The 144,179-nt window shown below is 42.3% G+C and overlaps 1 protein-coding gene across 1 annotated transcript; it reads left to right on the top strand.

Moving 5' to 3' along the window:
- The first annotated feature begins 22,934 nt into the window (after positions 1–22,934).
- On the top strand, positions 22,935–120,498 carry LOC126198998 (chromatin assembly factor 1 subunit A-like). Its single transcript, XM_049935674.1, has 12 exons — positions 22,935–22,957; positions 23,231–23,313; positions 26,070–26,123; positions 39,977–40,977; positions 41,063–41,214; positions 47,879–48,101; positions 62,744–62,939; positions 78,331–78,512; positions 91,344–91,535; positions 91,819–91,948; positions 108,705–108,866; positions 119,127–120,498. The coding sequence occupies exons 2-12, from the start codon at positions 23,292–23,294 to the stop codon at positions 119,972–119,974; spliced, it is 3,162 nt and encodes a 1,053-aa protein (XP_049791631.1). The 5' UTR covers positions 22,935–22,957; positions 23,231–23,291; the 3' UTR covers positions 119,975–120,498.
- Positions 120,499–144,179: the final 23,681 nt, after the last annotated feature.

Raw genomic sequence — 144,179 nt, forward strand, 5'->3', positions numbered from 1 at the left:
CATAATATATATATATATATATATATATATATATATATATATATATATATATATATATATATATAGGGTGTTCCATTGATAGTGACCGGGCCAAATATCTCACGAATTAAGCATAAAACGAAAAAACTGCAAAGAACGAAACTCGTCTAACTTGAAGGGGGAAACCAGATGGCGCTATGGTTGGCCCGCTAGATGGCGCCTCCATAGGTCAAACGGATATCAACTGCGTTTTTTTAAATAGGAACCCCCATTTTTTATTACATATTCGTGTAGTACGTAAAGAAATATGAATGTTTTAGTCGGACCACTTTTTTCGCTTTGTGATAGACGGCGCTGTAATAGTCACAAACGTATAACTACGTGGTATCACGAACATTCCGCCGGTGCGGACGGTATTTGCTTCGTCATAACATTACCCGTGTTAAAATGGACTGTTTACCAATTGCGGAAAAGGTCGATATCGTGTTGATGTATGGCTATTGTGGTCAAAATGCCCAACGGGCGTGTGCTATGTATGTTGCTCGGTATCCTGGACGACATCATCCAAGTGTCCGGACCGTTCGCCGGATAGTTACGTTATTTAAGGAAACAGGAAGTGTTCAGCCTCATGTAAAACGTCAACCACGACCTGCAACAAATGATGATGTACAGGTAGGTGTTTTAGCTGCTGTCGCGGCTAATCCGCACATCAGTAGCAGACAAATTGCGCGAGAATCGGGAATCTCAAAAACGTCGGTGTTGAGAATGCTACATCAACATCGATTGCTCCCGTACCATATTTCTATGCACCAGGAATTGCATGGCGACGACTTTGAACGTCGTGCACAGTTCTGCCACTGGGCACAAGAGAAATTACGGGCCAATGACAGATTTTTTGCACGCGTTCTATTTAGCGACGAAGCGTCATTCACCAACAGCGGTAACGTAATTCGGCATAATATGCACTATTGGGCAACGGAAAATCCACGATGGCTGCGACCTTGGCGGGTTAATTTATGGTGCGGCATTATGGGAGGAAGGATAACTGGCACCCATTTTGTCGATGGCAATCTAAATGGTGCAATGTATGCTGATTTCCTACGTAATGTTCTATCGATGTTACTACAAGATGTTTCACTGCATGACAGAATGGCGATGTACTGCCAATATGATGGATGTCCGGCACACAGCTCGCGTGCGGTTGAAGCGGTATTGAATAGCATATTTCATGACAGGTGGATTGGTCGCCGAAGCACCATACCATGGCCCGCACGTTCACCGAATCTGACGTCCCCGGATTTCTTTCTGTGGGGGAAGTTGAAGGATATTTGCTATCGTGATCCACCGACAACGCCTGACAACATACGTCAGCGCATTGTCAATGCATGTGCGAACATAACGGAAGGCGAACTACTCGCTGTTGAGAGGAATGTCGTTACACGTATTGCCAAATGCATTGAGGTTGACGGGCGTCATTTTGAGCATTTATTGCATTAATGTGGCATTTACAGGTAATCACGCTGTAACAGCATGCGTTCTCAGAAATGATAAGTTCACAAAGATACATGTATCACGCTGGAACAACCGAAATAAAATGTTCAAACGTACCTACGTTCTGTATTTTAATTTAAAATACCTACCTGTTACCAACTGTTCGTCTAAAATTGTGAGCAATATGTTTGTGACTATTACAGCGCCATCTATCACAAAGCGAAAAAAGTATCCAACTAAAAGATTCATATTTCTTTACGTACTGCACGAATATGTAATAAAAAATGGGAGTTCCTATTTGAAAAAAAAACGCAGTTGATGTCCGTTTGACCTATGGCATCGCCATCTAGCGGGCCAACCATAGTGCCATCTGGTTTCCTCCTTCAAACTAGACAAAGAGCACTAATCGGGAGTGACTTATACAATGGATCGCAAAAGAGAGTCGAGAAGCTGTTTGAATCTAGTCCTTAAAGGTGCTGCAGAGGCGAAGATGCTTATCAAAAAGGAGCCCTGTATTGCTAAACGGTTGATTAAGTGTACACTTTTTTTTCTCTCAGCGTGCTACAGTGGTGAAAACGATACGTGGGCGATGTTTTGTTGAATTGGGGACGGTGTGGGCACGCAGGAAACGGAGGAGAAGAATGCCAAAAATGGTTCAAATGGGTCTGAGCACTATGGGACTTAACATCTGAGGTCATCAGTCCCCTAGAACTTAGAACTACTTAAACCTAACTAACCTAAGGACATCACACAGCCGAAGTGGCCGAGAGGTTCTAGGCGCTACAGTCTGGAACCGCGCGACCGCTTCGGTCGCAGGTTCGAATCCTGCCTCGGGCATGGATGTGTGTGATGTCCTTAGGTCAGTTAGGTTTAAGTAGTTCTAAGTTCTAGGGGACTGATGAGCTCGGAAGTTAAGTCCCATAGTGCTCAGAGCCATTTTGACATCACACACATCCATGCCCGAGGCAGGATTCGAACCTGTGACCGTAGCGGCCGCGCGGTTTCAGACTGAGGCACCTAGAACCGCTCGGCCACACCGGCCAGCGAAGAATGCCACACAAGTTTTCTTCCCAAGACTCTGGTGAGGGTTCTCCCTAGGACAGCACTACGACAACAAAACCTATATCGATATTTACATCCGTATAGCGCAAGCCTCTTTATGGCGCTTGGTGGAGGTTGTTTCGTGTACCCACTTCCCCCTTCCATGTTCCTGTAGCGAATGCTGATCTGGAACAATATTTGAAGGTAAGCCTTTTTGTGGGCTCAACTGTAATTTTATCTTCATGGTCTTTTCGTGATATATACGCGTATGTAGGAGGAAGTAAATGTTGATTATCTATTCTACGACCATACGCAATGAACGTGTTGCGGCATCTACCACTAGAGTTGGATGACCATCTCCATGACCTTTACCCGCTTCCTAAACGAACTCATGACGAAACCTGCTGCTCTTCTTTGGATCTTCAATATTTCCTCTATCAATCCTACTTGACCGAGCGAAGTGGGGCAGTGGTTAACACACTGGGCTCGAATTCAGAAGGACGACGGTTCAACCCCGCGTCCAGCCCTCCTGATTTAGGTTTTCCGTGATTTCCCTCAACCATTTCAGGCAAATGCTGGAATGGTTCCTTTGAAAGGGCACGGCCGACTTCATTCCCCATTCTTCCCTGTCCCCCCCCCCCCCCAAACCAACCAACCAACCAACCAATCCCACCTGCTAAGATTCCGAGATTTAGAAGATACATTCAAATATCCGTCGAACGAACGTTTTGAAATCCTGGAAGGGGGACTACATTTTCTGAGGAATATTCCATTGAATTCCAGCCTGGCATCTGCCTTTCCCACGACTAGTGAGGTATATCTCAGCACATCACAAGAAAATTGCCACGCCACAAGAACAAAGATGATCACAGCAGTCACGTAAAAACATTTTATACCTATATACACTTATTGTATTTTGAACGTTTTTGTAATGTCACTATAGCCTGTTGTTGAGATATCAACATATAAATAATTTAGTAGCCAACAAATTTTGTGACTAGCTGCGGTGTTTGAAAATCTTTTCACGTAATTGATGTGATTGTTTCCAGTGACTGTCCGGCAGTTTTGTATTCAAAAAACAACGAGACTTCTCGCTTATTTGTTCGCAATAGCTTGCATTTGTTTTCGGGCTTCACACTGTGTCAGCGATGAAACATGTCCGTAGCTGTATCAGATGTCACATTGCGTGTTGCACTGGTGTTGAATTGGGAACTAATGTTAGTTTCGCATGTCATGTAAGGGTCGTTGACATGATATTCGCTATATGGTCAGATGTTGCATATGATATTGTTGACGTGTGCTAGGCCATGTATTGTGACTAATTACCATACGACAATAATGAATCACTTGAAAATGGCTACAGAGTCGAAACTCCAATAGTGTCCAAAAGGAATTAATAGCTCACTCAAATTGAGAACGTATTGTCAATTAGACATTTGTGTACCTTGAGAGTCGACTGTTAATATTTGCACGAAGTGTCGATTCTCTGCAGGTCTTACTGCATTTCGCTACAGTTTACTAGCGTTGCGATTTCTCTCTGTACAACGCCATCACCCGCGATCAGAAGCCTCACCTGCACGACGAAATCTTAATGATATCTGCATGGTAAGTGTGCTTCAACAGTTGCTGTCTCCCCACAGACTAAGCGTCAGCGGTGCAGACAGATATCTGACAGTGTAGCCAGCTCTACAGACGGCCATGAATACACTGAGTAATGTGCTCTTCAGAGACGAATGATGCTTCAGCTTGCAGGATCATTCTCATATCACTTACCCCTTGATGGATAACGGTAGACAGAACACTCACAGAAACTTAGTGAAAATTAATCACTGGGGTTATATGAGAACAACTAATCATGAAATGTCGTGCCAAACTTTACGGCATCGTTAGTGGTCGTAAACCTCCCGTAACACTTAAAGAGTGGTGACATAGTACGGCTTCGAGAAATGCAGCTGGGCCAAACTTCCTTGTTATGATGACAACGTCCTTTTCGCATAGAGCTGTTCTAATGAACGGGTTTCACCACATAGACTGGTCAGCGAGGTTTCCTGATCTGAGTTTTGCAATATCAGTCGGAGTCGGAGATGCACTGGGGAGACCCTAACATGTATTTCTATTTCATATTATGTGTTTACGTCTTCTTTCATAAAGACTATGGCTAACTATCGATATGCTATACGATAGTAGGTCCAATAATATCTAACTTTTGAAAGAAAAAAATCTATCGCTGACTTCCACCATTGGTCTATGAGGAAGTAATGTTGTAACTGCTGGGGCTGTGTTTGAACACGGCAGTTAACATCACAGTTCGGGAAATCTCGGGCTCTGTTCGATTTTTTGATCGGCCTACGATTTAGTAATTTTTGTTGGTGCTATTACGACTTGTCTTACTGTTTCTAATGTGCTATGGCTTTTAATAATAAAAAAAAGATAAAACGCGGACTGAAATATCTTCTAGGGAGCAGCTCACGCGTAACAGCGGCAACTAATCAATAATAAAATATTGGAGGTGGTGGTGGTGATGGTTAGTGTTTATCGTCCCGTCGACAACGAGGTCATTAGAGACGGAGCTCATGCTCAGGTTAGGGAAGGATTGGGAAGGAAATCGGCCGTGCCCTTTCAAAGGAACCATCCCGGCATTTGCCTGAAGCGTTTTAGGGAAATCACGGAAAACCTAAATCAGGATGGCTGGAGACGGGATTGAACCGTCGTCCTCCCGAATGCGAGTCCAGTGTGCTAACCACTGCGCCACCTCGCTCGGTAATAAAATATTGGACTCATGATTCTGCCCAATTCTCGAGGTTTCGCTAGTCCTGTAATCTAGTGAAGTCTTATGGTACTGTTTCCAAGACGGGTCACGCCGCTGTAATTCATTCTTGCGATGAAAATTTCAGTCACTTTATTACGATATATTCGTTTGTTCGGCATTTGAGTCTTGATAAATTTTGTTGATAGTTTCATCTGAATGTTATCATCATGTATTCAACCTGATTAAAATATCTATTATTCTAATATGCGAACAGCGATTGAATGTTGCTCATTTGTAACCTACTTGCTAAATCATTACTGTCTCTCATAAACAAATAAAATATTGTACCGAATCAGTCAAGTAATATTTGCGTCTTTGTCTGTTACTTTTACTTAAGAATCAGAGTAAATATTTATACAGCCATACATACCGTTACTGCGTGAGGACTCGTATTGTTAAATTGTTCGAACACAATTGTAGTTTGTGCAGTGTTAGGATTTAATGCTATTTCCTCCAGTGTCCCACGAAATTTTCAAATTTTATGCAGCCCCCCTGGCTCCCCAAAAGTAGAAATGTAGGAGCTCGCCATATGCGGCCTCCTACGTGAGTGCAGACAGACGAGCGGAGGTCCAGTGCTGGAGTCCTGTGGCATTATTAGCAAGAGTTTAAAATTCGCTCTGTCTTCTCTGGCGCTGACTAGCAGCGGCGGTGCTGAGCCCACCTTGCATGAGGGCACAGAGTGACATGTCAGCACTGAGAGAGGAATTTGCAGGCACACGCTCTCCATTGTCAGAGGTCAGCACTGTGGTCCCGTCATAGGTCAATCTGGCGGCCAGTGCTTCACTAAAGCTCAGCATGGCTGTGGACTTCTGTCGGGGCCTCAGCTCTATCGTCGAGTGAAGCTGTGCTTGGGCTCGGCCCCATAAATCTGCATGCACCTGTTGTCGGTCGTCGATATGGTGTGTAGGTGGAAGACCCAACAGTGACAGGAAGCACAGCCCGAAAGGCGGCCCCACCACAAAGCCGATAAGGCGGTAGTTGTACTGCCCAATGGTGGCGGCTCCCAAGCTGAACAACTGACTGGTGGGCAGATCGGTTCTTCATTCACAAAAGATTGGCTCGTCCCTCAAATTCAGTCAGGCACTGCTGTGACCGGCATGGGCGCAGCTCGCAGAGTCGAAGTTTGCTCCACACTCATAAGGGTGCAGACTCATAGCAGTAGACTACAAGGTGGTGGCAGCTGTAGCCACTTCGTCGTATTCACCGAGGCATCCTGCAACTAGCAGGGCGTATTTTCCAACGGTATCCGTGATCTAGATGGAATGGCCTAATTCTGAGAGTGAGTGGTTCAAATGGCTCTGAGCACTATGGGACTTAACATCGGAGGTCATCAGTCCCCTAGAACTTAGAACTACTTAAACCTAACTAACCTAAGGACATCACACACATCCATGCCCGAGGCAGGATTCGAACCTGCGACCGTAGCGGTCGCGCGGCTCCAGACAAACGCCTACAACCGCTCGGTCACAGCGGCCGGCTGTGAGTGAGTGGAAGGAAGGGTTTTGTAGCAGTTGATGATGTGAATCCCCCCAGTGTAGGTGACTGAATGTTCTCCCATTTCCTGAGCCTATCAGCGTTCTTGCTTGGCCTAATGTTTAACTTCAGGCTTCAGAGTTTTGTGTCCACTCTGCACTGTTGTCTAAGCGCTGAGCTAGGAATTCCTGGTCTCCTCTCCCGCACACTATGAGAGAATAAGCTCCCTGTGGGTTTGTATTTCAGTTCTTCCGAGTACTGACATTGGCTTCGCCACCACTGCGTACGTGGCAGACACGTTCCACTTAGCGTCGTCCCAGCCAGTTCTAACAAAATTTTATTCCTTCATTTGGTTACTATTTTGCTGCGCAACACAAAGAAGACAAATAAAAATGGAAAATAATATAGAAAGCATGACATGTATCGAAATATATCCGCAAATGTCCATATCTTGTTGACGGGTAACAGCTGTGCTACATAACTAATACTCTGAATGGGAAATAAATGGAGTCCTGTCCGATCAGCCTGTGGCAGTAGCTCACAGATAACCAATGGGTATACCACAGGGTTTGGCTCTCGCCAGCGTACAGTACCTAACAGTCTAAAAAAGTAACAACAGCAACAGGTACAATATTGGGATCTAATTTTGTCCCTTTAGTTGTTATTCGAAATATATTTGTATTTTACAGATCTGAATAAAATTACTCACTGATAACGACACAAACGTGCCAAAACATATTTATACAATAAAAGAATTAGTTGTTGACACAATAGGCGGACCTCAATTCCCATAATTTACTCTGCAAACATGGCTGCTGATAGAAATTTAAAAACCAAACAATGACAACTTGGTAGCATTGGCATCTTTAAACCTTCTGATAAGTACATATTTTTCCTAGCGATTGGTTGACTGTTTGTCTGATTGTGAACTGCGGTTCCTCTACATGTCTGACAGTCTGAATCAAACGCTTCTAGCTCCTGCCTGATAAACTAGAATCTCCAAGGAGATAATCTCCAATAAAAGTAATAAACTTTTATTGCATTTCTACATTTTTGTGCCGTTTTGTACCTCGGTACTCACTGTTGCCATAGCTGATCCTCAATGACATCCTGAAAGAAGTGACGTCTCGTTGTTGCTAGTAAGTGTAGTACATTTCCATTATATATAGGACGTCGAACTACGTTCAAGATAAGTTTCAGAGAAAGCTTTTATAACTGTGTCACAGTACCTTTTTGTATCATCTGACATTTAAGGAGTTGTACATTTCATAACCAAATATGGAATGATCCAAATCTGCTCTGGTTATTATAGTGCGACTTAGACACATACGGCTAATGAATAAACATTACTGTAAAGTTATTAGTAATTTCTGCACATGAAACTAGTGTCTGATAGTAGGATGCAACTGCAACTTTCATCCCATTCGTGGTTTTTATTGGTGTCCAAACCATTTCGTAGTTTCCTATTTCTCTGTTGCTATGTATTGATACGTTCCACAAATCTTAGGCCCAGGTTATTTCTTTCTACACTCCAAAAGTCCAGTGGCGGCGTTCTTGCATCCACATTAATCTCCATGCGACGTGCAGTAAGCATAGGTGCTAGCGTGCGCCGCTACCTTCAGTATTCTATTGGGGGTTATATTTATAGAGGATATAACTGCTACTGCGATGTTACACAGAACTTGATTGGAGCGCCAGCTGCAGGACTGTGATCAATCTATTCGTTATTACATTGAGGGGTTGTTGTTGTTGTTGTTGTTGTTGTCTTCAGTCCTGAGACTGGTTTGATGCAGCTCTCCATGCTACTCTATCCTGTGCAAGCTTCTTCATCTCCCAGTACTTACTGCAACTTACATCCTTCTGAATCTGCTTAGTGTATTCATCTCTTGGTCTCCCTCTACAATTTTTACCCTCCACGCGGCCCTCCAATGCTAAATCCGTGATCCCTTGATGCCTCAGAACATGTCCTACCAACCGGTCCCTTCTTCATGTCAAGTTGTGCCACAAACTTCTCTTCTCCCCAATCCTATTCAATACCTCCTCATTACTAATGTGATCTACCCATCTAATCTTCAGCATTCTTCTGTAGCACCACATTTCGAAAGCTTCTATTCTCTTCTTGTTCAAACTATTTATCGTCCATGTTTCACTTCCATACATGGCTGCACTCCATACAAATACTTTCAGAAACGAATTCCTGACACTTAAATCTATACTCGATGTTAACAAGTTTCTCTTCTTCAGAAACGATTTCCTTGCCATTGCCAGTCTACATTTTATATTCTCTCTACTTCGACCATCATCAGTTATTTTGCTCCCCAAATAGCAAAACTCCTTTACTACTTTAAGTGTCTCATTTCCTAATCTAATTCCCGCAGCATCACCCGATTTAATTCGACTACATTCCATTATCCTCGTTTTGCTTTTGTTGGTGTTCATCTTGTATCCTCCTTTCAAGACACTGTCCACTCCGTTCAACTGCTCTTCCAAGTCCTTTGCTGTCTCTTACAGAATTACAATATAATCACACATATTCTATCGCTCCCAAAATTTCACACACTAACACCCACAATCCCCAACACGCATACAACACCGAAAACTGTTAACATGACCTGCGTCTTAAGATGTATTATCAAATTGCAAATACAGAATAAAACAGAGACAAAACAGTGAGTCCAGAATATTTTGATTGGATGATTACTTACATAATGGCTGGATGTGCCAGCCGTTGTCTGCACACACTGAAATCTCCACCCTAACACTTTAGATGCAAGGCCAGATATAACACAAAATCTTAAAACATGTACCGCATTTGTCTCATCATTTACAGTTGAGGACAAGTCTGCTAAAAAACTGTATTCTCCCCTCCTATCGTGAAACAGAGCGCACTCAGTTAAAATGTGGTGAGCTGTATTGTGTACTTCACAAGCTACACAAACTGCCTGAGTCATTCACATCTGCAAAGGAAGATTCGCGTCAGGGGGCTGTGCCCTATTCGAATATGTGTTAAGCTTTCATCGTGTATATGAGGCTGGAATGCGCCTGTGATCTAGGGAGAGCGTCTTTGATTAATAAACAAAACGTTATCGGTCCCGGTTTCGAAACCTGCCACCCCTTAAATTTTGGTTAATAATCAGCAATGGTGGCCGAAGACTTTCGGCATAAAAAATTGCCTTCATTCTGCCAACGTCCTTGTCAAAGAGGACGGAGGAGCGGACAGAGGTTCAGGGCAGTCACTTGTCCTTGGAGTGGGAAACTGTCCCTAAAGGGGGACGAATAAGCAATGATCAACGGCATGAGGATGCAGAATGCAATGGAAACCACTGCATTAAAGACACGTGTATCCAGAGGACATGCGGCCTGTGAGTGAAAAAGTGTCATGATGATCTCTCTGCTGGCAAAAGATTCCAGAATAGTCCTCCATTCGGATATCTGGGAGGGGACTGCCAAGGGGGAGGTGACCATGAGAAAAAGATTCAATAAACAACGAAAGGATAACGTTCGACGAGTCGGGGCGTGGAATGTCAGAAGCTTGAACGTGGTAGGGAAGCCAGAAAATCTGAAAAGGGAAACGCAAAGGCTCAATGTAGATATAGGAGGAGCCAGTGAAGCGAAATGGAAAGAAGACAAGGATTTCTGGTAAGATGAGTATAGGGTGATACCAGCAGGAGCAGAAAATGGTATAACAGGCGTAGGATTCGTTATGAACAGGAAGGTAGGGCAGAGAGAGTGTTACTGTGAACAGTTCAGTGACAGGGTTGCTCTTATCAGAACCGACAGTAAACTCACACCCAATGATAGTTCAGGTATAGATGCCGACGTCGCAAGCTGAAGATGAGGAGTTAGAGAAAGTATATGAGGATGTTGAAAGGGTAATACAGTACACAAAGGGATATGAAAATCTGAGTCATGGAGGGCTGGAATGCAATTGTAGGGGAAGGAGTAGAAGAAACGCTTACAGGAGAATATAGGCTTGGAAAAAGGAATAAGAGAGTAGAAAGACTAATTGAGTTCTGTAATAAATTTCAGCTAGTAATAGCGAATACGCTGTTCAAGAATCACAAGATGAGGAGGTGTACTTGGAAAAGGCCGGGTGGACGTAATATTTCAGCTAGATTACAAAATAGTTAGACAAAGTTTCCGAGATCAGATAGTGGATTGTACGGCTTGCACAGGAGTAGATATAGACTCAGATCACAATGTAGTAATGATGAAGAGTGGGCTGAAGTTAAAGGCATTTGTCAGGAAGAATTAATACGCAAAGAAGTGGGATACGGAGGAACTAAGGAATGACGGGATATGGACAAAGAAGGTAACTGCGAAGAAACCATCGGTAACAGAAGAAATACTTCAGTTGATTGATGAAAAAAGGAAGTACAAAAACGTTCAGGGAAATTCAGGAGTACACAAACACAAATCGCTGAGGAATGAAATAAATAGGAAGTGCATGGAAGCTACGGCGAAATGGCTGCAGGAAGAATGTGAAGAAATCGAAAAAAAAATGACTTTCGCAAGGACTGACTCAGCATATAGGAAAATCAAAACAACCTTTGGTGAAATTAAATGCGAGGTTGGTAAGATTAAGAGTGCAACGAGAATTCCGCTGTTAAATGCAGAGGAGAGAGCTGATAGGTGGAAAGAATTCAATGAAGGCCTCTTTGAGAGTGAAGATTTGTCTGATGTGATAGAAGAAGAAACAGGAGTCAATTTAGAATAGATGGGGGATCTAGTATTAGAATCAGAATGTAAGAGAGCTTTTGAGGACTTAAGATCAAATAAGGCAGAAGCGATAGATAACATTCTATCAGGATTTCTAACATCCTTGGCGAAAGTGGCAACAAATCGACAATTCAAGTTGGTCAGTAGGATGTATGAGTCTGGCGACATAACATCTGACTTTCGAAAAAATATCATCCATACAATTCCGAAGGCTGCAAGAGCTGACAAGTGAGAGTACTATCGCACAATCAGCTTAACAGATCTTGCATCCAAACTGCTGACAAGAATAATATACAGAAGAAAGGAAAAGAAAATTGAGGATGCACTAGATGACGATCAGTTTGGCCTTAGGAAAGATAAAGGCACCAGACAGGCAATTCTGACGTTGCGGCTGATAATGGAAGCAAGACTAAAGAAAAATCAAGACACGTTCATATGATTTGTAGACCTGGAAAAGGCGTTCGACATCGTAAAATGGAGCAAGATGTTCGAAGTTCTGAGAAAAATAGGGGTAAGCTATAAGGAGAGATGGGTAATATACATTACGTACAAGAGCCAAGAGGGAATAATAAGAGTGGACGACCAAGAACGAAGTGCTCGGGTTAAAAAGGGTGTAAAACAGGAATGTTGTCTTTTCTCCCTGTTGTTCAAACTGTACATCGAAGAAGCAATGATGGAAATAAAAGAAAGGTTCAGGAGTGGAATTAAAATTCAAGGTGAAAGGGTATCAAAGATTCGATTCGCTGATGACATTGCTATTCTGAGTGAAAATGAAGAAGAATTACAGTATCTCCTGAATGCAACGAACAGTCTAATGAGTACAGAATATGGATTGAGAGTAAACCGAAGAAAAAAATAATGAGAAGTAGCAGAAATGGGAACAGCGAGAAACCAGGATTGATGGTCACGAAGTAGATGAAGTTATGTAATTCTGCTACCTAGGCAGCAAAATAATAAATGACGGACAGAGCAAGGAGGACATCAAAAGCAGTCTACCACTTGCGGAAAGGAGAATTCCTGGGCAAGACAAGTGTACTAGTATCCAACATAGGCCTCAATTTGAGGAAGAAATTTCTGAGAAGGTACGTTTGGAGCACAGCATTGTATGGGAGTGGAACATGGACTGTGGGAAAACCGGAGCAGGAGAGAAGCGAAGCATTTGAGGTATGGTGCTGCAGACGAATGTTGAAAATTAGGTGTACTAATAAGGTAAGGAATGAGGACTTTCTGCGCAGAGTCGGAGAGGAAAGAAGTATGTGGAAAACACTGACATCAGAAGAGACAGGACGGTAGGACATCTGTTAAGACATCAGGGAATGACTTCCATAGTACTAGAGGGAGCTGGAGAGGGCAAAACCTGTAGAGGAAGACAGAGATTGGAATACATCCAGCAAATAATTGAGGACGTAGATTGCAAGTGCTACTCTGAGATGAAGAGATTGGCACAGAAGAGAAATTCGAGGCGGGTCGGATGAAACCAGTCGGAAGAGAGCAAAAAAGAGGCTGGAAGAACGTGCGCCACGATTTTACAGGCCACAGCTTGTTATCTATCACCTTGAACCACTCTTCGTCCCGTAGACGCATTATGGAATTTCTCAGCGATGACATGACAGCACACTCAGGGATAGCACATAGGTTCACATTTGGCGCGCTACATGCCCCCTTGGCTGTGATATCAGATGCCTCGTTCCCATGAATTCCCCTGTTTCCCCATCCATCCAACACAACGGCCTTTCTTCCACTGCCTTTACACTTAGAGAACGGTGTCCTGCATGTTCTAAACTGTTTTGTCTGGTAACCACAAATGCTGGATGATCTGCGGTGTACTTGGGGAGTTGGAGCAGATGATGAATTGCAGTCATTGACTACGTCTCATCTGATCCACAGCTCTCGGAATCGTTTAGATTTCAGCATAAAATACATTAAACTCACTGAGGAGACACAATATGAGACCACAGTCAGAAAAATCAATGCAAGCTCCAATAGTTCCGCCACCTCCCCAGTTGTATAAACTACCTTAAAATCATGTGTATCGAATGAAACACTACGTTTACTGTTACCAGTCACTGTTTATTTGAATCCACTGTGTGTTTCAAAAATTTAAACCTCCATCATCAGGCGGATTTATGTCTTAGTTGTTTCATTTTCATGTTTACATTTACGTCTAGTTTTAGTCAAAAACCTCCACAAAATCACTTTCTGAAATAATGTTTTGTTTCTCCACTAGGTAGTGCCATGGATTACGCCGAAGTCGTAACACAACACACAGATTTCTTATCATCATACATAAATCCAACTAATGATAGAGGTTCAAATCTTTGAAACGCGTAGTCGTCGTAAATAAAAAGTGAATGGTAACAGTAAACTTGTTGTTTCATTCGATATCAGTACCCTAAAATGTTTGTATTTAAATGATTGTATAATCATGGCGTATATTTAGAATGTTTAAGAAGTCGTTCTAAAATCATAATCTTCAGTGAATAATTAGTTGCACTCTGTCAAGTCTAAAACTATAACGGTCATCGTCAACAATTATGGTGGAGCTTTGTGTCACCACAGCCTCGGTTATTAAATACTGGCTGCGAAACATGCCGCTACCCGGTTATTTATTTACAGCTGTGCCCGAGATATCGAACGAGTGGAATTTATTTTTGACTCATCGAGCTTCTTTGTATACAACGTTTGAACTAATATGTTTAGAGACAAGAACGAAAAAGTTGATAGCTTCACTAACACGGGAAAGAGCCACGCAGGACATGACAAGCGAAAAATAACTGACACAATGGTGTTCGCCCGCAACACACAACATATGGTCTTGTCCTTTGTGTATAGTCATGACATAAAATGAACACCTTAAAACAAAACGGTAAATTGTTAGGAATAAGCGGGATTCAGTATATAAAAACTCACCCGCATATGCCACTTCCCCTCAACATTTTCGCTTGTACGATGTCCCATTGGAGAAAAGTAAATTTAAGTATCTGTAAGAGAAGGGTTCTGAGAAGCGAGATAACGCATGACGCTCTCAGTCCGAGTTATGTCACACCTCACTTTCAAAAGGAGTTTCCACAGAGTGAGTTAAAGCCTGATGTTCTCGAGCTGCAGCACCACTCACTTCACGATCTTCTGTGGATTCTAGATACTGCACATGCTCAGTGTTTAAGCCGTACTAGTATATTCAGAAACACTCAACCGGTTCCTAGGCATTTTATTCGTAAACGAAACGAAATCAGAATATAATGAGTAGGCACCCTAATCACAAAACAAACTTAATAAATTCCTTTCTCTAGAAAAGATAATAAATAAGGCTTATGGAAAGAAGCAAAGCAATATCATTAAGGTTTTGATACACATAGCGAAATCAATAAATCTGTATATCCTAACAAAGTAAATTTTATGTTTTTTTGTATTCGTAAGGATAGGACTACAGTGCTTAATTCTGTCACTGGCGGAAATTTCTGAATATACATATGTCACTGGGTTAAAAAGCTAACAGTGCCGTTTATTGGTTCTTTGATATTCAACAAAATAAATGCCACCTATTGGTTCTTTGATGTGCTAAGTTGTGACGATTGAACATCCAAACTACTAAGCTGACCAGACAATACTAGATAAACAAATTAATATTCGTACAGGTATCAACGGAAAATGCAAAATTGTAAACTTTGGTAGCCGATGGATGAATGGGTGACACTGCAGTACAATCTCATTGTGCAACTGCCAAGGATAGACTTTATATCAGAATATAAAGTCTTAGCAAATTTGATACCGTATACTCATTTGGATAGTAACTATGCTTTGCAGACAGACGCATGAACAATATAAGCAGATGTCAGCATTTGAGAGAGGACGTGTAGCTGGAATCAATGAAGCCGTTTCGAGTAATCAGCAAATCGCCCGAGATCTGACTAGGAGTGATACCACTATTCGATTATGTTAGCAGGAATGGGTGAATCATGGTTCAACAAAGCATGAAGATGGAAGTGGTTGACGTAGAGCGTCAACAGAACACTGAGAAATCGTCAGAGAAACACTCAGAAACCTGGACTCACTATTATCATTCGATGTGCAACAGGTGCTTCAGTGACCACAAAGACCATTAATAAATGACTCACAGAAGGGGGGGTTGAGCTCACGGTGCCCCTTGCGCAGACTATAATTGTCCTCTGTACATCAACAATGTCATTTGCAGCATCTCATTGCTTGGAGTAGAATTGTCTTCAGTGATGAGTCTTGCTTCGAACTGAGCCCCTATGACAACCAAAGACGTGTTTGGAGATGCCTTGGACAATGGTGGGAGACCAAACTGCCTGTCGCCTACCACACGGCACGACAGCCGGGCGTGATGACCTGGGATGCCATTTCTTTTCATTGCAAGACCTGTTTGGCTGTCATCCGAGGCATCCTTGTTGCATAGCGGTACGACGACATTCTACGCCCCATTTTGTTGCCCTTCTCGCAAGGCATCCTAGTTTTTACACTTCAGTAAAGTCTTTGTGCTTGCCAAATCCTACCTTGGCCAGAAAGATCGCTGTATCTCTCCCCAAGTGTGAAAGTTGGGATCATTATGAACAAGGCCATCCAACCAGCTAAGATCTAACGCGTCAGTTGGATAGAATTTGGCACGATATCCCTCAAGAGGACATCCAACATCTCTATCAACCAATGCTAAGCCGAGTAACTGCTTGCATAAGGATCAAATGTGGACCAATGCATTATTGACTTGGTCAGTTTGTGAAGTTCTTTCTCTTGAATAAATCACGCAATTTTTCTGAAACCGTAATTATTGTTTGTCTACACAAATCACATCTACCGATTTCTTTTCAATTTGGATAATTAATTCATGGTGTGTCTTTTCTTTTTTTCTTAGATTACATTCACCTTCCCCGATTTTGATGAAATTAAGCCTATATTTTGCCCCAGGCTGTGCTCAAGTAACCTGTACCAATCCTGCATATATTCGTCTAGTAGTTTTCGAGATTAGTGTGTTCAATTAGACAGACATGTTTGGTTTCATATAAAATTTTAAATTGCGAAATATTTTTTTTTTCCATGCTCCAATTTTAATGAGAAAGACTGTACAGCGAATGCAGACATTTGCCGGCAGGGGAACAGTGACTGTCAGAAATGAAAATTCTATAGCAGCCACAAATTACGTGTATTTTTTCTTTATTTTTACATGTTTCACTCAACCAAACCGAACATCTTCAGCAGTTATGTAGCTGAGGGCCGTACATTACAAATATCAGGTTGTGACATATGTAAACATGAAGAAAAAAAACAACATTTGGCTTGTGGCTGGCCTACAATTTTAATATTAAAGCCTGTATGTCATCCCAAGCTATGCTCAAGTTACCTGTCGAAATCCTATGAAAATTCGTCTAATAGTTTTGGAGAATAGGGTGTTCATACAAACAAACAGACACAGTGGTTTTACAGTTTTATTATTAGAATAGATAAAAACACATCTAGATCTGTTATATGTTGCTTTGCTCATATAATGAGTGGGTTTGTTGGTTGTGGGCGATTTATTTAAAGGAAAACCTGAAGCAACTTGTGTTTCAATGCTTGTTTAAACACAAGGAGTTTTCGTTGAATAGATAATGGCAGCTCTCCTGCTTCTGTGTGTAGCCTTAGTTTGAGGAGATTCTTTAAGTCTCTGCACCCTGTGACCAGTCTGATGCCCTCTTCATGTACCAATGGTCATGCTGATGCATAAAATGAGCACCACAATCCAGACAAGAGGGCACAAAACGTTTTTAATATTGAACAACCACGACCTGTTGCTCCTCCTCCCTTACCCCAATTTTGTTCCTTTCAAACACTTAATGATGTCAAATAATTTACGAGCTCTTCTTTCTTAAGTATCTTATTTGTAGCAGTCGAGTCAGAATCTTATCATACACTAGGCCCACGAAGCTGGAAAACAGTTAAAACAATATCTCCCAGCCAAACTGTCCCTCAGCAAAGGATCAATCATGATTAAAATCAACACGTGCAGTTTTCTCAGTGTCGTACATGTCAATTTAATCTGATGAGAAGATGATCTTGGGTATAGATGTAGAGAAGAAAATGGATTAGTAGTCCGTACACAATAACAGTTTGCAGGCCTGTTTGCTACAGACAACATACTATTGTTTGAAATTGTGAATAAAATCAAGCTTCAAACAGCTCCCTGTGGGAAGCAGGCTATAGAACACTTATCGTGTAGTTGACACATTATATTGTGTATGTATGTAATGTTGTATTCCTTTTACACAATGAAAAAGGTTATCATTAAATGCTCCTCGCATAAGAATGCCTCTTTTATGGCTATTTCTAGTAGGATTAAGTTATTAAGAGCAGAGTATCTTATGACTCCACATTGAAAGCTATTTTTTAGCTTCATAGATTCCAGAGTCCAGATAAAGCTTTAGTTGATCATCTCTGTTCTGGAGTCTTCCCTACACTGTTGACTGAGGTACAGACCATATATCCATGGTCAAAATTATTTTTCAGTGGGATAAGAAACATTGAATTATTTTTTCAAGATACAGCATGAAACATTTTTGTCAGCAATTTATTCCACATTTCTATGGTACAGAGCTTTACCAAATGAAATTTTGTATTTTTATATGAGAATATCAAGGAATAGCTTGTTTGGCTATTGCCGTGAAAGTGTCTTGTACATGCCGTTGAAAATTTAAAATTTTGTTCATGAAAGCCATGTACAAGCCTCTACTTTCATCGCATCAGCCTCAGCTTTCAAAAACAGAACATTGTATTCTAATGTGAACCAAGATGAATAGTGTAGTAATACATCACTCGAAACAGAGGTGCCACAGGGATGATCCTTATGACAACAGCTATATTTAGTTTATATTAGTTTTGTCAGTGGAGAGAAAACTCCCTAAATGCAAATGATATCACAGTAGCCTCAACAGATTAAAGTGTAAACAACAAATATTTTATGATATCTCTGAACAAATGTGTAATTTGCGGAAAATAGAAATAAATCTTCTTCAATTTCAAACCATAATTTTCACTAACAGACTGCAACTGAAATGTCAAAATAGATGATAAAGACCTCTTCTGATGACAATTACTAAATTTTTTGACATCAAAAAGTGCAATTTTTCGATTGTACAATCAATAAGCATGTAATCTATATCCAGACTGAAACAGTGAGGATTGATAATCCAAGAAAAGCTTAAACTCTAGAAGACAACTGCATTATGGTGTACTTGTCACACTCTTTGCCAGCAATGTCTGGATTGTGTCAGCTGACATCAATATAAATAAATTACCAATAATACAATATGAAGCGACTTATAAAGAAGCAGAAGACCTACTTAACCACTGAGTAACAGTATGGGAAAAGTGACAGACTATTTAAGTGTAAAGTCACGACACTACACTTTCGGTTTCCTGTAACAGTCACAATAGAAAGATAAAGAGAGATAAGAAGTGTCAAGTATTAATGAAGAGAGAAGAAGAAAAGCATGATGAACTAGAGTGTGAGGCAAAACTGTATCTGGTATTAGTTCTAGAACACCCTCAAAGACCTCTTCAAAGAAGTTTTTATTTTGCCGATTATTCCATATATATATATATCCTCCAGTATATTTCATTTTCCAGAGGGAAAGTCGCAAAAATGTAATATTAGAATCAAATACTACCTTTACAAATCTACAAATACTCTAAGGGCTTGACATTAATACAGACAGGAGTCAAATACGTGGGTATACATGTATTCAGAAACCTGTCAAAGAATATTAACTATCTTACGCATAATGTGACAGAGTTTAAGAGAAGATCTTTGTTGAGCAACTCTGTCTACTCCATTAAAAGATATATTCACAAAAACTCTTAAAATTAATGTTCTAGGTTATTTTTGATTAATATTAGTATTGTCATATAATAATACTTAATGATAAGTCATTTCATTGTACTGAATGCAAAATAATTTGTGGATCCTTGACTTACTTCCACGTCCTAGAAACGCCTTTTCCATGGAATCTATGGAATATGGTTAATGTAATGGAAATTTATTATAAAATTTATTGGAAACAGCAGAAAAAGTGTTAGTTGAGCAAAAAAGAAGAGAAAAGAAAGGAGAGTATGCAGAATCCGTAGCAATAACACGAAGTCTTTCGGTCTTGATTCATTTTCTGTTAATTTTGCTCCTGCAGTATTTTACTTTGTTTCAGGTTCTCCTGATTTTTCAGTAAGCTGTTAGCACAGAAGTGTTGTTAATGTAGCCTGATGAATAGACATTACACTACTACATCAGTATTCAATTATTAACCAAAATTATTTTAAAAGCTCATTTACATCTCTTTAATGATTACTCGCCCTATGCTTATGACCACTTGTATTACTAGAATTTGAGTCCTTACTAATAAAGTATAGGTTTCATTTCTTAAAATAATTGAGTTTTGATGGCAGGTCCAGATGTATAAACAGAAATTACTGTGCAGGGCAGACAGCAGGATTTTTTTTTTTCGCAACAGATGTGATGCAGTTTTCCTTCAAAAAAAAAATTTTTTTTAACTCCACTGTAGGAAACAATTCTTGAAGACTCCTTCTCCAATAAGAATCACTAAGACTCATTATACTTTATCACATTGTACAGAAACTTGCTTATACAATTTTGTGTCTTCTATTCAGGCTACTTACCATTTGTTTTTCATACAATACAATCGAGAAACATAGATTTTTGTTGATTCCAACTTATTCAGCAAGAATCCTATGCAGAACATTAGTGATGGATTTGTCAATGTTGTTACGCTGATTTAAAAAAAAAAAAAAAAAAAAAATATTCAGTCTAGTTGATGGAAACCAAAGTGCTTAGCCTTTGTTCCTTTCAGTTTTTCTTTGCCCACTTTCAAAGACCATACATCGAGAGTTTTCTTTAAGACCTTTCTTTTTTGTACTTTAATGCTGTGCCAGATTTTTCCATCGACGATTTTACAAAATCATAAAAGAATCACGCTTCTCTGGCTGCTTCCGACCACAAGCTTGTTATACGAAGTCATTCAGCAAATGCACACATTAATAATGTGAAAATAATGTCGAAGACCAAGAGTATATCTCCACAAACTCTAAACATGTTAATGTTTCTTTAATATCGCATGTAATAAGAATTTTTAAATAGGGTTCGAAAATAAAAGTGTGGCAATGTGATGAAGCATCATGCCAAAGCGTGAAGTATGAAGGCGTGAATGTAAAATTTCACTTTCCAGTAGTTTCTATAGACAAACGTCGATTACCGAAACTTCCACAACCAGTTTATTACATCATTCTGAAGACTTATACGTCCTGTACTTTAATTACTTCCCTTTTGTGTGCTGGTAATCAAAACAATTTCCACGGGCTATTTAAGCTTATATGAACATTCTTTGTTTCTGACTGGTCATTTATCTTGAATACCTTTAAAAGCAGTTCTTAAAAATACTCTCAGTTACCCTCGTAATTGTAATAACTTTTAAGAGATGGTAGTTCTCATAAGCACGCATCAGTCTTTTCACGCTTTGGCCTGTTACCACAGGACTTTAAAAGCTATCGCGTCTTGAAGTCGATAACACATGACAGACACAATAAAAGTGCCCTTACGCAGGTCGAGGTAATAGCATACTTCCTCCAAGAACAATTTCTTTGAAAGAAACTGATTCACAATTATTTAGATCTCACTAGGAATTTGCTCAGATACTCCATGAATGCTGGCAACTGGACAAAAAAGTTAAAAGTTGTCGCCCAACATTTAAAATGATGGGTCCTTCAAAAACTGATACGTCTGGTACACAGTAATCGAAAGCTACTGCTTTCGATTTCTCGCTACTCGTTTCTACTCGAAAGTTTTCCCGATCTAATACACTTCGCGCGAAAATTGAACGTTTATAGTTGTTAAAATACATTGAATATAGTTATAATTGCAACTTTAGAAAGATATGATAAAATAACGTGACAAAAAAGAGCGTGTCCTGCAAAGAATTTTACACTGTCTCACCGGTTAACGTCCGGTGGATATAGTCTACTGGCATTAAATGTCTAAGCTGATGCGTAGCGGAATTGTTGAGTATTGATACAAACGGTAGATGAATTTCACAAGCTAAATACATATCTGCATGACAAACCACTTAGATAAGAAAATTAGTATTAAATCTCGTAAATTAGCGAAATGAGAATCGTAATGTTTATAAAAATTAAAAAACAGTCTTGATCGCGCGACACACACACACACACACACTTATCAAAAAATGATGACCGGTTTCAATCTATTTCAGACCATACACAAATACAAAAGAAAAACCTCAACTGATAGGACATGTCACACTATTAACAAAATAGTAAAATCTGTCGATCGAGAAATTGTAATTTTATAACGAATGATTCATTTCTAACATATTTCGTGCATAGGTTAATTAATATGCTTTTGTAGAGTGTGTATTCTGGTTTGAAAATGTGCATGAAGGCAGTGCTATAGTGCACTAAACTATTAAGCTGCTTTGTACGGTGACAAGTTCTGTTGTAACTCACATATACCAAAAGACGACCAGGAAGTTGTGCGATTGCTTCGTGGCGGGTTTGCCATGAAATCACATGCAGTCATTACATACTCTGTGACTGTAGTGAAAACCCCACGAGTAACATACATAGAAGGCGCGCTTTTTGTCAGAGGGGAAGTTTAAGTTCGCGGAAGTTTGTGAATATATAATGTAATATTATCAAAAAATAAAAGTTAGACGGCTTTAATCAGTGATAAGAATTGATTTTTTATGTAATACGTGCGTAGCGGCGTTGGAATCACATGCACTTCAAAGTCTGGCAGCATTTTAAAACTTTTGTGTTATTCGTAGCGGTAATATGCGTAAAATTATGGAAGTATGTAAAGAAAAAGCTACAAAGAAAGAAAAAACTTACCTAAGAAGCTAAACAAAACTGATATGTTTAGGAGAAAAAACTTTAAACGTGACATCTTCGAGTCCTATAACAAAAGCTTTCATTCGTTTTTCTATCACAGCAGAATTATTTTCATCGCGTTTTATAGAAGCATTTCGTCTCACATGGTTTTTAGGACAATAAATACCAGCTGACAACTCTACGATCAGCTGACAACAGTACTACAGCCCCGCCTCCAACGCGTGTTCTGTGTAGGACTGCGACAAACCAAGCTACATTGCGCTACTTATAAAGTACGCAACCTCCCGTCTGAATCACTGACGAAAGAGCGCAGCTGTGACGATAGATCGAGCCAGCGTGCCTGTGATGTGTCAACATAAATATTATCACATTGCGAGGAAATAGAAAATTACTATTTAGAGCTACAAAACACAGTTAAAAATTAAATTACATATTAATGTTAGTGATATTATTACCATAAGATAAATTTATTTTTCAAAGTACGAATTTGAGTAATGTTGTCAGCTGAATTTTCCCGCGCGAAATAGTTGACAGCAACACAAGGTGCGCGTTTAATTAATTGTATGTAACACCAGTGTAAAACACTATTTTGTTCTTTAGTCACCGTGGAACATGTATGTATCTCGAAATTTCGCCAGACTATATGTAATAACAGTAACCTTACGATATACTCAAACATTTCATCAAGAAAATTTGAGAACATGAGTAAATAAAAGCTTATATTGCGTGTGCTCGTCTCGTTGTTTAATATACAGAAATATTCCTTGATGTCTCGAGACTACTTTGTGTTAATCATGTAATGCATACTTGTTGCAGCCGCCCCAGAAGCTGTATTATTAACTGTTTAGTTGACCATATCAAAACCAGGACTTTGGAAATGAAGGATAATCAAGAAATAGGTACGTCACACGTTGTAATAAGGTTATGCAGTATGAAATGCGATCATATACGTGTTTTTAAGGTACACTTGTAAAACTCTTTCCGTCTTTCAATACCTGACAGAACAGCGAAATGTTTTGTACAGTCATTTTCCTACTGCTTACTTTGTAAACGATAAATAATTGAAATACTTGCATGAAATGCAGCAGTTACACTTAATAACTGAGTGATGTGATTGTTACTTGTAATCATGCTGTGTGCTTACAATCACAGAGAGCAGAACGGGTACTTCTTAGGATTATAACTTGCAAAGGTTTGCGTTTACGTAGCATTCAGTGCACTAACAGCGTACGAGAATAATGTGCTTTGTGACATAAAGCTGTTGCAAGATGATTTCTATGAGTTCTGTTCACTCTCACTATTCTTCTCCCCTGCCCAGTTTCTCCATTGAATTGAACAGGGATCTCATTTTCCAGGAAATAAATGTCTTTAATTTGGTACGATGACATTCTCCCACTGTTTAGCATAGTGAGGATTGAACACTGGTTGTTGCTTGTATTATCATGATAAGGTATTGATATTTTCATCTTCTGTCATTTTGGGGTTAGGCTTAGGGCCTGTTTCAGTCTGATCATCATATCCTGGTCTTCTCACACTTCTCTTGCCTCATGGTTAATTCATTGCTACTTTAGAAAGTGTATGTTGTGATACACAAAGTGCACATTCTTTCCATTTTTCTTGGTATTTGATTGCCTTTTGGGTTATTGGTTGTATCCCCAATTCTTCCTTTATTACTTTGTTTCTAATTTTGTTCTGTGCTGCAGCATTTCACATCTCATAGAAAATTAATTTCTGATGCTTCTAGTTGCCATAAATCTTTGTTTCTGAGTATCTAAATTGCCGCCTCAAGTTATTAAGTGGGAATTGCCATGACGTAATAGAATTTCAGTTGTTTGTCTTTCCTTCTTTTACCCTAAAATATTCCCTTACAGTGTCGCATGTTCAGTTGGAGGTATTAGTTTTTCTTCTGTATAGCCATATCTTGATCGTATGATATGTCACATTCTAAATGCTTGAAATGTGCTCCTTGTATGGTTCTGTTATTGAGTACTATTTTTGTTCATACTGGGTCAATACCTAGAAAGGTCATGGTTTTAGTTTTATTTGTGGATAGTCATATTTTACTTAGTTTGTGTAATGTTGTTTGTAATTTATGTTTGCTGTCTTGTATGATTAGGTTAAATTCAGTTTTCATTCCTAAGACCCAAAAATGAGAGATTCTCAAGGGCATGGAACATGTCAGAAAGTGTAACACTAAAATCATAGATCATTTTAATGTGATACTCACTTCCCTGATCATTTGTCAGGAGATTGTCGAAATATGTGAATACATTACTGTAAACTGGAGCTGCAAATATTTACAAAATTAATACACTGTCAGAATGAATCATTGATATGCACTTCCAATAAATTTGTCATTCACAGAATACCTAATTTTGCCTGTTGTGACCAAGCGCTGTCAAAACTGAAATGTAACAGACATTTTTACTTAGGCTGGTCTAACAATCCTTGTTAAGATATTAACCTATATAGTTGGAATTGCTTACTAAGAAGTCTTTCAAACTTTGATTAACCTTTGCTTTGTCTGAAACTAAGTACTTAATAGTTGCCGGCAGTTTATTGAAAATGTGTGTTCCTCAGTATTGGACCCCTTTTTGTATCAAGGTAGGCGTAAGTGATTTTAGGTCTTTATGTAGATCGTTCTTATTACTGTTATTGTTCCATGTACTGAGCTATTGGTTGGAAATAGACATTTTTATTTGCAGGAAATTTCACTACGGAATAAATATACTGTGAAGCAGTGGTCAGAATACCCAGTTCCTTGAACAAGTCTCTACATGATGATCTTGAGTTTACAACACAAATCAGACCTATTACACACTTTTGCTCTCTAAAAACTTTTGCTTAGTTTGACGAGTTACCGTAAAATATACTCCCATTATGACATAATAGAATGAAAGTAAGCAAAGTATGCATCTTGTGTCATTCATATTGCAAATAGATACTTGTTTGGACACTTCAGCAATTCTGTGGTATGATCCCAACTGAATTCATTATGGAGTTGTAATCCGAGAAATTTAACGTGTCATCGTCTTCTGTCTGCATGTTTTTGTATGTTGTACATATGCTGGAAAGAAATCTCTTACAGGTTGTGAACTGCATATAGTGGGTCCTTTCAGAGTTTAATGACAGTGAATTAACTTTAAACCATTCATTAATGTCAGTGAAATTTGATTAGCGGCCACCTGATGATACACGAGTAACATTATGCGTGACATTGTTCTATGCCATTGCCATCATTTATATTTTCAGTATCCTCCATTATTTCTTTTGCAAAGAGAGATACCTGTGAGGTATTGTCATGAGACTTGTGAAAGTGTAAATAATTGCATTTGGGCAAAGAAACAGGCATACTAATTTTTTATTTCAAATTTTTATCAGAGTCGTATGGTACATAACTTTACTGTGCCAAATTATTCTCATATGCAAAAAGTTTCACGTCATTATGTGTGAGAAAGTTCTAACAAAGAAAAATTTATGTTTGTATCTGTAGTAAAGTTGCATTTTTCAACAAAAGGTTCTTTTTTTTTAATTTTTACCATTATTTGCTATTTCCTTCATGTAGGTCAGGAAGTATAGGTTTCCATTTGTAGAATGTTTTATAGAAGATTGTAGTGATTGTTAAAATTATTTATTTATTTATTTTTTCCCCCAGTGATAAATGATGATGATGATGGCTGTACCCCTCCAAGAAAAAAGCTGAAGCAGGGTGAGTAAACTGTTTTTTGGTTCTCTCCCTCCCTCTCCATCTATAACTAGTTTCTCATCTGTCTAAGTGACAGAAAAAGTGTAACTTTCTCAAGTTTTCAAGTGCTAAGCCATCAAATATTATTTCAATGCCCCGTAAAATAGTTCCAACATTTGTACCATATGAAGAAATTAATTCTACAAAGAGAAATTATGATAACGATAACGGAAAACTTTTCATTGTTTATATGGTTAAATGATGACTTATAATAAAAGCTTTTCAAAAGTAGGAATGTTAGGCGGGGGATTGTCTAAGGAGACCAAGGCTTGAATACAGTAGCCAGATTGAAGTGGATCTAGGTTGCACTGGTTACGCAGAGCTGAAGAGGCTTGAGTGGGAGAGACTAGTGGGGAGAGCTACATCAAACAATTCTTCGGCTGAACGCAACAATACAAGTAGGTATCTGTCAAGTGAGACCTCGAAAAGTACAGGAAGGTATTGAAATTAGCTGATCTATGACTGTGCCCGTGCACGTTCCAGAATTCTTTTACAGGTGAATGGTTGATATGATTTATCCTCATTCTCATATGTTTAAATATGCCTGTGAATAAATGGTGATACTGATAGAGAAGTCTGGAATTCATTGTTGATTTGTTGATAGGACTTTTCCGGGACATGAACTGACTTTTAAAATCTGCTTTTTAACTTCACCTGCCCTCCCCTTTTCCTCCAATTAAACAAGTTCAAATGTCAAACTGTTGATTTTATCAAAAACTGACATGCAAGATGTGTCACAGCCAAAGAAAAACAAAACAGTACACTTGCTTAGACAGAAATGATTTGTTCAAACTAACCTACTACATTTACATATGTACTCAGCAAGCAGCCGTATGGTGCCTGGCAACGTGCACCACATACCACTTCTAGTAATTATCCTTCCTGTTCCACAAGGGATAAATGGCTGTCTGCAAGTACCCATAGGAGCCCTTATCTTTGTGTTCCTTACACAAAATGTGTATTGACAGCAGTAGAACACATTCCCAAAATTCTCCCAATAAAACGAAGTCGAGCATTCATCTCTCCTACTACCAACCTGATATGCTCATCCCATTTCTTATCACTTTGGAATGTTGCGTGTAGATATTTAATTGATGTGACTGCATAAAGCAGCACACTGCTAAAGCTGTATGCGAACATTATGGGTTGTTTTTCCTGCTAATCTGCATTAACTCACATTTTTACATTTAAAGCTAGTTGCCATTCAGCACACTAACCAGAAGGTTTGTCTAAATCATATTGTATCCTTCTACAGTCACTCAACACCTTTCCCTACACCGCAGTGTCCTCATGAAACGGCAGCAGATTGCTGCTCACCCTGGCCTTCAAGTCATATATGTATTAGAGAATAAGAGTGATCTTATCACTCTTCGTGGAGTCACTTCTGATGATACCCTTGTCTATGCTGAACACTCACCATTGAGTACAACACACTGGGTTCTAGTAGTTCCAAAGTCTTCAGGCCACTTGTATGTATGGGAACCTAGTCCATATGCTTGTACCTGTGTCAAATGCTTTCCGGAAGTCTAGAGTATGGAATCTTCCTGTTGCCCTCCCATCCGTGATTTGTTGGATATCGTCTGAGTAAAGGGCAAGCGGAGTTTGACATGAGTGGTGCTTTCTAAATCGATGCTGATTTGTGAGCAGGGTGTTTGTTGTCTCAAGAAACGCTTAGAAAATCATAAAATTAACTATCTTCCTTCAGAAAAACTTTCACAAAGTCAATTTAAAAGTTCCCATATGATTGAGTCATATGTAACTGTAATCCAGCTTTAAAGTTCAGACATGATTAACACCGTAGTGTTGATTACAATTAAAATGGATTATTATCTGAATTGTTTTTGCCCTATAATACCACCTGAATAGGGTGGTGCTCTTCCAGTAAACAAAAATCAAATAACTCTCCCTAAAGTAACGTTGTTTCTGTTCCAGGCAATATCTGAATTTTGGGTAATTTTATTCAAATGGCTTTTTGTTCGCGATAGTTGCATTCTCTTGAATCAGCTTCAGCACATAGATTTCTTTAATTTTCAATATGACATAGTCAGTTAAAAATAGCGCACACTCCATGTTAATGTTCTATGTAAATTACATGTAAAATGAGAACAAATGTAAAAGCTTTATACTTGAATATGTACAGTAATGCTAAATACTTTTATTTTGGTGTTTTCGGCCTGTTTCTCATCTCTTTGGGTGAACTTAAAAATGGGTTGACCATATGCTACTCGTACTTGCACGATAGAGCAGATGTTGGTAACACACTTCTATGTGAAGTCAAAAGCCACCAATTGGAGGATACTGTGTGGTAGCCAGTTTACGGCAGTTAGCTAGATAAGTCATCATATGGCTAACGTGTGTTAATCACATTTTGTGGTCAGCCTTTCCTTCACATTCTGCTCTTGTTGCATATTGATCATTCTGAGCACATTTGCACCATACGTTGAAATGTTATTAATGACTTCAACCGGAATACAATTGTTGGTTGTGTTGACAAAACGATATGAATTTCTTGTATTTTGTGGACAGCTCTTCTTCAGTTTCCAATTTTACTTCTTACAAATGTTTCTTGTATTTATGTGCATGCCACTTTTGCCCCACCTGTGTTGAGATAGTAATGATTGCCCCACAAAGGCAGCATTATATAGTTATATATTAAACAGCCGCAAAAAAAAAAAAATAAATAAATAAAATAAAAAATAAACAGATAACATGTACTGCTTTAGGAAAAACCTTACATTGTATTTGCAGGAATACTGTTTTTACACTATAAGTGAATTCCTTAGTAAAAATGATAGTAAACAACTTTTGTCTCACAGTGTTTAACTGCATGTAATGAAAAACCCTAATAAATATGTGAATGTACACAAACTGACAACATCCATACGTTTTAAAATGTCTACGGATGGCAAAATAAATAATTGAATATAATAGAGGGAAACATTCCACGTGGGAAAAATATATCTAAAAACAAAGATGATGTGACTTACCAAACGAAAGCGCTGGCATGTCGATAGACACACAAACAAACAAAAAGATACACACAAAATTCTAGCTTTTGCAACCAACGGTTGCCTCGTCAGGAAAGAGGGAAGGAGAGGGAAAGACGAAAGGATTTGGGTTTTAAGGAAGAGGGTAAGGAGTCATTCCAATCCCGGGAGTGGAAAGACTTACCTTAGGGGGGGAAAAAAGGACGGGTATACACTCGCACGCGCGCACACACACACATCCATCCACACATATACAGACACAAGCAGACATATACAGAGGCCAAGGCCAAGGCCTCTGTATATGTCTGCTTGTGTCTGTATATGTGTGGATGGATGTGTGTGTGTGTGTGTGTGTGTGTGTGTGTGTGTGTGTGTGTGTGTCTAACCTAACCTAACCTTTGTGTGTGTGTGTGTGTGTGTGTGTGTGTGTGTGTGTGTGTGTGTGTGTGTGTGCGCGCGCGCGCGTGCATGTGCGAGTGTATACCCGTCCTTTTTTCCCCCTTAGGTAAGTCTTTCCGCTCCAGGGATTGGAATGACTCCTTACCCTCTCCCTTAAAACCCAAATCCTTTCGTCTTTCCCTCTCCTTCCCTCTTTCCTGACGAGGCAACCGTTGCTTGCAAAAGCTAGAATTTTGTGTGTATGTTTTTGTTTGTTTGTGTGTCTATCGACGTGCCAGCGCTTTCGTTTGGTAAGTCACATCATCTTTGTTTTTAGATATATAAATAAATAATTGTGGTGACAGCCTGATCTGTGGCACTGTCCAAGAAATAGGTTAGGTTGGAAGATTGAGAGTTGGTGAATGTGAAATCTAGGTTGTGGTGACACACACATCAGTAGTGTGGCCTGAGTTTTTGTTAAATTAAAAACTGGAAGTTTCATTTTCCATTGTTTACTGTTTACTTGTGTCGATAGTCCTGCTGTGTGTATATCAGTATTATAAATGCAAAAACATGGCAGAAATTGAGAACTTGGTGTTAAGATATGTATTGTGTGTTTCTCTATTTTGCCTCATCAAACAGTGTTTTTCTCCAAAAATTCTCTTTGATTGCACTCCAGAATCATTTTATTTTCAGGTAGCTGTTAAATACTTCATATTTCTCCAGTAACATAAATAAAAACATTGTTGCAGCATTGGTTGTACCATCAAAGGTTCCATCATCATTACTTCCCACAGCCTCTCACTACAGGTGTTACCAACATAACACGTCAAGATTAGAACATGGATGTCCCCATGTAAAAAGATTTCTTCATTTCCACCTATATTCAGGACCTAGTGCTTTACATAAATTTTCTGGGATTGCTCACACAAGTGTTTTCTCTGCAGTTGAACCGTGGATTTACTTTCAAAATCTTTTCTTAAGGAATTTACTTTATTTACTAGCGATTCATCAAGAACATTAACACATTTAATCACACTATGTGAGCGTGGAAGTAGTTGCCAGTGGGTAACTGATGAAAACAAATTTCTTTCAACAAATGGAAATTTTATTCCTAAAAACCTTTTCTTTTTATTAAAAAAAAAAAAAAAAAAGATTTAAAAATTGTAATCAGAAAGCACCCTCTAAATATCAAGTTACAATTTATTCAGAGACAGAAATAACATTTGTTTGACGGTATGAGCTTTCGGGCTGAGATGCTTGACGCTCCCTTTTAACACGGCCGTAGTCACGACTGCTCACGACAACCTCTGAAAGACTACACTGGTGCAAATCTGCAACATACCAGAGTACTTTAAACTAAAAATTTTAACAACTCTCACAAACTATGCACTCCATAGTAGGGATGGAAATGGTACAAAACACTCACACTAAAAATTTTACTTGCCACTGAAAGTGCAACTTGTTTTTAAAAGAAAATTCTTACGGTGGAAGGGTGGGAACTTTATATACTAAAATGACCATTTAAATAAAAACCCATGAAATGCAGTCTTACATAAAATGTACAAACATACTCAACATTACACATATACCGCCTCTCAAGATGATAGGCAAGATAAAAACATATTTCAGGAATTCGGCCTTTACACCTTAAGCAATAAATTCATTAACATCGAATCCGACAAACATGACAGAGGCAGCTATTGATGTACGGCAGACCGACAAACAGACAGACACTAACTGCCTAACAAATGCGGACGAGAGACAGACGAGCAAGCTGGGGACGAGAGACGGACGAAGAACACAAGTAGAATTTAACAAGTAAATGAAACAACATATCACGAATCACTTAACTTTCAATAAACTGCGATGTCTGGCGAAGACCTGGCTCAGCACCCCCAATGCTGTCCCGAACCGTCTGCTGCCAGCCGCTTCAACAGACGCATAAGGCGCGCCGATCTCCCGTCTCACGGCGTCGCAGCTTGCACCAGCCAGCCCGATGTCGTGGTTTGACTCTTGTTGCTCTCATGTCGACCACGGAGCCACTACCCCTTGCTATACGGCACGGCCCACTGGACTCATGTGCCAACCTCACATGTGCCAACACTCAAGGTGGACAAGTCATCATGTGTCTCAGTGGACAGAGGTCAACAAGAGGTTCGTGGACTTGCACCACTTATTGCCCGAGCCACCCATTTATGAGCCAAAAATATCCTTTAAGAATTGGAAGAGTTACCCAGAATATAATACCATATGACATTAGTCAATGAAAATAAGCAAAGTAGACTAATTTCCGTGTCAAACGATCACTTTCTTCGGATACCGATCGAATAGTAAAAATGGCAGCATTAAGTCTTTGAATAAGATCCTGAACGTGGGCTTTCCACAACAGTTTACTATTCATCTGAACATCTAGAAATTTGAACTGTTCAGTTTCACTAATCATATGCCCATTCTGTTAAATTAAAATGTCGGGTTTTGTTGAATTGTGTGTTAATAAACAGTAAAAACTGAGTCCTGCTGTGATTTAGCATTAGTTTATTTTCTACAAGTCATGAACTTAGATTATGAACCGCACTATTTGAAACCAAGCCAATATTGCACACATCCTTTACTAGCAAGCTAGTGTCATCAGCTAACAGAAATATTTTAGAGTTACCTGTAATACTAGAGGGCATATCATTTATACAATAAGGAACAGGAGTGGCCCCAACACTGATCCCTGGGGCACCCCCACTTGACGGTACGCCACTTAGACCCCACATCACAGCCATTCTCAGCATTGTGAATAATGACCTTTTGTTGTCTGTTGCTAAAGTAACAGGTGAACCAATTGTGAGCTACACCCCGTATTCCGTAATGGTCCAAATTCTGGAGCAATGTTTTGTGATCAACACAATCAAATGCCTTAGGTAAATAATAAAATATGCCTAGCGTTTGAAACCTTTTGTTTAACCCATCCAGTACTTCACAGAGTAAAGAGAATACAGCATTTTCAGTTGTTAAATGACTTATAAAGCCAATCTGTACATTTGATAGCAAATCATGTGATATAAAATGATCAATTATCCTTACATACACAGCCTTTTCAATAACTTTAGCAAACACTGATGGCATGGAAATAGATCTAAAATTGTCTTCATTGTCCCTTTGTCCCTTTTTATCAAGCGGCTTTACAACTGCGTACTTTAATCTTTCAAGAAACTGACCATTCCTAAAGAAAAAATTACAAATATGGCTAAATATAGAGCTAACATGTGCAGCACAGCACTTTAATATTCTGCTAGGTACTCCATCATAACCATTGTTCATTGATGTTATAGCCACAGGGTACTACGCCTTTTTTAAGTGCACAGTTTTATATTTTCGAACATTTAAAGCAAGTTTCTCCCTCATTAAAATAATATCAAGATCTGAATCAATATTTGTGCAACTTCTTTGCAACAGTACTTCACTATAGATGACTGCATCATCTGTGAAAAGTCTGGGGTTACTATGAATATTGTCTGCAAGGTCATTAAAATAGAAAGTGAACAGCAAGGGTCCTAATACACTTCCTTGGCACACACCAAGTTGCTGTGTCCTCCCTATGAAATAATTCCCAATCCATTCACAAATTTTGTACTTTTTGTCATAAGTGTATATGTGGTATTGAGTCAAACAGTTTATGGAAATAAATAAATACTGTATGTACCATACTGCTTCAATGCCGCCCACCTGGATAGCCGTCCACGTTAAAGCACCGATTTACAGGATGGTGATTTGCACCAATCATGGTTCAAATCCTTCCAATGAATTAACAATGAGGGCCAGTGTGCTGGCAGTTTCCCACCTCCCATTAGGTGAATGCTGGGCTGGTACCAACCTACCTCCTCAGATACGCATTACACAAACATTTAGAAGATTTACTAACGTTTGCGCATAGGATTTACTGTAGAGGCACACAGATGGGGTATACGCTGATTGTATCCTGGGATTGAACAGAAGATGGATGACCTTTTACTCACCCTTCATTGGAAGTAGCAACAGCATCCTGGATCCATGGCTTTCTGTATGTCATATCACTGAGCACTAACTGTGGTGCCACTGATGGCGTTAATATATGACCAGAATTTCTTTTGGTTTTGTGAAAGACTTTTTGACAATGCTCTGCTGCAGTAGTCATTGAAGGCATCTTGCATTGCTTTGTAGGCAGCTAAGCATATTTCATTCAGTTATTCTTGTCTATAGCCCTATGCTTTGTTTTACATCTATTATACAGTAGCCTTTGTTTCTGGAGAAGATTATTTACAGTGATTGTAACATACTGATTTGTTGACAATCAACTGACACGGATTCAGAAAGCATCGTTCTTGTGAAACACAAGTTACTTATTATTCTCACGAAGTAATCAGTGCTATCAACAGGGGCTGTCAAACTGGTTCCATGTTTTTAGATTTATGAGCATTACATTGCGTGCCTATGGAGAATCATCTCAGTTGTGCAACTGGATTCGTGATTTTCTGCCAGAAAGGTCACAGTTAATACTAATTTATGGAAAGTTAATGACTAAAACAGAAGTGACATCTGACATTCACCAAGGAAGTATTATAGGCCCTCTGCTTTTCCTGATCTGCATACATGATTTAGGAGACAATCTGAGCAGCCCTCTTGGATTATTTGCAAATAATTCTGTCATTTACCATCTTCTACAGTCATCAAATGGTAAAATGAAAAGTGTGACTCCATCCACACAAGTATATCTACATATACATAGATAGTCCACAAGCCACTGTATGGTGCATGGCAGAGGGTACCATGTACCAGTCTAGCACAAACAGAGTGAGGGAAAAACGACTGTCTATGTGTCTCTGTATGAGCCGTAATTTCTCGTGTCTTATCTTTATGGTCCTTACGTGCAGTGTATGTTGGTGATAGTAGAATCATTCAGCCGTCAGCTTCAAATGCTGGTTCTCTAAGTTTTCTCAACAATGTTTATCAAAAAGAATGTTGCCGTCCCTCCAGGGATTCCCATTTGAGTTCCCGAAACATCTCTGTAACACTTTCATGGTGTTCGAAAGTACTGGTAACAAATCTAGAAGCCTGCCTCTGAATTGCTTTGATGTCTTCCTTCAATCCAACGTGCTATGGGTCCCAAACACGGGAGCAGTACTCAAGAATATGTCATACCAATAACCTATATGTGGTTTCCTTTAGAGTTGAACCACTCTTTCCTAAAATTCTTCCAGTAAAACAAAGTCAACCATTCACCTTCCCTACTAAAGTTCCCACATGTTCGTTCCATCTCCTATCGCTTTGCAACATTATGCCCAGATATTTAAACTAAAAGAAATCTACTAAATTTCGGTTACATGATAAATCACACAAATCTAAAGGCCATAAATTCAATTAAATACTTAAATGACCGTTGCAAATGCGAATAGCTCAACTTAGAATGACCACATAGATAACGTGGGGAAAGCAAACAAAAGACACTTAGAAAATGCAACAGGTCTACTGAAGAGGCTGCTTACACCATGCTTGCTTACCCTCTTCTGGAGTTTTGCTGTGCAGTGTGGGATCTGCAACAGATTGGATTGACAGAGGGCATCAAAAAGGTTCAGAGAAGGGCAGCTTGCTTCATGTTATCGTGAAATATGGGAGAGGGCCATGGATATGATATATGAATTGAGGTGGCAATCATGAAAACAGTTTTTTTTCCCTTGTGGCAGGATCTTCTCATGTAAATTCAGTCACCAACTTTCTCCTCAGAGTGTAAAAGTATTTTGTTGTTGCCCACCTGCAGAAGGAGAAGTTTTCGTCATAATAAAATAAGAGGAATCAGAGCTTGCATAGAAAGATTAAGTGTTTGTTTTTCCCATGTGTTTTTAGAGAGCAGAACGGTAGAAAAAATAGCTTGAAGTTGGTTCGACAAACACTCTGCAAGGCACTTAATTGTGAATTCCAGAGTAATCGTGTAGGTGTATACCATGGAGAGTCCTTCCCGTTATGAACACTTTTACTGGGTATATATCTGTCCAGTGCTTGGTCAACTATTCTCTCAAAATTAAGCCATGATTTCACTACCTGTTGCTGTCCAGAGCTGAGAGTTTCAATTTCTTCACTGAGATCTAATGCTAATAGTTTTCTGAATCTATTTTACTAAAATAATAAATATTTCTACTTGTTTCAGTTTCCCTTTGTACTTTAGTAATCATTGTAGCTGCAACTTCATCATAACTAATACCAGTTTCAATGTGGACATCCTCGGAGAGGTCAGGTTTATTTGCTACCATTAAAGGTAATATATTTCCATCATGAGTGGGTGTTTCAAACCCCATATGTTGCAGGTATTTTCAAACAACTTACAGGAATTCAGACAGGTAATATTTACACCTGCTATTTTCAAGTTACAAACTGCAATGGACACACGATGTACAAGCAAATTTAAAACCTCGGTTCTTATAGTAATTCAGGAACGATAAAACACACACACACACACACACACACACACACACACACACACACACACTGAACATAAAGTTGACCAAAGTCAGAGGTATTGATAGTGAAAGATTACAAACCAGCAGGTAAGGTAACACTGACTCTGTCCCTCTGTTTTTCGACAAGGGAGAGAGCAAGATTCCAAGCAGAGCTTAAACAGAAACTTTCATCCCTGTTTACAAGGTCACTTTTTAATTTAATCTCAACAGCTTCCTTAATAACACAGTCCCAATAGCTGAACGTGCATGCCAATATCTCGGTATTGTCACGTGACATAGGGTGGCCAGTATCCAAACAATGTGTGGCAATAGCAGAAATATTTGGCTGCTGTAATCGTGTGTTCCATTTATACTTGGTACATTGGTCCTCAACAGTCCTGATAGTGTGACCAATGATGCCATGTCACAGCTACAAGGAATGCGACATACACCCACCTTACGCAAACCAAGATCATCCTTAACAGATCTCAAAAGCACTCTAATTTTAGATGGAGGTCAGAAACACATTTCACATTGTATTTCCATAAAATGTGGCTGATCTTGTTGGAAGCGCTTCCTGCATAAGAAAGAAAGGCAGTAGACTTCGGTTTTGACTCAGTGTTATCATCAGTCACCCGATGCACAGTTGGTCGATAGCGCAGCGCACGTTCAATATGCCTTTCACTGGAAGTATTGTGATGAAATGTGGCATCGAGGTGGGCCAGCTCAGCTGGCAAAGTCTCAGTGTCGGAAATGACATGTGCCCTGTGTACCAGGGTACGAAGTACCCCTTCACGATGAACCGGATGGTGACAACTATCAGCCTGTAAATACAAGTCAATGTGAGTACGTTTCAGGTAAATTGCATGTCCCAATGACCCATCAACCTTCCTCCAAACCAAAACATCAAAAAAGGGAAGGCAACCATCCTCTCCCACGTCCATCGTAACACAAACTGAGTTCAGATGTTCTAAAAAGGCGTTCAAATTCTCCCTACAATGAGGCCAAACAACAAAAGTATCAGCAACATATTTGAAGAAACAGGCAGGTTTCAAAGGCACCGACTCCAGTGCACGCTTCTTGAAGTCTTCCATAAACAAATTTGCAATCACAGGAGACAATGGACTACCCATCGTAGCTCCATCTGTCTGCTCGTAATACTGGTCATTGACTAAAAAGTGAGTGGCATCACAAGAGATTAGTTATTAGTTAATTCAGCACTAAACTAACCTCAATTAACCACAATGAATCAGACAGAGGAACATGAGTGAAGAGAGAGACCACATCAAAACTTACTAAAATATCAGTCATCATTCAACCGCATTCCCTCCAAACGACATAAGAAGTCAGCTGAGTTCCTGATATGATGTTCACACCGACCAACTTGTGGGCTTAACAGAGAAGCAAGATGCTTGGCTACACGATATGTTGGAGAACCAATATTGCTCACTATAGGATGGAAAGGAACCCATTCCATGTGTACCTTCGGAAGGCCGTATAACGTAGGGGGAACAGCACTATAGGTGTTAAGACTGTTGATAGTGTCCTGCAACAAACCATTTTTCTTCAGGAAGCTGTTGGTCTTTCTCTCGACACCTTTCATGGGGTCAGAATCAAACCTGCAATATGCTGAGTCAAATAACAAACATTGCATCTTTTGTACATAATCCTGTTTGTTTAAAAAAATGGTGGCATTGTCATTGTCTGCAGGTAAAATAACAATGTCAGTATCAACTTTGAGGACCAGTGTAGTGAGCATAAACAGCATACACAATTACAGCAGCAAGTAGATCTGCTATTGCCAAACATGGTTTGGATACTGGTCACCCTATGTTATTTAACAGTACCAAGATGTTGGCATGCAGGTCCAAGTATTTCGACAGTGTTATTAAGGAAGCTGTTGTGATTAAATTAGCAAGCAATCTTGTGAACAGGGATGAAGGTTTTTGTTTAAACTCTGCTTGGAATTCTGCTCTCTCCCTTGTCAAAAAAAAAGAAAGAGGGACAGAGTCAATGTTAACTCACCTGCTAGTTTGTAGTCTTTCACTATTGATATCTCTGACTTTAGTCATATTTGGTGGCAGTAGTGTTCAGTGCATGTGTGTTATCTTTCCTGAATTACTCTAAGAACTGAGGTTGTAAATTTGCTTGTACATCTCCTGTCCAATGCAGTTTGTGCCTTAAAACGGTGGGGTGTACTCTGCCAAAATATCAGTGGTCACTGTAAATATTACCTGTCTGAATTCCTGTAAGTTGCTTGAAAACTGAATATGCCAGGAGAAACTTGGGTCTTATGTTGCGGGTAGTTTTCAGCATATTTAGTAAGGTTTCACAGGATAGTACGCATTTGGTTGAGTTACATTTATCAACATTTCTGTGGTAGATTAATATTAAAACAGGCAAATGAATCAGTTGCATATAAGGCCATCATGCAGCCATGCTTCAATGAACTATTTTTCTGTCTTTGGTTGGTTGGTTGTTTGGGGAAGAAGACCAGACAGCGAGGTCATCGGTCTCATCGGATTAGGGAAGGACGGGGAAGGAAGTCGGCCGTGCCCTTTGAAAGGAACCATCCTGCTATTTTCCTGGAGCGATTTAGGGAAATCACGGGAAACCTAAATCAGGATGGCTGGACGTGGGATTGAACCGTCGTCGTCCTGAATGCGAGTCCAGTGTCTAACCACTGCGCCACCTCACTTGGTTTTCTGGCTTTGTAAGTTTGATTTTAAATAAGCGTTGATAGAAAGATTGTAGTTCTGAACAAAGCGCACACACACACACACACACACACACACACACACACACACACACACACACATTGTTATGTACATAATATTAATCCTGATGTAATGTGAATGCACCTGACTGCATGAGTGTGTCTTTGAAACACGCAGACACAAACAAGGGTATCGGTAAATATTACTGTCACAGTAAAATATCTCCATTCAGTGGTATAATTCATAATTAATGCCTTACAAATAATAACAGTAATTTACTAAAATTATTTATCAATTATTTCTGTTGATTACAAACACATTGTCACGTGAGAGTTGAAGAATGCAAGACTGATACAAACTCTTAAAAAAAGTATTATCAAGTGTGCAGAACTCTCTCAATATTTTAACATTAAGTCACTAAAGTCAATGTCATAGGTCAGATAACTTGACATGACTTCGGAGAAATTGGCCAACTTAGCAGTTACATTTTTGTGTTGTTCAGTTAAGTATTAAGGTGGATTGGTACCCCAGTAATGAATAAAGATCAAAATAAAAGATTACTTTAAATTTTAAATTATGTCACAAGTCCTTGACCTTGCTCCTGTTAGAATTATATATATCAAGGCCATCATTTTAGACTGTTTTAGGGGTGGTGCGTCTGCAATTGCCATAAATCTGCCCTCTCCCTTACACATAGTCTGTGCTGGTGTCATCGTAGACTTAATTCTGGCAGTCACAATGCACAGGCAGCTGGTGTTTGGTCAAAACACTTCAGTGTACTGTATACTTAACTGCCGTTCTGTTCATTGCAATTTGCCTACAACTATGTTTCCTTCTTTCATCCCTCACAGAAGTAGCTCTAATTGTTTGTATTAAAAGTTTTTATGCGGGTAGTTTACTTCATGTGTGGGTCCTGCTGCAGTTGTCTCACAGTTGTACATGTGGATGCCATTTGATATTTATTGGGGGTATACAACTGTACTTTCCGTGAACTGGCATGTATTAGACAGTTCATTCTCACTCCTAAATTTGTTTATAGTAATGACCTTCTACCATTATCAATAACAGGTAAGAGCACTGACTGACTATGCAGCATGCAAAACTCAAATACAATAAATTTAGAATCCTTCATGATGTCTTCAGCTTTACTAGATAGGCATAATGAGTGGCCCACAAGCTCTTCTTGCAGGCTGGCTTTCATCATCTTTTGTCAAAAAAATTTGTAATTGTTGTTTAAATATTTCAATTTCATTTCTGTTTTGTTTCCTTTGCAGCTCGTTTGCCTTTTCAAGTCTTGAGTCCTGTTGTGAAACCTGCAACTGATCAAAGTACAAAGAAAAAACGTAAATTGAGTGAAGAAGGTGATATTAAAGTAGCCAAAATTGTAAAGTGTGATAAATCAGATGTCCCACTTGAAGCAAAAGAAAATGTGTGTGGTTCTGTTAAATCTGAAAAGAATGACAATAACTGTAAAATAGCAAAGTCACTAAAAGAAAATGAACATTCTACAATAAAAGAAGATGAAAAGAACTGTCTTGGCAAAAAATATGACGGGCATGAAAATTCTGCTGACCACTTAACAACTAAAAATGTAAAAAACACTACTGATAATACAGAACCTTCTCAGACTGAAAACTCAGTAACTCAAGACTGTGACGCAAAGATCTCTGATAAGAAGGTGGTAATAGACATCTGTGGGGAAGATAATGATGACACTTCTGCTAGCAAACCTGTTGACTCAGTAAAGCTCAAAGATAGCACAAAAACACTCACGAGTACAACTGTTTCTGCTCAACAAAGTGATTGTAGGGAACAAAAAGTTGATAAGGCAGAATCTGACACTTTTATTCATGATTGCACTGAAGAAAAGACTGACAAGGAACTGGGAAGTTCAGAAAAACCTGAAAATGGGGAGAGTACAGAAAAACTGGAAAATGAGGAAAGTTTAGAAAAACATGAAAATTGGGAAAGCCCAGATAAATCTGAGAAGGAAGAAAGTTCAGAAAAATCTGAAATTGGCAATTTAAGTGTACAGGATGAAGATGTGACGCCATTGAAACAACAGAAGGATGATAGTGACTCAGGAAGCATCAAGGGAAGCACCGAGAAAAAATTGAGAGAGAGAAAATCTGGGAAAAGTCTGTTGACACCCAAGAATGATAAGGCAGCTACATCACCTGAAGTAACACCAAACGCAAAGAAACTCACCCCAAAACAGCTACAGAAGCAAATGGAATCTGCAAAGAAAAAAGAAGAAAAAGAGCGGCAACGTTTGGTAATTACTTTATGTAGAAATGTTGTTTATTTATTTGTGTCAGTTTTTGTGATGTGTATTACAAAAAAATAATAATATTTTTCAGGAAAGGGAAAGAAAGAAGGCTGAAGAAAAAGAAGAGAAACAAAGACAGAAAATAGAAAAAGAAGAACAAAAACGAAAGGAAAAAGAGGAGAAAGAAGAACAAAGAAAAAAGGAGAAAGAAGAGAAAGAGAAAAAAAGGCTGGCAGAACTGGAGTAAGTTACTTATTCTTTTCTATCTCAAAAAATAAATTTAAAGAGGGGTAATATTTGTTACACAAAGTATTTTTGCTGATATCTGGCTGCTACTATCCTCTCATCTGGCACCTGTGCTGCATATTTACAGTAGTTAGTTTCAGGTTGCACTGTATGATGATGATGATGATGATGATGATGATGTAAAGTGAGTCAGTATTCAGGCTGTCTTGGATTTTCGTCTTTGGAAATACGCAAGTAAACAGAAGTTTAAAGAACAACTGGAAAATCACCTGTGCCTCTGCAATATTTTATTGTAGTAGATGATGAACACCATACTTAGATTGTCACTAGTCAATAACAGTTGTCCCAGAAAAGGCTTTATAATTTGGAAAAATGTTCCACTTGACACAAGAAACAGTTCACTTATTTTCTAACTGTGCTTTTCTTTGACTAGGGAAGTTTCATTTCAGATGTGATAGCATTATGTCAATGTAATGCTGTGGATTTGTTCAACAGTTGAACAGTGCAGGAATCAGTAAATTTTTTTTCTCCCAGTGGTCAAACATGAGTGTCAAAAGATTCTTTCTTCCTCTGTCAATGCAACAGTAATGTCAGTTCTAAGTACCTTACCAGTTGAGTCATGTGTCTTGTCAATTCTCATGGATATATCTACAATATGACATCTTTCATGAATTCTTTTTTTGATTTCTTTTAAACAGAAAAGATAAAATTCCAGTTTTAAGTCATCAAATGCTTACAGTCCTGTGTACAGGAACAAATTTGGCAGGGATTCTTTAACTTAGTGAGAGGTATATTCAGCTACAATTAAAGTTCTTCACATGTCCATAAAAGATATCTTTTCTGAATTACCATTTGATATGCTAGCAAATGCTTGTATAATATTCTGTTTGATGCTTTTGCCCTTCTAGGTGATGGTCACTTCATAGTGCACAGTTTGTAGACACTGTACTGGTATCATGAATAGTTGCAGGAAATAAATGTCTAAGCTGTTCAGTGTGATCCTTTGGACACAATGTCACTGTAATTGATTTCCTCTCTTTATTTTGGCACATCATATAACACCACAAAATTCGTAGATGGATGTTTTCCATCCAAAACTGCATGCCATACCATTTGCTCTAGTACACCACCAACTCCATTAACAATGCCTTTTCCGTGAGCTTACTATATGATGTATTAAGCTAATATTATATGGAACATCATCACTTTAACCACACTAGGTTTATTCATAATTCAAGAAATACTTTTACAAAAGACCTAACCTAATACAAATCAGACATTACTTAACATACAAAAATTTTGAATTTCTCACTTTTGGAGATGATCCTGAGATGTTGATTAAAAGAAGTGACTAATTAACCTCTTTCAGAGTGTCATCAAACTAGTTTTTGAAGCTGTGACAGAATAGGACCAGTTCTAGAAATATTATTTACAGTTTAAATTATCGAGTTGCTGCTTATTTGCGTATTATGTGGTTTTCCCTTGTATTTCTTACACGTGAAACATTTGCATTGAAAATATTTGTATATTTTAAGTGATGGGACCTTATTTGTTTTATTATTTTGTAATGGAACAACAAAATATACATTTCTATAGTATTTCATTGCATTACAGCACAAGCAAATTGTACATTTAGTAACAGAAATTTAAAAAATTTGTAAAAACAATAATTCAGGAAATTAATTGAAACGAACTGCAGACAAGTTGCCTTCTAAAACTGTCATTCAAGAGCTTGCTTAATTATTAGCAACACCCTAGTTTTGAACTGACAATTACAAATAAATTATAGTGTTCCCATGTTGTGTATTTTATACAAAATACCATCAGATTGGGTGACTTTGATCAATTTTGTACTTTACACTTACATGTTTCTAAAACCAATAACATTAATATATAGGTGTTTCTTTCAGGGGGTGGGTATTGAACTGCAGTAATAAACATTTTAGTTTTTTATTTTGACATAACTGGCATCAATGAGTGTGGCTGAATTAAATTTAACATGGTTATTTGACACCAAAAACACTCATCAATCCACCATCACTAAAACAGTGAATTTTTAAAAATATTACATAGCTAGTTTCAGCACCCTGAGGCGTCATTTTCAAATGTAATCACAGACCTGGAAAATTCCATTAATAATTGCAACCACAATTCTATCAAACGTTGCAAAAAGTACACTAAAGTCAGTAAACGGAAGCAAAGACAGCAGAAATGGGTCACAAGATGTCATGACAGTTTTTTGTTGATCAGTCATTTCATACCTTTAATGCAGTGTAGATTAAAACTTTATCAGGATGAAAGATATTATATACTCTTAAAATTTGTGCCGATGCAATTTTCATCTACACTGCAGTAAAGTGTGAAGTGATTGATCAATCAAAAATTGTCATGACGTCTTGTGACCCGTTTCTGCTGCCTTTGCTTCATTTTACTGTTTTTAGTGTATTTTTTGCAATATTTGAAAAAGTGTGGTTGCAATTATTAATGCAGTTTTCCAGGTTTGTGATTGTATTTGAGTGAGTCAAAACAGTAGTTATTTAACCTTTTAAAAAAATCATTGTTTTAGTGACTGTGGCTTGACGACTGTTCATGGTGTCAAATAAACATTTTAAACTTTTTGGTATTTATTACATTTTTCTCTAACAGATTGTGAAATTAATTTTTAAAAAACTGCATTGGTGTACCCCACATGAAGTGAATAATAATTAAAGTTTAATACTAATTTCAGAGTAACATAGAAAGTTTCAGTACAGAAGTCTGTGATCACAAATTTGCTTTATGAAATTCCGAAGAAATGCACTCTCTTGGTCTGTAGCACTAAAAACTGCCTTGACTACCGTGTGTTTTACCATCATGACCATGAATACTGTTTGTTAGGTATCCTTTGGGAACTTTATACTCTCAACTAATTTTGTCAATCCTTATTTATCCATTTAAAATTTCTGAGAAACATGGTTCTAAAACATCCAAGCTATATTTCTTCGATTCACCAAATTTATGTTTGTACACACACTGCATTTTCACATTGATTACTCTTACTATCTCAGCTGTGTGACGCACTAATGAAACTGTGCCAACACATCAAATTCATAAGGTATCATACAGCCACTTCAAACAACTGCTTCCTCACGCCACCACTAGACTGTTATGAGTCAGTTTTGCCACATCCACTCTGTCACATTTTTGCTATGTTCATTAGATCACATACTTTCCCCATTCATGAACGTTTGTAAATAAAAGAACTGCTCAAGAGAGACTGTGAACTCGACCCTGATTCCACCAAGAATTTGCAATGTTTTATTTATATGTCTGTGAATAGGTAAGTGAAGTAGATTACCTTTCATTGTTACTCTGGTTGTCATGAATGGTTAATGCTTAAAATATATGAGACCTAAGTATGTGAGTTCTTTTATGCCAGTAACACAAATGGAAGTTTTAACTCATTAAAAACATTTCAAAGAATCAATCCTTCTGAAAATGATTATTATTCAGATAGGAGTTCAGAATACTGCACACCATACCACTGTCATAAATTAAGGACTTCTGAACAGTAAATATAATAACTACAATTAAAGAATTTTCATCACCAATGTGTAGTTATTTAACATAAAATATTTCTTGAACTTTGTGGTCAACTTCACTCCAGCAGTCAATTTCAATCTATTTGGCGGTAGGTAACTTTGAAATTTACTGCTACAGATTTGCCTACAGTTACCAAGGATTAAATAATTTTTAAAAATTTTAAAACTGTATGCAGTGACAGATGCCTCAAAAATGGTATACATAACACAAAACTGCCAAAAGACATTACACCTGCCATCAGTCAGAAATTAATTGGCTTGCTTAAATTTGGTGCACTGTGAAACCCGGTCAGTCAGTAAAAAATACTTTTCAGGTTAGTAATTTATATAAAAAGGAAAGTATGCAATAAAAATGCTTTACCATCAGATTATTTTGTTTTGTATGAAATTGATAGAAACATTCAGTTTTATGTGCTAATAAATTTTGTCAAAACACGCATGCTCATGGTAAATACCAACTCTTTTTGTTGGAATAAAATATGTAAATACATGCATCCTTTGCCCTTTTGAGTGTTTACACTGCCAAATAGAGATTATTTTAATGTAGCATTATGTCTGTTTTTAATACCTTTGCCATGTAAATTTTTAAATAAAAAATTCATCTGTAGGACAGAATTTCAAGGAAAAGCACTTTCCATTTCCTTAAAATGTTGCTTTTTTATCTGTAAGACAGATTAAATCATTGGTAAAGTAATTGAAAATTATTGTCGAGAGGGTTTCCCCCCCCCCCCCCCCCCCTCCCAGTAATTCTATCAAAAGAAAAAGTCACCAGCGAAAGCTACAAAATTGCAGAGAAAGAATGTCTGCTTTTACTTTTGTTTCAGAAGGTGAAATTCCATTACTGCAGATGCGTGTTTAAAAGTGAAAATACTAAGTCTGGGTGTAGGAACTATTACTCCGTTCACAGAGAGGAAAGAAGGATAGGTTTTAAAAGATTAGAAAGGAGTGGCAGGTCTCTCAGATCTCCGGCACAGCTGTTTTGAGGATGAGGGCAATTGTAATTATTATGGATATTGTTAATTCCTTTTCAGTGTCTACACAGAATTTGTGTGAAGTATAAATCTGTAGTTTAAATGCCTTATTCTTTAGCTTGTTCACTGTCACTATCTGATAAAAAACCTGTTCTGAAAGATGTTCTTTTTATCGTCATCAGTTGACCAGAACCTGACACAAAATTAAGGGACAGAGTAGTAAGTTCCAAGTTATTAGGTGTGTGTATTGATGAAAACTTGAGTGGAAAAAATTGTATAGTAGACTTGTTAAATCGCTGAAGTTCAGCTACTTCTGATGTAGAAATAATTGCCAACTTTGTGGATATACAGAGTGGACAGAAACAGTCTGGAAATCTTTAAAGGTGTTGCAGGGTAGATTGTGCTGAGAAATAATGTAAGAAAAAATTCAATACATTGCACTCTTCCAGAGTTAATGAGTTTTGAAGTTAGCCAGTCGGTGGTTGTGTGTGTGCAAATTCAAGTCACCCAATGTATACAATTAGCCTAGCCAGTTGTTCTCATAGCATAGTGATTGTGCACAAGACTGCTGAGACTTTGGCTTGGGTTTGATCCTCACTGCTGTCCCATATCCAGTCATGTTGCTCTTTTGTTTGGTGTTAGGAAACCAAAGAATATGTCTGGTGACGACATGTCTGGTGGGCCACTTGAATTTGTGTGTCAATGGCATGCTTGGCTAACTTTAATGCTAATTAACTCTGAAATGGTGCAACATATAATTTTTTATTTTTTAGCACAACCTACCTAACAGCACTGTTACGAGCTTTTCAGACTGTCTCTGATCCTCCTGTAGAATTCAGTAAGTTAATTTAGTTTGCATATTTTCTTTCACTGATGTCATATAGGGTAATATTCGAGGGGCAACTCCTCACTAACACAAAAAGTATTCTTTGCACAAAACAAAATAATTAGAATTATGTTTGGAGCTCCTGCCTACACTTTAATGAATCTAATTTTGACACAGAAAGGGGTAAAATATGCAGCTATAGAACTGTTTGATAATCTTCCTATGAAAATGAGATGTCTGACAGACAGCAGAAGTGTTTTCAAAAGTAAATTAACCCTCGAGTAGGCGTGTGCCCTTTTTCATAACACGAGCGGGTGCACAGCGCATTTCGTACACATGTATAGAATAGATGTCTTTATGTTATCAGGCTAAACACGTATGATCAAAATCACAGTTCAATCTTAATTTATTTAAACAATGTGAAAATAAACTTACTTAATTTATGAGTTAAACCACTGTTTTATTAAACAATAATGAAATAAATTTTCACTATTAACACTCTGTTGCCACGGACATATGTTACAGAGACAGTAATGACATACTCAAAGCATTAAGCAGTGCAGTTGCATCAGTTCCCAGCCAGACCTTTATTCAATCACTAATTATCTCATAGACAACTGCCTCAATGTGGAATTACATTGCTAGTTCGTAATTGGGGTCGCCTTTCTGCACGGATCGTAAATTTTTGCTCACCTGGCTCGCTTTGTATTTTTATATTACTGCTGCTCACGTGAACGTATGCCAACACAATTTCTCACTGTTTTACACAAAGCAATAATGAAGGAATAGCTGTGGGTTTGCAGTTGTAAAACAACAATGGAACTGCACAAATCATTTTATTTTTGGTTGGCGCACTTTATACAGAGGCACACCTGCTTGAGTGTTAAAGATGTTTCTCCTTAACAACTCTTTCTATACCGAAGAGAACTTAATGAATAGAAGTAATTAGCCATTTTACAATTTCTTGTTCTTTTCACTTTTCTAGATACCTATATGTGTTGTATATTTGTTCCATTGACATGTTCCACCCCATAATGTTAATCATGAATATAATCTGTGGAACAAGTAAATAACCAGCCAAACAGACTAACTTTTGGATGTCTCTCCATAATATGCTGGAAGTATCATTAATTGCCCATATATCCATGCATACGTTGATTGTTTTGCAATTTTCATGTTTTGTGTGTGTGTGTGTGTGTGTGTGTGTGTGTGTGTGTGTGTGTGTGTGTGTGTGTGATTTATCTGTGATTTAGAAATTTTGATTTGACGCTTTATTTCTATAGGGCAAAACTGGAAGAAAAAAAACTCAAGGAAGAAGAGAAACGCAAGAAAGAGGAGCAGCGTTTGTTAGAGAAGAAAAAGAAAGATGAAAAGAAACAGGCAGAAGAAGATGCAAAAAGAAAAGAGTCAGCTGCTTTCACTAGTTATTTTCTATCAAGGAAATCAGATTCCAAACCTGTGGAAGAAATAAAAGACAGGCCATCAGAAACATTTATGCCATTTGAAGTAAGACAACACTTTGTGTTAATTATAATGAAAAGTAAAATACCATATTTGCCCGATTATAGGATGACCCACCCTCCTTTTTTTTAAGTGGTTCCTGGAGAAAAATTTATTTCTTAACATAATCTGACAAATCAAAATTACAAACTTTTTCTGTCTAAATGGTTGACATATGTCTATTCTGATTACTGATTAGCTCCATTGTAATAATACAAGGAGAAATAAAATAAAGAAAAAGAAACTGAAACTTCCTGGCAGATTAAAACTGTGTGCTGGACCAAGACTCGTACTCAGAACCTTTGCCTTTTGCGGGCAAGTGCTCTACCATCTGAGCTACCCAAGCACGACTCTCATCCTGTCCTCACAATTTTACTTCCGCCACTATCTCGTCTCTTAACTTCCAAACTTCACAGAAGTTCTCCTGTGAACCTTGCAGAACTAGCACTCCTGAAAGATAGTATATTGTGGAGACATGGCTTAACCAAGGCCTGGGGGATGTTTCCAGAATGAAATTTTCACTCGGCAGCAGTGTGTGCGCTGATGTGAAACTTCCTGGAAGATTAAAATTGTGTGCCGGACCGAGACTCGAACTCGGGACCTTTGCCTTTCATGGGCAAGTGCTCTACCATCTGAGAAACTGTTGACATTAATTCTTAACGCTATTGTCTCTGATATCACTACTTTTCATCACTGTTATCACCTTAACAGAACAGCTCCAAAACTCATATCTTCATTGTCTCAAATATTTGGCTGTTTCTTCTGAATATGTTGCTGAGGTTGTGATTTTGGTGGGACCAGAGAATAAAGCTGTTCTCTCTCTCTCTCTCTCTCTCTCTCTCTCTCTCTCTCTCTCTCTCTCGTGTATTTCACTTCTGTACTGATGTGAGAATGCTACAATGTCTCTCGCTTTCAAACATGTCATCTGCCAATCGCGCTCTCGCCGGCTGTGTAGAACCAGTAGCTGATACAGCCCTAATTCTTCCCGTCATATCTCATCGTGAGCATCGACAACATTGCTGCACAAAACACTGGCCCCAATCTAGACTTATAGCATATATTTGTCCAATTTTAAAGTCGAATTGATTCAGACAAACTGCAGTTTGAACGTTGTATATATTCATAAAAAGTCAAAGTACACAGTGTACATTCCCATGGTTGGCAACACAACGTAATTTTTGCTTCCTTGCAGCCAAGTTTGTTTCACTATGCCCCATCCAATGTTCTGTTGTGCTGTTCTCGAGTAGCAGTGAAACATGTACAGCAGTATCTTCCACATTGCAGGTCATGTGTAACAACAGCTACTAATACATAAATAAAAGATCACAATCATGATTATGTCCAATTCTTGAAACTGCGTAGTAGTTACGTCCATTGACACATCTACAAAATGGGTCTTTCTGCTATAATTTATTCTTGCAATAACAATTGCAGTTATTCTGGATCAGTTTTCTTTCGCATTTCATCTGAATATCATTGGCTTGCTCCAAAGTTGGTTAAAAGCAGCATTCTAATATGTTAACAGCAACTGAATTTCTCATTTGGACCTCCCTGCGGGTCTGGGGGGTTGGAATAGGCCTGAGGTATTCCTGCCTGTCATAAGAGGCGGCTGGCGACTAAAAGGAGTCTCTCACGTTTCGGCCTATATGTGATGGTCCACTGTAACGTTTGACCTCCATATTTCAAGATTTTCCCGAAGAGTGAGCCAATTGGCGGAGGGCGCCGTACATGGTGCATAGTGTCCATCATGCGTTGAGACCTCTTGCATCCTTCACCAATGTGGATCTGCACTTCCAATTATTCTCCAGCTGTTGGGTTCGGTCACCCTCCTGGTTGCGTTTTCCTCCATCCTCTGTGCAGTATCACTTTCTGCACTGTGAACAATAATGGATTTCTTAGCTAGTTTGCACCTGATATCCAGCACGGTAGCTAGTCCTTGTGGTGGGGCCACTGTGCACCCTGTTGGATGTATCGCCCTGACCACACATTGATCGCTCTGCTGATACCTGCACTGGTAACTCCCCACGTATGCCAAGGAGTAGATGCCCATCACCCTGGGGCATCGGGACTCCTGGCAGTGGCCATCCGGCTGGGCGGCGGCCGTGGGGAGACCTCCTGGTTGGAGTGGGTGGCATCAGGGCGGATGAAACGCCTTCAAGTGTAGTATGTCATCTCTTGCTGGTGGTCAAACACTAGCAGTCTCTAAGTGGTCAAGGACTAACTTTAATGCTAAGAAATACAACTCCAAATCATCCCCTCCCTCCTCCCCTCCTGGCCACACAATGGGAGGAACGCTAGGCTAAAGATGGCAGCGAAGCTTATTCACCCCTGTACCTAATTTGTACGAGGGTTGATGGGGAATATTTCTTGCCAATGAAATCGCAGTTTTTTGTGGAGCATTCAGAGGGAAAGTTTGGGAGGGTGGAGGGATTGTCCAAAATGCGGTCAGGGTCTGTCTTGATCAAAACAGCATCCTGTGCCATCACAGGCACTACTCATCTGTGACACCCTGGACCATATTTAAGCTCTTACGGGGTGTGGTGGAAACAGAAACTTCCCCCAGCTTATCATATTTCACAGGGACTTTCTGTTGCAATCTGATGATGAGCTGCATGCCAATTTAGAGCAGGAAGGTGTCCATTTTGTTCAGCACGTCCCCCAGGATCCGAGGGATAATCAGGTTGCCACCGGTGCCTTTATTTTGGCCTTCGAGGGTGACGCATTCCCGGAGGAGGTCAAGATGATCATCCACCGCTGTGACGTAAAGCCATATATCCCTCCCCCGATGCGGTGCTTTCAGTGCTGGAAGTTTGGCCATATGTCTTCCCGCTGTATTTCCAGCATCACCTTTCAGGATTGTGGACGTCCTTCACATCCCAATACTCCCTGTGCCCCCACCTCCCATCTGTGTCACCTGCAGAGAGCACCATTTGCCTTGCTCGCCAGACTGCAGGACTCCCCAGAAAGAAAGAAAAAAAAATGGAATACAAGACCCTGCACCGACTGACCTTCACTGGTGCTACATCCTGTGCATATGATGTCAACCTATGCCACCGCAACAACAGCGATTCTACCATCTTCCATTCCACTGCATACAGTTGGCTCCCAAAACCATCAGACTCAACCTGCCCCTTTGGTGGTGAGGCACCTCCCTGTTGCTCCTGCACAACCTACTTCAGGAGCAACACCCCCCCCCCTCCCCCCAACCATCCGGGATGTCAGTCCACACTTCTCAGCCAGAGAAGTGTAAGTCTTCTTCGGTTCCTCTTGCCAGGAAGGGATCCCTTGGATCACTCCCTTCCCAGGTTCCTACCAGTGGCAAAGTTGACACCTGTCAGTGGCTGAAGCAACCACAGGTAGCTGGTCGTTGGGCTTCACGGTCCTCCTCAGTCCCTGAGACTGAATCAGTGAAGCCCTCCCAGCTGGACAAACGTAAGGAGCAGTGAGATAATTCCAAAAAGAAAACCCCTAAGACCAAGGAAAGTGTGGTGGCACCCACACCACCGCTACCTACAAGCTCTGTGATTGAGGATGGGGTGGAGATTTTGGCATCCATTGAGGACCTAGATCTCGCCAGACCCTTGGACACAATTGATATAGACTGCTCAGGCAAAAAATCGATGGCAGCAGGTGACTCTGAGGCGTAACCTACCTCATCGAATGTTCCATGCCTTCCCAGTCTCACAATGTCATCCTCCAGTGGAATTGAAGCGGTTTTTTCTTATGCCTGGCTGAGCTACGGCAAGTGTTAAGCTTTACACTTGCTATCAGCATTGCCCTCCAGGAAACCTGGTTCCCCCCCCTGCGGGTTCGGGGGTTAGAATAGGCCCGCGGTATTCCTGCCTGTCGTAAGAGGCGACTAAAAGGAGTCTCAAACGTTTCGGCCTTATGTGATTGTCCCCTGTCGGGTTTGACCTCCATATCTCAAAATTTTTCCGAAGAGCGAGCCGATTGGGGAAGGGCGCCTTACTTCGTGCATTGTGTCCATCTTGCGTTGAGAACTTTCGCCAGCTTTTTCGTCGTTGCGTTGCAGTCCTGCCCGCTCTACATCTCATGGGCATGGATACGCTCCTGCGTGCACTTTCTGCCAAGCGATGTGCAGGGCCACTTTCTGCACTGACGGCGACCATGGACCACATGTCACCTAACATCCAGCACGGTAGCCAGTCCGTTGTGGTGGGGCCGCCATGTACCCTGTTGGTTGTAGCCCCCTGACAACACAGGGATCGCTCTACTGATGCCTGCGCCGTTAACTCCCCACGTATGCCAAGGAGTAGATGCCCATCTCCCTGGGGCATCGGGACTCCCGGCAATGGCCATCCTGCCAGGTGGCCTTTGCTGTGGCTGGGTGGCGCCCGTGGGGAGGGCCCTTGGTCGGAGTAGGTGGCATCAGGGTGGATGACACGCAATGAAGCGTGGCACATCTTCTCTTGCTGGTGGCCAGCCACCAGCAGTCTCTAAGCGTTCGAGGGCCCATTTTAAAGGTAACGTTTATGACCCCAAATCGTTCCCCTCCCTCGCCACACCATGGGAGGAACGAAAGGCTATGAATGAGAGCGACAGGTATTCGTCCCGGTATCTCGTCTGTACCAGAGCTGACGGGGAATCATTTGTGTCTGTGAAGCCTCAGTTCTTTGTCGAACATTTAGAGGACAAGTTCGGGGAGGTGGAGGGCTTGTCCAAGATGCGGTCAGGGTCAGTCTTAATAAAAACGGCATCCTCTGCCCAGTCACGAGCCTTGCTCGCTTGTACGAAGTTGGGGGATGTTTCTGTTACTATCACCCCCCATAAAAGCTTAAATATGGTCCAGGGAATTATTTTTCACAGTGATCTCCTTTTACAGTCCGATGACGAGCTGCGCGCCAACTTAGAGCGACGAGGTGTACATTTCGTCCGGCGTGTTCATCGGGGTCCGAGGGACAATCAGGTAGCTACCAGTGCCTTCATCTTGGCCTTCGAAGGTGATATCTTACCAGAGAAGGTCAAGGTGATGGTCTACCGGTGTGACGTCAAACCCTATATCCCTCCCCCGATGCGGTGCTTTAAGTGCTGGAAGTTCGGTCACGTGTCCTCTCGCTGTACTTCTAGCCTCACATGTCGAGATTGTGGACGCCCATCTCATCCCGATACTCCATGTGCTCCGCCTCCCGTCTGTGTCAACTGTGGAGAGCCTCATTCCCCTTGCTCGCCGGACTGCAGTATCTTACAGAAAGAACGTAAAATCATGGAATATAAGACCCTGGACCGACTGACTTACACTGAGGCTAAGCGGAAGTTTGAACGGCTGCATCCCGTGCGCATGATGTCATCTTATGCCTCCACTGTCACTCCTGCTCCAGCTCCTTCAGCTGCAAGATATACAGTCAGCTCTCAGAATCAGAGGACCTCACCTGCCCCCTTGACAATGGGGTCCCTTCTCTTGCTGTTGCTCCCACACCATCTACCTCGGGAGTAGCACCCACTAAACCACCGGGGACACGAGTCCCCACTTCTAAGCCGGAGAAGCGTAAGTCGTCTTCGGCTTCTCTAGCGCGGTAGGGATCCCTTGGGTCACTCCCTTCCCAGGTTCCTACCAGCGGCACAGCAGACACCAACCAGTGGCTGAAGAAGCCACAGGTCGCTGGTCGACGGGCTTCGCGATCCTCTTCGGTCCCAGAGACTGACTCCAATAAGCCCTCTCAACAACGGCAACCAAAGGAACAGCGAGAGAAAACGAGTTTGAAGACCCGTATGTCCAAGACAACTGCGGTGGCACCTACTCCACCGCTACCTAAAAGCTCTGCGTCTGAGGATGAGGTGGAGATCCTTGCGTCCGCTGAGGACCTCGATCTCGCCGATCCCTCAGACGCAATGGATAGCACTTGCACGGGTGCTCCATCGGATGCGGCAGGTGACCCAGCGGCGTAATCTGCATTCCCAGTCTCGTCACGCCTTTCTCCGCAATGGACAATACCATCCTCCAGTGGAACTGCAGCCGTTTGTTCCACCATCTAGCTGAGCTCCGCCAACTTATCAGCCTTCACCCTTTCTTCTGCATTGCTCTTCAGGAAACTTGGTTTCCAGCAATGCGAACCCCCGCCCTCCGTGGCTATCGGGGTTATTATAAGAACCGGGCAGCATATGAAAGGGTGTCTGGTGGCGTCTGCCTCTATGTCCTTCACACTCTGCACAGCGAGTCTGTCCCTCTCCAAACACCTTTAGAGGCTGTCGCTGTTCGGGTGTGGACGCCACAGGCTGTTACCGTCTGCAGTCTTTACCTTCCACCGGATGGTGATGTCTCGCAGCATGTCCTGGCTGCACTGGTAGCCCAATTGCCGCCACCTTTCTTGCTATTGGGCGACTTCAACGCCCATAACCCTCTGTGGGGTGGGTCAGTGGCTACAGGTCGAGGCGCCATCGTTGAGCATTTATTGTCGCAGCTCAATCTCTCGCTGTTAAATGATGGTGCCTTCACACACTTCAGTGTGGCGCATGGCACATACTCCGCCATTGACCTTTCAATCTGTAGCCCTAGCCTCTTACCGTCTGTCCAATGGAGTGTGCATGACGACCTGTGTGGTAGTGACCACTTTCCAATCTTTCTGTTACTACCACAGCGTCACTCTTCTGGGCGCCCTAGCAGATGGGCTATGAATAAGGCTGACTGGGACTTGTTCTCCTCCACTGCCGCTCTTGAGCCTCTCTCTAATGATGACATTGATGCGGTGGTTCAATCGGTCGGTCACCACCGGCATCGTTACTGCCGCCGAATCTGCCATTCCCCGCTCCTCTGGGTCCCCTCAGCGGCGGACTGTGCCTTGGTGGTCGCCTGAGATCGCTGCAGCGATTACAGATCGCCGGCGGGCGCTACAGCGTCACAAGCGACATCCCTGCATTGAACACCTGATCACCTTCAAACGGCTGTGTGCGCGGGCCCGCCGCCTTATCCGCCAAAGCAAGCAGGAGTGCTGGGAACAGTACGTGTCCACCATTGGCCTCCATGTCACTCCATCGCAGGTCTGGGCCAAGATTCGACGCGTCTACGGCTATTGGCCACCTGTCAGCGTCCCTGCGCTCTCACTGAATGGAGCAGTTTGTACTGACTCCGTCGTCATTGCAAACCAATTAGCAGAGCATTTTGCTATGAGTTCCGCTTCTGCGGATTACCCTCAGGCTTTCCGCTCCATTAAAGAGCGGATGGAACGTCGGAGCCTTTCGTTTCGCACCCACCATCCAGAATCGTACAATGTTCCATTCAGTGAGTGGGAATTCCGCAGTGCCCTTGCCTCTTGTCCTGATACCGCTCCTGGACCAGATAGCATCCACTGCCAGATGCTGAAACACCTCTCAGTGGACTGCCAGCGACGGCTCCTCGACCTTTACAACCGTATTTGGGTCGAGGGTGAGTTTCCGTCGCAGTGGCGGACAAGTATCGTTATCCCCATTCTGAAACCAGGCAAGAACCCTTTGGAGGTGGACAGCTACCGCCCCATTAGCCTCACCAACGTTCTTTGCAAGCTTCTCGAACGGATGGTGAGCCGACGCTTGACTTGGGTACTGGAGTCTCGGGGCCTTCTGGCTCCGCCGCCGACAATCTGGTGAGCCTGGAGTCGGCCATCCGTACTGCCTTTGCCCGCCGTCAGCACCTGGTCGCTGTCTTTTTCGACATGTGGAAGGCGTACGATACGACGTGGCGTCATCACATCCTTTCTACGCTTCATGGATGGGGTCTTCGGGGCCCTCTGCCGATCTTTATAACAATTTTCTGTCGTATCGTACCTTCCGCGTGCAAGTCGCAGCCTCATATAGTTCCACCCACGTCCAGGAGAACGGTGTGCCACAGGGTTCTGTTTTAAGTGTCTGCCTGTTTTTAATAGCCATTAACGGGCTCGCTGCGGCCGTGGGAAATTCTGTCTCTGCTTCCCTGTATGCTGACGACTTCTGCCTTTATTAAAGCTCTACTGGCATTGCAGCTGTTGAACATCAGCTACAGAGTGCTATCCGCAAGGCACAGTCTTGGGCTGTAGCTCATGGGTTCCAGTTTTCTGCAGCCAAGACCTGCGTAATGCATTTCTGCCGGCGACGCACTGTCCACCCGGAGCCACGACTTTATCTTGCCGGCGAACTTCTTTCAGTGGTGGAATCACACAGGTTTTTGGGGGTGGTTTTCGATGCCCGGTTGACTTGGCTGCCTCATATCCGGCAGCTTAAACAGGCGTGTTGGCGGCATCTAAACGCTCTGAGATGCTTGAGCCACACCCGCTGGGGCGCCGACCGATTTACCCTGTTGGGGCTCTACCAGGCGTTAATCCAGTCCCGTCTGGATTATGGGAGCCTGGCTTATGGCTCAGCATCCCCCTCTGCGTTGCGGGTGCTGGACCCAATACTACACAGCGGGATCCGACTTGCCACTGGTGCCTTCCGCACCAGCCCTGTGGACAGCATCCTTGTTGAGGCAGGTGTCCCTCCACTGCAGTTACGACGCCAACAATTACTGGCTGCTTATGCTGCCCATGTTTTTAGCTTGCCCGGGCATCCAAATTACCGTGTCCTGTTCCCACAGTCAGCCGTCCATCTGCCAGACCGTCGGCCCCGGTCGGGTTGTCCGATCGCCGTACGCGTCAAGGAGCTTCTCTGCGAGCTTGGGTTTTTCCCTGTTCCACCTCCTTTCCAGGCGCCTCTGCGTACACCCCCGTGGTGTGTTCCTCGCCCTTGCCTTCGGCTCGACTTGGCACAGGGCTCGAAGGACTCGGTCCCTCCAGAGGCCTTCCGCCGCCGCTTTTATTCCATCCTGGCCACGTATCAGGGCTCTGGAATTGTTTACACCGACGGTTCGATGGTTGCTGGTCGTGTCGGGTATGCGCTAACTCTAGGGGATCATTCCGAACAACGGTCCTTGGCGGCTGGCTGCAGCGTTTACACTGCTGAGCTAGTCGCCATCTTTCGAGCCGTAGAGTATATCCGCTCCTGCTCAGGTGAGTCCTTCGTTATCTGTAGCGATTCCCTGAGCGGTTTGCGAGCTCTCGACCAGTGTTTCCTCGTTCTCGTCTGGTGATGGCTATCCATGAGTCCCTGCATACTCTTGCGCGCTGCGGCCGCTCTGTGGTCTTTGTGTGGACCCCCGGTCATGTCGGTATCCCGGGCAATGAACATGTTGACCGCCTGGCGAAGGAGGCCACGAGACAACCGTCTCTGGATGTTGGCCTCCCAGAGACTGATTTGCGGGCAGTCCTCCGCCGAAAAGTTTTTGCGCTTTGGGACGCTGAATGGCGCAATCGGATCACGCCCAATAAACTCCGTGCCATTAAGGAGACGACGACTGTGTGGCGGTCATCCATGCGAGCCAACCGCAGGGACTCAGTCGTCCTTTGTCGGCTCCACATTGGCCACTCCCAGCTGACACACAGTTATTTACTGCGCCGGGAGGACCCTCCTGTATGTCGCTGCGGGGCGGCTTTGACAGTGGCCCACATTTTGATGGCCTGCCCCCTTTTAGCTGTGGTCAGGCAGACATTTGCGCTGCCTGATACGCTCCCTGCCCTTTTATGTGATGACCCTGTTATGGCTGGCTTAGTTTTACGTTTTATTCGGGCAGGGGGTTTTTATCGTTTACTCTGAGTGTTTGTTCTGTTCTTTTGTGTTGATTCTGGCCATTGGCCTACGATTTTACGCTGAGTTTTTAATGTGTTCTCGATGGTTGGCTTTTCCTTTTTATCTCTATGGTCGGCCAACCACCGTCACACTCTGTGTGATTTTAATTTGTGGTGTCTGATCTCTGTAGGAGTATTTCTTGTCCTGTGTCGTCTGACGTTTTTCCTGCTGTTCGTTTTCCTTCTCTTAGGGTGGTTTTAATTTTTTGGAAAAAGGGACCGATGACCGTCGCAGTCTGGTCCCTTTAATCCCCCCAAACCAACCAACCGAAACCTGGTTCCCAGCAATGCGGACTCCTGCCCTCCTCGGCTGTAAGGGATATTACAGGAACCATAGTGACTATAATAGTGTGCCAGGAGGAGTTTGCGTGTCCTGATCTCAGTATGTAGTTAATCTGCACCCCTTCAAACCCCTCTTGAAGCTGTAGCTGTCAGGATAAGGACGACACAGGAAATAATTGTCTGCAATGTATATCTTCCTCCAGATGGTGCAGTACTCATAAACGTATTGGTTGCACTGATTGATCAACTCCCTAAACCTGTCCTACTTCTGGGAGCTTTTAACGCACATAACCCCTTGTGGGTTGGCGCCATGCTTACTGGCCGAGGTAGGGAGGTTGAAAATTTACTGTCACAACTTGACCTCGACCTCTGCCTCTTAAATACAAGTGCCCCCACACATTTCAATGTGGCACATGGCACATATTCGGCCATTGCTCTCTCGGTTTGCAGTCCTGGCCTTCTCCCATCTATCCACCGGAGAGCACATGACGACCTGTTTGGTAGTGACCAGTTCCCCGTCTTCCTGTCACTCCCACAGCATCATGCCCACGGACGCCTACCCAGATGGGCTTTAAACAAGGCAGACTGGGAAGCTTTCACCTCTGCTGTCACCACAGAAACTTCGTCACATGGTGCCATCAATGTTATCGTTGAGCAGGTCACTACAGCTACCATTTCTGTGGTGGAAAACGCAATACCTCGTTCTTTAGGGTGCCCCGGTGAAAGACAGTCCCTTGGTGGTCGCCGGAAGTCACTGAGGCAATTAAAGAGCTCTACAGTGACATAAGTGGCACCCTTACCTAGACCCTTTACACAGCTCCTTGCCTGTGTTCACCAGCTTACAAAACGATGGAAACAGGAGTGTTGGGAGAGGTATGTGTCGATCATTGGGTGCCATACATCACCTTCCCAAGTCTGGACGAAGATAAGATGTCTTTTTGAATACCAGACCCCCAACAGGTGTCCCTGGCATTAACATCAATGGCGTGTTATCTACCGACGCAAACGCAATTGCCAAGCACTTTGCTGAGCACTGTGCTTGAGCATCTGCATCAGAGGACTATCCCCCAGCCTTTTGCACCCTCAAATTGCAGATGGAAAGTCCTAACGTTCACTACACACCACAATGAACCCTATAACGCCCCATTTACAGAGTGGGAGCTCCTCAGCGCCCTTGCACTTTGCTCTGACACAGCTCCTGGGCTGGGTTGGATCCACAGTCAGATGATTAAACATCTCTCATCTGAATACAAGCAACATCTCCTCGTCATCTTCAACCTGATCTGGTGCCATGGCGTCTTTCCATCGCAATGGTGGGAGAGCAACATCATTCCAGTGCTCAAACCCGGTCAAAACTCGATTGATGTGGATAGCTACCAGCCCATCAGCCTCACCAACTTTCTTTGTAACCTGCTGGAACGTGTGGTTCAGCAATTGGGTTGGGTCCTGGAGTCGTGTGGCCTACTGGCTCCATGTCAGGACAGCTTCCACCAGTGTCGCTCTACCACTGATAATCTAGTGTCCCTCAAGTCTGCGATCTGAACTGCATTTTGCAGACACCAACATATGGTTGGTGTCTTTTTTGACTTAAGCAAAGCATACGACACAACCTGGTGACATCATATCCTTGCCACATTGTACAAGTGGGGTCTCCTGGGCCCGCTTCCGATTTTTATCCAAAACTTCCTGTCGCCCCATACTTTCCGTGTCCAAGTCAGTGCCTCCCATAGTTCCCCTCATATTCAGGAGCCTGGCGTTCTGTAGGGCTCCATATTGAGTCTCTCTCTATTTTTAGTGGCTATTAACAGTCTAGCAGCAACTGTAGGGCTGTCGGTGGTCTTACCTTTTCTATTTGCAGATGACTTCTGCACTTCATACTGCTCCTCCAGTATTGATGTTGGTGAGTGGCACCTACAGGGAACCATTCACAAGGCGCAGTCATGGGCTCTAGCCCACAGTTTCCAGTTTTTGACCGCAAAGCCGTGTATGCACTTCTGTCAGCGTCGTACTGTTCATCTAGAACCAGAACTATACCTTAATGATAATACACTCACTGTAGGAGAGACATATCGATCCTTAGGACTGGTTTCCGATGCCCGATCGACTTGACTACTTCACTTTCGTCTGCATAAGCGGAAGTGCTGGTAGCACCTCTATGCCCTCCGCTGTCTGAGCAACACCGACTGGGGTGCAGATCGCTCTACGCTGCTGCAGCTCTACAGAGCCCTTGTTCAATTTCGCCTTGACTATGGGTCTCTGCTTTACAGTTCGGTGGTGCTCTCAGCGTTGTGTTTACTCAACTCAGTGCACCAGTGTGACGTTAACCTAGTGATGGGAGCTTTTAGAATGAGTCCGGTGACTAGTGTTCTGGTGGAGACCGGAGTCCCTCTTTTGAAGGTTAGGTATGCAAAACTGCTTGCCAGTTTCATTGCACACGTTCGTAGTTCTCCTGCACATCCGAATTACCACCTCCTTTTCCCAACCATGGCGGTTCATCTCCCGCATCGGTTGGCCAGGTCAGGGCTTACGATTGCGGTTCACGTCCGGTCCCTTCTGTCTGAACTGGATGGAGTCTTTCCTGTTACCTCCTCTCCTCGAGGTCCATTCACGTACACCTCCATGATGTACACCTAGGCCGCAGATTCTTCTGGACCTTTCGCATGGCCCTAAGGACTCTGTTAACCCTGCGGCTCTCCACTATCACTTCCTCTTGATTCTTTACATATACCGAGGCCATGAAGTGGTTTACGCTGATGACTCGGTGGCTGTTCGCCCTGTAGGCTTTGTGTATGTTCATGGAGGACATTCTGAACAGCACTCCTTGCCATATGGCTGCATTGTTTTCACTGCAGAGCTGGCAGCCGTATCTCGTGCTCTTGAGCACATCCGCTCATGCCCTGGGGAGTCATTTCTCATGTCTACTGGCACCTTGAGCAGCCTACAAGCTATCAACCAGTGCTACCCTCGCCATCCTTTGGTAGCATCCATTCAGGAGTCCATCTATGCCCTAGAACGTGGTGTTTGTGTGGACCCCAGGACACATCGGAATCCCAGGCAACGAACTTGTCAACAGGCTGGCCATACAGGTTACGCGGAAACCGCTTCTGGAAATGGGCATCTCCGAAACTGACCTGCATTCTGTCTTACACCGCAGGGTTTTCCGGCTTTGGGAGAAGGAATTTCATAACAGTATGCACAACAAACTGGGGGTCATTAAGGAGACTAAGAATGTGTGGAAGTCTTCCATGCGGTCCTCTTGCAAGGAATCAGTTGTCCTCTGCTGGCTCCACATTGGCCATACGTGGCTAACACGTGGTTATCTCCTCCGTCGCGTGGTGTCGCTGTGGCTCACAAATGATGGTCGTCCTCCTCTTGTTGGACTGCCCGCTTAGAGCCACTCTGCGGCGGACTTTTAACTTTCCGAGCACCCCACCTTTGTTGTTGGGTGACAATGCTTCCACAGCAGCTTTAGTTTCACATTTTATTCGTGAGGATGGGGTTTATCATTTGATCTAAGTTTTAGCGCATGTCCTTTGTCCCCCTGTGTCCTCCACTCTAGTGCTTTTAGGGTGGAGGTTTTAATGTGTTGCAGAGTGGCTGGCTTCTCCTTTTTATTCTCATGGTCAGCCAGCCATGGCAATCTGTTCTCTTGTTTTGGTCTCTTCTACATGTTTCTTGCTTCTCTCTGTAGTTTTCTTGTCCGATTTTGTCCATTGTACTGTTTGTTGGCCTTCTGTCATTCTTGTAGTTTTGTCCTTTCTTCCAGCTGTGTTTTGTGTGTGTCGATTATTTTACTCCCACCTTTGTGGAATTATTTTATTCGGAACGAAGGACCGATGACCAAGCAATTAGGTCCCTTCCCCCCCACCCCACCCCCACCCCTCACCCCCCACCCCCCTCTTTTAAACCAATCAGTTCTCATTTGCAAGCAAAGCAGCAAATCATTACAACTTCTCATAAACAAATAAAATACTGACGTGGGTTTGGAATCCAGTAAAGGTTTTTCAAGGAGAAGATTTTCACCTATGAATGTTTCCTTTACTTGAAAAGCAGCTTAAATGTAGGTATATGGTGTCCATATGTGTGAGAACTTTTATTACAGATCTGTTCACATACAACAAAAGTTTCTAAGTTGATAGAATTTAATGTTAATTCCTCAAGTGTTTCACGAAATCATCAATTTTGAAGCAGAGATCTAGACTGTTGTAGCCACTAGTGCGTAGTTTCTCGTGTATCCCTTGCGTTAGCGCCACAAGTCAAATGTCATGTGATTGGTCAAGCAAGGTCGATACTGTATCGAGCGCTTCAGGAAATTTCGAGCCTATTTGAACACGAGCATTGTTTGCTGCACCCTTCCCTTTGGGATCATTCAAAATAAGTCTCTATGAAACCCCAATACCCAAAGCTTCATCTGTAAATGTAAAATGATCCCTATATTAATCTATTAAAAATTCTAAAAACGTTGACCTCAACAGTAATTTGCAGATATAAGACAACCACATTTTCGAATGACGAATTTGAGAAAAAAACCTTATCTTATAATCTGGTAAATACAGTATTTTGCAGTGATATAGGATTATATTTACGAGAAGAACCGGAATGGTATAATAATTTAGCATTAACAAGGTAGTGGAATTTCATTGTGTTATATGATACACTCGGTTTGCTTATGTGTTTTAACAGAAAAGCTGCTATCCATGTAAGAGACTCATATCTGAACATAATATTTCATTACAGGTCAAAAGTGACATGAGATTAGCTCCACTTTGTAGAGTAAAATTTGAAAGTGAACAAAGAAAATCCTTGGATACCTTCTTATGTGAGCAGAATACTTCATGCAATTACCTGAAAGACCTCAGGAACAAGGTGCGAGTTCCCGGAACCTCTACATCAACATGGCCTGTGTCAGAAAAGTCAGATGTTGTCATTGTAGGTAAGTGATAACGCATTGCTTGATTTATGCTACATTGAACTGTTGCCCATCAATGAATTATGGTATTTCCATAATGGGGAAAGTAATTCCTCAAAACTTAACTCAGTAGATGCAGAGCACTAATAACTGCTTCTACAGTTATTTATTCAAATACAGTACCAAGTAGCCATTGATAAGATATTCAAGAAGTGTGAAGCATGGAAAAATGCAAAGAATAGTGAAGAGGTAGTATGCCATATACATCATACCCTTACTTTCACATCCAAGTATTTTATTTCGTCTCTCTTAACATTTTATTGCTCAGTTTGATCTTTTTTTTTTTTTTTTTACTTTATATAAAAAAAAATTTTCTCCATGCACAGCTTCCATGGACACTCAGGCTTGTTGGTTTGATACATGGTTGTAGTGAAAGTTAAAAAATGATATAAAACTTCTGTTTCTGTATAAAGGCTTTCCTTCAGGAAGGGATTATAAAATGGTGCACAATAGTGTATTAAAATGTGAGTTTACACTAGTTGGTGAGTTTACACTAGTTGCTCTACATGTGACCTGCAAAATTTGTATTTTGACAGTTTTCCTCTTTCTGTGTAGTTAGTTTCTCAAAGTAATCGATTTGTTAATATACTGCTTTAAGTCTAAGAAATTATTCCACGAGTTAATAATGAATAAACAGCGCACTGTTAAATGTTCAGGGCGAAGGGGAGGAGACAGATGCTGTGTGTCCCAAAACTGCCTATTGATCCCTTTCTCCTGTCATTACCATGTCCTTTTTCTGTCATCTCCAGTTATAAGTAAGGGGTAGGGAGGGATCTTGGGCATAGGGATGACTGCCTCCCTTGGGGAGTAAACCATTAAAAGAAAATTGGACAGGTTGGAAAGCCACAAAGATGCAACCCCATTACTATCCAAGTATACTCAGGGTGTATACGCCCCGGGAGATCTGGGAAAAACCTGGGAATTTTTTCATCCGGGAGAAAACTGGGAAAAACACGGGAATTTTTTAGAATTCCCAGAATTTTTCAGTGTTTTAGTTTTCAATTAATTTTTTTTAAATTTTGATTGCTAACAACTGATAGTCTAACAAAGAATATTACTCTGTCTCACTACCGCAGAATTATATTGCGGCAATAAAACATAAACGAGAGAAAAAAATAAAGTAAAACATAAGTTGCAAAGGAAATGCACCATTAACAATGAACAAACTGCACACGCAAACGTCTGCCAACACCAAAATGCGTTAAAGGCATTAGGACAAAAGACTATGCAATACTTCATAACAGCAAACTGCTTGCGATGAGCGTAACGTCACAATTGTTTAGGTTAGCATCGTTAGAGCAGATGACAGTGGGCCCATGCTCCTGCACAGTTGAGTCGCGTATGAACAGTACATTCTCCCAGTTCTGGCTGCTTGAAGTGTGGCTGTTGGGTATATTGGCTGAAGCAAGCAGTCAGCTGCTACCCGAAAAAATTTTCTGGCCCGCAATGTTTACATTCAGTGATTTTGCTGTTTCCTCTTTGCTTACAGCTCTCTTGTCAAATAAAACTAAAATGGATTTCTGTGGCCGGGAGCCATCAGTTGAATTAAATTAGATTCACATAATTATGGAAGGCTAAAATACATTATTCGTTTCAGTTTTTTGGTTTTTATTTTATTTCAAGGTTTTCAAGCATTAATCACTTTGCAGAATGGTGAAGTTTGTCGGTTTGCTAAAGAAATTTGGCTGTTATTGATATTTTCCGCTGAGGCAGTCAATTTATTTGAAACGAAGTGTTTCGTTCCAGACTATTGGCTAGTTTCAACTGTTTGCGGGATTTAAAGCGCACGTTTTCATTTTCTGGCACATATGGCATTATTGATAATAAAGAACCAAACACGAGATAATGCATCATAGGTACTCCAAGAAAATTTACATCCTGAAAACCGCACTGAAAAGCTTAATATCAGGTTGGGGCCAACTTCACTGTGAACCTGGACATATGAATGTACGCTTTAAACAGAATGGGGTATTTTAGTATGGTTTACGAAATTCCAATGCTCTTGGAGTATCATCTGATGTCCTGTTTCTTTTATTACGTTAAGTAAGTTCTCTTACTGCTTTAAAGGTACGTATATACAGGCTTCCTATGTCATTGTAGCTGCGTAGGGGTAAGAACAACTGTTTTCTGGCTATGAATGGCAACTGCTGAAACAAACCTGTTTCTAATAGCTCGCGGGAAAATATTGCGAATGGTGGTTTAAAAAGCGTCACTTTCAATGTAAATTTCCTTTTACGCAAGATGAATTATGTTGCCTAAGAAAATGTGTGATGAATTTCTTAAATCAAAGAGCATTTGACTCCGTTTAAAACTTGAAATTTTACTGGTAAATTTGTGTGATGTATCTTGAAAGTGTAAAACACGTAAAAAAAAATATCAATTTATACATGAAAAAGCTTAGCTCTTTTGTTGGCTAATTGATGTTCGAGACCAGTATTATATCTGAAAGCGCACTTTCTTTGTAGCCACACTTGTATATTAATTTAAACCATTAACTTTTCATACTTGTGTATTCGTGCTACTGAACAGTGTTGTTGCTGTTGACTGACTACATCACGAGTTCTATGCTCTGAATATCTGCTTTAATTGGCTTGCAAGATCACATGACATGAGCTGTCATTGACTTACAAAAGCGCATCAAAATCTCGATTTCAAGGATTCGGTAACTAATGTGCTGTGTTTGACGGAATTCGAATTTATACCTTTGTAATATGACAATATGCAGTGTACTTGTTGCTGCTTGCCAATATCGGTGAGCCCTGGCAGTAGTGACAATATCTAAGGGAAAAATGAATTGAAGTTTGTGTTGGGGAGGGCACTCAGCTTAAGTAGTTCATGCAGCAATGTTGACCATCATACTGCAGTGGTGTAATGGTTAGCATTTCTGCTCAGCAGGCAAGAGGACCCGGGTTCGAGTCCCAGCCGCAGCACAAATTTTAATTCATTTCGTCTGCTTTGATCATTACCTAATGAATGTTTTAAAAAGTCAGTACAGACACATTGCTTAATTTTAGATATAAATGCTAATCTGACAGCCTATAACCACAAACAAAGTTGTTTGACAACAGTGCAGCATTTCACCCACACTTTTTAACATTTATTTAGAAAACGCAGTTCAGAAATGGAAGGAAATTCTCACTGGAGTAACTGAAGAATAGCATAAATTCCCTCTTGTATTGCCTTTTATATGCAGACATCATCACACTGCTGTCAAAGAATAAGTGTGAACTATGAAGGAGAATATATTTATTACATAAGGTTTGTAAAAAGTACCATTTGACGATTTGAGAAAAGAAGACAAAGTCAACGGCCTTTAAAGGCAAACATCATGTGCGGACAAAAATTGTGGTCAATAATAGAACAGATCCATATTTACCAACTTACGTTGTGATGTTGCATATGAGTATGACAAAGACATAGAAAAGAAATTAGTAAAGTTTGGGAATATATGTGGAACATTAATCAGGTCCCTACAAAATAAAATGGGGAAAGAAACAAGATTAAAATTTTATAAGACAATGACAGTTCCAGAGTTGTTTATGGAAGTGAATCATGGGTAATAAGCAGGTGTCAAGAAAGTCGCATACACACAACAAAGATAAGGTTGCTAAGAGCAGTAAAGGGATGCCGAAGAGCCTACAGAATTTGGAAATTCGGAAATAACTGAATATATTTAATATCCTCGGCGAAATATAAGAAAATAGGAGAAACAGGAATGGATGTCTCGAAAAAATGAGTGGAGAGATATTACCTCTCCAGATAAGATGATGTAAGCAACTTGGGAGTAGAAGTTAAGGAAGACTGAGGAAGCAGTGGGTACAGTAACAGTTACAACAAAAAAGGCCTAATGCTTGAAGTGAAAATGACGATGACGATGATGATGATGATGACTCTTAAATGCAAGACAGTGAAGGTCCTAAGAGCATACAAGCGAAACTTAGTGTCTCGAGTAGAAAAGCAGTCTGAAGGTTCTATTTCATTTAATTATTCACCTGACAGATGCTAATATTACTGAACTAATTAGTCATGGTTGCAAAAATTAATACAGGATAATATGATATGTGTCAAGACATCTGGGTAAATGCCTTCCATATTGCTGTATGGACAGAAAGAGATTAGAATATATATATAGAAGAATGGAAAAATTGATGGAAGTCAACCACGGGTTAGAAAATATATATAGAAGAATGGAAAAATTGATGGAAGTCAATCACGGGTAAAACCAATTTGGGTTCCAGAGAAATATAGGAACTTGTGGGATAATATTGAACTTGCAACTTACCAAGAAGATAGGCTAAAGAAAGGCAAACTTATTTTTATAGCTTCTGTGGGTTTAGAGAAAGCTTTTGACAATGTTGACTGGAATATTCTCTTTGATATTCTGAAGGTATCAGGGATAAAATCACAGGGAGCGGAAGGTTATATACAACTTGTATAGAAAATAAACTGCAGTTACAGAAGTTGGTCACCTTTCTTGCCGTTTTGGCTCTTTTAGGAAGAAAATAAGTTATTTGCTTTTGTTTTCAAGTTCATTCATTTAACTTTTTGGAATGCTTCGGGGATGAAAGTAGATAAAATATATACTCCAGTAAAAATCACTTTATGATTGACAGATGGCAAGTGGTGGGCAGCGGAGTTGCCAGCTCGTACACAACATACCGTGTGCTCATGCGATCAATAGTTGCACGTGCATGTGGAACGAGTCAAACATACAAAAAGATACAAAACAGTCTTCATTAAATATATAAAAAATGTTCTACATAACTGCATATAGTTAATACAAAGTTTAGAAGAAAAACAGATATTGTACATGTAATAGCAGATTTCTTTGAGTGTTAATACAAAATTTCCTGTTTTAATTTGGAGAAAAATTGCAAGCACATTTCTTTGTTAACAAGATAGATAATTCTATCTAAAATCTGTTTCCCTTTTTGCATCATAAAACTCTTCTTCTAATGTATAAACAGACATATTTAACAAATATTCCTTTAGTTTTGCTTTAAAAAGAGATACATTTTCTCTTAAACATTTTATCTGGTCAGGGAGACGGTTAAAAATTTTTGTCCCTGACCATTTGACACCTCTCTGAACAACTGTCAGGTTCTTAATTTCACAATGAGGATTTTCTTTCCCTCTTGTATTATATTTGTGATAGTTCTTATTTGATGGAAATTGTGCAGGGTTCTTAATTACAAAACACATTAGCAAATATATGTACTGGGATACAGTGGTCATTATTTGCAGCTTTTTGAAAAGGTTACGGCATGATGTCCTAGGGGGTACTCTGCACATAATTCTAATAGCCCTTTTCTGGGCCACAAAAATTCTCTTTGCCAAACCTAAATTTCCCCAGAAGCAATTCCATAACACATAACGGAGTGAAAATACCCATAGTATGCGGACTTCATAGTGGTTAAATCTCCAATGGATGACATCATTCTGATAGCATACATAGCTGAGCTCAATTTTTTTAGGGTCTGTTGTATATGGAAGGACCAGTTCATATACAACAGACCCTAAAAAAATTGAGCTCGGCTATGTAGGCTATCAGAATGATAGCCTATGTAAAGGCTTTGAAATGTTTAGGTCAAGAACCATCCAATTTTGGGTCAATATTTACAATTATTTTGATGGTTGGCTTGCTCACTGGGCCCTACCTTTTTGGTAGGGGATTATAAAAATTAAAACAATTCTTTTTTTGCCATATATGTTTACCGAAAAATTTGACTCCATTTAATACCCTTTTTAACATCCTCACCCTGCAGGAGGAGAAGGCAGTGAAATAATTGACAGTGGTCGAAGTAAAGGGGATATAAAATGTGTACTGGCGATGGCAAGACAAGTGTTTCTGAAAAGGATAAATTTATTAACATCGAATATAAATTTGAGTGTTAGGGAGTATTTTCTGGAACATTTGTCTGGAGTGTAGCCTTGTATGGCAGTGACACATGGAAGACAAACAGTTCAGACCAGAAGAGAATAAAACCTTCTGACATGTGGTGTTACAGAAGAATACTGAAGGTTAAGTTGGTAGATTGGTTAACTAATTAAAAGATAATGAATCAAATTGGTAAGACAAGAAATATATGACTCAGATTGACTAAAAAAAAAAAAAGTGGCTCGGTTGATTGGGCACGTCCTGAGGCATCGAGGAATTGTCAATGTGGTAATGGAGGAAAGATTGGGGGGGGGGGGGATAAAAATTGTAGACACACACTCAGGTTCAAACACATAAGCAGGTTCACATGGATGTTGTCTGCAGTAGTTATGCAAAGACAAAGACACTTGTAAAGAAAGACAACCATGGAGAGCTGCATCAAACCATTCTTCAGACTGAAGATGTGAACAACACAGACAAAGAAACAGTTCAAAAGAAAGCAAAGGAAATAATTCATTGATCTTTGATGCCTGGTCTGAGGAATAGGATCACCAGCCAGCAGTTTAAAAGGAATTTAGAGAAAGATAAAATACTCAATTTTACGCCGTTTTTTGCATGACCGTTTTTAATTGTCGTACACAAAATTTGAAACAATGCGTGTTTCAGTGACATGAAACATCACAAAAGATAATTGAAACTGTTTGTTTGAAAATATGTGCAAGGTTTTGCTGTGTGTTACATTTACGATTAGAAACCTTCATTTGGGTAACAGTCTGTTTACGTTGTTTACTTACCATTAATAGAAAGAGAAGGAAAAAAATAAATACTCTCATTATTTCTGTATTGCAGAAGAGAGAAGGGGAATTTGTGTGTGTTTTGTCGAATTGCAGAGTCCAAGCTTATCAATTGCAGTGCAATGTGTCCACAAAAAAGTTTTAAGATTTTTAAAATGTGATTAAAAAGAGGTACAGTGACTCGTAGGTACTTGTCATTTGTGGCATCATGTAAAGTAACTCAAAGTTCTGTACAAAAGTAATACACTTTTGCACGGGCTCCTTTCGTAACCGTTATAATGTCTAGACGATACTTGTAATCTCAACTCGTGTATGCACAAGTGTATGTGGGATGATGCGGATCCTATTGCATCTGCAGTTCTTGTGTGGAGATTGTCAAGATCACATATAGGTGAGGCATACATAATCACTTTCACATAACCCTGTACGAAAAAATACGGAAAGGTTAAGTCTCGTGAGGGTAGCGGTGCATTGTGTCCTATCCATCACTGTGGAAATATTCAGTTCAGAAAGTCACAAACATGTAAACTCCAGGGTTGTGGTGCACCATCCTGCTGGAAGATCACATTTGGATGAAAGGGAAGAAGCTAAGGGACAGAAAATTGCTCAGGCATGTCCAGATAAACATTTCGTACTACCATTTGCTTGATGGAGAAAAATGGTTCAACTATGCTATTTTTCAACAGCACATGCCACACATTCACCTTCTCAGTTTCTCTGGCATTTTCCTGAGAAGTGTGAGGGTTTCCTGAATCCCAGATGCAAATGTTGTCGCAATTAAATTTTCCACATATGTGGAAGGTTGCGTCGTCGAAGAAAATGTTATTTCGTAACTAGTTGGCACTTTACCGAATCCAGTCCAAGGTCTCAATAGCAAAATCATGGCAAGCAGCAAGTCATTCTCCTTCAGTGTTTGCACAATTTGAACTTCATAAATGTTCAGAGAAAGTTATCCATGAAGCATCTTTTGAACTGTTGAGTAAGGGATGTTGAACTATCATGGTGCTCAACAGTCTTTGATGGGCTTCTTTTGAAGGTCTCTCTAATCTCTACCACTTCATCAGATATGTGTTTTCTGCCAGGATCTGACTGACTGTTAACACTCCCAGTGGCTAGGAACTTGTAATGCCATTCGTACTCATTGTAAATGTCTGGTGGCTCCCTTTGAAATTCACATTGGTAATTTCTTTGGACAGCCATGGGTGATTTTTTTTCCATGTACCACACCACACATTGGCCTCTCTCTTGAGGTGGTTATTTCTGGTAATTGTTTAGCACCTGAATCAAAACAAAAGGAACCATGCAGGAAAAAAATCTATACACAAAATCTTGAATTATTTTACATGATGCCACAAACTGTCCGTATCTGTCTGATATTTTACCGCCACCGCCTTTCCTTTATCTCACTCTTGCTCATGCCAAATGCAGTCAGTCGGGTCTTGGTGCCCAAAGTCAGTAGCCTTGTGTGTGTTAGGTGCTTGTTGTTGTTGTTGTTGTTGTGCAACATGTGACAGTTCTACTTCTGAGGAAGTATTCTTTTACATTGTGCTTGTATGTAACTCAGTGCTTCCTCTATGTGGTGAAAAGCAATCTATCCTTTCTTTATCATCAACTATTATACAGTTGCCAGGCAAAAATCAAACAATGGAAAATCTGGGATTGAATGTGACGATCTTATGAAAAGGGAAAGTTGCTACTCACCATGTAACGGAGATGCCGAGTCCCCAACACGTGCACACATAGGAGTGTGTGTGTGTGTGTGTGTGTTTCATAATTTTAAGCATTTATTATATTTTATTAATGTTTACAAGATTTATAGCCATACAGAGTTGTGAATAAAAAGAGCAGACACAAATTATATTATTTATTGACATATAAACAAATTTCACTGAACCTGGTAACACCCAAACAAGCTTTTCTTGGTTCTTAATTCATAAAAAATTGAACTTTTCATGCATATAGAAATTTCAGCTACTTCATTGTTTTACACAATTGACACATTTGTTTTCAGTTTCCTTTGTAAGTTTTCCACAAACCATCATCTTACAAACACTGCACTTGGAAATAGTTTTATTGCATTTTGCAGAATTCGAGAACTTGACATTTACAGCAGTTCTGTAGCATTTCATCTTCATTTTAATTCTTTTCATGCTTGTCTGTGGTCATACAAAGAAAGCAACTCTTCACATACTCAGGAGATATTTCATCTGCAAGCTGCTGAATAAAGTATTTTATTTTGATCTTCTTCCCAGTAACAGCTCTAAATACTACATAAGCATTTATTCCTGCTAGCTCAAGGATATTATAGAAGGAGTGCACTGGCCATCTTCTTGAGGGAGTGTTGACTGAATACTGCCTCGCCATTTTGTCTGCTTACGTCAACCCCATATTTTATTTTGTTGTAATAACATACAGTTTGTGAAGTTTTTTCTCATTCGTATTTATGGTCACACTATAATGAAGGGAAGACATTACTAGCACACTTTTTTGCTTTCTTTCCTTGATAGACTGTCAAGGAAGTATCATGTTTTAAAACTTTTGTGGAGTACAGAAGTCTCTTCAACAACTTCAAAGCATGTGGTATTTCTGTTCTTGCTCTATTTAGTGCTGCTACAATGGAAGCTGATTTGTTTTTCAATTTTTTGGCTAGTTTGAGTAAAGTGAAGTAATTGTCTGTAGTGACATTTCTGCCTCTGCCCAGAAATGGTTCCATAAGACGCATCATTACATAATCTGAAACCCTTTCATCTTGGAATTGTGTAGTATCCTTACCAAGATAAGGGAAACCATTGAGTGTATACTTGCTTTCAACATCTACAGCTAACCAGTATTTTTGCCCATGCTTGTCAGGCTTTGAAGCCATGAATTGTGTGAATGGGCATCTAGTTTTACTTGGGAAGAGTTGGTTGTCTATTGTTATGTCACTTCCAGGTTTGTAACACATTGTACAGTTTTCTAAGAATTTGTTACAGACAGCAAAAACCAATGCAAACTCATTATTCTGTAATTGTACAGAGCGTGTAGACTTCTCGTTGAACCTCAGGAATCTCACAGAATCTATTTCTACTCATGGTTTCCATACAAAATGGCAGGCCCCAGGAATCTGGCCATAAAATGTGAAGGTCTGTACTTTAGCCACCACTCACACCACAAGCATAAATAATTGCAATAAATGCTTCTAGTTCTTCCGTGGTCATTGACCAGTTGCCATTTCCTAGTACTCGTGTGCCTCTGTTACAGTACATTTCAAGATAAGTTTGATTGTATAGTTGTCTATGACATGTGCCAAGCACATGCTACAAGTTTATCACTTACATTTCTTTTTGCATGTGGTGTAGATCCAGGAGATTCTCTCAAAATATTGTGATTAGGAAGATGCCCACCTTGTGAATTAGGCACTACTTCTATCCAAACTGTTCCATCAGGAGCAACTTCTTTATGTCTTTCATCAGACGATGAAGAAGCAGTGTGTTGTACACTCCAAGGATCAGGATTATCTCCTCTTCTGTTACATGATTCTTCTCAATCTATAGAACACGAATAATAGAACAAATGTAAGAAAGCCACCATAAAATCTAAATGAAGTGCAGTAACATTATATGTAGATAAGAATATGATGATTATAAATTAGCAGCAGTAATAATAATAATAATAATAATAATATACTTACTAGACTGTAAACTTCCATTATCTGTATCTGAAGAATCAGAATAATTAGTATTAGATGATTCATCTTCTCTGAATGTCTACAGTAAAAACTCTTACTCTGAATCATCAGAAAAAAGTTTGCCACCATTTGATTCACACTCCATACCGTATTTACTCGAATCTAAGCCGCACTTTTTTTCCGGTTTTTGTAATCCAAAAAACCACCTGCGGCTTAGAATCGAGTGCAAAGCCAGCGGAAATTCTGAAAAAAGTTGGTGGGTGCCGCCACAACTTACTTCTGCCGTCGAAAATATGTAGCGCTACACAGACATGCTTTGTAGGCACAAAGATAAATACTGGCGCCAAAACCTCTGCGTCAGTAAATAAATTTAAAAAAAAGGTGGAAGACGAGCTATTTTGAATGTACTACGAAAATCCGACTGGCAAGACTGTTTGGGATGTTTGTCAATATGGCTAACTCTACGTTCTGAATTTTTTCCTATCTGTGAATCACATGCAGTATTCTCGTCACCATAAGAATAATACGCATATAAATATTTTGCCATGCATTGTTTCATGTTTGCTGCTACCTCATTTAAATCCGGTCTGCCTAATAAACTACGAAACTAGAGTGAAACAACAGCAAACGCGGAAGAATATACATATCATGTCATGTTTATATTCGTATTATTCTTATGTTTAATAGTGATACAGTCAGAAATGAAGCACAGCAATTGACTAGATTTTTAAATCTAAGATGACTTTAATTTCTGTGTAGAATGTAATGTACTAAAGAGGCGCCTGCAAAGATTTTCAAACAGAGAAAAATTTTCGCTAAACTCTCGTTCAGAACATCTTCTATCATACGCAGTCTATTATTTGGTGCTTGTTGATCATTATCAAAGAAAGCAGCAGTGTAAGTAACAACTAATAGCAGTTTCTTGCCATTGTTTCGCTAATGAGATCGGCGGTAGCGCGCACAAAAGCAAGCCATACCGCGAGCTGCGACAGGCCGTAAACACGCACAATCAGAATGCGACAAACAATGCATGACACAGTACAGTAACGCATTTTCAGCTTAGAGTGACGTAAACAAAGAAAATTGCGCTTATCAGATCAAAGAAAAATAAGCTATCAATTCAAACCAGACGAAACATGTGGAAAAGGAAGGGTACCCGTATAAATACGGACGGAGCGCCTGACGCATAGCAATGGCTACCTGGTAAAGCTTAACTGCTAACTTACAACTCGAACCAAACTACTGTAGCTGTATCGTCATTTATTCGACCTAAATTGTCTCTCATATTACAATGGACCAACTTCGTTTCGATTTGGAGATGCGGCCTATAATTCTTCTCTCCCCTTGAATTTCGAGTCTCAAATTTCGGGTGCGGCTTAGATTCGGGAAAATATTTTTTCCTTGATTTCGAGTCTCATTTTTCAGGTGCGGCTTAGATTCGAGTAAATACGGTAACTCTTTGTAACTCTGCAAGAATCTCTTCATCTTGTAAATATTCTTTCCGATTCATCTTCAGCTCACAATCACCTTTGAAAGACTGATTCTTACAAGGGAATGACGAACAATGGTAGACCGATTCCACTGTTGTCATTTCATGCGGCAGTAATATAAACGAAAGTAAATTATTGCACTACAGATTAAAGTAGCTGAGGCTTCATAATGCATGAGATAAATGTATGACATAACAGTGAACAAAATGATAGCTTTTTTCTGGGCATCAAAGGTAAAACTGGAAAAATGAGGTAATCAAGTAGGTGAAATGCACTGTTTTTTTAATGTAATGAAAGTACATGGCAAGTAAATAAATGCCATGAAAGTAAATGTTGCTTGCATTATTCTTCGAAACATCTCCAGCACTTAAAAACCGAAAAGGGTCATTTTGACCCCTCTGGGTGTCCAAGTGTTAATGGCCAAAAGCTTTATTTGTGATAGTCGTTCTGTTGTTTGTTGTGCCTATCTGCAACTCATCATCTCTGCTATATGGTGAGTAGCAACTTTCCTTTTCATAATATTATTATGTATAATCTTAAACTAGTGTTAGATGTGTTTACAGCTTTTGTTGCCACGAAACTTCTTTTTTTCCAGGCAAACTATGGACTTTGTCTATTGGGTTAGGATACTTAGCTCAATTAAAATGTTCACTTCTTTTTTTTTTATGTGTCAGATGTACAACAACAATTTACACTATTAATAAAGAAGTATGACATCCCATATAAAATTGACCCCACAAATCCATGATTTATCATGTTTAAATCCTATTTATGGTGTGTGTTATATATATATATATATATATATATATATATATATATATATATATATATATATATATAACAGAGATGATGTGACTTACCAAATGAAAGTACTGGCAGGTCGACAGACACACAAACATACACACAAAATTCAAGCTTTCGCAACAAACTGTTGCCTCATCAGGAAAGAGGGAAGGAGAGGGAAAGACGAAAGGATGTGGGTTTTAAGGGAGAGGGTAAAGAGTCATTCCAATCCCGGGAGCGGAAAGACTTACCTTAGGGGGAAAAAAGGACGGGTATACACTCGCACACACACGCATATCCATCCACACATATACAGACACAAGCAGACATATTTAAAGACAAAGAGTTTGAGCAGAGATGTCAGTCGAGGCAGAAGTGCAGAGGCAAAGATGTTGTTGAATGACAGGTGAGGTATGAGTGGCGGCAACTTGAAATTAGCGGAGATTGAGGCCTGGTGGATAACGGGAAGAGAGGATATATTGAAGAGCAAGTTCCCATCTCCGGAGTTCGGATAGGTTGGTGTTAGTGGGAAGTATCCAGATAACCCGGACGGTGTAACACTGTGCCAAGATGTGCTGGCCGTGCACCAAGGCATGTTTAGCCACAGGGTGATCCTCATTACCAACAAACACTGTCTGCCTGTGTCCATTCATGCGAATGGACAGTTTGTTGCTGGTCATTCCCACATAGAATGCGTCACAGTGTAGGCAGGTCAGTTGGTAGATCACATGGGTGCTTTCACACGTGACTCTGCCTTTGATCGTGTACACCCTCCGGGTTACAGGACTGGAGTAGGTGGTGGTGGGAGGGTGCATGGGACAGGTTTTACACCGGGGGCGGTTACAAGGGTAGGAGCCAGAGGGTAGGGAAGGTGGTTTGGGGATTTCATAGGGATGAACTAAGAGGTTACGAAGGTTAGGTGGACGGCGGAAAGACACTCTTGGTGGAGTGGGGAGGAATTCATGAAGGATGGATTTCATTTCAGGGCAGGATTTGAGGAAGTCGTATCCCTGCTGGAGAGCCACATTCAGAATCTGATCCAGTCCCGGAAAGTATCCTGTCACAAGTGGGGCACTTTTGTGGTTCTTCTGTGGGAGATTCTGGGTTTGAGAGGATGAGGAAGTGGCTCTGGTTATTTGCTTCTGTACCAGGTCGGGAGGGTAGTTGCGGGATGTTGTCAGGTTGTTGGTGTAATGCTTCAGGGATTCCGGACTGGAGCAGATTCGTTTGCCACGAAGACCTAGGCTGTAGGGAAGGGACCGTTTGATGTGGAATGGGTGGCAGCTGTCGTAATGGAGGTACTGTTGCTTGTTGGTGGGTTTGATGTGGACGGACGTGTGAAGCTGGCCATTGGACAGGTGGAGGTCAACATCAAGGAAAGTGGCATGGGATTTGGAGTAGGACCAGGTGAATCTGATGGAACCAAAGGAGTTGAGGTTGGAGAGGAAATTCTGGAGTTCTTCTTCACTGTGGGTCCAGATCACGAAGATGTCATCAATAAATCTGTACCAAACTTTGGATTGGCAGGCCTGGGTAACCAAGAAGGCTTCCTCTAAGCGACCCATGAATAGGTTGGCGTACGAAGGGGCTATCCTACCACAGAAGAACCACAAAAATGCCCCACTTGTGGCAGGATACTTTCCGGGACTGGATCAGATTCTGAATGTGGCTCTCCAGCAGGGATACGACTTCCTCAAATCCTGCCCTGAAATGAGATCCATCCTTCATGAAATCCTCCCCACTCCACCAAGAGTGTCTTTCCGCCGTCCACCTAACCTTCGTAACCTCTTAGTTCATCCCTATGAAATCCCCAAACCACCTTCCCTACCCTCTGGCTCCTACCCTTGTAACCGCCCCCGGTGTAAAACCTGTCCCATGCACCCTCCCACCACCACCTACTCCAGTCCTGTAACCCGGAGGGTGTACACGATCAAAGGCAGAGCCACGTGTGAAAGCACCCACGTGATCTACCAATTGACCTGCCTACACTGTGACGCATTCTATGTGGGAATGACCAGCAACAAACTGTCCATTCGCATGAATGGACACAGGCAGACAGTGTTTGTTGGTAATGAGGATCACCCTGTGGCTAAACATGCCTTGGTGCACGGCCAGCACATCTTGGCACAGTGTTACACCGTCCGGGTTATCTGGATACTTCCCACTAACACCAACCTATCCGAACTCCGGAGATGGGAACTTGCTCTTCAATATATCCTCTCTTCCTGTTATCCACCAGGCCTCAATCTCCGCTAATTTCAAGTTGCCGCCACTCATACCTCACCTGTCATTCAACAACATCTTTGCCTCTGCACTTCTGCCTCGACTGACATCTCTGCCCAAACTCTTTGTCTTTAAATATGTCTGCTTGTGTCTGTATATGTGTGGATGGATATGTGTGTGTGTGTGCGCGCGAGTGTATACCCGTCCTTTTTTCCCCCTAAGGTAAGTCTTTCCGCTCCCGGGATTGGAATGACTCCTTACCCTCTCCCCTAAAACCCACATCCTTTCATCTTTCCCTCTCCTTTCCTCTTTCTTGATGAGGCAACAGTTTGTTGCGAAAGCTTGAATTTTGTGTGTGTGTTTGTGTTTGTTTGTGTGTCTATCGACCTGCCAGCGCTTTCGTTCGGTAAGTCACATCATCTTTGTTTATATATATATTCTTTCTACATTTCATGCTTAATTGTTTTGTTATGTATGGGACAGCTTGTATAAACATGCATTTATTCATCTGTGATACCAGATGATCCTGAGGACGAGATTATTGGTGGGGCTGACAACCAAGTGGTGGAACTGCACCCAGAAATAAACCTGCCACGGCCGAAGCTCCTGCAATTCTGGGACAACAGGCGGCCACCTTACTGGGGAACCTGGCGCAAGAAAAGCTCAGTTATATCCCAGAGAAAGCCATTCAACAAAGACGAGGTTTGCACATATGTCCTTAATCTGTGTCATCTTAAAAATGTTTACTGTGTGTGCTCAGTGCTGTATCAGTTTAATGTACTGCATTTTGCAAGTAAACAACATTAGTTCACATTATCCATACATTAAGTGTTCTTCATTCATGTTGGACAGACCCCAGGCAATAGCATTACTTTTGTATCTTTGATACAGCTGTTGACTCGCATGTCTCCATTGGACATAGAAGCAATTACACAGCACAATGATATTTTCCATATTGATGTCCAGCAGGACTACTGAAGCAATAGGCCCTTCATCAATACTGTTTTTATACAGTTGACTTTCAACAAATTTCTTCTTTCTGCTGACCTTTATCATATATCGTCCCGGTATCAACATGTTAATTGCTAGATTTCGCTAGCTAGTGCTAGAGGGCGGCCTGATGCCCTTCCTGTTGCCACCCCTTTCACTTCAGGGACAGAATTCATGCGCAGCAGAGGTGTGATTTTAGTGTTACCCAATGAGAGTGTTATTCTACATATTTGCAGATCGTGTTAGTGAAGCGAGTCATTCGTGACACATCCATGCCCGAGGCAGGATTCGAACCTGTGACCGTAGCGGTCACGCGGTTCCAGACTGAAGCGCCTTTAACCGCACGGCCACACCGGCCGGCATTGTTAATCCACCTAGGGCCAACGTGCCAACCCAAATCCCGGAAGTGGCATGGGAACAAGTCTGTGGGCTGGTCAGCTTTCAGTGTAATGATTATTATCCAGTTTTGGTAAATGTGAGCATAATAAATCTCTTATCTTCCACAAAACCCAAAGTAATTCTAGTTCTATGTAAAAGCTGTTAGTATCGCCAGATTTAATGTCCAGACTCAAGTACGAGACAGGAACTGAAATAGAGGGTAGCAAAGCAAAAGTAGAAACATTCTGTTCCACTTTCAAATTTTCCTTTAGAAAGGAACTCCCCCCCCCCCCCCGCCCCCCCCATGACATACAGACTTTGCCATTGTTGGTGTGGCTTGCATCCCTCAGTGATACAGATAGTCGTACCGTAGGTGTTACCACAACGGAGAGGCAAGACACCATGTGGTTCCTGAAGAGGAACAGTTGCAGGGGACTGACTGATCTGGCCTTGTAACATCAGCCATAATGGCCTTGCTGTGTTGCTACTGTGAAAGACTGAAAGCAGGGGAAACTACAGCCGTAATTTTTCCTGAGGGCATGCAGCTTTGCTGTATGGTTAAATGAGGATGGCATCCTTTTGGGTAAAATATTCCGGAGGTAAAATAGTCCCCCATTCAGATCTCCGGGCGGGGACTACTCAGGAGGACGTCGTTATCAGGGGAAACAAAACTGGCAATTCTGCGGATCGGAACATGGAATGTCAGCTCCCTTAGTTGGGCAGGTAGGTTAAAAAACTTAAAAATGGAAATGGATAGGTTACAGTTAAATGAGGTGGGAATTAGTGAAGTTCGGTGGCAAGAGGAACAACACATCTGGCCAGCCCCCCAGGGGGTCCACAACTCTTTTGTGGATCCGTGCGTAGCGAGCACGGGACCCCGAGCTAATGTGGCCTTCCTTCCTTTCCGGGCTGCATACCTTCCCTTTCCGCATCCTTCCCCATCCCCCGTCTTCACCGCCGCACCCCCTCCCCCCTCTCAACTCTGGCTCTTTCCTTCCCTTTCTCCCCCTCTGGGAGTATGGTTTGTGCCTACGTCCGGAGACGGACGCTTGAAAATGTAACATATTCTTTGCTTTCTCTGCTTGCAAGTCTTCGTCCTTCCTTTGTCCTTCTCTTTTCCTTACCTCTTCTCTTTGCCCTTTTCTCCACTGCGGTGTTTGAGACCTCTCTTCTTTCCTTTTCCTTTGTTTTTGTCCTTTCTCTTTTTTTCCTCCCTGTGCGTGTCTGAAGGCCGACCCACGCATTTCCGTGCGTAGCCGGTGACGAGGTAACGCATAATTCCCCGCGCCGGGTAGACAGGTAGGACACGTACGTATCCCCTGGTAACGGCCAGGCCCAGGGAGGGGTGATTACCCGAGCTGATACCTTCCGAAACTGTCGATTGGTCCCTCTGTCCGTTTCTCGGGAGGTGTGACCTGAGGTGTGAACAATCACCTAAGGCGGGAGTGCCCTCAGAGAGGGCACCTACAAGGCAGGAGCGCACCATCGGAGACGCCGGTAATCATGGGGGATACTTTCGCAATGGTTTCATCTTCTTCTACTATGTCTGCTCACAAGCGTAAGTTCAATGAGTCTCAACCACAGACAGTCCTTCCATCGTTGCCACAGTTCCTTGTTGTTTCTCGGTCTGACGAAGGTCACGACTTCTCCGTGGTCAACCCTTTCATTATTCAGAAAGGTGTCGACGCAATTGCAGGTCCTGTAAAGTCTTGTTCCAGATTACGAAATGGCACCTTGTTGTTAGAAACAGTCAATGCCCTCCAGGCACAAAAATTGATGCGTTCTTCACTGCTACACACCTTCCCTGTCCGGGTGGAAGCGCACCGCACTTTAAATTCCTCACATGGGGTCGTTTATACACGCTCCCTCGATGGATTGTCCGACGAGGAAATTCAACACTACCTGTCTGACCAGGGCGTAACGGCTGTTCATAGAGTCATGAAAAGGGTTGACATGAACATCATTCCAACCCGTACTGTCTTCTTGACATTTGACAAAGTTCAACTCCCATCGAAAATCAAAGCGGGCTATGAGATAATTTCCGTTCGCCCTTACATCCCAAACCCTACGCGTTGCTATCGGTGTCAGCGGTTCAATCACACCAGCCAGTCCTGTTCCAATCCTGCCAGATGTGTTACGTGTGGCAAGAATGCCCATGAGGTTGCTCGTCCACCTCCATCCCCTCGTTGCATCAACTGTATGGGTGACCACGCTGCTTCCTCTCGAGATTGCCCCATTTTTAAAGATGAAAAGCACATTCAGGAAATCAGAGTGAAGAAAAAGGTGTCGACCTTTGCTGCTCGAAAATTATTCGCCAGTCAAAAGACCACTGTGCCTCAGAGAGGAAAATACAACACTGTCCTTGCCTCTCCTCGGGCAACAAAGGAGGCGGCCACGCAGACTTGCGACCTCACCTTTAGTGACACGGTCGTCAGATCGGCCAGCGCAAAGATCGCCCGTTCAACCTCACCACTTTCGCCTGCCCACTCTATGGCTCAGCCTTCATCGGGTTCTGCTAAATCTCGAGCCCAAAAGTCAGACACCAAGACTTCGAAAAAAGAGCATACTCGTGAAGATTTTTTACATACCCCAACTTCACAACCATCGGTTCCTCCTTCATCTAAACATCATGTTTCCAAGAAGGCTAATAAGAAACCCAGTTCCTCTCCTTCTCCGCCAAGGCGTGTCTCATCTACAGCACCACCTGGCGGTAACCGCCCTTGGCCGTCTTCTGTGTCGCCGAGGCGTACTGCTGGCAGCCGATCAACCGGCCGATCGCTGGTGGCAGGAGCTGCTCCTGAACAACCTATGGGTCAGGATCTTCTGCCTTCGGCTGAATGCCGTTCCATGCTGTCGGTCGCAAGCTCTGAGCAGTCGTTGAGTTGACAGCAACCTTGGTCACATTCCTCCATTTTCTGTTCATGCTATGTCCATTATCCACTGGAATATCCGCGGCATTCGAGCCAATCGGGATGAATTGTCGATTCTCTTGCGATTCTACTCGCCGGTCATCTTCTGTCTTCAGGAAACAAAGCTGCGTCCCCACGACTGCTTTGTTCTCCCCCATTTTCAGTCCGTCCAATTTGATCTCCCCTCTGTTGAAGGCACTCCAGCACATGGAGGACTTATGATTCTTCCCCATGATACTCTCCATTATCACCCAATCCCCTTAAGCACTTCCTTCCAAGCTGTCGCTGTCAGTCTTTCCCTTCCTGGATACATCTTTTCTCTTTGTTCTGTATACATTCCATCGTCCACACCAATGGCACGAGCTGATCTCCTTAGACTTCTTGGTCAGCTTCCACCCCCCTATTTGCTGGTTGGGGACTTCAATGCCCACCACCCGCTTTGGGGATCTCCACATCCTTGTCCGTGTGGCTCACTATTGCTAGACATCTTCCACCAAGCGAATCTTGTTTGCCTCAACACTGGGGACCCTACATTTTTATCTGCCTCCACGACAAATTTCTCTCATTTGGGCCTTTCGGTCGGTACTGTTCCGCTAGCTCGGCGCTTCGAATGGTTCGCCCTTGATGATACACACTCGAGTGACCACTTTCCATGTGTCCTTAGACTGCAGCCTCAACTGCCATATATGCGCCCGCGACGCTGGAAGTTTGCCCAAGCCGATTGGACACTTTTTTCGTCTCTAGTGACATTCGATGACCGTCACTTTCCTAGCGTCGTTGATGAGGTCAGACATATTACAGACGTTATTCTTACAGCTGCGGAACGTTCAATATCACGCACCTCCAAATTGCCCCGGCACCCCCCAGTTCCTTGGTGGAATGAGGCATGCCGTGACGCAATACATGAGTGGCGACGTGCTCTTCGCGTTTTCTGCCACCATCCTACTTTGCTATAAGCACTATAAGCAGTTCCGTGTGCGATGCCGTCGCGTCATCCGCGATAGCAAGAAGGCAAGCTGGAACTTCTTTACTAGCTCATTTAACACCTTCACTCCCTCCTCGGAAGTTTGGAGTCGGATTCGACGGTTATCTGGCGCGCCTAGTGTCTCCCCGGTCTCTGGGCTCACTGTCGCGCATGATACGTTAGTGGACCCCGTCGCAATTTCTAACTCATTGGGTCAACGCTTTGCTGAGATTTCTAGCTCTTCAAATTACCCGCCAGCGTTTCTCCCGAAGAAACGTGCAGCAGAAGTTCAACCTCTTGCTTTCTCCTCTCAAAATCGCGAAAGCTATAATACTGTTAGCTCCATGCGGGAACTCCAACATGCTCTCTCTTCTTCTCGCTCCTTCGCCCCAGGACCGGACGGTATCCACATCCAAATGTTGCTGCATTTATCAACCCATAGTCTGTGTTACCTCCTTCGCCTTTATAATCGAATTTGGACCGACAGTACTTTTCCCAGACGATGGCGGGAAGCTATCGTCGTTCTTGCTCCGAAACCTGGAAAGGACAAATATCTCCCCTCTAGCTATCGCCCCATTTCTCTCACGAGTAGTGTATGTAAGGTTTTGGAGCGTATGGTGAATTGCCGTTTAGCTTGGTGGCTGGAGTCCCGCAGTCTTCTAACACCTGCCCAATGCGGTTTCCGAAAGCATCGTTCTGCAGTTGACCATCTTGTTGCTCTCTCCACTTATATCATGAACAATTTTCTCCGGAAACGCCTAACAGTAGCAATATTTTTTGATCTGGAGAGAGCATACGATACCCGTTGGAGGACAGGCATCCTCCACACACTGTTCTCTTGGGGTTTTCGAGTTCGGCTGCCCCTTTTTCTTCATGAATTTATGGCAGAGCGCACATTTAGAGTGCGGGTGAACACTACTCTCTCCCGTACTTTCTCCCAAGAAAACGGGGTACCCCAGGGCTCTGTGCTGAGTGTTGTACTGTTTGCCATTGCCATAAATCCAATTATGGACTGTCTCCTTCCCGATGTCTCAGGCTCCCTCTTTGTGGACGATTTTGCGATCTACTACAGCTCTCAACGGACCAGCCTTCTTGAACGACGTCTTCAAGGATGTCTCGATCGCCTCCACTCTTGGAGCATCGAAACCGGCTTCCGCTTTTCTCCCAGTAAGACCGTTTGTGTTAATTTGTGGCTTCGTAAGGAGTTTCTTCCACCCTCCTTACATCTAGGACCTGTCAACCTTCCGTTTTCGGACGTCACTAAATTCTTGGGTCTTATGTTTGACAGAAAACTGTGCTGGTCCTCCCACGTTTCCTATCTTTCAGCTCGCTGTCTGCGATCCCTCAACACCTCCGTGTCCTGAATGGTACCTCTTGGGGAGCGGACCGAGTGGTCCTTCTCCGCCTCTATCGTGCCTTAGTGCTCTCGAAATTGGACTATGGAAGCATAGTTTACTCCTCTGCTCGGCCATCTATTCTTCAGCGTCTCGACTCTATCCACCACCGTGGATTACGTTTAGTGCTTGGAGCTTTTTACACCAGCCCTGTGGAAAGCCTTTATGCTGAGACTGCTGAACCTCCGCTGTCCAATCGCCGAGCAGTCCTTCTGAATCATTATGCTAGCCATCTGTCTTCCATGCCTGCTAATCTGGCCCATGACATTTTTTTCGACGCCTCCTTGGATGTAGGGTATGCAGGCCACCCTTCCTCCCTACTACCACCGGGAATCCGCTTCCGTCAACTGCTCCATTCTCTTTCCTTCTGCTTTCCTAAAACCTTCTTGACAACTTGGGGTTCAGCACCGCCTTGGCTCCGTCCGAACCCCCGCCTTGGCTCCGTCCCCGGACCTGCCTGCCCCGTGACGTTTGTCAATTTCCTAAGGCTGGTACCCCTTCACTTGTTTATCGTCGGGCATTTGCTACTCTATGTGTACAAATGAAGGAAGCCACATTTATTTACACTGATGGCTCGAAAACATCGTTAGGTGTAGGGAGTGCCTATATTGTTGGCGACACCGCAAATTGATTTCGGCTTCCCGACCAGTGTTTGGTTTATACTGCGGAGCTTTACGCTGTTCTCCAGGCTGTCCAATACATCCGTCGCCATCAGCAGATACAGTATGTTATCTGTTCAGATTCTCTCAGCTCTCTCCTCAGTCTCCAAGCTCTGTACCCTGTCCACCCTCTGGTCCACCGGATGCAGGACTGCCTCCACTTGCTCCACTTGGGGGGCGTCTCTGTGGCGTTCCTCTGGATCCCAGGACGCATTGGTATCTGTGGAAATGAGGCGGCCGATATAGCGGCCAAGGCTGCAGTCTCTCTTCTTCATCCAGCTATTCGCATGGTTCCCTTCGCCGATCTACGGAGTGTTTTATGCCGTTGTGTTGCTCTTCTATGGCACGCACATTGGTCAACACTTTCCAATAATAAATTGCGGGACTTGAAAGCTCTTCCCTGTGCTTGGACCGCTTCCTCCCGAACTCGTCGTCGGGAAGAGGTAATTTTAACTAGACTCTGAATAGGGCACTGTCTTTTTAGCCATCGACATCTTTTAAGTGGCGATCCTCCCCCACTCTGTCCCCACTGCTCTCAACTGTGGACGGTGAGACACCTTTTACTCGAGTGCCCCTATTTTTCTCCGTTACGCGCCCGCCTACAGCTGTCGCCTGATATATCTTCCATTTTAGCAGATGACACACGCTCAGCCGATCGCGTTCTCAAGTTTATTAGTGCCAGTGAGATCACGTCAGTCATTTGAAGCTCTTTTTGGGGACAACAACCCCCTTCTATAGTGGTTTTTTAAGCTTTCCTTCTATTTTTTGTTTCTCCAATTTTTTGAGTTTTGTTCCCATTTCTGCCTTTTCCTAAGTCACAGACTGGGCGCTAATGACCGTAGCAGTTTTGCACCCTAAAACCACAAAAAAAAAAAGAAAAAAAAATCCGGCCAGGTGAATATAGGGTTATAAATACAAAATCAAATAAGTACAATGCAGGAGTAGGTTTAATAATGACTTTAAAAAGTAGGAACACAGCTAAGTTACTATGAACAGCAAAGCAAACACGTTATTGTAGCCAAGATAGACACGAAGCCCACACCTACCACAGCAGTAAAAGTTTATATGCCAACTAGCTCCACAGATTATGAAGAGATTGAAGAAATGTATGATGTGATAAAAGAAATTATTCAGATAGTTACGGGTGACGAAAATTTAATAGTCGTGGGGGGGCTGGAATTCGATAGTAGGAAAAGGAAGAGAATAAAGGTAGGTGAATATGGACTGGCAGTAAGGAATGAAAGAGAAAGCCGCATGGTAGAATTTTGCACAGAGTGTAACTTAATCGTAGCTAACACTTGGTTTATGAATCATGAAAGACGGTTGTATGCATGGAAGAGGCCTGGAGACACTGGGAGGTTTCAGATTGATTATATAGTGATAAAACAGAGATTTAGGAACCAGGTTTTAAATTGTGAGGCATTTCCAGCTGCAGATTTGGATCCTGGCCACAATTTATTTGTTATGAACTGTGGAGTAAAATTGAAGAAATTGCTAAATGGTAGGATTTCAAGCAGATGGGACCTGGATAAACTTAAAGAGCCAGATGTTGTAGAGAGTTTCAGAGAGAGCATTAGGGAATGATTGACAAGAACTGGGGAAAGAAATTCAGTAGAACAAGAATGGGTAACTTTGAGAGAGAAAATAGTGAAGGCAGCAGAGGATCAAGTAGATAAAAAGACAAGAGCTAGTAGAAATCCTTGGGTAACAAAAGAGATGTTGAATTTAATTGATGAAAGCAGAAGATATAAAAATGCAGTAAATGAAGTAGGTGAAAAGGAATACAAATGGTTCAAAAAGTGAGATTGACAGGAAGTGCAAAATGGCTAAAAGGTATGGCTAGAGGGCAAATGTACGGATGTAGAAGCTTACACCACTAGGGGTAAGATAGATACTGTCTACAGGAAAATTAAATAAAGAGACCTTTGGAGAAAAGAGAATCACCTGTATTACTATCAAGAGCTCAGATGGAAAAGCAGTCCTAAGCAAAGAAGAGAAAGGTGGAAGGAGTACATAGAGGGTCTGTACAAGGGTGATGTACTTGAGGGCAATGTTATGGAAATGGAAGAGGACATAGAGGAAGATGAAATGGGAGATATGATATTGTGTGAAGAATTTGACTGAGCACTGAAAGACCTAAGTCAAAATAAGCCCCCGGAGTAGGCAACATTCCATTAGAACTACTGATACCCATGGGATAGCCAACCATGACAAAATGCTTCCATCTGGTGAGTAAGATTATACATCTTACAGACAGACGAAATACTCTCAGACGTCAAGAAGAATATAAAAACTCCAATACCAAAAAATGTTGAAACATGCAAGGTAAAACTGACCCTATGACTTACCTTAATAGATAGGTTAAGGAGAGCAAATTTATGTTTCTAGTGTTGTAGACTTAGAGAAAAGCTTTTGGCATTGTTGACTGGAATACTCCATTTCAAATTCTGAAGGTGGCAGGGGTAAAATACAGGGATCGAAATGCTATTTACAATTTGTACAGATACCAGATAGCAGTTATAAGAGTCGAGGGGCACAAAAGGGAAGCAGTCATTGAGGGGGGGTGAGACCGGGCTTTAGCCTATCACTGATGTTATTCAATCTGTGTATTGAGCTAGCAGTAAAGGAAACAAAAGAAAGATTTGGAGTGGGAATTAAAATCCATGGAGAAGAAATAAAAACTTTGAGGTTTGCCAATGACATTGTAATTCTGTCAGAGACAGCAAAGAGCAGTTGAACGGAATGGACAGCGTCTTGAAAGTAGGATATAAGATGAACATCCACAAAAGCAAAACGAGGATAATAGAATGTAGTCGAATGAAGTCATGTGATGCTGAGGGAAACGACACTCTTAAAGTTGTAGATGAGTTTTGCTATTTGGGGAGCAAAATAACTGATGTTGGTCAAAGTAGAGAGGATATAAAATGTAGACTGTCTATGGCAAGGAAAGCGTTTCTGAAGAAGTGAAAAATGGACGATAGATAGTCTAGACAAAAAGAGAATACAAGCTTTTTAAATGTGGTGCTACAGAAGAATGCCGAAGATTATGAGGTATATCACATAACTAATGAGGAGGTACTTACTACAGTTTGGGAGAAGAGGAATTTGTGGCACAACTTGACTAGAAGAAGGGACAAATTGGTAGAAGTTGTTCTGAGGTATCAAGGGGTCACCAGTTTAGTATTGGAGGGAAGCTTGGAGGGTAAAAATTGCAGAGGGAGGTCAAGAGATGAATACACTAAGCAGATTCAGAAGAATATATGAGGGTTGTTTTTTAAGTAAGGGCCGTTTTTATTTTAAAAAAAAGATACAAACACTTTTGTAAAAAAACTTTTATTTTCTGATTCTACACACTTTTACACAAAACTCCTTTTGTCATTATGCCGCACCTTTTGTTTTGAATTGCTCTGCGGAGCTTCTTTAGCTTAGGCATCTGAGTTGATTGTCGTTCCTCGTGGCATAAAGTCCACTAGCAAAACACCGCGCCAGTCCCAGAACACAGTTGCCATAATCTTGCGCTTTGACAGCGTCTGTTTGGCTTTGACCTTGACGGGTGAGGTTTTGTCGCCATTTCATCGATTGTCGCTTGCTTTTGGGAGTGATATGGGATACCCATGTTTCATCTCCAGTGACAATTTGACTCAACATGTCATCCCCTTCTTCCTCGTAACGAATCAAAAAGTCCAATGAAGTGGCAAATCTCTTCCCTTTGTGGTCCTCTGTGAGGAGTCTGGGTACCCACCGAGAACACAGTTTCTTAAAGTTTAGGTTTTCAGACACAATTTTGTACAAAACCGATCTTGAAACTTGTGGAAATTCCATAGAAAGAGTGGAAATTGTGAATCTTCTGTCCTCACGAATCTTTGTTTCGACTGCAGCCACCAAATCATCAGTGATCACAGAGGGCCGGCCTGAGCGTTCTTCGTCATGGACGTTTTGACGGTCATTTTTAAACTCTCTAACCCATTGACGCACTTTACCTTCACTCATTGCATTCAAGCCATAAACTTCTGTTAACTGATGATGAATTTCTGCAGCTGATAGGCTTCTCGCGGTCAAAAAACGTATCACTGACCGTATCTCACACGCGGCGGGCGATTCAATAATCGTAAACATTATAAAGTAGCACAGCGATGCGTACACGTCAGCTACAGAGCTGCAACTTGCATCAGTGTGAACGGGAAGGATGCCGGCAAGTGGCGCAGTGGCTTGTTGCGGCGTCCGCGCGAACTACGGGACTATACGCGCGAACGGCCCTTACTTAAAAAACAACCCTCGTAGGTTGCAGTAGTTATTTGGAGATGATGAGTCTTGCACAGGACAGAGTAGCATGGAGAGCTGCATCAAACCAGTCTCTGGACTGAAGACCACCACAACAAGGAAAACCCAGGAGAACTGACACAATTTAATTCTTGTATAGCAGAAAAGATTAGTAAAATGGGTATTGTTGTTAGTAGTGTTGAGAAACACATGAAATCATTAAAATTGAACAAAGCTCCAGGGCCTGATAAAATCTGTCAGATTCTGTATTGAATTTGCGGCTGAGTTAGCCCCTCTTTTTATAATCTATCATAGAGTCCTTGAACAGAAAACCATGCTCAGTAGTTGCAGGAAAGCAGAGGTAACACCTGAGTAATTGAATTGCTGTAGAAGTTATGGACAAACTGCCTTCCAGTGTCCTTGACATCAATTTGTCATAGAATCTGAGAACATACACTGAGCTCAGTAACGAGGTATCTTGAATAGAATGACCTTCTCCATGTCAGCTAACATGGATCCTGAAAACGATCATCTGAAACCCGGCTCACACTTTTCTCACATGACATACTGAAAGCATTGGAACAAGGCAGTCAGGTAGGTGCAGTATTTCTCAGATTCTGTAAAGCATTTGACTCAGTACCACATATATTCTTCTTTTCGAATATGGGTTGAGGATTTTTTGTTAGGGAAAACACAGTAAGTTACCTTAGATGGAGAGCCATTGGCAGATGTAGAAGTAAATCAGGTCTGCCACAGGGAAGTGTGCTGGGACTATTGATGATTGCTGTTCATGTTGCATATCAGTGACATTGTAGACGGTATTAATAGTAACCTTAGACTTTTTGCAGATGGTGCAGTTGTGTGTAATGAAATATTTTCTGAAAGAAGCTGCATAAGTATTAAGTTAGATCTTATAAAATTTCAAAGGGGTGCAAAGATTGTCAACTTATTTTAAATGTTCAGAACTGTAAAATTGTGCACTTAACAAAACGAAAATACATAATATCTTAAGACTATAATATCACTGAGTCACAGCGGGAATCAGCTAACTTGTACAAATGCCTGGATGTAACATTCTGTAGCAATATGAAATGGAATGATCACTTGGCTCAGTTGTAGGTAAAGCCGCTGATAGACTTTGGTTCATTGGTAGAATACCAGGGAAGTGCAGACAGTCTACAAAGGAGATTGCTTACAATTTACTCATGTGACCCATTCTAGAATATTGCTCAACAGTGTGGGATGTGTACCAGACAGGACTAACATGGGATATTGAACATATACAGAGAAGGGCAACACGAACGTTCGCCGGTTTGTTTGGCCTGGGGATAGTATTGCAGAGATTCTGAAGAAACTGAACTGGAAGACTCTTGAAGACAACTATCCTGCAAAAGCCTACTTACACTGTTTGAAGAACTGTCTTTAAATTATGACTCTATGAAAATACTATAACTCCTATGTATTGTTCACATAGAGATTGTGAGGACAAGATTAGATTAATTACAGTACAATGGAGGCATTTAAATATTCATTCTTTCCACACACCATGCGTGAATGAAACTTACAGCACAATGGAGGAATTTAAATATTCATTCTTCCCACACTCCATACATGAATGAAACGAGATATAAACCCTTATAGCCTGTTAGAGTGGGACATAATCTCTACCACGCATGTCACAGTGGTTTGCATAGTATAGATGTAGATGTAATTATGGCCACTCAGATCCAGCTTTGTAGTTTCTGAATGGTTACCACTTATTTGACATTCATTCTGTTGTTTCCTCGTAAGCAATGAGTTAATATCACAGTGTACACTGTATAAGGCATGAACATGTGAATAATCTTTGTATGTGTTACTCCTTTGCACTTTGATGATTCTGTTTATTGTGTTACTACTAATCCTTTCTTTTCTCATAGTTTGTTTCTGCAAATACATACACAAAACACATGTTTTATTGTAATTACTTTAAATTTCAGAAATTGTTTGACTATGAAGTGGACTCTGATGATGAATGGGAAGAAGAGGAACCTGGAGAGTCATTACATGGCTCAGATGATGAAAAGGAGTCGGAAGATGAATATGAGGTTGACAATGATTTCTTTGTACCTCATGGATATTTAAGTGACGAAGAAAACTTACACGGTGATGATGAGGATACAGAAACTTTGGTAAGTTTTGCTCAGTAAACACTACCACTACCCTGTGGACAAGGGTGTGTGTGTGTGTGTGTGTGTGTGTGTGTGTGTGTGTGTTTTAGCTTCAGCTAACAAGGGCACACGCAAAATACAGTGTCTAGCCCCCTCGACACACACACACACACACACACACACACACACACACACACACTCTCTTTGTCTTTATTACTTCAGTTTCATTTTTTTTTTCTTTCTTGCTTACTTTGTATATTTTTTTGTTAGACACTATCACTTGTTAGATTTGCATTCATTTTAGTCACCCGAGTTCCAGAAGGCTAAACTTAAATTACTGGAGCACGAATTTGAAGAAGAAATGAAACAAAAGACGGAACGCCTAAAACCAAGAATAATTGGATGCATTTGGACACACAAAAGTAATGATGCAGGTATGTACCTTTTGAAGTAACAAAACTGTGATGATGATAAATGTATGTGCAAAGTACAAGTAAGAGTAGTGCGTAAACAATTTAAAATTAACAATTTGTGGGAAATAACACTAAACAATACTGAGCAGCTTTATCATTGGATGAATTGTTACATGTCCTTTTAAATTAGTACAATGTTTGCTTTTGCAAAAATTTCAAAAGTTCACCCCCCTCCCACCGTCATGCAGTCTGAGGCACCTTGCCATGGTTTTCGTGGCTCCCTCCGTCAGAATTTTGAGTCCTCAGGCATGGGTGTGTGTGTGTGTTGTCCGTATCGTAAGTTAGTTTAAGTTAGATGAAGGGGTGTGTAAGCAGTTTGGTCCCATAGGAACTTAACACAAATTTCCAAAATTTCTTTTTTCCCTCTAAATGGTCTTCACTTTTTTCTTCTTTTGGCTCTATTTAAACTTCATTGTTCCCATTGAGGAGGAGCATTTTTTTCCTCTGCTTAGAAACATATTCACCTGTTTTGTTTTTTGGGCACTGTAAACATGGACACAGGATGGCGATTCTTATGGAAAAACCTGGAGAACCTGGAATTCTCGGGGAATTACATTTTATTTGGAAAATTCCGGGGATTTCAGGAATTTCATAAAATCTCGGAGTTCTGTGTTTTTAACCTAGCATTTGAATTAAATTGTACTGAGTTTTATAAGTCCCAGATTTTAGAATACTTAATATATCAAAGTATGTTAATTACACGAATATTATTCTGTATAAATTATCAGTGTTTAAAAACTGCAGTCAAACTATCTCAGCAGAGTAGAAAGAAAAGTAGTTACTGTGTGATGCTACCTCCACCAGCCCCCACCACACACACACACACACACACACACACACACACACACACACACAAAGTTTGAGTAGTCACCCTGGGACACTATAACATGGCTGTTGGCTGCAAGCATAGACAAATGAGAATTTTGAAACTTCGTACCACCCAGATAAGACTAAAATCAATTCAATCCTTTAACCCCAAACCTAGAATGTTCTGTTTTAAGTTCTAATGTGCTATGTTTCTCACATCACCTATCTACATTACCAACCGGCAGACCCTGTTCACGGTGCGTAGTCAAAGTTCTAGCTTACCTCTCTAACACCTTCCACTGGCAACAAAAATTTTATTTTGCATATTTCATATAATTATTGGCCAAATTTAAAAATTGAAAATGCTCATAATCTGCTCATTAAAAGGTGCATCTTATGTTAACAGGCTTAACACAATATTACAGTTACAAACCCTGTATACGTCTTGAAGCAGTGTAACTCAAGTCAGGCCAGTTACACACACTGTATTCAGCCAGTACTTGAAAATGAGAACACTTGCCAGCTTCCAACAAACTTAACACGTAATTTTGAACCTTTCCTAAACTTTATCTTGCTTACATGGGTAATGTCAAATACTGAATACATTAACTTATTTATACATTATCACTTACTTCGGATACCATTTGAGAAGTAAATATGGCAGCATTAAGTCTTTGAACTTTCCAAGTCAGTTTACCATCTATCTGAACACCTAGAAATTTGAGCTGTTCAGTTTCACAAATCATATGCCCATTGTGTGAAATTAAAACATCGGGTTTCGTTGAAGTGTGTGTTAGAAACTGTAAAAACTGAGTCTTACTGTTGTTTAGTATTATTTTATTTTCTACAAGCCATGAACTTGTGTCATGAACAGCACTATTTGAAACAGTCCCAATGTTGCACACAACATCCTTTACTACCAAATTAGTGTCATCAGCAAACAGAAATATTTTAGAATCACCTGTGATACTAGAGGTCATGTCATTTATATAAATAAGGAACAACAGGAGTAGCCCCAGCCCTGATAGCTGGGGCACCCACACCCCCCATTTGACTATGCTCTGTTCAGACTGCACATCATAGCCATTCTCAACACTGTGGGTAATGGCCATTTGCTATTTGTTGTTAAAGTAAGAGGTGAACCAAATGTAAGCTACTCTCCATATTCCATAATGATCCAACTTCTGGAGCAATATTTTGTGATCAACACAATCAACCGCCTCAGTTAAATCAAAAATGATTCCTACCATTCGAAACCTTATGTTTAACCCATCCAGTACCTCACAGAGAATAAAGAATTTAGCATATTCAGTCGCTAAACCACTTCCAAAACCGAACTGTACATTTGGTAGCAAATTCTGTGAAATAAAATGATCAATTATCCTTATATACACAGCCTTTTCAGTAACTCCAGCAAAGTGATGGCTTAGCAATAGGTCTGAAATTGTCTACATTATCCCTTTCTCCCTTTTTATAAAGCGACATTATTACTGAGTACTTTAATCATTCAGGAAACTGATCATTCTTAAAGGAAAAGTAATGAATATGGCTAAGTACAGGGCTAATGTGCAGCAGAGTACCTTAATTTTCTGCTAGGTACTTCATCACATCCATTGAGAGATGTTAGTCTTCTGTGATTTAATTATTGACTCAATCTCCCCTTTGTCAGTATCACAGAGGAGTATTTCAGACGTCAGTCATTGAAAGGCATTTTTCAAGCGAGTTACGCGATTCCCTGTAGAAACTAAGTTTTTATTTAATTCACCAGCAGTACTCAGGAAGTGATTATTGAATAATGTAGATATATCTGACTTATCAGTAACAGAAATATTTTTATTACGAACTGACTTTATACCATCTACCTTGTGCTGCTGATCAGACACTTACTTCATGACTGACCATATGGTTTTAATTTTATCATGTCAATTACTTATTCTATTTGCATACCACAAGCTCTTTGCCTTCCTTATAACATTTTTAAGCATCGTACAATACTTTTTGTAGTAGGCTGTTGTAGCTAGATTGTGACTACTTCTAACATAACTCCAACTTTGTTCTACATGATACCCTTATCCCACTAGTCAGCCACCCAGGCTCCCTTTTACTGATAGTAACCTGTTTAGAACATTCTGATAGAAAGCAACTCTCAGAGAGCATGAGAAGTGTGTTAAGGAAAGCATTATATTTGTCATCTATATTATCGGCACTATAAACATCATGCCACTCTTGTTCCTCAATGAGGTTCAAAAAACATTCCATTGCCAGTGGATTAGCTTTCCTACATAGTTTGTAATTATATGTAATATTTGTTTGAGTATAAAAGCCTTTTAGTGTTAAAATTTGTGCATAAGGCTGTAAGGCTATTCACCCTTTTACTAACAGGATGCCCATCTAGTAATGAAGAACGAATAAAAATATTGTCTATGGCTGTGCTTCTCTTCCCCTGCACCCTGGTTGGAAAAAAGAAAAACAGTCTGCATCAGATCATATGAGTTTAGGAGATCTACCAACATCCTTTTTCTTGCACAATCATGTACAAAATTAAAATAGAAGTCACCACATGTAACTAATTTTTGGTACTTCCTGTAAAGTGAACAAAGAACCCTCTCTAGATTGAGCAGAAATGCTCTGAAGTCAGAGTTAGGGGACCTATAAACAATAACAATCAGAAGTTTAGTTTCACTAAATTCAACTGCCCTGCACAACACTGAAATACCTGTCCAGTGCAGTGCTGTGACAAGTTTACAGCCTCAAATGGAATACTGTTTTTTACATACATGCTCGCACCCCCACTCTGCAAAGAACTCCTTAAAAACAGCCAGCTTATCTGTATCCTGGTAAAGGAAGCCTCTGAATTGTCAAATTATTTAAGTGGTGCTCCGGTATACCAATAATGTCAGAGTCAACATAAGCAGATCACTAACTTTATCTGTAATACCTCCTATATTTTGATGAAATATGGTAATTCCTTCGCTACTTGGATATCTGACCTTTAAAGGTGATTCCTTTGTTAGGTGTCCCTGCTTAAAGGAAGTTCTTCTATCAGCTAACTTCAATCTAAAAAAAGTGCAGCATATGTAAGAGACAGAATACAATAAATACTGAATTAATACAACGTTGTGACTGTTTTGTTATTTTGACCATTATCCAATGTAATTTAATATAGATTATGCAAATGATACTTCTGACATGGGTGTATGTAATTATATACCATTATTTTTTGTAAACCTGACGATGTAACACATCCTCTCCTCTTGATGTGAACATGGAAAATTTGAGTACAATATGAAATACTTAGTCACTAGTAGTCACAAGTAGTATCTTTCTTTTTTAATAATTTCTGGTTAGAATGAAAAAAAAGTCCCTCTTTGTTATTAGCACAAAAATGAAATTATTAACTGTAGAATAAATACTAACAAAGAGATAGAGGGGCTGGCCAGTACTTACCTCAGCTCAGTACAGCCGATAGATACACAAAAAACAGAACCGAAAATTTACGTTCCTAACTTTTGGAACAAATGTTCCTTCATCAGGGAGGAGAGAGGGGAAAGAAAGGGAAGAAGGGAAAGTGGATTCAGTTACTCATAACTGAGGTCATGAAGCAACAGGGAGGGTAGCAAGGATGGAGGCATGGTTGTCAGAGGGAAGCCAAAGAAATTCTACTGTAAGTACTGTGCCAGCTTCAAACCAAAGAGGATGCATACAGAAGGAAAGAGGTATACAGTATAAAGATAGACACAACTATGTAGGATGAAAAGATGCGTGAATGGCTAAAGAGGCAAGGGAAAGAGGAGAAGACTGAAGAGTAAATGGGAGTGAGGTTGTTTAACGTAGGTTCAGTCCAGGGGGATGGCGGGATGAAAGGATGTGTTGGAGTGCAAGTTCCCATCTCTGCAGTTAAATGGCAGTGGTAATAGTAAGAGGTGGTAGCGGAGTTCCTAGAGTACCAGGTCTTGAAAGTTTCAATGATAGAGATGTAATTGCCTATCGTACCTATCATATGCTTGAAATTGGTAATAAAGATTTTGGTAAATCAGCTTATGACTCAACATCTCCTCCTGTCTTGTATACTCGTAGCAAAAGAAAAATCAATCAAAATGAGTCTCTATTTATTTGGGTTAAAGGTAAAGGTGTATGTGAATATGTAACATTTGTAGCTGATTGTACTGCATATTTTCATAAATAAAGATCTGTAGCGTCAGCCACTAACCGGACAAGGGTACATCTAGAACCGGAGGCTCAAGGATGCAACAGTTTTGTTATGTAAACACTCTTATCGCTTGGCACTCCAACACATCCTATCATCCCGCCATCCCCCTGGACTGAACCTACGTTAAATAACCTCACTCCCATTTACTCTTCAGTCTTCTCCTCTTTCCCTTTCCTCTTTAGCCATTCACGCATCTTTTCATCCTACATAGTTGTGTCTATCTTTATACTGTATACCTCTTTCCTTCTGTATGCATCCTCTTTGGTTTGAAGCCGGCACAGTACTTACAGTAGAATATCTTAGGCTTCCCTCTGACAACCATGCCTCCATCCTTGCTACCCTCCCTGTTTTCCTTTCCCTGTTGCTTCATGACCTGGGTTATGAGTAACTGAATCCACTTTCCCTTCTTCCCTTTCTTTCCCCTCTCTCCTCCCTGATGAAGGAACAAAGTTCCCAAAGCTAGGAACGTAAATTTTCGGTTCTGTTTTTTGTGTATCTATCGGCTGTACTGAGCTGAGGTAAGTACTGGCCAGCCCCTCTATCTCTTTGTTAGTATTTGTTGCACATCTTTATATGAGATTTTCCATTAATCATTTAACTGTAGAATAACTTCTTCATAATCGGGTCAGCATCAATATTATTCCAACCTTCCTTACTCTTCATCCTTTCGGTTGTATAAATTCCGAAACAAAGTACTGTCTACATCAGAGCTGGGCATGAGTGGTGCCCGCGTGGCAGCTGGTGGGCAGGGCTGGGAGCCCGAAAGAGCACACTGCACTGCATGCGCAGCTTGTCTGCATTGCGGGGAAAGATTCCCAGTGGCTGTTGGTCAAACAGATTGCTCCAGTCAGATGAACATAGTCGTTAATTTCATTGCTGAAAAAGATGCTTTCACATGTATATATGATTCCAAACATACTGCTAACTCGAGCAGTTATTTTAAACAACTGCGGGAGCTGTTCATGAGGAATATTCTCGTAGTAGATTTCCACATTTTATGCAGTGTGGAACCTCTTCATAGTATTGCACTTTGTCATTGAGCTTCATGCCTTTTAGTGTCCACTGAAAAGTAGTTGGAAAAATATTAAAATCAAATTTGAACCTCTTTACATCAGTAAATCCATTAGCAAAATTTTCTCTCAGAACCTCTAATACAGTAACAGACCCATGTTCATTCAGTATCACCTTCTCCAGATTTTTTTCTAACATTTGGACATTTGATGCCATTACATAGGTTACTGTTAGTAGTAGTTGTGACCAATAGATGGTGCTAGTTCTCCACAACACTGACGCAGCCTTTCACATCCCGTTAGTTGCTGGCAAAATGGCATCTAAGCAGGAGAAAGTGCAATGTGTGCTTTGGTTTCACGTAACAAAATCGCCCATCATTGTTCAGCGTAAATTTTGGGCTTCTCATGGACGCAGCCCTCCTGACGTTAAATACACAAAATGATGGTATGCAAAGTTTAATGAAATAGGCAGCATTGAAGATCGTCCTCAAAGTGACAGGCATCGTGTGTGATGAAACTGTTGATCGTGTTTGGCAATCGTTTCAATGGAGTCCATCTAAATCAACTCATCAAGCATCACGTGAACTTCAAATACCGTAATCAAGTGTGGTGAAGATTCTTCATGAAAGGCTTAGTTGCATACTTACAAAGTGCAAATCGTGCAAGCCTTGCACCCGAACGATTTGCTGACACGTGCTGAATTTGCAACTGAGATTCTCATCAGGATTGATGACGCTAACGATTAACTTAAATCGCATACGCTTTACCAATGAATGGGGTTCAGAGTCTCCACATGCTACTTTACAGTTGCAGCGAGACAGTGAAAAAGTGAATGTTTGGTGCGGCCTCATGCATAACAAGGTTTTTGGACCATTTTTCTTCACGGAAAAATCCATTACCGCTAACATTTACTTAGACATTCTGCAGCAGTTCATTGCCCCACAGTTAGAAGAATATCAACCGTAGATAATTTTTCAGCAAGATGAAGACACACACACACCCCCACTGGGTTTTGATAACGCGTGATTTGCTGGATGAAACATTTCCGGATTGGTGGATTGGAAGGAACGGTCCAACACCCTGGCCACCCCACTCTCCAGACATTATGCCCCTTGCCTTTTTTGTCTGGGGCTATATCAAGGACAGAGTCTCCGTCACACCAGTTGCTGGCATTGATGAACTGAAGGCTAGAATACAAGCTGGTGTGGGTACTGTGACAGAAAACATGTTGCGAAACACTTGGCGGGAACTGGAATACCTCCTCGACATTCTCTGAGCTACCAAGAGAGCTCACACTGAGATTTACTAACATAAGTGGTCTTTAAAAAAAACTAGTAACACTAACCTATGTAACGGCATCAAATGTAAATTATTATGTCAAACAGTTATTCTGTAATAAATTGTTATAATCAGGGCAAGACTTTGTGCTCACCCTGTATATATCTTTGGCCGTTTCTCCAGTCAGTTGGCAGTTAATGGTTAGAGTGCCAACACCTAAGTTTTCAAGTAGTGTGCGTAACCAATGATGCTGGCCACTGATGCGGTATATATAGGGATCGTGTCAACCCCTTTCACATCAGCTACGGCTTGAAGATGGCACATTGAAGGGCCGAAACTGGCTGCAACAAAATAAATAAAATCATAAGGATGGCTGTAGGCATTTTATTTTCTCACAGTTTCCTAGATCGGCTGAAATACGTGCCTGTTCCACTCCCACCTCACATCTTGCTTGTCACCACTGATGCCATCTCCCTAAATTCCAACATCCCCCACGTAGATGGTCTGTCTGCTGTTGAACATTTTCTCAGTCAACACCCATCTGATTGCAAACCTATTACATCCTTCTTGCTCACCTTAATTAACTTTATACTTACCAAAATTACTTCAGCTTCGAGGGGCAGGCATACAGACAGATCAGAGGTATGGCCATGGGAATCAGGGTGGCTCCATCGTATGCTGACCTTTCCATGGGTCGCTTGGAGGGGGCTTTCCTGGGATCCATAAGCCTTCTGCCCCTGGTTTGAGTTAGATCCATTGATGATATCTTTGCTGTATGGTCTCATATATGAACCATGGACCTTGCCGTTGGTGGGGAGGCTTGCGTGCCTCAGCGATACAGATGGCCGTACCATAGGTGCAACCACAACGGAGGGGTATCTGTTGAGAGGCCAGACAACGTGTGGTTCCTGAAGAGGGGCAGCAGCCTTTTCAGTAGTTGCAGGGGCAACAGTCTGGATGATTGACTGATCTGGCCTTGTAACACTAACCAAAACGGCCTTGCTGTGCTGGTACTGTGAACGGCTGAAAGCAAGGGGAAACTACAGCCGTAATTTTTCCCGAGGACAGGCAGCTTTACTGTATGATTAAATGATGATGGCGTCCTCTTGGGTAAAATATTCTGGAGGTAAAATAGTCCCCCATTCGGATCTCTGGGCGGGGACTACTCAAGAGGACGTCGTTATCAGGAGAAAGAAAACTGGCATTCTACGGATCGGAGCGTGGAATGTCAGATCCCTTGATCCGGCAGGTAGGTTAGAAAATTTAAAAAGGGAAATGGATAGGTTAAAGTTAGATATAGTGGGAATTAGAGAAGTTCGGTAGCAGGAGGAATAAGACTTCTGGTCAGGTGATTACAGATTTATAAATACAAAATCAAATAGGGGTAATGCAGGAGTAGGTTTAATAATGAATAAAAAATAGGACTGCAGGTAAGCTACTACAAACAGCATAGTGAACGCATTATTGTGGCCAAGATAGACACAAAGCCCATGCCTACTAAAGTAGTACAAGTTTATATGCCAACTAGCTCTGCAGATGATGAAGAAATTGATGAAATGTATGATGAGATAAAAGAAATTATTCAGGTAGTGAAGGGAGATGAGAATTTAATAGTCATGGGTGACTGGAATTCGAGAGTAGGAAAAGGGAGACAAGGAAACATACTAGGTGAATATGGATTGGGGCTAAGAAATGGAAGAGGAAGCCAGCTGGTACAATTCTACACAGAGCATAACTTAATCATAGCTAACACTTGGTTCAAGAATCATGAAAGAAGGCTGTATACATAGAAGAATCCTGGAGATACTAGAAGGTATCATATAGATTATACACTCCTGGAAATGGAAAAAAGAACACATTGACACCGGTGTGTCAGACCCACCATACTTGCTCCGGACACTGCGACAGGGCTGTACAAGCAATGATCACACGCACGGCACAGCGGACACACCAGGAACCGCGGTGTTGGCCGTCCAATGGCGCTAGCTGCGCAGCATTTGTGCACCGCCGCCGTCAGTGTCAGCCAGTTTGCCGTGGCATATGGAGCTCCATCGCAGTCTTTATCACTGGTAGCATGCCGCGACAGCGTGGACGTGAACCGTATGTGCAGTTGACGGACTTTGAGCGAGGGCGTATAGTGGGCATGCGGGAGGCCGGGTGGACGTACCGCCGAATTGCTCAACACGTGGGGCGTGAGGTCTCCACAGTACATCGATGTTGTCGCCAGTGGTCGGCGGAAGGTGCACGTGCCCGTCGACCTGGGACCGGACCGCAGCGACGCCCGGATGCACGCCAAGACCGTAGGATCCTACGCAGTGCCGTAGGGGACCGCACCGCCACTTCCCAGCAAATTAGGGACACTGTTGCTCCTGGGGTATCGGCGAGGACCATTCGCAACCGTCTCCATGAAGCTGGGCTACGGTCCCGCACACCGTTAGGCCGTCTTCCGCTCACGCCCCAACATCGTGCAGCCCGCCTCCAGTGGTGTCGCGACAGGCGTGAATGGAGGGACGAATGGAGACGTGTCGTCTTCAGCGATGAGAGTCGCTTCTGCCTTGGTGCCAATGATGGTCGTATGCGTGTTTGGCGCCGTGCAGGTGAGCGCCACAATCAGGACTGCATACGACCGAGGCACACAGGGCCAACACCCGGCATCATGGTGTGGGGAGCGATCTCCTACACTGGCCGTACACCACTGGTGATCGTCGAGGGGACACTGAATAGTGCACGGTACATCCAAACCGTCATCGAACCCATCGTTCTACCATTCCTAGACCGGCAAGGGAACTTGCTGTTCCAACAGGACAATGCACGTCCGCATGTATCCCGTGCCACCCAACGTGCTCTAGAAGGTGTAAGTCAACTACCCTGGCCAGCAAGATCTCCGGATCTGTCCCCCATTGAGCATGTTTGGGACTGGATGAAGCGTCGTCTCACGCGGTCTGCACGTCCAGCACGAACGCTGGTCCAACTGAGGCGCCAGGTGGAAATGGCATGGCAAGCCGTTCCACAGGACTACATCCAGCATCTCTACGATCGTCTCCATGGGAGAATAGCAGCCTGCATTGCTGCGAAAGGTGGATATACACTGTACTAGTGCCGACATTGTGCATGCTCTGTTGCCTGTGTCTATGTGCCTGTGGTTCTGTCAGTGTGATCATGTGATGTATCTGACCCTAGGAATGTGTCAATAAAGTTTCCCCTTCCTGGGACAATGAATTCACGGTGTTCTTATTTCAATTTCCAGGAGTGTATAATGATAAGACAGAGATTTAGGAACCAGGTTTTAAATTGTAAGACATTTCCAGGAGCAGATGTGGACTCTGACCACAATCTATTGGTTATGAACTGTAGATTAAAACTGAAGAAACTGCAAAAAGGTGGGAATTTAAGGAGATGGTACCTGGATAAACTGAAAGAACCAGAGGTTGTACAGAGTTTCAGGGAGAGCATAAGGGAACAGTTGACAGAAATGGAGGAAGGAAATACAGTAGAAGAAGAATGGGTAGCTCTGAGGGATGAAGTAGTGAAGGCAGCAGAGGATCAAGTAGGTAAAAAGACGAGGGCTAGTAGAAATCCTTGGGTAACAGAAGAAATATTGAATTTAATTGATGAAAGGATAAAATATAAAAATTCAGTAAATGAAGCAGGCAAAAACGTCTCAAAAATGAGATCGACAGGAAGTGCAAAATGGCTAAGCGGGGATGGCTAGAGGACTAATGTAAGGATGTAGAGGCTTATCTCACTAGGGGTAAGATAGATACTGCCTACAGGAAAATTAAAGAGACCCTTGGAGAAAAGAGAGCCACTTGTATGAATATCAAGAGCTCAGATGGAGACCCAGTTCTAAGCAAAGAAGGGAAAGCAGAAAGGTGGAAGGAGTACATAGAGGGTCTATACAAGGGTGATTTACTTGAGGACAATATTATGGAAATGGAAGAGGATGTAGATGAAGATGAAATGGGAGATACGATACCGCGTGAAGAGTTTGACAGAGCACTGAAAGACCTGAGTCGAAACAAGGCCCCGGGAGTAGACAAAATTCCATTAGAACTACTGACAGCCTTGGGAGAGCCAGTCCTGACAAAACTCTACCATTTGGTGAGCAAGATGTATGAGACAGGCGAAATACCCTCAGACTTCAAGAAGAATATAATAATTCCAATCCCAAAGAAAGCAGGTGTTGACAGATGTGACAATTACCGAACTATCAGTTTAATAAGTCACAGCTGCAAAATACTAACAAGAATTCTTTACAGACGAATGGAAAAACTGGTAGAAGCTGACCTCGGGGAATATCAGTTTGGATTCCGTAGAAATGTTGGAACACGTGAGGCAATACTGACCTTACGACTTATTATAGAAGAAAGATTAAGGAAAGGCAAACCTACGTTTCTAGCATTTGTAGACTTAGAAAAAGCTTTTGACAATGTTGACTGGAATACTCTTTCAAATTCTGAAGGTGTCAGGGGGTAAAATACAGGGAGCGAAAGGCTATTTACAATTTGTACAGAAACCAGATGGCAGTTAGTTGAGGGGCACGAAAGGGAAGCAGTGGTTGGGAAAGGAGTGAGGCAGGGTTGTAGCCTCTCCCCGATGTTATTCAATCTGTGTATTGAGCAAGCAGTAAAGGAAACAAAAGAATAATTTGGAGTAGGTATTAAAATCCACGGAGAGAAATAAAAACTTTGAGGTTCGCCGATGACATTGTAATTCTGTCAGAGACAGCAAAGGACTTGGAAGAGCAGTTGAACGGAATGGATGGTGTCTTGAAGGGAGGATATAAGATGAACATCAACAAAAGAAAACGAGGATAATGGAATGTAGTCGAATTAAATCAGGTGATGCTGAGGGAATTGGAATAGGAAATGAGACACGTAAAGTGGTAAAGGAGTTTTGCTATTTGGGGAGCAAAATAACTGATGATGGTCGAAGTAGAGAGGATATAAAATGTAGACTGGCAATGGCAAGGAAAGTGTTTCTGAAGAAGAGAAATTTGTTAACATCGAGTATAGATTTAAGTGTTAAGAAGTTGTTTCTGAAAGTATTTGTATGGAAGTGAAACATGGACGATAAATAGTTTGGACAAGAAGAGGATAGAAGCTTTTGAAATGTGGCGCTACAGAAGAATGCTGAATGTTAGATGGGTAGATCACATAACTAATGAGAAGGTATTGAATAGAATTGGGGAGAAGAGGAGTTTGTGGCACAACTTGACAAGAAGAAGGGACCGGTTGGTAGGACATGTTCTGCAGCATCAAGGGATCACAAATTTAGCATTGGAGGACAGCCTGGAGGGTAAAAATTGTAGAGGGAGACCAAGAGATGAATACATTAGGCAGATTCAGAAGGATGTAGGTTGCAGTAAGTACTGGGAGATGAAGAAGCTTGCACAGGATAGAGTAGCATGGAGAGCTGCATCAAACCAGTCTCAGGACTGAAGACCACAACAACAACATGGACTCATTGTGAGAATGGCTGGTTAAAATTCCTGGAATCTCTAAATACCTTCTCCCAATTTAATTTTACATGGTCCTATACCTAATCCCAAGCCACTTTCCTTGATGTTGATCTCATCCTCACCAAAGGCCAGCTACAAACTTCTGTCTACATCAGATCTACTAACAAACAATAGTACTAACATTTTGACAGTTTCTATCCTTTCTGCGTTAAACTTTCCCTCCCATACAGCCTTTGCATTCGAGGCATACGTGTTTGTTAGGATGCAGACTCTTTACAGCAATACCCCACCACTCTCACTTCAACCTTCACTGGACATAATTATCTCAATAGCCTAGTTCAAAAGCAGATTTGCCAGGCCATCACATCCAGTCCTTGTACTGCTGATCCCTCCAAAAATCAACTTCAGAGCACACCACATGTCACCCTGTATCATGTTGGTCTTGAATGTATCAATTGCTACTTCGACAAGGCCGTGACTTCCTAAAAATCATGCCCTGAACCGAGATCTATTCTGTCTCCGATTTTGTCCTAGAATACGTTTTCGTCGCCCTCCCAATCTCCGCAATATCCTTCTCAGACCGTATGCTCCTTCTGCACCCATCTCCCCACCCTTTGGCTCCCACCTCTGTGACCATCTCCGCTGCAAAACTTACCTTATGCGCCATACTGTCACCACCTATCCATGCCCTGTAACTGGCAAAACATATACTATTCAAGGGAGAGCCCCACCTGCCAAATGACACGTCATATACCAGCTGTTACGTAAACACTGTTCGGCCTTTTACATCGGCATGATTAGCACTCAGTTATCAGTCAGGATGAACTGGCATAGGCAGAGGGTGTACACAGGCAATGCACAATATTGTGTTGCAGAGCATGCTGTACAGCATGAAAGTCGTGATCTTGGTGCCTGTTCCACCACTTGTGCCACCTGGATTCTTCCCCCAGACGTCACTTTCTCAGAACTCCATGCTGTACAGCATGAAAGTCGTGATCTTGGTGCCTGTTCCACCACTTGTGCCACCTGGATTCTTCCCCCAGACGTCACTTTCTCAGAACTCCATGCTGTACAGCATGAAAGTCGTGATCTTGGTGCCTGTTCCACCACTTGTGCCACCTGGATTCTTCCCCCAGACGTCACTTTCTCAGAACTCCCCAGGTGGGAACTAGCACTACAACATGGCCTTGGTTCTCGCCACCCACCTAGCCTTAATTTACATTAATTCCTTCTGTCTCAGCATTTCTTCACAGTAACTACTCCTTTCTTCACTCCATTTTAATTTTCTACACCTTTTATTTTCTGACTTGTTTATTTTTGGCATCCCCCCCTTCCTCCTGTGTTAGCTTTTCACTCGTATTAACTTGTGCATGATGTTTTAGTAGTAATATCTGTCTTGCATATTACCCTGTCCTACACCTTTAAACTCTCAGGCTTTCAAATCTCATCCGGTGCAGTCCTCAACAACCAGTCTTTCCTTCTCATCCCATCTGGTAAGTCTCCCCTGACCCGGGTTCTTTGTGACCTTCATGAACTGTACCCCTTTCCCTAAACCTATCCAGTTCTTTTCCTTCATCCCTCTTCCTTCCCCTTCAACTCTTCTACCAGAAGAAGGAGCCACTGGCTCCAGAAGCTTGTAAAAGTTAAATTCTTTTTGCATGTGTTCCCCTGCCATTGCTTGGAGAGTAGATTTTTGTATCTATCCATTTACAAAGTGCATTGCTGGTAATTTCTGCTCAATACCAATTTATTTAAACTTTATTCTTACCAAATCAAAGCCACCAGACCTGATACTAATCGTTGCAGGAACAGATGTTTGTCCCAACAAAGTTCATGCTTGTCAATTGTGTTTTGTAAGCCAGAAGATAGGCTGTCGACAGTAGTTAAGCATTGAGACCAGATCGAGGAGTTCGTCCATTACGTTGAACTCTGCACCAACTACTCTGATAATCACTAGAAGTTGAGCAACATCAGTTGTGTCACTGCATTCAATCAAAGTCAAACACAAAAAATCCAAATCTATATTCCTGTCTGTCTTTCAACTATGCTTCAATGTCGTTTGTCATTTGTTCTGTACAGCATTGAAAGGGGAAGTAGTTTGAAAAGAGAAATTTCCACTGAACAAAATATTGTTGTCAGCCGTAAAGTATTATTTCACATATTCTGTATCACCAAAAGTACATCATGAGAGTTACGGTAGCTGAATTTCATTGCAGCACCATCGTGCATCGCATAGTTTTCTTTCTGTTAGTACATCGCAAGGAGGAGGTAAAACCACATAAGGCATTATCAATAATGGTAATGATTCAAAAAATGCCACACCTGGATAAATGAATACTTACAGGTCCTCTCTAGAGAAGTTTGGCTTTCCTTTCTTCATAATTCAAACTTATGACCAAAACAGTTGAAAATGTTACTATACTTTATGCCTGTTACCATCTATAATTTTATGTCACAAACGAAATACTGAGGGCAACTTTTGTTTTCAGCAAAGTAATTTTCTTCGCTCTGTGGGATGAAGTGTTTAAGGATTTATCAGATTTCCGTTTTGCTCGTTGCTGCATGTGTGTCGATTAGAAAAGATTGGTACGGCAGTTAAAGGGGGAACTTGTGGTTAACGAAGTCAGGGGAATCCACAGGCAAGCGCTGCGAGCCTGTGTGATGACAGTAAAGATGAATTGTAACCTCTGGCAAAGAGTGGTATGTATAAAATCACATGCAAGCACTGTGGAAAAGTACATGTTGTTTCCCAGAACGAATGACCAGTATGCAGACATATGACAGGAATGATCATTTGAAGCAAAAAAGTGTAATAAACATAGGCTCTAAAATGCATAGCCCGTAAGGTATGCATTTTCAGGCCCATGTTAACTCGACTTTTTGCCTCGAATGGTTGTTTCTGTCATATTCCTGGGACATCTATGTGTCTCCTGAACCTGAAAGAAGCTGGAGCTTAAGAAAAACAGGTTCAACCTTTGCCAAACATCTTTTAACAGAAAAACACCTTTACTATATAGGTTTTGAAGTTTTACAGTCTGTTAAGAATATCAGAAAGGTAACTCTGTTGGAAATCGATAAACATATGATACACAATCTCAGTAATACCAGAATGAAATTTTCACTTTGCAGCAGTGTGTACACCAATACGAAACTTCCTGGCAGATTTAAATTACATGCTGGAGTGAGACTCAAACTTGGGACCTTTGCCTTTCACGAGCAATTGCTCTACTGACTGAGCTACCCAAGCACAACTCACAACCTGTCCCCACAGCTTCAATCTGCCAGTACTTTGTCTTCTACCTTCCAAACATCACAGAAGCTTTCCTGCGAACCTTTCAGAACTAGCACTTCTGGAAGAAAGAACTGAACTCAGTTTCTCTTCCCCTCTGTTAAATTAGGTTTTAGTTATTAAAGTACAGTTATAAATTCAACTTTATTTTTCATCTGTTGTTAAATGTAACAATATTCACATTAAAAAACTTTATTTTTACTTTTTAGTTAAATTTAACTGTTTCTTTATGACATAAAAATGTATAATTTTCATTGTAAAGACATGTAATCATATTTGTATCTTTCGTATAAAGTAATGTCTGTGTATGTCAAATGTCATTTTAACTGTCTTGTGATATTCAGTTGTCACTGGAGGAAGGCCTAAGAAGCTGAGAGCCTCTTAGTGACAAAAATATATTTTACTTTGAAGAGTACTGTTGAATAAACCACTATTGCTAGTACAGCTCCCCATTTTCCCAGCTCTTTCATTTGCTATGTTGAATTTGATTTTTGTGCATGTTCTTTGCAAGAAAATAGGTTTTGGCCCCTGTCAGTTAATAATGTCAGATGAAAAAGCAGAAAAATTAATCAAAGAATATTAATGTCTTCTTCATCTAATGTGGACTCGAGAAACAGCAGTCATTTTGTATAATTCTTATTGTTTATATATTTTGTTTCCAGTGGGTTCTCAGCTGCTGAAACTCCTGAGCTCAAGGCGTGCAGTGTACAGAGATGGACCCATAATTACATCCAAGCCAGAAGATAGTCCTAAGACTGGTGCATCAAATGGTGAATCTGATCCAGTTGCACGACGTCCCAAGAAGAGGCGTTTTCCTGAGTCAGGTAATACCTCTACGAAACAGTTAACCAGTAAGTTGCTCATAGTGCTTCCATATGCCACATACAACAACACCAGATACTGAATTCTTATTTGAAGGGAAGAGTTCAGACATTATGTAAGAAAAGAAGGAAAATTTAAAGTACAAAGCTAGAGTGGCAACAAATAAATTAGATCTAAATTCTTAACAACTGTTGACTATATTCACCAGCTGCGACATAGTCGCGTGTACAAACAGTGATCCAATACTGTCAAATGTTTGTTGTTCCAGTCTTTGATCACAATACCAATTCTTTAGACGATGACCGGTTTCAGTCCGTAATGACCATCCTCAGACCTTTTTTACACCATGTCCTAAAGTGATAAGGCCATAATGGCATCATCAAAACATAGAAATATAACCAGCACAGCATTGTCACATAGATCTAAAATAAGGTGTAGAATAGGCCACATCGTCCACACAGTCATTATTTCCAGTTGCTTTAAGTGCTGGAAGTTTGGGCATATGACTTTCCGCTGTACTTCCAGTGTCACATGGCAAGATTGTGGACAGCCTTCACATCCCAATACTCCATGTTTTCTACCTCCCATCTGTGTGAACTGCAGATAGCACCATTCCTCTTACTTGCTGGACTGCAGGATTCTACAGAAAGAAAGGAAAATAATGGAAAACAAGACCCTGGACTGACTTACCTACACTGAGGCTAAGAGAAATATGAGAGGCTACATTCTGTGTGTATGACATCTACCTACGACAACGGTTCCAGCACCTTCTGTTCCGCCTATTCCAGTCAGCTCTCGGAGCCATAAGACGAAACCTGCCCCCTTGACGGTGGGGGCCACTTCCCTCCCTGTTCCTCCTGCACCACCTACCTCGGGAGCACTGCCCCCCTACTGTGCTTACTTAGCCGAGGTAGATATGTCAGAACTTCACTATATTAATTCAACCTCTGCCTCGTAAATACTGGGGCCCCCACACATTTCAGTGTGGCTCATGGTAGTTACTCTGCCATTGATTTATCAGTTTGCAGCCCAGAACGTCTCCCATCTGTCCACCGGAGAGCGTACGACTACCGTATTTACTCGAATCTAAGCCGCACCTGAAAAATGAGACTCGAAATAAAGGAAAAAAAAATTTCCCGAATCTAAGCCGCACCTGAAATTTGAGACTCGAAATTCAAGGGGAGAGAAAAGTTTTAGGCCGCACCTCCAAATCGAAACAAAGTTGGTCCATTGTAATATGAGACACAATTAAGGTAGAATGAAAGACGATACAGCTACAGTAGTTTGGCTCGAGTCGTAAACTTAGCAGTTAAGCTTTACCAGGTAGCCATTGCTATGCATCAGGCGCTCCGTCCGTATTTATACGGGTACCCTTCCTTTTTCACGTGCTTCGTCTGGTTTGAATCGATTGCTTATTTTGCTTTGATCTGATAAGTGCCGTTTTCTTTGTTATAGGTGTTTACGTCACTCTAAGCTGAAAATGCATTACTGTACTGTGTAATGCATTGTTTGTCGCATTTTGATAGTGCGTGTTTACGGCCTATCGCCGCTCGCGGCATGACTTGCTTTTGTGCGCGCTACCGCCGCTTAAAAAAAAAAAAGAGGAATCGTCTCATTAGCGAAACAATGGCAAGAGGCTGCTATTTGTTGTTACTTACACTGCTGCTTTCTTTGATAATGATCAAAAAGAACCAAATGCATATGATAGAACATGCGTATGATAGAACATGTTCTGAACGAGAGTTTTGCGAAAATTTTCCTCCGTTTGAAAATCTTTGCGGCCGCTTCTTTAGTACATCAAATTCTGCACAGAAATTAGTCATCTTACATTTAAAATCTAGTTAGTTGCCGTGCTTCATTTCTGACTGTATCACTATTAGGCATAAGAATAATACGAATATAAACATGACACGATACGTATATTCTTCCGCGTTTGCTGTTGTCTCACTCTAGTTTCGTAGTTTATTACGCAGACAGGATTTAAATGAGAGAGCAGCAAACACGAAAGAATACATGGCAAAATGTTTATATTCGTATTATTCTTATGGTGAAGAGAATACTGCATGTGATTCACATTTCATCAGGTTCCTATTAGCAACCATCTCTTCTCACAGGTAGGAAAAAACTTGGAACGTAGAGTTGGCCATATTGACAAACATCCCTAACAGTCTTGCCAGTCGGATTTTCGTAGTACATTGAAATTCTGCTACATTCGAAGATGAACAATACGGAATTTGTATTTACTTCGTTGAATAATGTATGAAAATGTAGTGGTCGAAACTCGGGGCGGAGAAAAAAAAAAGCTCGTCTTCTACCTTTTTTTAAAATTTATTTACTGATGCAGAGGTTTTGGCGCCAGTATTTATCTTTGTGCCCACAAGGCATGCTTGTGTAGCGCTACATATGTTCGACGGCAGAAGTTAGTTGTGGCGGCACCTATCAACATTTTTCAGAACTTCCGCTTGCTTTGCACTCGATTCTAAGCCGCAGGCGGTTTTTGGGATTACAAAAACCGGAAAAAAAGTGCAGCTTAGATTCGAGTAAATACGGTATTTGTGTGGTAGTGACCACTTCCCCATCGTCCTGTCACTGCCCCAATGTTATGCCCATGGATGCCTACCCAGATGGGCTTCAAACAAGGCAGCCTGGGAAGCTTTTACCTCTGCTGTCACTGTTGAATCTCCCCCAAGTAGTAACATCAATGTGATGGTTGAATGTGTCACCAGGACGATCATTTCTGCAGCAGAAATTGCGATCCCTTTTTCCTTAGGGTGCCCCCAGCGAAAGACAGGTCCCTTGGTGGTCACTGGAAATTGCTGAGGCCATTAAAGAGTGAGGCAGGCTCTACAGCGACATAAGCAGCATCCTTCCCTGGAGTACTTAATAGTTTTTCAATGGCTCTGTGCCCGCATTCGCCAGCTTATAAAAAGAAGACAGGAGTGTTGGGAGAGGCACGTCTCAAAAATTGGGTGCCTTCCCAAGCCTGGTCGAAGATCAGATGAGATTTTGGGTACCAGACTCCAACAGGTGTTCCTGGCATTAACATAAGCGGCATGTTATCTACCAATGCAAACGAGACTGCAGGGCACTTTGCGGAGGACTATGCTCGCACCTCTGCGGCGGAGAATTACCCCCCAGCTTTTCACGTCCTCAAACTGTGGATGGAAGGGAAGGTCCTCTCATTCACTACATGCCACAGTGAACCCTATAACGCCCCATTTACAGAGTGGGAGCTCCTCAGTGCCCTTGCCCATTGCCCCAACAAAGCTCCTGGGCCAGGTCGGATCCACAGTCAGATGATTAAACATCTCTCATCTAGTGCAACTTGCCACTCTGCTGATGTGGCTGTCCAATCGCAACATTTTAACAAATTCTTCACCAGTGAGCGCTACTCCTGCTCAACTGTGAGTGCACGGAAGATACTGCTTAGGTCACATTGATCTGGCCAATTGCAGTCGCCTGTGGGAGTCTCTGCCTGACCAAACAGCTTTCCAGGCACTTCCTTGGTGCCAGCATCTAAATGGACACAGTCCTCTCCTCTTTCCCACACTCAAAAAATATAGAATGGGATATCACGGAGGTATATTCCTTGCTGACAATGTCGCGTGCGACGCTTTTATCATCCCAGGGTGACACAGTTGAGGCGGAAGCAGCATCTCCCTGATTTATCCACTTTAGGGAGACATTCTGCTTGCCTTGCAGTGTTCTACCAGAAATGCCGCATGCCACCGGGCCACATCAGAACCCTGCCACTGTAGACTGCCTCAAAGGGCCAGCACCTCCTGGGGTGCTGCAGGTTGTAAAAGTCGATCTTTGGGCTAAAGCACTGCTGGCTTCACGCCACCGACTCCCTGAGTAAAATCCCACTTGAAACTCTGTCCGCAAAAATACTTGCACTTACCGCAATGCAGTACTTGTTCATTGCCCATCCCTTAGCCACTTCTGTTAGCATAGCACAATGAATCGTAAATTTGTTCACATCATTGCTGCTACTTGTCATTACTGCCCTAATTAATTATTCAAAAATACAAAGTGGCAATTGATGTGTACTTTGCTCTCCCAGAGCATGACACACATAGGTTGCCACATTGCAACCCCAATCAATTCAACCTCATATACCTTAACACTAGTACACTCATGTTCCTTTCAGACTCCACACTCACCTATTCCCGTTTGGACCTCTCCTTCTGCACTACCCACCATGCCAATCGTCTCGAGTGGTCCGTTCTCTCTGACATGTACTTGAGTGACCATTTCCCATGTGCTATACGTTTGCTGACTCTGATACCATTTACAAGTAAACCCAACTGGCAGCTTTCTAAAGCTGATTGGAGGCTTTATTCCTCCCTGACAACCTTCGACGCACAACATTCCCACAGTTGTGATGACCATGTAGAGTACCTCACTAATATTATCCTTACCACAGCAGAACTTTCTGTGCCTTGCACTTCATCTTTCCCACACCATATTGTGGAGCCTTAGTGGACTGAGGCATGCCGTGACGTAGTTCGCACTCAGAGAGATGCTCTCTGCGTTTTTAACTGTCAACCTATTATGGCAAACTGTATTCATTATAAACAGTTGCTTGCGCAGTGTCGTCACATTCTTCTGTATAGTAAAAAAGCTAGCTGGATTTCATTTACTAGTTCCGTTAACGGTTCCACTCCCTCTTCCATCATGTGGGCCTACCTCCTTCGGATCTCTAGAACCAAGCTTCATTCTCCAATTTCTGTCCTGACTGTAGCAGATGATGTCATCGTGGACCCCATTGATATCTCCAACATGTTGTTGTTGTTGTTGTTTTCAGTCCTGAGACTGGTTTGATGCAGCTCTCCATGCTACTCTATCCTGTGCAAGCGTCTTTATCTCCCAGTACTTGCTGCAACCTACATCCTTCTGAATCTGTTTAGTGTATTCATCTCTTGGTCTCCCTCTACGATTTTTACCCTCCACGCTGCCCTCCAATGCTAAATTTGTGATCCCTTCATTCCTCAGAACATGTCCTACCAACCGGTCCCTTCTTCTTGTCAAGTTGTGCCACAAACTTCTCTTCTCCCCAATCCTATTCAGTACCTCCTCATTAGTTATATGATCTACCCATCTAATCTTCAGCATTCTTCTGTAGCACCACATTTCAAAAGCTTCTATTCTCTTCTTGTCCAAACTATTTATCGTCCATGTTTCACTTCCATACATGGCTACACTCCATACAAATACTTTCATAAACGACTTCCTGACACTTAAATCTATACTCGATGTTAACAAATTTCTCTTCTTCAGAAACGCTTTCCTTGCCATTGCCAGTTTACATTTTATACCCTCTCTACTTCGGCCATCATCAGTTATTTTGCTCCCCAAATAGCAAAACTCCTTTATCACTTTAAGTGTCTCATTTCCTAATCTAATTCCCTCGGCATCACCCGACTTAATTCGACTACATTCCATTATCCTTGTTTTGCTTTTGTTGATGTTCATGTTATATCCTCCTTTCAAGACACTGTCCATTCCGTTCAACTGCTTTTCCAAGTCCTTTTCTGTCTCTGACAGAATTACAACGTCAACATCTTATGCTTTTATTTTTAAGAGATTTCAAGCTCTACCCACTATCACCCAGCCTTCCTCCATCGGAAATGAGTGGAGGAGATTCAGGTGGTATCCTCCTTCTCTCAGAATTGTGAATGCTACGGTGCCGCCTTTACTATGAGGGAGCTAGATCGTGCTCTCAGTTCATCCCTATCCTCTGCCCCAGCACTGGACGATATTCCGATTCAGATATTGCAGAACCTTTCTCTTACGAGCAAGCACTTTCTCCTTCATACATACAATTGAATCTGAGCATAGCATATTTCCCAAATGCTGGTGTGCAGCCAGTGTTATACCCATACATAGGCCCGGTAAAGACAAACACCTTCCTTCTTGCTATCACCCCATTCCTTTTACCAGCTGTATTTTCAAAGTGATTTGAAGATTTGATTCATGCACAGCTGGTACGGTTGCTCCAGTCTCGCAATTCACTAACCACTGCACAGTGTGGATTTCGGGCACACCATTCTGCAGTTGACCATCTTGTCACTTTGTCAATCAATGTCATGAATGTTTTTCTGCAGAAATACCGGACCATGGCTGTGTTTCTGGATTTGTAGAAAACCTACGACATCTGCTGGAGGACTGGTATCCTCTGTACTTTCTACACGTGGGGCTCCCGAGGCCGCCTGCCCCGTTCTTTCAGGAATTTTTAAAAGATAGTTTTCAAGGTATGTGTGGTTTATGCCATGTCAGACACCTTTAGCCAGGAAAACTGATTGCCTCAGTGCAAAAAGAGTTGCCTCAGGTCTCAGTCCTGAGCATTGTCCTCTTTGCTGTAGCAATTGACCATATTATGTGCTGTCTCCCACAGGGCATCTCTGACTCCCCTTTTGTCAATGATTTTCCCATCTATTGCAGTCCTCCACAGACTTGTCTCCTTGAGCGGTGTCTTCAGCGATGTCTCGATTATCTTTACTTGTGGATCATCGACAGGCTTTCGCTTTCCACTGACAATATTGTTTATGAATTTCTGTCATCATAATGGGTTACTTACCCTACCTTTACATTTTGCATCTGTTGCTCTTCCATTCATTGAAACTACGAAATTCCTCGGACTCATGCTTGATAGGAAACTTTTTTGTTCCTCCCACATGTCTTACCTGGCTGCCCACTGTACCCAGTTCCTCAGTGTCGAAAATGTCCTAAGCGGTACTTCCTGGGGAGCGGATCAGACCACCATTTGTACCAATCCCTTATCCATTTGAAACTAGTCTATGGGTGTTTTGTTTATGCATCTGCATGTCCGCCCATCTCATGCCGTCTAAATACAGTCCACCACCATGGAATCTGTATGGCCACAACCGCCTTTTACACTAGCCCAGTTGAAAATCTTGATGTAGAAGCTAAAAACTACTGCTGTCATACTGGCCTGATGCTCTACTCAGTAGATACACATGTCATTTGTCTGCAATGCCCGACTGCCCATCCTATGCCTCCTTCTTCGACGACTCCTTTGACCACCAGTATGGGCTGCGTCCCTCTCCTCTATTACTTCCTGGAGTCTGCTTTCAGCTATTACTCTTCTTCAATTCATGCAACCTGCCAGTTTCCCAATGGGTGTGAACCCTAAACCTTGGCTTGTTGCAGCGTCCTGTGTTCACCCTAAACTTCATTCGCTTCCTAGGAAAACTGTTCCTGCTTCGATCCATCACTGTAATTTCTGCAGCTTCACATGTAACTTATTGATAGTAGCTTTGTGTACGCTGGTCGCTCTTGGACTGATCATGGTGTCAGGTGTGCCTTCACCATTGGCACTGACGATTTTTGGTATCTGCTTCTGGAACACTGCTCAGAATTTACAGCAGAGCTCTTCACCCTGTAACAGACCATGCAGTACATCTAGCGACAAAGGATTTTCAATTGTGTCATCTGCTCCGATTCTCTCAGTGCCCTTCAGAGCCTCTGTGTGCTGTACACACACACCATCCCTTAGTGTAACAGTGTAAAGTTTCTACTTGCTTTCTCACTTTGGCATCACCACTGGTATATCCTTCATGGAAACAAGCTCTGGGGAATTAAACCTCTCCCAGTGGCTTGGTCGACCTTTCAACCCTCTCACTGAGAGATCATTGTAGCTGGTTTACGTATTGGGCACTGTCGTTGTAGCCATTGCCATTTGTTAAGCGCTGATCCCCCACCACTTTGTGCTCATTGTCATCAATCTTTGACGGTTTGCCATTTCCTGACCAAATGCTTTATATTTTTTTTTTTTTTTTTTTTTTTTTTTTTTTTTTTTTTTTAAAGCACTTAAGTTCTAATGTATGTTTGCTGTCTGTTGCCGTTTTAGTGAACAATTCATGGGCTGCCTACGACATATTACTTTTTAACCATTATAGCAATATGGTGGGGGACATTCAATCTTTAGTTCAGAACCAGTGTTGTCTCTATGGCATATTTTGTGGGCCTTTCTCTAAGAGGAATTCCTTGTTCTTAGTTCTTTCCTCCCATTTGCGCTTAACAATTAGTCCTCGTTCGCATTAGTGGCCCAAGATTCTGACATAGGCACATATGACCTTAGTTGTTTTTGCATCCTAAAACAAAACACACACACACACACACACACTTGCCTAGTAAGCAGGAGAGCTGAGTTTTATTCCCAGCCTTGGTACAAATTTTTACTTGCTGCTTCAGCCTATAACATAAAATGAATATCTTCAGTTTTTCGAAGAGCCTACAAGTGTACCATGACAATTCCTAACAAAATGTCTTGTTACACTACAACACTTGATAATAATGTGAGCTAGCTTCATTAGTGCTGAACACTTCTTAAGCCATCATAGCACAGATAACCAGAGGAAATGTTACTTTATGTGTCACCTTAGTTTATCACTGCTGATACAGGCAGTTTGCAGTGGATTGGATCGATGTCATACTCGACCCAGTGGCAGTGGCTGTGACGATGAGAAGGTGATGGCTTAGTGTAGCTGACGATGATCTGCTCGAGGTGGCTGCCTGAAGAGAATTGGCTTTCACCCGCTCAGCGGGCAGCTATATTGCCACCTCTGTAGTTCCCCAGCTGACCGACTTGCATGATTAAGTCGCATGATGACATAGTTACTGCTGCTTGTGGCAAACCCACTAAACTGACAACGTCCATGTGACTCCCATTTGTAAATCTCTGTCTGACAAAGTCACAAAATAATATTTAAAATAAAGACAAGTGCCATTTGTCAGTTTTTTAATAGAAGTCATTGAAGCATGGCTAGTGTACACTTGATCTGTATATCTCAAAAAGTGTTAACATTTTATCAAGTATGTACAAAAACTAAAGCTAATACAGTTGTTATGTTTTGCAACTTAAAAAACCCTGAAACCTCTGCAGAAACTACAACTGTTCGGCCTTTCTATTGGAAATGTTGAAGGTTCTTTACTCCTTCAAAAAAAAGTATTTATATCCACCCGATTGTGAACTATGTTTTATATATTGCCTTTGTCTTGTATATAATTCTGTGTTGGTGGAAAGTCACATTTTCTAATTTCTACATTTTATGTATAAGGAAACTAGCATGAGAAATGAAATTGAACAAGTAGCAGCTCACATTATGTACATATGTATAGAAAGAAAATTGTGTTAATTGGCCTGTTCAGTAGATTTTGGGAGGAGTTCTGATTTTCATAAAACATGCCAAGAGTTGGAAAAAGATAAATGCAATTTACCAGTAACTTACTTGCCACTTAGTACAATGATATAGAGGATTGAAAATGTGCAAAACTGTATGTTTTGTGCTGTAATGACACTCACATTCAGTTACAATTTTGAGACACACAGCAGATCAATTGGATTACAAGATATTTACATTAAACACTAATTCTTCCACACAGTGCAAAATCAATTTTGTGTATCACAGAGTAGTTTCTCGAAAAATGGTGCCTGACCAGGATATTTGGCAGCAAGTAGAGTATTTGCCTTTGCATTGTTAAATAATTGGGTACAGAGCTATGTGCTAAGAAAAATAATCTGTAAATATGACACATTAAGTTGCAGACTGGCATGATTAAAATACATTTACAGATAAGCTTTCAGCCACAGCTTTCATCAGAAAAAGTAAGAGAGAGACATACACCATTCATTCACACAAGCAAGCACACCTCATGCACACAGGGCGACCAGAATTCTGGTCCAAGCTGCCGGAGTTGGTGGTCGTGTGTGTGTATGTGTGTGTGTGTGAATGAATGTTGTGTGTTTCTCTTTCTTTTTCTGACAAAGGCTGTGGATAAAAACTTGTGTGTTTTAAAAAATAATATCTCAGAGCTGATTGTTGCAGATTTTGTCACTTGTTCTTTTCTTATTTGTTTCTGTGTTCTCCAGTCCATTACATTTCTTTGCTTGTTCTGCATCTCTAAGAAGAAACGTGATAACAAATGCTATCCATGTTTGATCATTTCATTATTTCAGCCTTTTAAAGACAGTTAATGTGTCTCTTATGTATCATGTTTCCTGATCTTGGAGTGTAATGTCATGTATGAACAATTAGTTTTACCGATATAGATATTCTCTCTCTCTCTCTCTCTCTCTCCCTCTCTCTCTCTCTCTCTCTCTCTCTCTCTCTCTCATTATTTCCTTGTGTTGCATTGCAATATTTGCCCAGTAAGACTCATTAATCAGTAGTTTATTTCCAAAAATGGTACTAAAACATTATACTGTAGTACCAATTGAATTACCTTTTATTTTTCAGCTGTACCAGCTCTCATCAAGCTCATCCATGGAAACACCAATGGAATAATTTTCCTTGTCAAGGAGTTTATTGCCTATTACAAAAAGGTAGGGAGCGAAACAAGCAGCTCTGAACAGAAAGCATCTGAAAAAAAGGAAACTGAAACAGCACTCCCAATATCGAAAAACAGTACCTCGAAGAAGATCAGGGAGCTGGCTTCATGGACTACCTGCACAGACGAAGGCCCTCTGTTTGGCCGTAACTGCTGGTACGTTCCTCCAGAGACACGAGCAGCCCACGGCCTTCCTGATTTAATGGCAGGCAACAAACAGTGGGAGTACAATCTGAAACCGCGACGTCGTGAACCTGTAGAGGTTTCTCCCGTGACATCTCCAGTAGCTGTAGTGACGGAACCAAAGGTTTCCATGTCAATTACAAAGTTCACTAAGAAACTATCGCGTGAGGAGTGCCAGAAACAACTGAAGCAAGATGAGCAGCCACAGCCTGAAGCAAGACCTAGTTTCGGAATAAAGACATTTCTCATCAAGCCATCAGAGTCACAACCTGTACAGAAGAAAAGAGTTCCTATTCTTGTATCTGCAGCCAGAGGGCAAAAGTTGCCACAGGCAAGACATATAATTCCCAAAAAAACCGTTAGTAATGAAATAGACACATGCAATATTTCTGATAAGTGTAAAGTTGAGAGTAAAACAGTTTCTGAGCAAACACACAGTCAGGTTAATGGAAAAAATGCTGATGTCAACTGCACTGCAAGCATATCAGGTGTGGAAGAAGAAAAAGTTAGTACAAAGACAGAGAATAGTACAGAACACTGTAAAGAGATTGTTTGTATTGATTTAGATGATTGACACCTCTCTAACATCAAATGTTTTAATTTAGTTTTTATCAATTGATTACTTATGTTTTTCTAATGCAGCTTTTTGAGGGATAAGAGTTCATTCTCTCTTCATGTGCATAGTTTATATTGTGATTGACTTGCAGTGCAAGTTACTTGTCTTAAGGCTGACAAATGACTGCTATTTTATCGCTGTTAACAATTGAGATGATATACATTTTAGATATTTTCATAAAAAATAAATATTTGTTCAGAAATGAATATCTCTGTTTGGACTGCTATCCTTGTTATGTAGTAACAGCAGCTACTGTCACAAATTCAGTTGCGTATGAAAAACAAAATGGCACATAAAATGGATTCCTTATGTGACTTAAAATAATCATGAACTGTACATATGAAAGTTAATAGTAATCATGTTATTTGCCAAAAATTTAAATATTTTTTCTTTCTGTTACGTATTTCATACCAGTTTTCCTCTGCGCATGTTTACTGTTGCTACCAGAAACCACCCTATCTGCCCAGCCTCCAACTCCAACCTGCTGCGCCCCCCCCCCCCCCCCCTCCACTGCCATGGCCACCACAACCACCACTTACCTCTTGATCCTATCTTCCCAATTATGGAAATGTTTATTTAAACAAAATCTTCAGCGGCAATATGTGTATTTGAAATATTTTCTTGCTGTCTCTGTCTTTGTGGTTATGGCAGAAAGAATGCAGTAGATCTATCTAGCATTCTGACATGTCAATAAAATAACTGACAATAACATTTTGCACTTTTCTCTCCTCTGGATTCCTGATCCATCAAGTGATTCTTGAACATTAACATAACATTTCGATTATGGAGGATATTTTTATTTTCTCTTTCATCATATGTGGAGGTTAGAACTTTTTTAGTGTCCCCTGACTACAGATTTTAAATTTGGAATTTCTGGGGTTGTACTATTGCGATTGATACAACATATATCTTCAGCTGTCATGTCAGCTAGATGATTCCATTTCTGTGAGCAAGACTTGAACCAGTGATGTAGTCAACTTCATCAAGTAGAAATCATTGCCAATAGTGCTTGGTGAAGATGTTTGTCAAGCTTTTTTTATGTGTATACCACATTAGTGCATTGATGGCCCAAAATCATAGGTAGTAGGAGGATAAGTGCGATGTGCATCAGATAATTCATGAGGTTCAGTTGATACCAAGAAATTGGAAAACTGTCAGTGATGTAAAATGAGTCAAGGTATACATTAATAAAAAAGAAACAACTCTTCGAAACATAATCTATGTAGTTTGTTAACAACATACAACTACTATTTGTGCTGGCTAAATGTAACATAAATCAGCAGGTCAGCCAGTAATACTGTTTCCTCACATTCCGTAGCTGAGGTTTATCCCCTCCTAGTAGCATAATACAATATGGTTATAATTAAATTTTCACTACTTCAGCCGATGTAGGCAAAAACTGTTTACCCTTTGGGTGCTCAACTTTATAGGAACGATGTTCAGGTGGTGTGCTGAAGGATTTGCTTTGTTAGTAATGTTAGTGTCGTGGCTTGCCGTTAGGTTCTGATACTGGATCGCATCATAGGGTTGAAACACAAGCATCAGTTACATTACAGTCGCAGTCAGTCAGTATGGATCTGGTAAACACATTTTGAGAAAACTAAATCCTAGGCCAATTCTTCCAAAGCACCAAGATCACCAGTTTTGATTTCTGGTTGTGGGGTTACCTGAGGGATAGAGTTCATCAATGGGACACTTAACACAAGTTTGAGGTTGAAGATGAGCATAGCGAAGGAGGTAGCCAACATCCCACCTGAGATGTTTCGGGCAGCAGTAGAGCAGTGTTTAGTGTAGTTGTAGGCTGTTACGGATGCAGATGGTCATCACATTACGCAGCATTTGTAACCTGGAACGTAAGCATGGTACACAATTATCAGCTGTTAACCTCTCGTGTTTCTTTCAATGGTTTATTAATTATTTCTCTTTTGGATGTCCTTAAAAGTATTTCCACTTGTAAGTTTCATTGTCCTGTGATCACTTGATATTAATGGGCGGCCTCTCAAGTAGCAAAAGTTTAATTACAATCACCCTGTATTTACATGAATGCATTGTTTCCTTTTCAAAGAAAATAGTTACCTACATCTGTAAAAACAGAGGCAAGTTTACAATAAACTTCTCTTAATATGACATATGTGCACTTGTTGAGTGTTTCAGCTGTGACTAATGAGCACACTGCTCTTGTACTTGTTTGGACTGTCAGTAGATGTGGTTTCAGCAGGCATGGGTCACACAACAACAGTCAGCGAAGGGGACATTGGTTGAGCTCATTAAATATAGTATAATGGGTGGATCTTGGGTTATCTGTAGCTAACTACAGGTAGGAGACCAAGGGCTAGTTTAGTATCAGCATAAATTTCTGCATAAAAACACATTAAGACAACCACTAGTGGAAGTAGCAGCAACCAATGAAACTGCATAAATGAAAAGCTGTGCTACCATCACATCTAGAGGATATTGTTATGTGAAACAGAACCAAGGAATTACAATGGTGAACAGTAGGCAAATAAAATGTGTAATTATTTAACATTGCTGTACCATAATGTATGAGGTTTAAGTAGTAAAACGAGAGAATTACACGTGCTCTTAGATGATGTTCTTTACATCAATGTGTGGTTGACAGAAAAGTAAACATGCATTGCTACAATTACAGATTTTGTAATGAAAAGTTGTTTATCTGCATAACAAACATGTAGGTGTGATGGAGTATGTATATTTTTTAGGAGGAACTGTAAATAAGGTGACACAAAACTGACACATGCGAAACATATTGCAAAAGACTGAATACTATGTTCATGAACCAAGAGGACATATATGGGATAAGGCATTTGAAACTGTTTTTGGAAATATCTGGTAAACAACAAATCAGACTAACAAAAAGTTGTTTGTCTCAAAGGAGGACATCCAGTGGCACCAAGCTAAAATCTTTGACATTTACTGGTTATACGAGCTGTTGTTTGTGTATTTGTTAATCACCACAAACAGGACAGTTCCCAGTAAGCTGGTCTGTCTTACGTCAGTTTTAAAGAATCCATTATACATATTGTTGGCTCTGGTTGAGACCAACTGCCCACATAAGGTTAAGAAATCTTGGCACATACAGCAGTAGACTAGCATTTCCCCTTTTTGTTTTCAATCAAATGTCTTATCAAATAAAAACACGAATGGAAATGTCTCTCAGAGGAATGTGCAGAACATTTATGTATTGAATTCTATGATAAAATTAATACATGGTAATAGAATAACCCAAACTAACTTAAGTTTATGATAGGCTAGACATAGTAAATATATAGTGTTTGGTGTCATTAAAATAAACATTTAAGTGAGGTGTAAAATATAGCTTTTGTTTAATTATAGTTGTTACGGTTGGCCAATTGGCACACAGTTTTATAGATTTGTATCTTACTGCATAACATTATGATGAAATGAGAGGTATAGAGGCATCAGCCAGTGGCAGCCCAACTGAAGGGTATGGTATGGATACTGAAAGTTTAGCTGGAAACTGATATTAAGAGAATTGGGAGACTTCGGTCTGATTACGGAGTCCATACGTTTTGTTTCTGTTTGAGTGAACTGCAGACTGGTGTGGACCTCAGGGTGACACAGAAAAACAGGAACATTTTCACAATCCAATAAAACTAGAAGTGATAAACGAAAGAAATTGCATTTATAGTAATTGAAACCTTATGACTTCGCCATTTACGAAATATTGATGGCATTTATCTCTCTCTCTCTCTCTCTCTCTCTCTCTCTCGTTTTTTTTTTTTTTTTTTTTTAATTACATCCTTTAGATGGCGTCCTCCTTTATGAATAAATTTGCGAAATCTGCTGTTGAGATTCCTCATTGACCGCTGCAACATCTCAGTTGGTATACTGTAAGTTGCATCCTGAATTCTGTTTTAACTCATCCACGGTTATTGGTAGAATCGTGTAGACTGTGCTCTTGAGGTGGCCCCCACAAGAAAAAAATCACAAATGGATAAATCTGGTGATCTAGGGCCAGGGAATGTTACCGAATTGCGAGATCACACGGCTGCCAAAAAATTCTCAGACATATGCCATTGATTGCTGTGCAGTGTGTGATGTCGCTCCATCCTGTTGAAACCAGGCTTCTTGAAAGTTTGGAAAATTGTTCAATGCAGGTGTAACGATAGTTCGTAACATCTCTATGTAACGATCGGCATTGACAGTTACTGCGTTTCCGTGTTCATTTGCGAAAAAATATGGTCCGATAATCCCATGTGATGAAACACACCATACTGTGATCAAAATATCCACGGGTGTACTGCCGGTCTACAGTGTCCAACGGGCACAATATTTCGGCGATCATACATGTCGCCATCATCAGGTGTACTGCCGGTCTACAGTGTCCAACAGGCACAATATTTCGGCGATCATACATGTCGCCATCATCACCTGATGATGGCGACATGTATGATCGCCGAAATATTGTGCCCGTTGGACACTGTAGACCGGCAGTACACCGGTGGATATTTTGATTATCAAATACGCCGGGAGAAACTCAAGAATCACACCATACTGTGACTTAACTAGCTGTAAAGGGGCTCATGAACATAATTAGGATTTGTGTTTGCCCCATAACGATTCTGTTTATTCACATAACCTGCAAGATGAAAATGTGCCTCATCTGACACCCACAACTTGTCTAGAAATTCTTCGTCATTGTTTATTTTTGGTATCATTGGTTGACAAAATCATAATCGTAACCAGCAATCATTGACCGTCAATTGTTGCACTTATGTAGTTTGTATGGATGAAATTTTAAATTAAGATGAGGAATTCTGCGAACACTCTCCTGAGACATTCCAACCACTGCTGCTTGGGGCTCCATTAGACAAACTCTCGTATAGCATCAATGTCCCTGTTGGTTTCTTCATGAGGGCAGATCCAACATTTTATCGTGTTTTGACGGAGTGGCATCATGACGTCGTAAATTATAAGAATGTCGAAACTCCCTCTGTGCTGCTACCGAACTATCAATGTTTTTATATAACATTTTTACGGGTAACACACTGTTCTCCGTTCCACTAATCCGTGATTACTGGAATGGCAGATTGTTCACTCGCTAACTTTTGAACCCGCAGTGCTGCCACCTGCCCATGGCTGCCACTACTCATTTCAAACGTTCCCGTTATTCCGTGTCACACTTATTTGAGGACTTGAGTTTGGAACTCAGGACAGTCCAGAATTGGTTTTTGAAGGGACACAGTTTCCTGAACTGTATTAGTTCCTGAACACTGCTTTTTGTTGAGAGTGTGTTAGGATTTAAATGATTTTGGTGCAGCTGAAGTGTTAGAACTTTAAACTTTCACTGGGTTTATCTCTGCTTAGAATACTTACACCACTGACATTAGATCGAAGCAGTAAAGCTGTATTGGGAAGTGTGGTCAGACTTTGAGACAATTGGAACAGATTTTCACAAATTGTGAGTGAAATATTTAGTGTGGCTGGTAAACTGGTTGCTGCTGCAGTGGCAGAGATTATCACTGCCATTCATAAACTGTTGCTATTAAATAAATTGGAGCAATTTACACAGTTTTTCTGTGTTGTCTATTTTCATTGGTATAACCCAACACCAGCCACTTACATTTAATTAGAACACAGCTAACAGGTCTTCTAGAATACCATAAACTTGAGATCACCATGAAGGGAATTGTTTCGCAGCAGCATGTGTTTGGCCTCCAGACAAATTATGAAAAGCCAAATTTCAGGTTAAATCCAGTCACACACGTAAGTTCCCCTCCCAAAAAAGAATTATTGTTCTCAACAGGAAGTCATAGTTCACAAGCTGCATACAACATGTACAATAAATGGCTAAGAAGAATGTCTCCTTGAGCTATTCCTTTGGTTGTAATACATGGACTAATGAGTATGTATTATCGTGGTGTCATAAATAAAGTATTCATTTGAACAGCAAAGCATAGATGCCGCTGATACATATTTTTGCTAGCTGTATAATTTGGAGTTTTTGTCAAATAATCCACTTACATCAAGGAATGTTGCTGTTAGATATCCTTGTACTGTGCTAGAAAGATGTGTTGGATGTCCAGTGTTACAATAATTTGGTTTTCCGTGGTATTTCTCCTTTTCAGCAAACCAGATTTTGTCTTCAGTAATGTTGTGTTTTTCTAACCACTTGTGGGGTCGCCAGCACTGGTAACCTCTATGACCCGAGATCTCACAGGGTGGAGTGCAATATCTGTGTGGAGGAGAGACTAGGCAATTAGGTTTAGAACCTGTGACTGTGCAGACATGTTGTATGACGTGCGATACGAATAGAGTATTATTGTCATCTTTGCTATCGATATGTGTCTTGCACTGAGTAGACTAATCGACCACATTGATGACCTGGTACAACCACACAACACAGACGTTTCATTCTGTACTGTCATAATATGCACTAACAATGCAGCCATCTTGCATTGGTTACACCGTGTCACTTGCCCCTCAAGACCCCACCTCAGGGAGTAATGCGAACCATGTACATCGTCACCCATGTCATCAGTGTAATAACCGTCAACCAGTGCTCAAATACAAACTAAATACAATTACAGGTGTTGCTCTTCAAAATTATGCATCAACAGACATCCCGCAACAATGGGTGCCATTGAATGAACTACTGTTGGACAGGATTCACCAGCAAAAGCTTCAGTTCGTGATCCCAATTGGATATGTCATACTAAACATGAACAGTAGCACAACTCCTACACCAACAGCACCTTAAATGTTATTCACAAATACAACTGCAATGTATGGTGGAGTGCTACAGGTCTCTCACTACCCAACCGCAATTTCTGGATTTAAAAACACACTGCGAGTGTTGCATACCGTTTTGCACAACAGCACCAATGCAACCACAATTGGGTCATACTGCAACTCGAGAGACCTGGAACACAATGCAATATACCACCATGACCTATAGTAGATCCGAGTTAGCTTTCTCATGTGGAATTAAACCCGGGACGCTTAGGTCGGTAGTCCGTCACGCTGACCATTCAGCTATCGGGGCAGACATGTATATATATGTATTATTATAATTTTGGTATCTTTATAAAATTGTATATTTTTGTTACATGAAAAACCTCTGTAACGAGATACAAGACAATTTCAACAAACTGAGTAATACGAGACATGGAGCACAATCCTTAAAAGAAAAAACCACGGCTCCAGACGTTTCTGAAGCGCAGTAAGAAAGGAGGTAGGGACTTTACTGTTTTCCTTTGTCCTGGTGTGTAAATGTCAGTTAGGGAATGTTAACTTATCAAAAAAGTGGCTCACTACAGCTTGCAAATTTTTTTGGAGAATTTTGCAAAACGTAATGTCGGCAAGATGGCCGCTTTCTAGAACGACTGAGAATCGTCGCTAGATTGTTTTATCGTAAATCGCTATACACTAACAGTAATTCTTATCAAATACCATTTGCCATGTGTAACTTGAGGAGAATTAACGGTCAATTTTATTAAATTCAGTGAGGTGTATTTTTTTTAATTCACGGGCAAAGTTGGTAGAAATATTACAATGGTTACATCGCCCGGAGTAGAGTCTGACGTAGACAGTGACGAGCAAAAATTATCGGCAGGTGGAAATGCACCTACGGCCGTACATACTGAAGAACCCACCCAGAGTGAATCAGTACCTACTAATTTCGCAGAACTATTCACATTTTTCAAAGAACAGATGCAAGATTTACATCGCACTGTTCATGAACAAAATGCACACTTTATAAAGTTCAGAAAAATGTAACAGATAGTGTAGATGCAAAACTAAAAAATGTGGCTGACAGTGTAGACGCAAAACTTCAAAATCAGACTGACAATTTAAGTAGAAAACTTCGAACTGTGGCCACTGAAATTAAAATAATATAATCACATTAGTAAACGAAAATTTGAATGTCATAGCTCATCAGACACAAGAAAATGATGCCACACAAATTCGTGACGACCTTGATAGAAAATTCAGTAAAACTGAAACTAACTTCAAAAATATTAGTGATGAATTTGACGAAATGCAAAAAACATACAAGCACTTGCCCAAAGCTGTCAATGATGTAACCAAGTAGGTCGCGCAAGTTAATGCAGCAAACGTTCATTAGAAAATTCTGTGCAGCAAATAGCTACACAGATACAGGCACTCGTTGTCAAACAACAGAAAGGCAATCAGTTTACTCTTGACTTTGCAACTGGTTGAACATGAAAGACAACCAATGTCAAGAGTTTGCGGAACGAACCGCCTGTAACCGTAAAGAAAGCGACAAATGAAGCTTTGTCTGCAGCAAACATGTTAGGTAAAAATACCGAACAGGTTTCTGAATGGGAACACACACTACAGAAGAAGTAGACGCGTTAAAAAAAGGAGCTGGCAGCGATAAAAAAATGCAGCAGGCGAGTCTGATATACGTTTCAAGAAGTTGCCAGAGACGCAGAGCATCCCGAGCAGCAACACCAAACAGCTGTTTGGCAACAATGCCCCGTCTGCAACCCCTTCACGTAGAACAGGGGGCGGCCAGTTCTCTTTGTAACATACTCGTGGAAGAGAGTTTACTAAAATACAGACAATTCCAAAGTTTTACACCGTATCGCAAAATACCACACACTGTTATTTTTATCAAAAGCTTCTGTGATACACTACCAAAATCACGGAATGATAAGCAGAAAATACAGTTTGTCACTACCCGTATTCAAGGTGATGGGGCCTTATGGGCAAGTGAAGTACTAGATTATTGCCATACTTATGAGGAATTCGAGAAAGCTTTTGTAAATAAAGATTGGTCAGCAAAAACACACTAACGCTTAACGCATGAGGTGTATAATCCCGAGCGCATGAGGTGTATAATCCCGAGATGTACAACAGTAAAGCAGGTACATTGCGTAAATATTTTGAGAAGTACATAAATAAGACGAAATATTGGGACGAACCAATGTCCAAACAAGAAGTCATATGGGTTTTAAAATCAAAATTACCAGTCTCAATAAAACAAAAACTACTTCATGTACCAGATTCAGACGTAGAACTTTCCATGTCAATGCTTGATTCTGTTGACCTGTTGCATGAACAAGCGAAACTGAACGGGGGCAGTAATGCTCGAGTATCAAACAACAACAGTAATAACTGTGATTCTTGAGTTTCTCCCGGCGTATTTGATAATCAAAATATCCACGGGTGTACTGCCGGTCTACAGTGTCCAACGGGCACAATATTTCGGCGATCATACATGTCGCCATCATCAGGTGAACTGACGGACTGAGCTCCTGTGAACGTGCCGGCACGGAGATCCGTACACTATGGCTGCTCAGGTGGAACTGGGTTCGGTCGCGGCGGCGGCGGATTTAATACCCTCCGCCCGCGGCGCGCTCACTCCGCCGTCCGCGCCACGGTCGCGCGGTGGAACAGATTGCGACGGCGTCTGAGATGACGTCGGTGTGATGGCTCCGTCCGCCGTGGTCGTCACAACTATACATTTGCTCGATTTACTCTTGATTAACCGAATCGCTGGTTCCCAAGCCTTGCTAAGATTATAGCCACAGTCACGATTTACGAGGTCGTCATTGGTGCGAATTTCGATGGCCTCTCTAATAACGCTGTCCCAGTATCTCGACGTCTGTACCAGAATCCTCGTGCGTTCATACAATGTTCAGCGACCGCCGACTTGCTCGGATACATCAGTCGAGTGTGCCTCTGGTGTTCACGGCATCGATCCTCGACGGTACGCATCGTCTGACCAATATACGACTTGCCACATTGACACGGAATCTGGTACACGCCGGCCTTCCTCAAACCGAGGTCATCTTTGGCGCTCCCCACCAGTGCACGAGTTTTATTCGGAGGACAAAACACCGTTCCGACCCGGTGTTTCTTCAAAATGCGGGCGATCTTTCCCGAGAGTGCGCCTGTATATGGGATAAACGCAGTGCCTACCTCCTCCCTCGTGATTTCATCCATATCCACAGGTTGTGCTGTAGTGGTTGGGCGGAGAGCACGTTGAATCTGCCACTGTGAGTACCCATTTTTTCGAAATACAGTTCTCAGATGTTCCAATTCCTGCGGTAGACTCTCTGCGTCAGAGATAGTGCGCGCCCTATGTACTAGAGTTTTAAGTACCCCATTCCTCTGTGAAGGGTGGTGGCAGCTGTCTGCGTGCAAATACAGATCAGTGTGCGTTGTCTTCCGATACACCCCATGACCTAGGGTGCCGTCAGGCCTTCTCTTGACCAAGACGTCAAGAAAAGGTAGTTTACCCTCCGTTTCAGTCTCCATAGTGAATTTGATGTTGGGGTGTATGGAGTTTAGATGTGTAAGGAAGTCAAGGAGTTTATCCATACCATGTGGCCAGATGACGAAAGTGTCGTCCACGTAACGGAAAAAGCAAGTAGGTTTCCATTCGGATGACGACAGGGCTTCCTCCTCGAAGTTCTCCATGTACAAATTCGCTACCACCGGTGAGAGTGGGCTACCCATGGCGACTCCCTCCGTCTGTTCGTAGTATTCTCCATTAAAAAGAAAATACGTGGAAGTCAAGACATGCCTAAAAAGTTCAGTGGTCTTCTCGTCAAACTTCTGACTAATCAATTCTAGTGACTCTCGCAGGGGTACCCTCGTGAACAAGGAAACGACGTCAAAACTCACCATGATATCTGACTCACCCAACGTGAAGCTATCAAGGCGTTTAACAAAATCCACGGAATTACGGATGTGATGAGGGCATTTACCCACGTAAGGACTTAATATTCCCGTCAGGTATTTGGCCAACAAATATGTAGGTGCCCTGATGTTGCTGACAATGGGGCGTAATGGTACCCCCTCTTTGTGAACCTTCGGGAGTCCATATAGTCTAGGCGGTACCGGACCTTGGGGTAACAATTTCTTAGCGTCACCCTCCGGTAAATCTGCGTCCTTGAGAAGCGACCTCGTCTTGTTGTCCACCTTCTTTGTAGGGTCAACGCTGATCTTCCGGTAGGAATCGTCATTTAGCAGGCTCTGCATCTTATCAGTGTAGTCCTTATGGGAGACAACAACTGTAGCATTACCTTTGTCGGCCGGTAAGACAACAATTTCATAGCGCTCCCTCAGATCACGAATGGCCGCCCTCTCTTTACTAGTGATATTTGACTTCATCGGCTTGGATTTCGTCAACGCACGACAAGTTTCACGACGTATTTCCTCAGCTGATTCAGGCGGAAGTCGAGCTGCAACCTGTTCAACAGCACTAACAATTTCTGCGACCGGAGTGAACTTGGGGGTGGGAGCGAAGTTGAGACCTTTCTGCAAAACCGAGACCGCATAATCACTCAACACCATGCCACTCAAATTGATGACAGTCTTGCCCGGAACCTGCAGTGATGGTTTGTCAAGGAGACGTGAGAACTTAGCTGTTTGACGTCCCGTTGCCTTCTTATGGGCGGAATCAGCTGCAACCCAGGTGACACCATCAATCCAATCCCAGGAAAAAGAAGTGAAATTACTAGCCAGTTGCAAATGTAGTTTGAGTAATTCCTGTGAGATAAACTCAAGGCTCCGGCGGGTGAATTGCACTCTCTCACGTACCAATGCGAGGCTGGCTCGTTTCTTGATTCTCTTAGCTGCTGCAGAATCGATGTGATGCATAACCTTAGCAAAATTTGGAACAACGTTTTCGGAACGACATCTCTTTAGAAAGGCAAGAGTACTTAGCAAACGACATCTACGGTGGCGCAACTTTTCAAATTTCTTCATGCTGCGATACATCTCCTCCCCGTAAAGGTGTATGATGTGATTCTTGAGTTTCTCCCGGCGTATTTGATAATTCAAATATCCACGGGTGTACTGCCGGTCTACAGTGTCCAACGGGCACAATATTTCGGCGATCATACATGTCGCCATCATCAGGTGAACTGACGGACTGAGCTCCTGTGAACGTGCCGGCACGGAGATCCGTACACTATGGCTGCTCAGGTGGAACTGGGTTCGGTCGCTTTTTTTTTTTTTTTTTGCACTTTTCATTCCCTTCTCAGATGGAGAAGGGCGGGCTGTTTTAGAGCGTGCGTTTAGCTCTTTTCAGCCAAGGGGTATAGTTAATTCTGTTGTGGCACTCTTTATTTCTCTCGCAGGGGTGCAAAGAAAGGGGGGGGGGGGGGTTCTCCCAATTGGGAATTTATTTGCAGGACTTTGTTGGGGACAGTTCCGGTATTTACCTTAGCGGCCAAGGAAAACCTGCAAAACCCGGCCAGAACTGCTTGTTGTGACTTGCCTTATCTTTATTTGCCGTGTTGCCAGCGTTGGCGCTGGCGTTCACGGCGGGCAAGGGCGGCTTCGCGTCTTCTGTCACGCTCCGCCTCTTGCTCCTCTTGCCTTCTTCTGAACTCCTCTTCTCTGGCTTCCGCCTTTCTTCTTATGAGCTCCTTGCTTTGCAGGAAGCTCATCTGGTACTCGTCTCGCGGGCTGTCGTCGTCCAGGAGTTCGCCGTTCACAAGTTCCGCCCTGCAGTTGACGAACTCCTTGGTTTGGACGCTTGAGTCCTGATGTGCAACCGCTTCTCCCTTGCCTTCTAACGAGGCCTGTGCGGCTCGACTTATTGTCATCTTCTTAGGCCAGGCCGTTTGTGTGGCCTGGTCGCGACTGGGCTGTGCTGCTGTTGTTGCCAGCCTGTCGTCTTGGTGCTGCGCCTCCTTCTTGTTGGTGTTGCGGCTAAGGGATTCACGTAGAGTGAGGCAGGCGGCCTCCATCTCCGCATGGAGAACCATGCGGAATCGTGATTCCGCCTCCCGGAGGGCCGACTCGACGTCGGGACCAGCTGTCGCCGCCGTCTTCCCATTCGCTGCGTCGCGCTGCCGTCCCCCTCCTCCGCCCTTGCCACAGGCGGTGGGTGAGGGCGGCCGCACGTGAGCGGTGGCCGTCTTCGAATCTCCTCCGGGTGCCGCCGTTGTTCGCGCGGCGTTGCCTCCTCCTCTCGCTGCTGCCCCTCCGTTGCTCGCCGCGGTTGCAGGACACTGTCGCCTCCTCCTCCTGCGGCGTCGCCTCTTGGTCTGGGGCGCCGTCTCTATTGCAGTGGCGGGATTTCGGCCGTTGAAGGCCTGACATCCGCGCCAGTTGGCGACGTGCTCACCGCCGCAGCGGGCGCACGTCGGTTTGTCGTCTTTGGTGCTGTTACAGGTGCGGGTGTCATGATGACGTCCGCACCTGACGCACCTGGCGGCGTTACGGCAGTGCTTTGCCACATGCCCTTCCTCCTGGCACTTGAAGCACTGTGGCCTCGTGTCCAGGTGGGGTGGGAGAGTTTCCGGCTGCACGTGGAAGCCCAATAGCTTCCGGATGTCCAGAATGTCCGCTCCGTTGTCCGCCGCTGGTGTGGCGACAATAAACAGAGGCGGTTTCTTCTTATTGGTTTTGTTGTGCAACCTGACGGTTGCCTCAACAAAACCTTGGCGGCGCAGTCCTTCTTTCACCGCTCGCTCCGTGAGGATCCAAGGCAGTCCCCTCAGGAGCGCCTTGGTGACTTCTTTGCGACGAGTCTTTTGACCCATCGCACCTCTTCTTTCCGGGGCGTCCACCGTGTGAGCGGCTACAAGGGCCTTCAGGGCCCTGTAGTCGTTCCAGTCAGCGGCCTGGAGCTCGATGGTGGCGTCGGAGTCGACGGACTCAACGACGACCTCCTTCTCGCAGCTCTGCCCCATCTCATCGTATAGTTCCACCCACTCGACCTCCCTGCACTTTATGTACAAGGCGGGAGCGGGGGAAACTTCTTCTTCTGTCGCCGAGTTGCCACCTCTCGCGACATCACGTCCCACGCTACTCATCTTAACCATACTGCGCGCTAGGGTTAGACAATTTGCTTTTTTTTGCCGTCAAAACAGCAACACGACAATTTGCCACCCTCGCGCAGTACGATCTCCTATCTAACTCTCCCTCGGAAGCAGGGCGCCGCGTGCAACAGTGACCTGCGCGCTACGGCTGCCACAGCTCGCGGGCGCAGACTATCGCGGCGGCGGCGGATTTAAATACCCTCCGCCCGCGGCGCGCTCACTCCGCCGTCCGCGCCCCGCGCCACGGTCGCGCGGTGGAACAGATTGCGACGGCGTCTGAGATGACGTCGGTGTGATGGCTCCGTCCGCCGTGGTCGTCACAACTATACATTTGCTCGATTTACTCTTGATTAACCGAATCGCTGGTTCCCAAGCCTTGCTAAGATTATAGCCACAGTCACGATTTATGAGGTCGTCATTGGTGCGAATTTCGATGGCCTCTCTAACAACGCTGTCCCAGTATCTCGACGTCTGTACCAGAATCCTCGTGCGTTCATACAATGTTCAGCGACCGCCGACTTGCTCGGATACATCAGTCGAGTGTGCCTCTGGTGTTCACGGCATCGATCCTCGACGGTACGCATCGTCTGACCAATATACGACTTGCCACATTGACACGGAATCTGGTACACGCCGGCCTTCCTCAAACCGAGGTCATCTTTGGCGCTCCCCACCAGTGCACGAGTTTTATTCGGAGGACAAAACACCGTTCCGACCCGGTGTTTCTTCAAAATGCGGGCGATCTTTCCCGAGAGTGCGCCTGTATATGGGATAAACGCAGTGCCTACCTCCTCCCTCGTGATTTCATCCATATCCACAGGTTGTGCTGTAGTGGTTGGGCGGAGAGCACGTTGAATCTGCCACTGTGAGTACCCATTTTTTCGAAATACAGTTCTCAGATGTTCCAATTCCTGCGGTAGACTCTCTGCGTCAGAGATAGTGCGCGCCCTATGTACTAGAGTTTTAAGTACCCCATTCCTCTGTGAAGGGTGGTGGCAGCTGTCTGCGTGCAAATACAGATCAGTGTGCGTTGTCTTCCGATACACCCCATGACCTAGGGTGCCGTCAGGCCTTCTCTTGACCAAGACGTCAAGAAAAGGTAGTTTACCCTCCGTTTCAGTCTCCATAGTGAATTTGATGTTGGGGTGTATGGAGTTTAGATGTGTAAGGAAGTCAAGGAGTTTATCCATACCATGTGGCCAGATGACGAAAGTGTCGTCCACGTAACGGAAAAAGCAAGTAGGTTTCCATTCGGATGACGACAGGGCTTCCTCCTCGAAGTTCTCCATGTACAAATTCGCTACCACCGGTGAGAGTGGGCTACCCATGGCGACTCCCTCCGTCTGTTCGTAGTATTCTCCATTAAAAAGAAAATACGTGGAAGTCAAGACATGCCTAAAAAGTTCAGTGGTCTTCTCGTCAAACTTCCGACTAATCAATTCTAGTGACTCTCGCAGGGGTACCCTCGTGAACAAGGAAACGACGTCAAAACTCACCATGATATCTGACTCACCCAACGTGAAGCTATCAAGGCGTTTAACAAAATCCACGGAATTACGGATGTGATGAGGGCATTTACCCACGTAAGGACTTAATATTCCCGTCAGGTATTTGGCCAACAAATATGTAGGTGCCCTGATGTTGCTGACAATGGGGCGTAATGGTACCCCCTCTTTGTGAACCTTCGGGAGTCCATATAGTCTAGGCGGTACCGGACCTTGGGGTAACAATTTCTTAGCGTCACCCTCCGGTAAATCTGCGTCCTTGAGAAGCGACCTCGTCTTGTTGTCCACCTTCTTTGTAGGGTCAACGCTGATCTTCCGGTAGGAATCGTCATTTAGCAGGCTCTGCATCTTATCAGTGTAGTCCTTATGGGAGACAACAACTGTAGCATTGCCTTTGTCGGCCGGTAAGACAATTTCAGAGCGCTCCCTCAGATCACGAATGGCCGCCCTCTCTTTACTAGTGATATTTGACTTCATCGGCTTGGATTTCGTCAACGCACGACACGTTTCACGACGTATTTCCTCAGCTGATTCATGCGGAAGTCGAGCTGCAACCTGTTCAACAGCACTAACAATTTCTGCGACCGGAGTGAACTTGGGGGTGGGAGCGAAGTTGAGACCTTTCTGCAAAACCGAGACCGCATAATCACTCAACACCATGCCACTCAAATTGATGACAGTCTTGCCCGGAACCTGCAGTGATGGTTTGTCAAGGAGACGTGAGAACTTAGCTGTTTGACGTCCCGTTGCCTTCTTATGGGCGGAATCAGCTGCAACCCAGGTGACACCATCAATCCAATCCCAGGAAAAAGAAGTGAAATTACTAGCCAGTTGCAAATGTAGTTTGAGTAATTCCTGTCAGATAAACTCAAGGCTCCGGCGGGTGAATTGCACTCTCTCACGTACCAATGCGAGGCTGGCTCGTTTCTTGATTCTCTTAGCTGCTGCAGAATCGATGTGATGCATAACCTTAGCAAAATTTGGAACAACGTTCTCGGAACGACATCTCTTTAGAAAGGCAAGAGTACTTAGCAAACGACATCTACGGTGGCGCAACTTTTCAAATTTCTTCATGCTGCGATACATCTCCTCCCCGTAAAGGTGTATGATGTGAATCTTGAGTTTCTCCCGGCGTATTTGATAATCAAAATATCCACGGGTGTACTGCCGGTCTACAGTGTCCAACGGGCACAATATTTCGGCGACCATACATGTCGCCATCACCAGGTGAACTGACGGACTGAGCTTCTGTGAACGTGCCGGCACGGAGATCCGTACACTATGGCTGCTCAGGTGGAACTGGGTTCGGTCGCGGCGGCGGCGGATTTAAATACCCTCCGCCCGCGGCGCGCTCACTCCGCCGTCCGCGCCCCGCGCCACGGTCGCGCGGTGGAACAGATTGCGACGGCGTCTGAGATGACGTCGGTGTGATGGCTCCGTCCGCCGTGGTCGTCACAACTATACATTTGCTCGATTTACTCTTGATTAACCGAATCGCTGGTTCCCAAGCCTTGCTAAGATTATAGCCACAGTCACGATTTATGAGGTCGTCATTGGTGCGAATTTCGATGGCCTCTCTAACAACGCTGTCCCAGTATCTCGACGTCTGTACCAGAATCCTCGTGCGTTCATACAATGTTCAGTGACCGCCGACATGCTCGGATACATCAGTCGAGTGTGCCTCTGGTGTTCACGGCATCGATCCTCGACGGTACGCATCGTCTGACCAATATACGACTTACCACATTGACACGGAATCTGGTACACGCCGGCCTTCCTCAAACCGAGGTCATCTTTGGCGCTCCCCACCAGTGCACGAGTTTTATTCGGAGGACAAAACACCGTTCCGACCCGGTGTTTCTTCAAAATGCGGGCAATCTTTCCCGAGAGTGCGCCTGTGTATGGGATAAACGCAGTGCCTACCTCCTCCCTCGTGATTTCATCCATATCCACAGGTTGTGCTGTAGTGGTTGGGCGGAGAGCACGTTGAATCTGCCACTGTGAGTACCCATTTTTTCGAAATACAGTTCTCAGATGTTCCAATTCCTGCGGTAGACTCTCTGCGTCAGAGATAGTGCGCGCCCTATGTACTAGAGTTTTAAGTACCCCATTCCTCTGTGAAGGGTGGTGGCAGCTGTCTGCGTGCAAATACAGATCAGTGTGCGTTGTCTTCCGATACACCCCATGACCTAGGGTGCCGTCAGGCCTTCTCTTGACCAAGACGTCAAGAAAAGGTAGTTTACTCTCCGTTTCAGTCTCCATAGTGAATTTGATGTTGGGGTGTATGGAGTTTAGATGTGTAAGGAAGTCAAGGAGTTTATCCATACCATGTGGCCAGATGACGAAAGTGTCGTCCACGTAACGGAAAAAGCAAGTAGGTTTCCATTCGGATGACGACAGGGCTTCCTCCTCGAAGTTCTCCATGTACAAATTCGCTACCACCGGTGAGAGTGGGCTACCCATGGCGACTCCCTCCGTCTGTTCGTAGTATTCTCCATTAAAAAGAAAATACGTGGAAGTCAAGACATGCCTAAAAAGTTCAGTGGTCTTCTCGTCAAACTTCTGACTAATCAATTCTAGTGACTCTCGCAGGGGTACCCTCGTGAACAAGGAAACGACGTCAAAACTCACCATGATATCTGACTCACCCAACGTGAAGCTATCAAGGCGTTTAACAAAATCCACAGAATTACGGATGTGATGAGGGCACTTACCCACGTAAGGACTTAATATTCCCGTCAGGTATTTAGCCAACAAATATGTAGGTGCCCTGATGTTGCTGACAATGGGGCGTAATGGTACCCCCTCTTTGTGAACCTTCGGGAGTCCATATAGCCTAGGCGGTACCGGACCTTGGGGTAACAATTTCTTAGCGTCACCCTCCGGTAAATCTGCGTCCTTGAGAAGCGACCTCGTCTTGTTGTCCACCTTCTTTGTAGGGTCAACGCTGATCTTCCGGTAGGAATCGTCATTTAGCAGGCTCTGCATCTTATCAGTGTAGTCCTTATGGGAGACAACAACTGTAGCATTGCCTTTGTCGGCCGGTAAGACAACAATTTCAGAGCGCTCCCTCAGATCACGAATGGCCGCCCTCTCTTTACTAGTGATATTTGACTTCATCGGCTTGGATTTCGTCAACGCACGACAAGTTTCACGACGTATTTCCTCAGCTGATTCAGGCGGAAGTCGAGCTGCAACCTGTTCAACAGCACTAACAATTTCTGCGACCGGAGTGAACTTGGGGGTGGGAGCGAAGTTGAGACCTTTCTGCAAAACCGAGACCGCATCATCACTCAACACCATGCCACTCAAATTGATGACAGTCTTGCCCGGAACCTGCAGTGATGGTTTGTCAAGGAGACGTGAGAACTTAGCTGTTTGACGTCCCGTTGCCTTCTTATGGGCGGAATCAGCTGCAACCCAGGTGACACCATCAATCCAATCCCAGGAAAAAGAAGTGAAATTACTAGCCAGTTGCAAATGTAGTTTGAGTAATTCCTGTGAGATAAACTCAAGGCTCCGGCGGGTGAATTGCACTCTCTCACGTACCAATGCGAGGCTGGCTCGTTTCTTGATTCTCTTAGCTGCTGCAGAATCGATGTGATGCATAACCTTAGCAAAATTTGGAACAACGTTCTCGGAACGACATCTCTTTAGAAAGGCAAGAGTACTTAGCAAACGACATCTACGGTGGTGCAACTTTTCAAATTTCTTCATGCTGCGATACATCTCCTCCCCGTAAAGGTGTATGATGTGATTCTTGAGTTTCTCCCGGCGTATTTGATAATCAAAATATCCACGGGTGTACTGCCGGTCTACAGTGTCCAACGGGCACAATATTTCGGCGATCATACATGTCGCCATCATCAGGTGAACTGACGGACTGAGCTCCTGTGAACGTGCCGGCACGGAGATCCGTACACTATGGCTGCTCAGGTGGAACTGGGTTCGGTCGCGGCGGCGGCGGATTTAATACCCTCCGCCCGCGGCGCGCTCACTCCGCCGTCCGCGCCACGGTCGCGCGGTGGAACAGATTGCGACGGCGTCTGAGATGACGTCGGTGTGATGGCTCCGTCCGCCGTGGTCGTCACAACTATACATTTGCTCGATTTACTCTTGATTAACCGAATCGCTGGTTCCCAAGCCTTGCTAAGATTATAGCCACAGTCACGATTTATGAGGTCGTCATTGGTGCGAATTTCGATGGCCTCTCTAATAACGCTGTCCCAGTATCTCGACGTCTGTACCAGAATCCTCGTGCGTTCATACAATGTTCAGCGACCGCCGACTTGCTCGGATACATCAGTCGAGTGTGCCTCTGGTGTTCACGGCATCGATCCTCGACGGTACGCATCGTCTGACCAATATACGACTTGCCACATTGACACGGAATCTGGTACACGCCGGCCTTCCTCAAACCGAGGTCATCTTTGGCGCTCCCCACCAGTGCACGAGTTTTATTCGGAGGACAAAACACCGTTCCGACCCGGTGTTTCTTCAAAATGCGGGCGATCTTTCCCGAGAGTGCGCCTGTATATGGGATAAACGCAGTGCCTACCTCCTCCCTCGTGATTTCATCCATATCCACAGGTTGTGCTGTAGTGGTTGGGCGGAGAGCACGTTGAATCTGCCACTGTGAGTACCCATTTTTTCGAAATACAGTTCTCAGATGTTCCAATTCCTGCGGTAGACTCTCTGCGTCAGAGATAGTGCGCGCCCTGTGTACTAGAGTTTTAAGTACCCCATTCCTCTGTGAAGGGTGGTGGCAGCTGTCTGCGTGCAAATACAGATCAGTGTTCGTTGTCTTCCGATACACCCCATGACCTATGGTGCCGTCAGGCCTTCTCTTGACCAAGACGTCAAGAAAAGGTAGTTTACCCTCCGTTTCAGTCTCCATAGTGAATTTGATGTTGGGGTGTATGGAGTTTAGATGTGTAAGGAAGTCAAGGAGTTTATCCATACCATGTGGCCAGATGACGAAAGTGTCGTCCACGTAACGGAAAAAGCAAGTAGGTTTCCATTCGGATGACGACAGGGCTTCCTCCTCGAAGTTCTCCATGTACAAATTCGCTACCACCGGTGAGAGTGGGCTACCCATGGCGACTCCCTCCGTCTGTTCGTAGTATTCTCCATTAAAAAGAAAATACGTGGAAGTCAAGACATGCCTAAAAAGTTCAGTGGTCTTCTCGTCAAACTTCTGACTAATCAATTCTAGTGACTCTCGCAGGGGTACCCTCGTGAACAAGGAAACGACGTCAAAACTCACCATGATATCTGACTCACCCAACGTGAAGCTATCAAGGCGTTTAACAAAATCCACGGAATTACGGATGTGATGAGGGCATTTACCCACGTAAGGACTTAATATTCCCGTCAGGTATTTGGCCAACAAATATGTAGGTGCCCTGATGTTGCTGACAATGGGGCGTAATGGTACCCCCTCTTTGTGAACCTTCGGGAGTCCATATAGTCTAGGCGGTACCGGACCTTGGGGTAACAATTTCTTAGCGTCACCCTCCGGTAAATCTGCGTCCTTGAGAAGCGACCTCGTCTTGTTGTCCACCTTCTTTGTAGGGTCAACGCTGATCTTCCGGTAGGAATCGTCATTTAGCAGGCTCTGCATCTTATCAGTGTAGTCCTTATGGGAGACAACAACTGTAGCATTGCCTTTGTCGGCCGGTAAGACAACAATTTCAGAGCGCTCCCTCAGATCACGAATGGCCGCCCTCTCTTTACTAGTGATATTTGACTTCATCGGCTTGGATTTCGTCAACGCACGACAAGTTTCACGACGTATTTCCTCAGCTGATTCAGGCGGAAGTCGAGCTGCAACCTGTTCAACAGCACTAACAATTTCTGCGACCGGAGTGAACTTGGGGGTGGGAGCGAAGTTGAGACCTTTCTGCAAAACCGAGACCGCATCATCACTCAACACCATGCCACTCAAATTGATGACAGTCTTGCCCGGAACCTGCAGTGATGGTTTGTCAAGGAGACGTGAGAACTTAGCTGTTTGACGTCCCGTTGCCTTCTTATGGGCGGAATCAGCTGCAACCCAGGTGACACCATCAATCCAATCCCAGGAAAAAGAAGTGAAATTACTAGCCAGTTGCAAATGTAGTTTGAGTAATTCCTGTGAGATAAACTCAAGGCTCCGGCGGGTGAATTGCACTCTCTCACGTACCAATGCGAGGCTGGCTCGTTTCTTGATTCTCTTAGCTGCTGCAGAATCGATGTGATGCATAACCTTAGCAAAATTTGGAACAACGTTCTCGGAACGACATCTCTTTAGAAAGGCAAGAGTACTTAGCAAACGACATCTACGGTGGCGCAACTTTTCAAATTTCTTCATGCTGCGATACATCTCCTCCCCGTAAAGGTGTATGATGTGAATCTTGAGTTTCTCCCGGCGTATTTGATAATCAAAATATCCACGGGTGTACTGCCGGTCTACAGTGTCCAACGGGCACAATATTTCGGCGATCATACATGTCGCCATCATCAGGTGAACTGACGGACTGAGCTCCTGTGAACGTGCCGGCACGGAGATCCGTACACTATGGCTGCTCAGGTGGAACTGGGTTCGGTCGCGGCGGCGGCGGATTTAAATACCCTCCGCCCGCGGCGCGCTCACTCCGCCGTCCGCGCCCCGCGCCACGGTCGCGCGGTGGAACAGATTGCGACGGCGTCTGAGATGACGTCGGTGTGATGGCTCCGTCCGCCGTGGTCGTTACAACTATACATTTGCTCGATTTACTCTTGATTAACCGAATCGCTGGTTCCCAAGCCTTGCTAAGATTATAGCCACAGTCACGATTTATGAGGTCGTCATTGGTGCGAATTTCGATGGCCTCTCTAACAACGCTGTCCCAGTATCTCGACGTCTGTACCAGAATCCTCGTGCGTTCATACAATGTTCAGCGACCGCCGACTTGCTCGGATACATCAGTCGAGTGTGCCTCTGGTGTTCACGGCATCGATCCTCGACGGTACGCATCGTCTGACCAATATACGACTTGCCACATTGACACGGAATCTGGTACACGCCGGCCTTCCTCATACCGAGGTCATCTTTGGCGCTCCCCACCAGTGCACGAGTTTTATTCGGAGGACAAAACACCGTTCCGACCCGGTGTTTCTTCAAAATGCGGGCGATCTTTCCCGAGAGTGCGCCTGTATATGGGATAAACGCAGTGCCTACCTCCTCCCTCGTGATTTCATCCATATCCACAGGTTGTGCTGTAGTGGTTGGGCGGAGAGCACGTTGAATCTGCCACTGTGAGTACCCATTTTTTCGAAATACAGTTCTCAGATGTTCCAATTCCTGCGGTAGACTCTCTGCGTCAGAGATAGTGCGCGCCCTATGTACTAGAGTTTTAAGTACCCCATTCCTCTGTGAAGGGTGGTGGCAGCTGTCTGCGTGCAAATACAGATCATTGTGCGTTGTCTTCCGATACACCCCATGACCTAGGGTGCCGTCAGGCCTTCTCTTGACCAAGACGTCAAGAAAAGGTAGTTTACCCTCCGTTTCAGTCTCCATAGTGAATTTGATGTTGGGGTGTATGGAGTTTAGATGTGTAAGGAAGTCAAGGAGTTTATCCATACCATGTGGCCAGATGACGAAAGTGTCGTCCACGTAACGGAAAAAGCAAGTAGGTTTCCATTCGGATGACGACAGGGCTTCCTCCTCGAAGTTCTCCATGTACAAATTCGCTACCACCGGTGAGAGTGGGCTACCCATGGCGACTCCCTCCGTCTGTTCGTAGTATTCTCCATTAAAAAGAAAATACGTGGAAGTCAAGACATGCCTAAAAAGTTCAGTGGTCTTCTCGTCAAACTTCTGACTAATCAATTCTAGTGACTCTCGCAGGGGTACCCTCGTGAACAAGGAAACGACGTCAAAACTCACCATGATATCTGACTCATCCAACGTGAAGCTATCAAGGCGTTTAACAAAATCCACGGAATTACGGATGTGATGAGGGCATTTACCCACGTAAGGACTTAATATTCCCGTCAGGTATTTGGCCAACAAATATGTAGGTGCCCTGATGTTGCTGACAATGGGGCGTAATGGTACCCCCTCTTTGTGAACCTTCGGGAGTCCATATAGTCTAGGCGGTACCGGACCTTGGGGTAACAATTTCTTAGCGTCACCCTCCGGTAAATCTGCGTCCTTGAGAAGCGACCTCGTCTTGTTGTCCACCTTCTTTGTAGGGTCAACGCTGATCTTCCGGTAGGAATCGTCATTTAGCAGGCTCTGCATCTTATCAGTGTAGTCCTTATGGGAGACAACAACTGTAGCATTGCCTTTGTCGGCCGGTAAGACAATTTCAGAGCGCTCCCTCAGATCACGAATGGCCGCCCTCTCTTTACTAGTGATATTTGACTTCATCGGCTTGGATTTCGTCAACGCACGACACGCTTCACGACGTATTTCCTCAGCTGATTCATGCGGAAGTCGAGCTGCAACCTGTTCAACAGCACTAACAATTTCTGCGACCGGAGTGAACTTGGGGGTGGGAGCGAAGTTGAGACCTTTCTGCAAAACCGAGACCGCATCATCACTCAACACCATGCCACTCAAATTGATGACAGTCTTGCCCGGAACCTGCAGTGATGGTTTGTCAAGGAGACGTGAGAACTTAGCTGTTTGACGTCCCGTTGCCTTCTTATGGGCGGAATCAGCTGCAACCCAGGTGACACCATCAATCCAATCCCAGGAAAAAGAAGTGAAATTACTAGCCAGTTGCAAATGTAGTTTGAGTAATTCCTGTGAGATAAACTCAAGGCTCCGGCGGGTGAATTGCACTCTCTCACGTACCAATGCGAGGCTGGCTCGTTTCTTGATTCTCTTAGCTGCTG

The sequence above is a fragment of the Schistocerca nitens genome, chromosome 8 (assembly GCF_023898315.1).
Source record: "Schistocerca nitens isolate TAMUIC-IGC-003100 chromosome 8, iqSchNite1.1, whole genome shotgun sequence".
NCBI classification, from domain to species: Eukaryota; Metazoa; Arthropoda; class Insecta; order Orthoptera; family Acrididae; genus Schistocerca; species Schistocerca nitens.

What these genes read in the sequence shown, in the direction of transcription:
- LOC126198998 (XM_049935674.1), top strand. Translation starts at nt 23,292, where the DNA reads ATGAAGGATAATCAAGAAATAG. An exon ending in GAAGGATAATCAAGAAATAG is followed by an intron (nt 23,314 to 26,069) that starts GTACGTCACACG and finishes TTTTTCCCCCAG; the next exon opens with TGATAAATGATGATGATGAT. An exon ending in ATGAGGATACAGAAACTTTG is followed by an intron (nt 91,536 to 91,818) that starts GTAAGTTTTGCT and finishes CATTCATTTTAG; the next exon opens with TCACCCGAGTTCCAGAAGGC.